The 142,489-nt window shown below is 50.9% G+C and overlaps 1 protein-coding gene and 1 pseudogene across 3 annotated transcripts; one reads left to right on the top strand and one right to left on the bottom strand.

Annotated features, from left to right (window-relative positions):
* Nucleotides 1-34,168: 34,168 nt before the first annotated feature.
* ERGIC1 (endoplasmic reticulum-golgi intermediate compartment 1) lies at nt 34,169-141,177 on the top strand. 3 transcript variants are annotated; one of them, XM_032625184.1, is made up of 10 exons: nt 34,169-34,335; nt 85,090-85,151; nt 92,769-92,841; nt 102,922-103,016; nt 106,906-107,030; nt 116,507-116,611; nt 121,185-121,245; nt 125,664-125,764; nt 128,274-128,396; nt 139,257-141,177. In XM_032625184.1, exons 1-10 carry the CDS (start codon nt 34,316-34,318, stop codon nt 139,362-139,364), a joined length of 873 nt encoding a protein of 290 aa, XP_032481075.1. In that variant the 5' UTR covers nt 34,169-34,315; the 3' UTR covers nt 139,365-141,177. The 3 variants fall into 3 exon arrangements, with proteins under 3 accessions (XP_032481075.1, XP_032481076.1, XP_032481077.1); XM_032625185.1 differs by lacking the exons at nt 34,169-34,335; nt 85,090-85,151; nt 92,769-92,841 and adding an exon at nt 97,615-97,751 and having other exon boundaries at nt 139,257-140,154; XM_032625186.1 differs by lacking the exons at nt 34,169-34,335; nt 85,090-85,151; nt 92,769-92,841; nt 102,922-103,016; nt 139,257-141,177 and adding an exon at nt 105,103-105,347 and having other exon boundaries at nt 128,274-139,245.
* Nucleotides 41,579-47,521, bottom strand: LOC116750503 (annotated as a pseudogene).
* Nucleotides 141,178-142,489: the final 1,312 nt, after the last annotated feature.

Here is a 142,489-nt window from a genome sequence, read left to right as displayed (position 1 = left end):
CGAAGAAAAGAAGGGAAGGGAAGGAGAAGGAGGGGAGGGGAGAGAGATGGAGGGGGCGGGGGGAGGAAGCAGGGTGGCCAGACCCTGCAGGGCTTCGCAGGCACTGAGTGGGGCAGGACCGAGGAGTCTGCAGGCAGAGCAGTGACCGGGAAGACGTGTGTCAACAGGGTAATAACAGGATTCACTTCACTTGGGCGTGTGAGGATGAGTTGAGCTCACAGAGCAAAGTTGCAGCACAGTGATGCATAGTAAGCACGAAACTTGCCAGTTAGTGACAGGATCACTGTTTCATCCCCCTAATACCCCCGGCCCAGAGAGGTGAAGCACATGCTCACTGAGGTCACAGTTTCCTGTCTCGTGACCCGCAGGGAGTCTGGCTAAGCAAGCGCCCTGCCCTTCAGGGGAAGCCCCAGGGCTGGTGGTCAGCTGCTGGAGGGCAAGGGAGCCAGGCAACGAGGGACAGGCGGAGTACAGAGTGACTGTGACCATGCCACCCACCAACTCAACTTCCTTGGCCTCTGAACCTCTGCTCTTCACCTGGGGACGGGAGAGTAGCAGTGATACCTCCTACAGGGGTCACTAAGGGGACAGAGTAAGGCAGAGCCAGTGAGGCTCTCAGCCCAGGGCCTGGAGTCAGTGTCTCACAAACAGTGCCACCTATTCAGGGGCCTTTATTTGGCAGGTGTTTACCGACAAGAACCAAAGGCCACACCAGCTGGGGGATGCTAGGGACACAAGGTGAACAAGACGTACTTCTCTGGACCACACACAGACACACGCACAGATATACACAGATACACACAGAGACACAAACACACGGAGACACAGAGACACAATTACACACAGACATGTACACACACAGATGCACACGTAGACGCACGACACACACACACACACACACCATTAGTAAGCTCCACGTGTCAAAACACCAAATTCCAGAATGGGGGTAAGTGTTTATAAAATTCTTTCTGTGAACACAGTAGGTGACCCGTGGGCTTACTTGCTCAAGGATAAGCTGGGGAGGCTCTTCACAGGACATGCCGTCACTGGGTCCCTGCAAGCGGCATCTTCCAGTTCCTAATTGACAGCTTTCTTTGACTAACAGGCAGCAAAACCTCCAAAGCGCCCAGGTGTTCACCCTGGCAGAGTAACCGTCCTAAAGAGAAAAAGAAACATTATGACATTATGAGAAAATAAAGGGATATTGCTCTGACTTAAAAAAAAAAGTTGTGTTTTGTTTTTTCATTTTCCCGGACAGAAAGCAGCACTGTCAGCTTTAAAAGCAGGGAGTCCTGCGGCCACTTCAGCTCCCAGCCCACATACCACACGGGTGCAGCGGGGAGCCCAGAGCAGGATTCTCAGCCCTGGCTCCACACTGGACCCCCGGCATTCGAAATCCTGAGCCTGGGTCCTATCCCCAGCATTTCCAGTGTAACTTGCCTGGGGTGAGGCCTCGGCACTTGGACTTTAAAAATCTTCCCAAGGGTTCCAGTGTCCAGCCAGAGCTGAAAACTACTGACCTAACGGATTATCTTTAATGTCCAGTATCTGTTGTTGAGGGAAAAAAACAAATTGGCACATAGTAGATGCTCAGTATATGTTCATTCAAATGACATGCATATAGAGTGGTTTCCCTGCTTTTTTTTTTTTTTTTTCAAATACAGAGTGTGTGTGTGTGTGTGTGTGTGTGTGTGTGTGTGTGTGTGTGTGTCTTGCGCCGGGGTGGAGGGCTGTAATCAATCACACTGGACAGGGCTGGTGGGGCTCCAGCCAAACACATACAGGGCCCTTCTGGGGCGGGGGGCAGTTTCACTTTTCAGAGTGTGTGCTTCTCAAGCAGTGGCATTTTCCACTCCAAGCACGTGTCATTTTTAAAATTAATAATAAAGAAAAATAAAGAAGCCATGCATTGAGCTTCTTTCGCTTCCCTTTTCTTTACCTATTCAGGGGACAGGAAACACCCATAAATAGCCAGTGGGAAGGAAAGTCAAGGTGAGGTCTGAGTCAGTGAGCCAAAGCCATCAGGGGCCGAGTTGCCTGGCTCAGCCCTCCAAAATCCCTTCAAAAATCCCTGGGCCCCTTCCAGGCCAGCAGCCTGGACCCCACAGAGGGTCAGGGTAGCCTGGGAGCAGGGAGTTGGTGGAGCAGGTCCTGGGGGCCGGGAAGGAGCCTGGGTCCTGGACTTCCGAGCCAGCTGGCCCTCAGGAATCCAGTCTTGGGGCTCCACTGGGTCACGGCCCTGGGGCCAAGTCACCCTGGTAACCACGCTCTGACACAGCCACCTGGCCCTGCCTCCGGGCGTTTTGGAGAAAACTCCAGACGGGGGTGGTGTGGAGAGCCCACTGAGGGCCCCGTTATCTAACGAAACCACCGCACGATGTTCTGTGAGGGCCCCAGCAGAAGACCCCCCACTGCTGCTGAGGGTATGGAGGCCAGGCTCAGGGTACCTGGGAGCTGGTCCTAAGCCACACAGGCCCTTGCATTTTAGGAGCCCCCAATACCCTGCGGCCCCCAAAGCCAGGCTGTAGTCAATCCCCCACCCACACTGTCCCAGGGACTCTGCCTGGTGGTCTCCCCCCTGCTAGACAGAGAGCAGAAGCCCTGGTAATGTCTGTGCCCTAAATGAGACACCCTCCACCCAGGAGACCTAAAGCACTGAGAAATCGCAGCCTCGACCCCAAGAATGCCAAGGTCACTTCACTTATGTCCCCACCTATAAGAGCAGGAACTGACATCACTGAGACACCTGCTTCATGCCCGCTGCTTAGAGAACTTAAGGCAGAACTTGCCTTCCGGGTGGTAGTGCTGTTATTCGCCCCATTTACAGACGAGGAAACTGAGGCTCCGAGTCATTTGGGCACATGACCTGTGTCCCCACAAAAGGGGCAAAGCCAGGCTGAAACTCAAGACCCCTTGAGTCTTGAACAGGCCCTACAGTGCTCTCGGAGGACCTGAGTGGTGACAGGGACAGAGGGCTTCCTTCCCAACCCTGGCTACCTCGCCCGTCCTCAGCCTCAGGCATCTACCAGGAAGGCCAGGAAAAGGATCTGGATGGGGGCAGATCACAGCTGGCCTCAGCCTTGAAGACCAAGTGCGTGGGCTGAGCCAGGCTGGAGGCTGGGACCCCAGAGAGCCAGCCTCTGGGCCAGGAGCCTGACTGACCTCTGGCCCTCAGGCCAGGACAAGTGTGTCCCTTCCCACCTCCCTCTTTCTTAGAAGTCCTCTCAGCCCTGCGCTTCCTGAAGTTTCCGCTGTGGTGCCAGCAACCTGCCTAACCCTTCATCTCCTGTGCCCCCCTTCCAGAACCCAGAGGGGAAGGGTCACAGGACGCAGGTGCCATAGGGTTCCAGGGGAAGAGAACACACATCTGGGACCCTCCAGGGTTCCATCTCAGCTTCATCTATTACTCGATGGCTTTAGAGACTTGGCCCCTCAGTGCCTCCGTTTCTTCAGCTGTCAGTGGGGTTGACAGAGACAGCAGCTTTGCAGAGCACGCCTGCAGACGGAATAAGGGCAGGCTTTGACAGGGTGCCCAGCACCTTCTCTGGGCCAGTCACTGTCATAACTGTTGGGGGTGCATGTGCATTTCCTAATGAATTCTTCCCAACCACCCAGAAAGGTAGAAATTTATATTTTCCCCATTTCCAGCCACGGGACAGAGACCCAGAGAGTGAAGGTAGTGGTCACAAGGTACGAGGTAGAATAATGCCAGTTGCAGCAACATGGATGGACTTGCAGATTATCACACTAAGGGAAGTAAGTCAGACAGAGACAAACATATGACATTGCTTATATGTGGAATCTAAAAAAAAAAGATACAAATGAACTTATTTACAACATAGAAACAGACTCACAGACTTCTAAAACAAACATATGGTTACCAAAAGGGAAAGGTTGGGGGGAGGGATAAATTAGGAGTTTATAGATAATCTACAAGGACCTACTGTATAGCACAGGGAACTCTGCTCAATGTTCTGTAATCACCTATATGGGAAAAGAATCTGAAAAAGAATGGAGATATACATATATATCTGAATCACTTTGCTGTACACCTGAAACCAACACAACCTTGTAAATCAACTATACTCCAATATAAAATTAAAAAATTAAAACAAAAAAACCCAACAAGGTCCATGGTAGAGCTGGGGGGAGTTGAGCCAAGGCAGAGAGAGATTTCATTTTGCCTCTGATGAGTAATAATACTTACCTGTCAGGCTTCTCATGAACTATGAGAAGGGAGCAGACCTGGCCCATTCACTGTGTGCCCCAGCACCTAGTAGGGTGCCTGACACAGAGTAAGCACTCTGAACGAAAGAAGGTTTTGGATGAACAGTGCAGATGTTTGGGGCTCTGAAATGAGACACCCTCCATTTGCCAGCTCTGTCACTTCCCAGCTCTGTGACCTTATAGAATCGTCCCTCCTCTCAGAACCCCAGTCCCTTCATCACAAAATGCAATGATAATTAAAACAATACCGTGAAAGGGTCACTGTGAGGATTAGTGGCACATCGAAGGGCCCCCTTCATCTGCAACTCTGTGAGTACTACCTTTATTATTGTTTTGAATTATTAACTTAAAACTTGGCATGTTATTAATTTGAAATGAGAAAATGCAAAGAGACTTTGAAAGGCACCACCCAGTGTGTCCAGCTGTGTTTTGATCCTGTTGATCTGCCTGAGGACACAGACAACAGGGCACCTTTCCCAGGTCAAGATGGAGGAGTGAGGCTGTCAGCTCTAGGGAGGGACTCATGGGGACATTTGGTGTTACCCTGTGAGCCAGCATGTGATGGGACTGACCAAGCATCTGAGACCCAGACGGGGCCAGACTGGGAACAGGCCACCTGCTGGACCCTCATTCTAGAGCCCAAGCCTGACACTAGCCAGATTGGGGGGCTCAGGCGGGTCATAGCCCCACTGTCTCGTCCAGCTGAATGGGCCTTTCAAGACCACCCCACTCACCCTGGCCTCATCGTTTCAATGAGAAAATGGAGGCCCCAGTGAGGGGCAGGGGGCTGGCCAAGGTGACCGTGAATCATTAAACGTGGAGTCGAGACCAGAATCCCTGCCTCTTGACCCCAGCTGTCCACATCCCTCGCCAGGCTGAGCGTTCCCACTGAAGCCACCCTGCCTACTTCCGGTGCCCAGGAGGGCACAGACCATGAACAGGTTGACTTCTACCCACCCAGTCAAGGCCACGTGCCTGGTGATGGCCAGCCCCAAGCCTGATCTTACTCTCACTCTCGCCTGCCCCAACTCATGTCCTGACATGTGGTGGCACTCGGAAATACCTGCCAAGCAAATGAGACCCTGCTCAGTGCTGGGCCCAGGCTAGGACCCCTAGAGCCTTATAGGGCTACACATGAGTTGACCATGAGATCTCAGAGGTGAAAACCATGTGAAGCAGTGAGAAGTGTGACATAGGTGTGAGTCATGGCACATGAGGGCTGTGTGGTGAGTCACAGGCTCTGGGCCACATGGCCTGGGTTGGAGTCCCCTCCACCATGCACTAGCTGGAGGCCCTTGAACCAGTTTCTTAGCCCCTCTGTGCCTCGGTTTGCTGGGGTAAGAGAATACTCAGCCCACAGAAGATCTGTGAGAGGCACACACTTGGCCAAGGGCCTGGCCCACGAGCACCACTCACCAAACCATCGCTATTGTTATTGTCTAGAATAGCTGTCTCTGAGCCACACACCTGCACACGCATACTGCTTCTGGATCGCTTCCCAAAGCAGGGCTGTCACCTTCCTTGACTCACTAGGACAGAGCTTTCTGAAAAGGTATCGGCATTTCCCTGCTGCTACTGTTGATTCCCTCCGGTTCTTTCTGGATGAAAACAACTACCCTGAAGCCCTTCATTCCTGCCCTGGGCGGTCACACGGCGATTCCTAGAAAGAAACCAAGGCCCATGAGTGTCTTCACTCTAACTGGCCCCAGACTTCTGGGTGAATTGGGGTCCACCAAGAGCCCTGATAGGGGAAAATGAGCTTGCAGTGACCTCAGGCTGGGTGTTTCTCCCCCGTGGGCCTCCTCATCCTCTGTGGTCAAATAAGGGGTGATCTAAAATAAGATCGTGATCTCCCTCCGATGTCCCTTTGATGGCTAACGCTTTGTGGTTCCATTTTTTGTCTTCTCTGCTAATGGCATCATCTGCCCCCCCAATAGCTCGCGTGGATTGAACACCTGCCATATGCCGGAAACTAAACTCAGGGATGGATATAACGGCAACTATCAGTTACTGAATGCTGTCACCTGCCAGCCGTGAACGCTCTTCCGATGATCTCATTTAATCCTCTCAGCAACCTGACCGTCCCCACCAGAAGCTGAGCGAGTAGGTTCTGCATGATGAGATGGTCTCATTCAGCTGGGATCTGAACCCGGGAGCCAGGCTTGGAATCACTAGGTCATGCCCAAGTCCCTATAGCCCTGTGAAGTGGGAATTATTATCTCTGTTTTACTGATTTAAAAAAAAAAACCACCTGTGGCCCAGAAAGGGGAAGTGAGTCAGTCCGTGTCATACTGTTTGAAATGATGGCCTCTGAGGATATCCTGCTTCTACCTCCTTTTATCCTGATCATCTCAGCCAAGGCTTTAAAGAAACGTACCTGATGGAAAAAAAAAAAAAAAAGATGTATCATACTTTTTTTTTTTTAAAGAACAATAAAATCAAGAGAAACTGAAAAGAAAAAAAGAAAAGGAAAAAAGTAAATAAAAGAAACGTGCTTGGACTTTGTGACTCTCAGTTCCAACTCAGAATTCCTGTCCTGTTACTCTGGGCCTGCAGCTGAGCTCCAGATAACCGAGGGCCCAGCCTTTGGCAGGAGGTCTGACCTCCAGATAAGCAGAGCCCCAATGTGGAACGAAGACACGAGTCACAGAAGAAGCTCACATACCATCCGCCGCCCGGTTCCTTGTTGCAACTCGGGGAGGGGCTTTATCCCACCGGGGCACGTGCTCCACGCTTCACGTTCATCATCTTTTTTGTGGCCCATGACAACGTTGTCAGCTCAATATGACAATCTTTGTTTTGTAGGAAAAGGAGGTCGTATGGTTTATCTAAACAGGGAACCAGTGACTAGTGAACCAGGCAAATTATATCGCCCAGGATACTTTTTAAAATTCCAGCAGATTGTGGAGGGTGGGTTATTTTTCCACTTTGGGGGAGAGGGTTCGGAGCTGGAGGCTGCAGGACCCCGCTCCAGCCAGGCAGAGAAAGAGGTTATGAGGAGCCGTGTGGCTGCAGCTTCAAATGCTCCTTCCCTGAGATTTATTCCCTTCAGGGTCCACCACGGAACCCACAGCAGCTTAGTTCCTCCTGTCAGTCCTCCCTTCGTAGACTCACCTTTCTGTCCCCAAGAGCCCAAAAAAGAAGAATTGATTGTTTGATTTCTGAAGGCCCAGGCACAGTGAAAACAGGGGCAGCTCCGAGGAGGGGTGGGTGACTCATTCCCTGACCAAGAGACGAGGCCAGCCAGAGCAGAGGGGACCTTGGGAAGACCTGGGCTTTTGTTCCCTTTGGAACCAAAATGAATCACCGATCCCACCAAGTCACACTGGCCAGTCCCGAACTTTCCCAGGTAAAACCAGCACAATCATCAAAAGTGAGTCAGGTGAGGCCCTAACAATGGGCACAAAGGAGAAGGCTGTGTTCTTCCTTGCTCTTCACCTTCAACCTAGCCCTTGAAAGAGGCCAGACAAGACTTGGTGCTCCTTGGGGCAAAGCGGAAACTGGAACCAGAAAAGGAAGGTTGGCCACAATGCCTCTAAGGAGACCAGTCAGCAAGGTGGTGACCACTTGCTATGTGCTGGCTGTTTGGACACCATGCAAGTTTGCTCACTTGTTCACTGACTTGGGCAGGTGGTCAGGAGCATTGATTGGACGTCCAGCAGCTGCCAGGCGTTCTGCAGGTTATCCTTCTTCCAGACTGCAGACTGTGATGCTCGTGCACGGAGGAGGAAACCAAGGTACTGGCCAGTGTCGCCCAGCCAGGAATCCACTCCAGAGCCGTCAGACTCTGGAGCCTTGCTTCTTTTGATCCTGTGTGTCTATGGAGACCCGGTCTTCATCAGTGGGCAAAGAATGCCCATTTCACACGTCACCGCCTGAGTTGGGCCAGGAGAGCCTAGAAAGCCCAAGACTTTTCTCAATGAAGCAGTCTCGGTGATTTCAGAGGAAGAGCCTGCCCCAAGGAGCAGCGGAACCCCAGGCCTGTCCTCTGGGTCCTCAGCATTCCGGAGGCCAGATGTGTGAGCCTGAGGTTATCCGCCAAGTCGTGGCCTGGCTTCAGGCTGTGCTCCGCTGGCTTGTGACCCCCGCTCCTCTGCGCTCTCCTCCTCCTTTTCCTCAGCATGAAAAACTGAGTGGTGCTGGCAGCTGCTCGTCAGCATCTGGCGGAACATTCTGCCCCATAGCTGAGCGCCTCTCACTCCCCAGCCATCCCTGGGGATGGCCGGTGACTCATATTTCCATTCTCAATGCAGGGCCAGGGACCAGCTCTTCCCATGACCACCAGGGCTGGCCATTTGGCGTTGGGATTAAGGACATGAGCTGTGACGTCAGGCAGGCCTGAGTTCAAATCCTCCTTCTGCTGCTTGTGTGTGATTTCAGGCAACGAACTTACCCTCTCTGAGCCTGTTATTCCATTTGTAAATGGAGATCATGGCTAACAGCTCTGGTATCTTCTTAATTGAAAAAGTTTCTTCCCTTTTGCTCACAACTCTAAAAAATGAACCATTCCCTCTACCAGTTTTCTTTTTTATACACTCACCATTCATAAGCCAAGGAGAGAGGAAGCTGATATTTGGTTTCTTTAAAATGCAACAGTAATATTTATGTACTATTTACCGTGTGCTAGGGATCTGTTATAAGGTGCTATCACCAACCCCATTTTATAGATAAGGAAACTAAGGCCCAGAGAGGTAAAGTAACTTGCCTAAGGTCACACAGCCAGTATGTGGCAGAGCTGAGATTCACACCCAGGCTGTCTGGCTTCAGAATCCTGCCTCTTAATCATTATGCTGAGAAAAGTAAAGAAGATGAAACACATAGAGCATGTGGCATAGTGCCAGGCAGATGGTGAATTCTGAATAAGTGTTTGCTGGTAGTATTATTACTACTATTGTTATTATTTTGCCATCAACATGTCTGAGTCTCATTCTTGACCATGAGAAGAAGCGAGTGAGGGCTCCCTGCCCTTCCAGCCAAATCCAAGAAGCTCTTGAGTTAAAGATGGTCATTGGCCAACCCAGATGCGTGGGTCTCTTGACATGCCAATTCAGTGATCCTGCTGTGCGGCCTTATGCATCTGACTTCATGGCTCTGGGCCTCAGTTTCCTTACCTGTCAAGTGGGGATGCTCTGCTCTATCTTATCTTTGGGCTGGGAACAGGAGATAAAGCACTAGGTGTGTGCATTGAGTGCTCTGTTAAATATTGGCAGGCTGTCAGCATACCCTCCAGCCCCGGCAGCCTGGCAACAGAGGCCTGTTATAACCACTGGGCTGTACTGCTTCCCCGGTGGAATGTTCGTATCAAAAGGCAAAGCTTGCAATTTGCTTCCCAACTCCCCAAACCAAACAGCCAGTGAAATGCTAGTAACAGAAAACCCACCTGAGACAAAGGGTCCCTGTGAGGTTATAAGTGAAAGGCAGGGTACCTGATTATCAGGAAACGACAAAAGAAAGCAAGGCTGACAACATTGATGACAGAACACAATCTGAAGTCAAAAGCATCCAGCTGAATGGTAAGGGGATCCTTAATTCTCTTTTCCTCCATGTGCTACCCTCCATCGGCTTCTTATTTTTAATGTCCTTCCCAGACCTTTTCCGCCTCATCTAGTTCTTCCATGGTCACTTCATGGTCCAAAAGCCTGTCTTCTTCATATTCCTTGAGAGACGAGGCAGCGTCCTCCAGGCCTCCCCTCTGCTGCTTGCATTCACTTCTTGGAGGCTGCTGCCTTGTTGAAATCTTTCCTGCCTTGTCCTCTTTGACCAGACAGAGCCACTGCGCCTCCCTCCTGCTATTCCCAAGGCCCCACCCTTGCCTGCTCTCAGGGCAGTAGGGAGCTCGTCTCCCAGAAGGAGTAGAGGGAGGGTGGGCACCCAAAGGACCTCCACCTGGTGTGTTGCTCACAGAGCCATCTCCAGCACCAGCCTATGAGTGAGTACGGGGCCTGGCCAATAGTAGATCCCCATTAAAGGTGGGTTGCGTGAGCTTAAACTGACCACTTAGTCTGTAAGATGTTGTTAGTTCAACCTGAAAAAAAGTGGTGAGGAGGTCTTGTCTGGCAGCATTGGTCCTGAGCTACAGAGAGAATTGTTTTTAATTTCCTATTGAAGATTTTCAGCTAGAAAATATGTCCACCGGAATCTTCCAAGCCCATGCCTTTCTCTTACTTCCGTCAGCCAATGTGTATTGATTGTTTTTGCTACCAGGCTCTTGATGTTGTAAGAATGCAAAAATCGTGTAAAGCTTGGAGCAGCTAATTCTATAGAAGGGACAGGAAGCCTCCCCGCCACTGGTCAACATCTACGGAAAATCAGGTATTTATTACGTACAATGCAATGGGGAACAAACGCTTCATGGAGCTTACAGTCTAGGAGGTGCGGCAACAGACATCACAGTAAGAGCCAGGCACCCCACACACAAATAGCTACATTTCAAGACACTCCCTCTGCAGTTGGGCTGGGCTGGCCTAGCATCTTGGCTACTTACTTCATGTGACCTTGAGCAGGAGGCTTAATAAGCTCCCCGAGGCTCAGTTTCACTACCTTTAAATGGAAACGATAATTACTTTCTTCCTAGGGTCATCATGAGCATAAGAAACAACTCAAACAACCGGCATATCATTTTTATTGTTATGATAAGGATGATGACAATATAATAAATGCCGGATGAACGGTACAGAAGAAGGGGGGAGGGGAATACCTCTTCCTGGAGAGGGATGGTATGCATGAGGATTTTCAGGAGCATGGGGTAGTTGGTGCTGGGTCTTAAAGGAGGGGTTGGATTTCTGTACAAGGAAGTGGCCAAGAGTGAATCAGTTCAAAAGTAGAAAAATGAATGATTCAGAAGGTCATTAAAATAAAACAACTAAAGAATCTAAACCAAATGACTGGCTTCCTTAAATATAAGACATTGCATTGCCAAGCTAAGAAAGCGTTAGTCAGGCGGGGGAGGAGGTTGCTGGGAAATTTCACCCAGTTCAGCATTATTGAGAAGTTGTGGGTTCCTGGAGCCCTCGGTGGGTGTTGCACAATCCTGTGGGGTCAGGGTTACCCAAACTCTGGTCCGGGGACCGAGAGGAAAGTGTTTAGGACAGGATCGATGTTAGAAAAAAGAAAAGAAGAAAGAAAAAAGAAAGAAGCTATTTGTGAAGAGGAGCTGTCTCAACTCACAGACTCGGAGAACAGACTTGTGGTTGCCAAGACAAGGGGTGGGCGGGGGTGGGAGGTGGACTGGGAATCTGGGGTAGGCAGATGCAAACTATTACATATAGAATGGATGGACAGCAAGGTCCTGCTGTATAGCACAGGGAAGGCAGAGTGGTCAATGTCCTGGGATAAACCATAATGAAAAAGAATATAAAAAATAATGTATATATATAGGTACAACTGGGTCACTTTGCTGTACAGCAGAAATCAACACAACGTTGTAAATCAACTATTCTTCAATTAAAAAACAAAAGAAAAAGAAGAGCTGTCTCAAGAGAATGTGGTCCAATGTATTGGAGGAGTCTGGGGTGGGTCCACAGGCCAGCAAACACTTGTTCCAAGAAACCAAGGCAGGGACGATACATATCCAGGGGTCTGGGTCTGATCCACAAGACAGACATATCCCATTCCTTCTCTCCAGTGTCCTGCAGCTCCTGCTCACTTTCCTCCGCCCTCTTATACTACAGGGACACCCCAGCCGTCTCCATCCAGCTGGCGGAACTAGACAGATGGGGCTCAAACCCCAGCTCTGCCACTTGCTGGCTGTGTGATCTTAGGTAGGTCACTTTACCTCTCTGTGCCCTCATTTTTTGTCTATGAAAAGGCGATTATAATATTCACTTCACTGGATTATGGTGGGGAGTTAATGGAACACATGCCTGGCACATTTAGGTGTTCAGAAAATGTTAGTTCCAGCACCTTCTCCTGTTCTCTCCCTTCTTCTGACTTCCTCTTTCCCTACCTATTCTGATGATTTCTTGCTGGAGGTAACCATAGAGTCTACAGGAAAATAATTGAACGCTTCCTATCTGGTACCCGGCAAGAAAGATCACTGATTTATTTATGTCATTCAGCTTACATTTATAAATATCTATCATGTAATGAGCATTGTGCTTGGAATAAAGACAAAGGGATGAGGGACATACAAAAGATGGAGATGGAATGCCAAGGAATTGAGAAGGGAGAAACCAACATTTCCAGTGCCCTTTGTGCCAGGCGTGGAGGTGGACATACAGGATAAGGAGGTAAAAGTGGCAACCTGGAGCATTGGAGGGGCCACAGCTCAGGGGGAGACAGACACACACACACCCAAATGACAACTGTGGGGACCCATGGGAGGTTGTGATTTTATCGTCTCAGGCAAGCTGGGAAAGCTTCCTGGAGGAGGTGACAGAAGAGTGGTGGGTGCTGAAGAGTGAGTATTCCCCAGGTAGATAAAGTCAGGAAGAGCATTTTAAACTGAGGAACAGCCTATGCAAAGGCCCAGCTGCATCAAAGGACAGAATGTTTGGAGAACAGTTGGGTGCCACTTTAGAGGAAATGAAATAAAATCTTTTCATTTAGTGCAAGACCTGGCACGCAGTAAGTGCTCCATAAAAGCTGGCCATGAGTATTGACAGGTGGTCCGTGAACTTGACCTTCAGAGGTTAGCTAAGACTCCTACAGAGAGCCCAATCGCCTCCCAGGATAAAGGCAGGTTCAGGGTCAGAGGAGGGAAGGAAGTGAGCTTCAGAGAGGGGCTGTGGTATGAGACACTTCCTGCTTTACAGGGAGAGCCTCTGGATCCAGCCTGTGATGGGTGCTCAGCTAACGGGAAGGTGGACCACGCTGGGCCCCAGTCATCGGCTTGTCCTTATGAGCCAGACCCTGGGGATTCCTCGGGCCCCGGGAGAGCATTTGGAGAACTACCCTGCGAGTCATCTGCCCTGTGCAGTCACTGCCTGTCAGAGCCGCACTGGGCCGGCGGGGAAATGGGCCGATTGCAGCACGGAGCGGTGGGAACCAAGCCCTGGGCCCCAGAGCTGGGTTTGTTACTGGAAGACGGTTAGGTAATCCGTTCACTCATGCCCTAGACAAATGTGTATTGAGTGCCAACTGCGTGCCAGGTGCTGTTTCAGGCTCCGGGGACACTGCAGAGACAGACATCGTATCCCTGCTTCAGGGAGTTGACATCCTGGAGGAAAAATATGCACGAACAATTCCCTTCTGCGTTTATTGAGGGTTTACTATAAGCCAAGCCCTGGACCATGCACTGCGCCAGCAGGATCTCATTTAATCTCCTTAACTGGTTCATGAGACAAATCTTGTCTCATAATTGTTATCCCATTTTACAGATGACATTCTCCCACTTTAAAAACCTACCCATGGGACTTCCCTGGAGGTCCAGTGGTTAAGACTCCGTGCTTTCGATGCAGGGGGTACCAGTTCAATCCCTGGTCGGAGAACTAAGATCCCACATACCTGCTCAGTGTGCCCAAAAAAACAAAACAAAACAAAACAAAACAAAAACCTACCTACAGGGACCCCGTTCCCCAGATCTGCCCGTCATTACCTTTCAAAAGTGGGTGAGCTAAGGTGAGATGCAAACAATGACACACAGCCCCGCTCTCGGTTCACAGTGACCTAACGGGGCAGAAATGAGGGGCCTGGCATCTTCTGATAACAGCCAGGCGCCGCCTGCCCAAACCACTCTCCTGAACTCTAAGAGCTTTCAGATGCTTTCAGAGCTGCGTAATAATGCCCTTTCCCAGAATTCCTTAATCATCATTACTCTGGACTCAGGCATTTAATTGCTCATCTGTTTCTCAATTCTTTCATGAATGGAGAATTTCTTTCATGACTGGATCAGGGCTAGAGAAGCCTTCGACCAGATGGTGCTATAGGTGAGTCTCCCCTGACCCCCCATCCCCTGTAATTACCACTCTGCCTTACACTCTGTTGCCCTGTACCCACGTGTGAGCCCTGCTGTGTGCCAGGTGCTTGGGTCAGGAGCCCACAGGGAGGCAGAGGAAGAAGCAGGCCTCCAGGAGAGGGATGACAGATAGGAACCAGAGAGAGGGTAGCCCAGGGGACTGGGGGAGCCCAAGGGTCATGTCACCTGGCCAAGGTGAGAAAATGCCACCTGCAGGAGCGAGCACTTACAACTGAGTCCGGACGTCCAATAGAAGTCATCCAGGTTTAGGGTTCTCTGGGCAGAGACTCATGACGGGACATGGCCTTTGGGGGACCTGGATGTCACCAGGGGTGCACCATAGCATCTGGGGGACAAAGGGTGCTAGGCAGCAAAAGGGCCAGCAAAGAGACTAGAGCAGTGGAAGGCAAACTCATGAAGGGTCTTCAGAGTTGGGTTGAAGGAAGTCCTTCTCCCTCTTCAACAAGCAAGGATGCAGCACACCCACAGAAAATCAACTTCCATATTCGATTCAATTCAACCAATAATTAGTGAGCATCCCTGATCGGCCAGGCCTTGTTCTGGGAATAATAGGGATTAAGAAGCAGCACATAATAGAGATTGAAAATGCACTCATGGAGCTGACATTCTAGTGGGAGGAAGAGAGGGAGACAGTAAACAAATAAGCAAAAGACACGACACGTCAGCTGGTGTAAGCGTGGGGGGAAATAAAGCAGGGGAGGAGAGTGGAGGGTGTTGGCATGGAGAGGGAGGACCTCGGTGCGAACGTGACATGGGGAAAAGACCCCAAGAAGATGAGTGGGGTGCCGCTGATATTGGGGGAGAGATGCCCCAAGCCCAGCGAAGAACAAGTGCTCAGGCGATGAGGTGGGGGCTTAACTGAAGAACAGGAAGCTGAGTGAGACAGGAGAGAGGGTGAGGATGTGAATGGGCCTTTGCCTGTGAGCCCAGAGAGATGGGGGCGCTGGCGGGTTGACTACTGCAAGAATCCAATAAACGCATCTGAAAAAATGGAATGGGTGGACAGCAGGTCCTTCCAGCAGCAGAAGCCACATGTGGACATGAGATGTCTCTAACCTTCAAGAATCTTTCTCCTAACACTGACAGCCCTTGGATAAGATGCGATAGATGATCAATGGCCAACATAGCTGTCCAAGAGATAGTACTGAATTAAAAAATTAGGTTGTAGAATAATATAATCCATTTCATGCAGGAAAAGTGAGTAGATGATAGATACATACATACATACATACATAGGGAGAAAGGAAGGAAGGAAATGGCCAGAGAGAAAGAGGAAGGAAGGGAGAAAACTGCACAGATCTGTTGCCCAATGGGAACTGACCCTACAGCCACCCTGCTCTTGAACTGAGGCCAGGCTCAGCATAGCCTGAGCATCTCCCCCCAACAAACCCAATCCTGAAGTATTACCAAGGGTGTGGATTTTGCTTCTGATTTTCTTTATCATGAAATATACAAATAAAGAATATGTGTAATCTGGTCCACTGTATTGCCAGAAATGGAAGTCTCAATAGCAGATTTTACTGGTGGTTTTCTATAGAGATGGAGAAAAGGCGTTACAGGGTACAGGGCTCGTGGAGGTTTCTGGAAACTCCATTTAAATACCCCGCTCCTTTCCCAAAGCCCCTCTCTCCACCTCATCCCCAGCTTTCCACTCTCAGCTCCCCCTCTCCAAGCACGTTGGCTTCCTTTCCCTTCCCTTTGCTCTTCCTGGCATTTCCCACTTGGCAAGACCAAAGCTAAGGGGCCTGAGCACTTGATGACACAGACAGTGGGCTGACGGTCAAGCTGGGACAGTGTGGTCCTTCAGCGTCCCCGGCGCCTCACTTATACCCACAAGAAGCTGTTGATAGTGGTTACTTCTGGAGAGGAACCCAAAGGCTGGGCTTGCCATTTTCCACTCTTTAGAACAATTCATTTCTTCTCTAGATGTACATTAATTTTATGTTTTAAAAAAATAATTATACTGCCATCCAGGCCTGCCCTTAACGTTGCAGGGCCCAGACAGAGAGAGCAAAAGGAGGCCCCTGACCATTGCTTGCCCTCTGCCCCTTCCCTTCCTGTCCCAGATCCAGCCTCTGGGCAGCTGTGTGGGGACAGCCCAGCTCACATGTGCTCCACCCACTCCCCACACTCAAAAGCAGACCACTGGTCATCCCTCAGCACTAGGTCTACCCCTGTCAGGTAGGACCTGGACCCAGGCCTATGCAGGCTCCGGAAGTGGACTTGGGAACATTTAGGCTGGGAATGCACAGATCCTGGCTGTCCAGTCCCGGCAGGAACTATTAATACCACATCCACCCAACGGCAGGATTACCAGCATCTTCCTCTGACATTCTTCTATATTGCTGGAACATTTTACATCCAGCAGAACATTTATGATCTCTGTGTGGCCCCCCCCCATTCCTCAGCTACATTTGGAGGAACGGATTCAACTGCAGGATGGCGTGCAGGGGGAGGGCTGGGACGCCAGGCAGACCTGTAGTGTATTTTGTGGTCTGTCGCTTCTTCACTGAGGGTCCTTGAGCAGGTCCCCTTCTGTCTCTGAGCTTCGGTTTCCTTCTCTATAAAAAGGGAATAGGGATGAGCACTTTTTAGGGTCATTGGAAGGCTTGAGTAGCCAGGCAACGAGTGGCATATTTGAAGAATGTAATTATTACTACTTTTTAAATGTCAGTCGATGCCAGGAATATTATGATGACCCTCCTGGGGTGGTTTCAGCAGGCTTATTTCCTAGTCATAATCACTTCCTCCATCACCCCTTACGTCATCCTCAGTCCTGCCTCACTCACCCTCCCGCCCTGCCCGTCCCTGAGCCACATCACCCTCCCTGCCCCCAGGCTTAGCCTTCCCCACCCCAGGGCTCAGCCAGAGAAGAAAAGCACCAAGAGGACACACTTTCTCTTTTACTTCAGCCTGTTCTTTTGACCTTTCCTCTCTCCCTGACCCATTTCAGACCCTTTTACTCACTTCTGCAGAAACCCTGTGAATGAGCTTCCCAGGGTCATTCTCAGGTTACACTGGATAAGCTGCGGCCTTGTCGGCTCCCTCAGGGGAAAAAGCTGGCCTGGGAGCCAGACACTTGAATTCAAACTCTGTGTCTGTGCTTCCTAACTGTGGGGTCTCTGATGAGTCGTTTCTACCTCTCTGAGCCTCAGTGTTCTCAGGTATAAAATGGAAGAATGATTCCTACCCAGCAGTTTTGTAGCGCAGATCACTGACATGTGTCAAATATGGAGGAATATGAGTTTGGTTAGTGATAGCAATTAGGTGGAGGTCAGATCATGCAGGACCTTGAAAAGTAACCAGTGAACTTGGGCTTCAATGCTGAGGGCAGTGCGGGAGCCGGGGATGACTTTAAGCAGGTGGTGGAGCTGAGGTGGGGGAAGTCTCCCTCAGGTGACAAGATGGGGAGAGGCAAGAGGTGGGGGAGCAGCCATGAGACCTGAACTCAGGCAGTGGCTGGAGAATGAGGAGGAAGAGATTCAACACAGAGCCTGGAACTGGCATCCGCCTGGGAGCAGGTGTCCTCATTCTCCATTCATCTCAACCAGAGGGTCTGAGAGCCCTCTGTCCCGCACTGGCCACCGGGATTTAACCCTGGACACAGGGGGATCAGAGGAACAGGAAGAGGAAGAGCGTGAGAGGGAGATAAGGTGACACAGAAAATGGAAATCCTGATTTTTCTCTTTCCCAATTTTTCAAACACTGATTTCAGCTAGAACAGTCAATACCTAGCAAAAAAGGAAGGAAAATAAATTTGTTTTGAGAAATAATCATAGCTGATGCTCATTGAGCTCTTACTGTATGCCAGGCTCCACGCTAAGCATTTTTACTCTGTAATCTCATTAAATCATCACAGTTAGCCCATGGAGGAGGTATCATCATGATCTCCCTTTTAGAAATGAGGGACACAGGGGCAGAGAGGTTAAGGGTGTGGTCTAAGGTGAGGGAGGGCATGGATTGTGATTCAAGGTTGTCAGACCCCAAGCCCCAAGCTCTTAGAGGACAATGAAACATCTAATGAGACTAGAGCAAAAATGAAAACCAGAAATCTGAGATGTCTAATAATAGTGGGATAGTCACTCTACCCTACAAATAGTCAGTAACCCGTAGAAAACAGTTGTGTCATATGATATAAGTGGAAAAAGCACATTATATATGGTGTGACTACAAGTACACTTTAGAAGTACATGGACACAAGATACTATTCACAAAAGCAACCAAAAATATAAGGTACCTAGGATAAGCTGTCAAAGGCTTTTAAAGAAAGTTATAAAATTTTACCAAATGATGTTAAAGAAAGCTTAAATACATGGAGACACATGCCATGTTCATGGATAGGAAGGCAGTTCTCCTCAAAGTGTCCTAACACTATTCCAATCAAAAGCCCAACTCAGTTTTTCATATAACTTGGCAAGCTGATTCTTCAATTTATATAGAAGAGCAAAGGACCTGGAAAGGCTAAGACACTCCCAAAGCAGAATTCTGGGCAGGGACTTAACCTACCAGATATCAAGTTTTAAGTAAAGCAACCACAATTTCAACAGTATGATATTGGTACAGGGATTGGCAAATAGATTAATGGGACAGAATGAGGGTCCCCAATAAAGGGATCCACATATATTAGAAAACGTGATTTTATTATTGTTTTTTATTCTTGCTTGCTTTTTCTTTTTCAGAAAATTTGGATGGAAGATGCCCTGAAGACCAAAGAGGAAATAAACAATGATTACACAAATAAAGCTGGGGAAGTTGGCTATCCAGATGGGGAAAACCATACCCCTTAGCACATAAAAAATCAATTCCAGGTGGGTCAAGGCCTTTGATGTGAAAGAAAAATCTTAAAAGAATTATTCAGTCATGAAAAATAAGGAAATCCTGCCATTTGTGACATGGATGGACTTTGAGGGCATTATGCTAAGTGACATAAGTCAGAAAGAGAAAGACAAACACTGAATGATCTCACATGTGGAATCTGTTGACGGGTCATTGGGGTTGGGGAGAATGGGGGGATGTTGGTCAAAGGATGCAAACTGTCAGTTATAGATGAATAAATTCTGAGGGCCTAAAGTACACCATGGTGACTATACTTACGATATTGTATTTTATACTTGAAATTGCTGAGAGAGTAGATCTTAAATGTGCTCGCATCGCACACACGCATACACACACACACAAACGGTAACTACGTGAGGTGAAGAATGTGTTAACTAACTTTTTTGTGGTGACCATTTCACAATATGTACATATATTAAATCAGCGTGTTCTGCACCTTAAACTTACACACTGTTATCTGTCAATTGTCTCAATAAAGCTGGGGGAAGAAATCTTAGAAGAAAATACAGAATATCTTTATGATCTCAGGTAGAGACAGATTTCTTAAGCAAAAGAGAGAAAGTATTGTACAAGCACAAAGAAAAAGATTTGAAAGAAAAACATTTGACTAAATTAAAAGAATTTTCTGTTCATCAAAAGACATCCAAAGAGGGCTTCCCTGGTGGCGCAGTGGTTAAGAATCCGTCCGCCAATGCGGGGGACACGGGTTCGATCCCTGGTCCGGGAAGATCCCACATGCCGCGGAGCAGCTAAGCCCGTGTGCCACAACTACTGAGCCCGCACTCTAGAGCTCGCGAGCCACAACTACTGAGCCTGCGTGCCACAGCTACTGAAGCCCACGTGCCCTAGAGCTGGCACTCCGCAACAAGACAAGCCATTACAATGAGAAGCCCGCGCACTGCAACCAAGAGTAGCCCCTGCTTGCCACAGCTAGAGAAAGCCCACATGCAGCAACAAAGAACCCAGGCAGCCAAAAATAAATTTAAAATTATTTATTTATTATTTTTTTAAAAAGACATCAAAACAGATGAGATGACAAGCCACAAATTTGGAGAAGACATTTGTAATGTACACTTAATAAATGATTAGTATCCAGAATAGGTAAGAAGTCCTACCAATTCACAAAACTAAGGCAAACGATTTAATAGGAAAATGGGCAGAAGACTGAAACAGATAGTTTACGTAAGAGGAAATAAAATGACCGAGAAACCTTTGACAAGATGCTTAATATTGTTATTACTCATGAAAATGCAAAATAAAACCACATTGAAATATCATTTCACACCCATCAAACTGGTGGAAATTGTAAGTCTGACAATAGTAAGTGTTAGGATGTGCAACTAGAACAATCATCTATTCTTTTTTTTTTTTTGCGGTACGCGGGCCTCTCACTGTTGTGGCCTCTCCCGTTGCGGAGCACAGGCTCCGGACGCGCAGGCTCAGCGGCCATGGCTCACGGGCCCAGCCCCTTCGCGGCATGTGGGATCTTCCCGGACCGGGGCACGAACCCGCGTCCCCTGCATCGGCAGGCGGACTCTCAACCACTGCGCCACCAGGGAAGCCCCAATCATCTATTCTTGATGGCAATGTACATTGATACTGCCACATTGGAAAATAGCACACACACATATCTTATGACCCAGCAATTCAATTATTAATTGTAAAACTAGAAAAACTCTTGCACATGTGCACCAGGGTATATGTACTAGAGTGGTCATGGCTGTTTTGTTTATTAAAAATCCTGGAACCACTCCATATACACATTAGGGTGGCTGTTAATAAAGAAGAAGAGGGAGGGCTTAAAGGTGAAAAAATCCGGGGACTTCCTTGGCGGTCCAGTGGTCAAGACTTTGCCTTCCAATGCAGGGGGTGAGGGTTCTATCCTTGGTCAGGGAGCTAAGAACCCACATGCCTCGGGGACAAACAATCAAAACATAAAACAGAAGCAACATTGTAACAAATTCAATAAAGACATTAAAAATGGTCCACATCAAAAAATCTTAAAAAAAGATCCTAGAAACTATCCACGTGTCCATCAGCAGGAGAATGGGTAAATAAATTAGAGTACAATATACGCATACAATGTATACCACTATGGAGCAGTGAAAATGAATGATCTACATTTGCACGCATCAACATGGATGAATTTCTCAAAGATAATAAATGAAAGAGGCAAGCTGCAAAATAATACACTCAATTATATAAAGGTCAAAAATATTACATTGTACGTATATATACAGTAACACTATAAAGAAGAGCAAAGGAATGACTCACACAAAATTCAAGATGGTGGCTACCTCTGTGTGGATTGGGAGGGAGGGACACATGAGGGCTTCTAAGGTATTGGTGATGTTCTAGTTCTTAAGCTGGGTGATGGATACATGGGTATTCACGCTATAATTATTTAAATTATACATCTGTATTATATACACTTTTGGGTGTATATATATTACATAATTTTTTTAAAAATTTATTTTTGGCTGAGTTGGGTCTTCGTTGCTGCACGCAGGATTTCTCTAGTTGCGGTGAGCAGGGGCTACTCTTTGTTGTGGTGCGCGGGCTTCTCACTGCGGTGGCTTCTCTTGTTGTGGAGCATGGGCTCTAGGCGTGCAGGCTTCAGTAGTTGTGGCACACGAGCTTAGTTGCTCCGCGGCAGGTGGGATCTTCCCAGACCAGGGCTCGAACCCGTGTCCCCTGCATTGGCAGGCAGATTCTTAACAACTGCGCCACCAGGGAAGCCCAATATATAACATAATTTTTTTAAAAAACCTATACATAGAAAAATGCCTGGAAGAACTCTAAATGTGATGGTATCTCAGTAGTGGGACTCTTTTACTTTCTATTTTTCTGTATTTTTAAAATATTCTTTCTCCCTTTTATAGTGAAAAGAGCACTAAACCATGTTAAGAAAAAAAGAAATGAAGAGAGCTTTTCCCTCAAATTTGTTCAGAGAAAAGGGAAGTGAGAGGAAATGGGTGAAAGCTTTGAGCTTTACCTAACTCTAGAAGTAACAGATGACTTTGGAATTTTGAGGCAAAATGCTAATTAAGAGATAATGAGTTTTAACTGTTATCTTGAGGAGGGGAAAAGTTCCTCCCCAGAGTGAGCTCCCCAGTCCCTCTTCTCAGGAAACCCTTGCCAGTTTCAAGAGTGGGCAGAGGGTTTTGATGCCCTTTTGAAACAAGGAACGTCACCAAGGAGATGAAGCCACAGGACTCAACCAGCCCTTGGAGGGGTTGATTTCAGATCCTCTGAAATCAGGGCATGCATCCCCTTTCAAGAGCCTTAAAGACCAGATGAAAGAGAAGAATAAGAGAAACACCACAGAGCTAAGAGAAATACTTGAGCTAGGAGATGGGTTGAGAAAATATGGTCCAACACAGTCGCCATACAACTGGATAGTATGATTGCCATTTGGGTAAATTTAATTCAAGGGTCTTGGGTTTCTCTTCCCAGTACTATCATCTTGTGTACCTCCTCTCTCTCACATCACTGAAAGCCCAACACAAGACAACACAATCGTTCACTCTCTTGAGGCATTCATGTACTCCACAAACACGTAGGTAGGCTTGTTTGGGGCCTGGAGATGCAGGTGAATGAGACAGAGACCCTCACTTCAAGGAGCTTACCCCTGTCAATGGAAAAAGTTATCAACAGTCAATCTAAGAAAGAAATGGAAACTTTTATTGAAGCCAATTATAACCCGGGAGACAGTCTTTCAGAAAGTTCTGAGGACTGTTCTGCCCATCAGAGGTCAAAGCACGGTAATATAAGTTTTTGAGACAAAGTTTATATGTCAATGACATCATTGACAGTTTACACAATCCAGATCTACACATACAAAGAGTGGTGCATCATGGCTCATCTTGGCCCCATGCTGAGACTGGAAAGGAATGTCATCTCCTAAGGAGCTCTGGTTAACCCAGAAGCACAATACACCCTAACGGGGCGGGAAGAGGCCCAAACAGGCAAAGAAAACTTTTATGTTGACATTTTTCTCACCTTGCCATAAAATATGAATTTTATGTCATCACCCTCAAGAGCGGAAGGCAGATATAATGGCAGTTAGAATGGGATGGGAAGTGCTTTGGTAACTAAGTATGAGACGCGGGTGCAGAGGAAAGACATCTAACTCAGCCAGTGAGCAGCAAGGCGAACACCCGAGATGGAATGGCCCCCGCATCAAGGTGCAAAGGATGAGTCACAGTAAACCAGGCACAGAGTGGCTCGGATGACGAGCTGGTCTTCCTCTCGGCCTGGACTGCATGGGCAAAGATGTGGAGGAGAAGAACAGCTGGCCATGAAGGGAACCATAAGTAGTTTGTTTTTCTGGAGTGTGATATTGTGATTAATAATAAGAAATATATATTTGGTCGTCGTCCAGTTTCTGGCGCAGAGCTTCTAAAACCCTAGGAACTTCCTCAGTGATTGATTAAAGCTGTCTTTAGGGCTTCCCTCGTGGCGCAGTGGCTGGGAATCCGCCTGCCCATGCGGGGGACACGGGTTTGAGCCCTGATCCAGGAGGATCCCACGTGCTGTGGAGCAGCCGGGCCCGTGTGCCACAACAGCTGGGCCTGCACTCTAGAGCCTGCGAGCCACAACTGCTGAGCCTGTGTGCCATGACTACTGAGGCCCGTGTGCCTGGAGCCCGTGCTCCGCAACGGGAGAGGCCACCGCAATGAGAAGCCTGCGTGCCACAGCTAGAGAAAGCCTGTGCGTAGCAGCGAGGACCCAACGCAGCCAAAAACAAATAATAATAATAAATAAATGTTTTTTAAATAAATAAAATAAAATTGTCTTTAGATATGCCTAACAAGCCCCTTTCAACCACACCTGGGTTTATGTTAATGAGGTGAAATTTGGAAAGCCTCTAAGGATGGGGGCTGGTTGCCAGGGGAACCAACCATGTGATTGGAGGGTTGTAACTTAGTTGCCTCCCTGACCTCCCGGGAGGGGAGAGGGGCTGGACATTGAGTTCAATCACCTATGGCCAGTGATTTAATCCATCATGCCTATGTAATAAAGCCTCCATAAAAACCCAAAAGGATGACGTTCAGAGAGCTTCCAGGCTGGTGAACACGTGGAGGTGCTGGCAGAATGGCCCCTTGGAGAAGGCATGGAAGCTCCGAGCCCCTTCCCACATACCTCGCCCTATGTACTTCATCTGGCTGTTCATCTGTATCCTTTATAATAAATGGTAAATGCTAAGGAAATGTCACTCTGAGTTCTGAGAGCCACTCTAGCAAGTTAATTGAACCCAAAGAGGTGGTTGCGGGACCCTCCCCTTGCAGGCCATTCAGAAGCACAGGTGACAACCTGGACTTGAGAATGGCATCTGAAGTGGGGCAGTGGGCCCTTAACCTGTGGGATCTAACTCTATCTCCAGGTAGCCAGTGTCAGAATGGAGTTAATTGCTTGGAGGTGTCAGAAAACACATGCTGGATGGAGCATGGATGACAAGGCAGGACCTGGCCAGGGGAGGCTGGAGAAGTGATGAGGAACCCTCTGTCTAAAAGATCTATTCTTACCCGGTCGAGGGACTTAGACCTGGTCCCTTGGGTACCGGGGAGCCATGGAGGTATTTTAACAGAGAAGAGAGGTGGCTGATTTGTCTCTTGTGTTATGATCAATCTGGCATTTAAATGGCCCACTTGATGGTATCATAAACCAGGAAACTTAGGGTACAAACCACAAGCAGATTGGGTAAAGGGAAGGTACAATGCAAACTTAGACAAATCCACATCTGAATCTTGCTCCAATACTCACCAGCTGGCGTGAGTCACTTAGTTCTCTGAGCCACCGTTTGCTCATCTGTAGTGGGGCTGATGTAAGCAACCAGTGAAACACTACCTGTGGAAGCCCTGAGCATAGATCCGTATTATTCTGAAAATAAATCTCCCAGATATTTTGTTAATCCAAAAATGAAGTGGCAGAAGAATATGTATTTCACTACTAATCTTGAAAGACAAATAAAAACAAAACATGTATGTTTGAAAAATGCAGAGAAAAAAATTGGAAAGATTCACACCAAATTGAAAATAGAGGTTCCTTCTGGAGAGGTAGAAGAAAACCTCTTCTAAGATTGGAGCTAGAGATCAAAGGGGCCTTCAGTCTTATCTGTAAAGTTTTCATTTTTTTACATGGAAAGTGTATTCCTATACTACTTGTGTATTTAAAAATTAATTTTAAAATAACCCAACAAAAGCCCTTGACAGAGAGCAGATGTTCAGTGTTCTCTCCCGTCTGCTTGCTTACACAGTGAGATTCGGGGCCCTTCCAGTTCCACTTCCTAATTCACTCTAATTTCAACCCCAGTAGAAGGCCAGAAGGCCTGTCAGAGTCACTCAACAAATATCTGAAGAAGACCTTCTCTGACAAGGTTAGTGGGTCTCTCACAAGTGGGTTAAAGTCTCCCTTAGTGGACCCGAGATCCCACAGTCTCCCCTGGAGGCCACCTGAGGGCCTCCACTCAGTCCTCAGCACCCCCTGCCCCCATCCTGAGGACACTGCCCTCCCTCTGGCCTTCTGGTGGACCGTCAACTCCTTGGGAAGCTCCACTCTGCTTCCTCCCTCCTGGCCTCAGAGCTCCTGGCTGGGAAAGCAGAGAGATGCCTGCCTCCATTGCCTTCCCAAAGAAAGGCTGGGGTCACCCCTGGCCACCAAAAAGCCCAGCGCAGTGAAGAAAATCTTCATCAGTGGTTGCCTTTGCTGGGGCCTGGTGGGGTGAGAGAGATTTCATTCTCCACTGTGGACCCTTTTTCCTGTTTGAATTAACTTTTTATATAGGTTACTTTTTAAATTAAAGAATTACTATTCCTTTAAATAGTTCGGGGAAACAAAAACATTTCACAAAAGCTAATTCTATTTTTAAAACTCTGATTGAGGCCAGATTAGAGTTCTTGATGAATATATGACTTGGCGAGGGGCAGGGCAGAAAGAGAGACAGTCTTTTTTTTTTTTTTTTTTTTTTGGCGGTATGCGGGCCTCTCACTGTTGTGGCCTCTCCTGTTGCGGAGCACAGGCTCCGGACACACAGGCTCAGCGGCCATGGCTCACGGGCCCAGCCGCTCCACGGCATGTGGGATCTTCCCGGACTGGGGCACGAACCCGTGTCCCCCGCATCAGCAGGCGGACTCTCAACCACTGCGCCACCAGGGAAGCCCGAGAGACAGTCTTTTGATGACTCTAAGTATGAACGATGAGTGGGGTGACTCTTCCGGAGAGGAGGGTGCAGCTGATGTCTCCTCTATCCAAAACACCTCAACACTGACTGGGACTCAGTGAGGATTTCCTGAATTTAACTCATGTAGGAAGCCAGGTCTCGGGTCTGCTAAAAATGTACTTGTTTTGGAAAGGAGGAGAAAAAATGAAAAAGTGGATGGAGTGAATTCACAGAGTGTGGAGAGGGCTTGGCTGTTCTTTAGACCTCCTCACTTCACCATGAGACCAGAGAGGGGGTGGGACTTGAGATCCAGCTAAAACCAGATCCAAAGTAGGGGAGCATTCCGCGGGATACACACTTCACCCTCCCAACTACCCCATGAAGTGGGCACTCTCTCCATTTTGCAGAGGAGGAAACTGAGGCTATGGTGGGGAATGAGGCAGCCCCAAGGTTACCCAGACAGGTATTGACTGAACCCTGACCCCAAAGCTTTCTCTTCCACCTTTGACCTCACCTCTCGTCATGCAGCTCTTGGGGTTACAGTGAGCCAGATTTTCATCTGGGCTTTCTCCGTTTGCAGGCACCTTGGAATGTACGGATCTGGCCAGAGACACCTGGAACATATTATTACTGGGCATACGTATATGCATCGCTATTTATGAGGTGCTACACACTTGTATGTAGAGAGAGTTTCTGTCCTGTGTGCTAGTATATCATCAGCTTGCTACAGAGCGAGTGAACGACTCTAATCCTGGAGCTCCCCCACTTCACAGATGAAGAGGTTGAGGCTCAGGGAGCTGAACGGATTTACTTCAGTTATATAGTAATCGGAGCCTTCCAGGTCTTCCTTTTCGGTTTCCTCCGCAGAGTCAAGGTTGGCTTGACACACAACCCATCACCAGCCCACCCTGAGGAAACACAGCACTGACATCAGCTGGAAGAAGAGACCCACCTACCCCTGGGCAGCAGTGCTGCTAATACATGGGACACCCACGCACCATTACATACACTCATGCCTGGGCCACACAAAGGTCTCCCCAAGCTCTCCAAGTTCAGCCAAGGAGCGGGAATGGAGCAGCAGCGAGACGCCCCAGATGCAGTCCCCATCCAACCCCAAGCCACACCGCAGACTGCAGACTGAGGAGGAAAGGGTCCAGGTGAGCTGCATGGCAGAAAGAGAGAAGGAAGGGGAACAGGTGATGCTGAGTCACACAGCTTGTGGAGCTGACTGCTGCCAGTAGAAGGGAGCACTGTCTGAGTTGGACCTCAAACAGGTGAGCCCCCCAGTTCCTGAAAAGTGAGGATGAAATGCCACACCCTGGGCAGGCTCAGAGGTCCCCTGTCTAAAAATTGCAGATGGTTGGTGGGAGATGTGCTTCCTCACTCCTCTGATTTCCATGAGAAGGGGAGATGGGTGAATTCCGACTGGCAAGTTGTCGACTGGGGTCTGAGACTACGTCGGCCAGGTCTTTTGGGAGAAGGCTGTGCACAGGGAACCATGTTCTGCTCTGCCCAGACCTTCCCAGGGAGGCCTTGAACTTTTCCTGCCTTTCCTGTGCCGGCCTGTGTCTGTCTGCCAAATTCAGAGACTGACAGTTAGGAAGCCCAGAAGTCTCATTTGTTCAGAGCACAGACAGGAAAGACAGTGCCATATATTGGGCTCCCTCACATCAAAATATTGTGAGGCATCCCAGCTTAATATACTTTAGGGCCCCTAACTGTAGAAGAAATTTCACGTTTTTAACACAGTTCTTAAAGCCCTCCACAATCCAGCTCCCACTTACTGACCTCTCCAGCTTGACGTAATCCCCGGCCAAAGCCAGGCTGTCTGCTCGCCCACCTCCGTGCTTTTGTGTCCTTCCCCGGGTTGTAGCCAGCCTCCAAGATGACCCCAGTGATCCCCACCTCCTGGCCCCTCCCCACACCCTTGTGAGATCCCTCCCTTCGAATGGAGGCTGGACTTATGAATAGAAGAAGGTAGAAATGACAGTGTGAGCCTTGGAGATGACTTCATAGAATGCCGACTCTCCTCACTCAGCTGGGAGAAGCCATGCCATGACTGGCGTTATGGACAGGTCCATGCGGGGAGGGCTAAAGTCTCCTGCCAACAGCCCTGTGAGTGAGCCTGGATCCTCCAGCTTCAGTCGTCTTGAGATTGCAGCCTTGACCAACAGCTTGACTGCAAGCTCATCACAGATCCTGAGTCAGAACCCCACAGGTAGCTTCTTGTGGATTCCTGACCATGAGAAACTGCAAGGTAACAAATTGCTGTTTGTTTTAAGTTTTGGGTAATCTGTTACACAGCAATAGATAACTAATGAACCCAACCTGCCTTTCTCCTTAAAGCCTGCTTGTTCTTCAAGGTCTCAACTCAGACACTTCTTCCTCCCAGAAGCTTTTCCTGACTCCCCGTAGAAGATACCTGACGATTTAGCCTCCCAACATCCCCTCCATCTTTGGCAATACTGTCCTGACTTTTCTCCCTCTCTTCCTCCCTCCCTTCCTTCCTTTCTTGTGGCCACGCCGCGTAGCTTGCAGGATCTCAGTTCCCCCACCAGGGAATGAACCCATGCCCTCGGCAGTGAAAGTGCTGAGTCCTAACCACTGGACCAACTGGGCGTTCCCACCCCTGACTTTTCTTTAGGAAACCACCCTTCTCCCATCTGAATCTGTGTGTGTGTTGAATGAGGCTGATTCCACTCCAGACTCTAGGGGGTTGGCGTTCAGCCTAGGCCTGGCCTATCCATTCTTCTAGAGCCCACTGTTCAGGGATGCAACCTAAGTCAGCCCCTGAGGGTCAGCCCAGGAGCCTTTGCTGGAGGTAGCAGGAAACAGGTCACCTTTATCTGCTGGAGTTGCAGAGCAGGAAAAACAGCCTACAGCTACAGCTTCCTTCCTTCTTTTTCCTTTTGTTTCACAAGCACAAAAGGAAAGCCTTTCTAGAGGTGAAGCCAGAAGAAAAAAGACGAGCCTAGGGATGGGGAGAGAGATTCCTGATGCAATTATTGAAGTGCCTGGATTCAACTGTGCCTGAAACTAAATCTACCTCTGGACTTTTCTTTCTTCCTTTCTTTCTTTTCCCTTCCCCTTCCCCTCCCTCCCTCCCTCCCTCCCTCCCTCCCTTCCTTCCTTCCTCTTTCTCTCTTTCTCTTTCTTTTTTTCTCTCTTTCTCTCTCTCTCTTTTTTTTGGGCCTTAGGTAGTGTGTGTTGATTTGAAATGATCTCAGTCATCTTGAACCGAAAGAGTTCAGACCAGTTTCATCCCCATGGGTGGAATTAGGGACCCCCTCCTGGCCTCCCAGAACCTCTAGTGCTGCCACTACCACTGCACTTACCACAGAACTGCACCTGCACAAGGAACTGGTGCCCCTCACCCTGATTTTTCGTAATGGTACCACACTTTTGCTTACACCACCCCACCCCCCCGCCGCCCTGCCCCTTAAAAACAGGAATGTGTCATGTTCCTTTGTACATCCAGAGGACCTGTCATAAAGAGGTGCCCAGTGAATAACTTATAATGAATGAATGAGAGTCTTCTAAGTTGGCCAGGAGACTTAGCGGAGCAAGAAAGCAGAGTTGTTTGTTCTGAGGCGCTGCTACGAGGCCCAAGTTACCCTCAAGACCTCTCTGAGCCGACAAAGGACTATTATTTCTTAATCTCTTCATCCAGACCACAGCTGAACCAGCCCCACCCCTGGAACACAAACCAGGCTCCTATTACAGAAAAACAAATCTGACCTGGCCGTTTCCCTGCTTCAAACAACTTTCGGTGACGTGTTTGGCAGGAGGGGGTGGAGACCAGTAAGCATTTGGATCCAGAGAACATTCTACACTATAGAACGTTCATGTGTTTATCAATTGATTCATCCAGCAAGCGTTTAATTCGCACCTGCTCTATGCCAGGCCCTGTACACGTTGCTTCATCTTTACAGCAAGCTTTTAGGGCCATGTATTTGTTATCTGTTGCTGCCTAACAAATCACCCCAAACTTACTGGCTTAAAACAACAAACATTTCTCATCTTGCAGGATCCAGATGCAGCTCAGCTAGATGCCTCTGGGTCAAGGTCTCCCGGGAGGTTGCAGTCAAGTTGTTGGCCAGGGCTGCAGTTATCTCAAGGCCCAACTGAGGCTGAGGGATCCACTTCCAAGTTCATTCACGTGGCCGTTGTGAGGCCCCAAAAGATTCGCTGTGAGCTCTCTCACGTGGGCCTCTCCACATGGCAGCTGGCTTGCCCAGATCTGAGAAACAGCAAGAGTGTCCGAGACAGAAGCTACTATCTTTCTATATCTTAGTCTTAGGTGCGGCATGCCATCGCATCTGCCGTATTCTGTTTATTAGAAGTGAGTAAGTTCAGCCTACACTCTAAGGAAGGAGATTACACAAGGGTTTGAATATGAGGAGGTAGATTAATTGGGATGACCATTTTAGAGGCTACCTGCCACAGGTAAGGTATTATTATCCTTCATTTCATACTCAGACAGCCAGCTAGTTAAGCAATGTGTCCATGTCTCCCAGCTAGAGAGTCATCTGACTGCAGTGCTTTAGCATTTCACTAAGCCATATGGGAGTGAGGTGGAGGAAGACAGGGAGAAGGTGCTGGTAGAACAGCAAATGGGGATGGAGTCTTTATTAACTATCTACACTGTGTAACTGAATACCCACAACTTAGTAGCATAAAATAAACATGTATTACCTCACATAGTTTCTAAGAGTCAGGAATTCAGGAGCAGCTTAATTGAGTGGTTCTGGATCAGGGTTTCTCGTGAGGCTGTAGTTAAGCTGTGGTCTGGAGCTGCAGCTTTGAAGATTTATCGGGGCTGAGGATCCATTTCCAGGATGGCTCACTCACATGGCTGTTGGCAGGAGGCCTCAGTTCTTTGCCACTTGGACCTCTCTGTAACCATGCTTGAGTATCTTGAGGACACAGAAGCTGGTTTCCTCCAGAACAAGTGACTCAGGAGAGCCTAAGCAGAAGCCTCAATGCCCTTACTACCTAGCCTGAAGAGTCATATGCTGTCATTTCTGCAGTGTCCTGTTGGTTACCCAGCCTGGCGCTTTGCAATGTGGGAGGTGATTATACAGGGCATGGAGGCTGGAGGCTGGCTGCTATAGGGTCCTGGAAGATTAGTAATCCTAAAACTCAACTTTTAGTAAGTCAGTCCCTTGGTCAAAGAGATCCAGAGCTTTCCCATTTACTGTAACACAACATCTGATTTCCTTAGTTCTATCTCACACTGTCTTTTGGGCTGATGGGCCATCTGGGACTGGCAGCTTGGTCTGCTTACAGACCTCAAGTGTCCCCACAGAGATCCTTGTTGATGTGCCCCCTCCCCATCCTGTCTGTTCTATGGGAACCTCTGGAAAACCTCCATTCAGCCTTTGATACACAGTTATTGTCCCCCCACCCCACATGTGCAGGCTGTGGTTGGATGCTGGGATAAGATGGTGCGCAAACAGACATCCATCCTCCATGGAGAACTTCCAGTCGACATGGGGAGGTAGACACTAGCCAATTAATAATCTCTTCACAAACTGTGACAAATTCTCCCCCAAAAAAACCTACGGGTGGCATGTGAGCATATAATGGGGGACCTGGCCTACTCTGTACATGGTAGTTGAACCAAGCCAAGAAATTAACCAGGCTGGGCAGGTGTATTAGTATTAGGTTCAGGTGTAAGTGTCTGAAAATCCAGAATAACAGTAGCTTAAACAAGACATGTTTATTTCTCTCTTGCTTAGAAGTCTGGGGAGGTGTTTGAGAACAGGCACTGTGCCATTCAGTGGCAGGGACCCAGGCTCCTTCTATCTTGTCGCTCTGCTCTGCATGGCCTTCAACACATGGGTCAGGATGGTGGCATCCACATCCTGGGCAGCCAGATGGACAAAGGGACACAGTGGATAATATCCACCAATAATCCCTGAAGCAGCCGCAAGATGCTTCCCCTTACATCTCAATGGCCAGAACTTAGTCACATGGCCACACCTAGCTGCAAGAGAAGCTGGGAAATACAACTCTCATTCTGAACACACTCATATGCCCAGCCAAAAACTGGGAGCTCCATCATCATGCAAAAATAGCAACCAATAGTCAACCCTCTCTTGCATTTACTCTGTGCCAGGCACTGTCCTAAGTCCTTGACGCTCATCAATACATTTCATCCTCACAACACATCTATGAGGATGGTACTATTATTGCCCCAATTTTACAGATGAGGAAGCTGAGGTACAGAAGTAAAATAAGTTAGTAAGCGGACAGGCTAGAAGGTGATCCCATGTGGTATGACTCCAGAGTATGGGCTCTGTTACCATAGTTAACAGTTATGAAGAAAGTGAGAATCTATTGGGAGACATGCACATTCTCTGTCCATATAGCAAGGTGCAAGGCAGAGATAGGAACATGCTCAAGAAAGAGTAAATGCAAAAGCCGCCCCGCCCCCCACATCCCACCAAAGCAAGGTCCTTTATCGCAGCACCTCTCAAACTTAAATGTGCTGGTGAATCACTTGGAGATCAGGCGAAACGCACGCTTGGTTCAGTAGGTCTGGACTGGGGCTGAGAATTTGCCCCATGGTACCTAAGCAGTTGGTCTGTGGACCACCAGCAGACTGTGGACCACATTTTGAGAGGGAGGGCTCGTGGTCAAATGCCCACCACTCCATGACTCCCCTCCTGCACAGGCCTGGGCCAACAAACAGTCCTTTGGGCTCAGTGGCTACCCCAGGCCCCTTCAACCTTCTTGCTGCCCCCAGGTTTTGAGTTCTGGCTGAGATTTCCCTCTCTCTCCCAAGAGTGCCAGGCCCCTTGTTGAGTGAATGAATGAAAAGGGAATGCTGGAGGGCAAAGGGAAGGAGAGCCAACTGGGTGTGTGGTCCAGGGGAAGAGTTTGGTTCACTGCCCACGCTCTACACCGGACCGGAACTGGCACCGTGCATTCTGAATTCTCCCAGAGGAATCGGTACCACCATTTCTCCCTATTTATAGATGAGGAAACTTCCTGCTGGCCCCGCTTTTTGAACACGAGCCCCCACCTTCCTCTCCTGGGGTTTTTCAAGCTCTTTGTTACCGCAACCTTGGAGGTGGGGCCAACCATAGAGGGAACGTTCAGAATGAGTATCCTCTACCTGGGTGTTGCGTTACAACTACCAACTCCTCTAACCCAGCAATCCCGGAAGGAGATGCTGATGACCTGTGAATTTCGCAGAAGGAAACTAAGGCTCAGGAGAGGTCCCCAGTGGGCCAAGTCACGAGGCAGGTCTTAGTCTGCTGTCCTGAATAGACCGGGCTCGGCGCCGGCCCGGTGAATACCATCAGAATGAACCACACATGGAAGATGCACGCAGAGAGGTAGAGCTACCAGGCCAACCACAATAGCTTCAGGTGACGAGCCCTTACTAGGTGCCAGGCACCACACTAAGCAGTCTCCCAACTTTCTCATTTGATCCCCAGGAAAAAGCTCCTCCAGTAAGTGTCATCATCCTCTTTGTGCAGCCGTGGAAACGGGTGTGGGCTCAGAGGAGCCAAGCATCTTCCCCAGAGAGGCACAGCAGGGACGTGGTGGGTCCCCTTTACAAATCTAGGCCTGCCTGCTTTCCTCCTTTCTTTCAGAGTATCAGGCCCTTTACTCAGAGTTAGACGCTGTGTGTAGCCCACATCTGGACCATTCCATTTAATTTTCACAACCCAAGGAAACTGTTTTACAAACGCAAAACAACGGAGGAGGCTCGTAGAGGCAGAGGGATTTGCTCAAGGTCACACAGAGAGAAAGTGATGGAAAACACAGTGCGGGGGCTGGGAAAGAATGAACGCGGGAGTCTTTGGGTGCTCCCTTCCTCTCCAAGCCTCGACCCTCATCGCGCGCCCACCAAGGACAGCCCCTCCCCCTCCCAGCCCCCAGCCCCCAGCCCCTTAGGCCCCCAGGCCCTCAGGCCCCCGGGCCCCTTTAACAGGGCGGCGGAAGGGGCGGCCGGGGGCGGTGGCGGCGCCCAATGGGCTGCGCGGAGCGTCACTTCCCGGCGGCCGGAGGCAGCGGCGAGTGTAGAGGGCTGGGGGCGGCCGGCGGGGGCGGGGCGGCCGGCGGAGGCGTTGGCAGCGGGCTGGGACCCACGCGGCGCCGCGGCCCACCTGGCCTGCAGGGCTCCCACCCCCGGCGGCAGCGGCGGCGGCGGCGGCACGATGCCCTTTGACTTCAGGAGGTGAGTATGGCTACCCCGGCCACCGGGGAGCCCCCTCCGCGGGCGCGGAGGATGCTTGGGCACGCCGCGGACCCCTCCCGCCTGGAGCGCAAAAGCGGCCCTTCGCCCTGTGCACGCCTCGGCAGGCCCTCGGGGACGCCGGGATGGCCCCCCTGCCGCACACAAAGCCAGCTGGAGCCTCGGAGAGCCTCCTCGTGCAGCGGGAAGCGAGGCCGCCCACCTCTCGGGCCGCTCCGCCCCTTCCCTCCGCGGAGCCCCCTCCCCAGGCTGCCTCGACACCTCGCAAACTCGCATCCCCTTACCCCCATGCTGGGAAACAGGTTTCCTCCCTCCCCTAGATAGGAGCAAACAAGCCATCCCCTTCGTCTTCTCTACGGAGCCTCCTTTCGTGAACCCCACCCCAGCTGACAGGTGCGTTCAGGGCACCTCGGATGAGCCCCCAGTGATCCGCAGGGGTGTGCAGACCCATCCCGCCAGACAGCTGCTGGAGGGTTTCAGGTTTCCATAGGCTCAGACTCTCCCTTACTGGGCGGAACCGGAGGCCTGTACCTCAGCCAGTCCTGGTCCTGTGTTCTGGGTATGGGGGCTCCATGGGGGAGGGGAGGAGGTAAGGGAGCTGTGGGCAGGACTTTGCAGAGAGCCTAGCCTGATCTGCCCTTGGCTTTCTACAGTCACCACAATGGGCCCTTTGTGGGGTCCAGCCGCCTCATGGTCCACGTTGCGCTGGGCTAGGCCTTCTGGAATTGGGGGAGGGGGTCTACATCCACACTTTCCCTTGAGGTATGGAGCCCCAGGGGATGCCCTGGCCTGAGGCAGCCACACTGTGGTGTATAGACAGAAAAATAGCTGGGCTTTAGTGGGGAGGAGCTGGATCAGAATCCTGGCTCTGCCCCCTCCACTGAACAGCTTGGTATATTCTAGAAGTTAGGGGTGAAGGCTTTGGGTTCAGACCTCCCCTTTGCTGCACAGCTTGATGACTCGGGCAAGTGTCTGAGCCTTCTCAGTATCTCTGTGTCACCACCTGCAAATTGGGGCTAAAAATAAAGTCCCACCTGCAAGGGCTGAATGCATGAGAAGAGCTTAATTCAGAGCCTGGAGAGGTACAGAGCTGAGAAGTGCGAGGTTAGTGGACAAGCAGCCTCTCCATGAGGCCACTTCCTCATCCACAAAATAGGGATTCCGGTCCCTGCCAGCTCCTTCCCTCCCTACAGGTGTGAATGAAGTCAGGGTAAAGCGACAGCCTTCCTGGGAAGAAAAGCCTGGCAGTGACCCCCATGGCATGTGGACATGTTGGAGTTTAAGCATGGAGAGAACATTGGCCGTGGAACTCTTGCACTGGCTGACGTGGTACTCAGCCTGCCCTGGGCACCATTGCCATCCCACAAACAGCCTGCCGCTTCCATGCAGCCCTGGGGCTGGCACCAGGGTCTCAGACAAATGTTTGCAGACCCAGGGCGTTTTCATACAAGGAAAACCCCTGTGATGGAATTCAGGGGCAGTCCTCGTACCGACGGTTAACATTCAGGACATGAGAGAGCTGTAGCTGGCACATTGATTCCTGGTTCCATAAAGCCTCCCCTTACCCAGGCTGATAATTCCTGCCCTCGCCCCGCATCCCTTTGTGAGTCAGTAGGTTCCAGTGATTTTGACCTTATCGGGGAAGTCACTGCTTTCGGGCATAGAATTCATTCACTCTGCTCCTAATCTCCCATTGTAGGAGGAGGAAGTTGAGGGCTGAGGGTCTTGCCCTGGACCTCATGGGACCTAGATTGAAGGGTGGGCCAGGGTCCCAGGTCACGCACAGCTCCTGACCTGGTGCCCCTTGAGTCGGAGGTTTGGAGTGTCCAGGTACCACTGGGGCCCCAGCTTAATGAGGTGTTTTAATCAATTTCCTTGAAGGCTTGTGCCACCACAGAACAGTGAGAATGGATTCAACACTTCCCGTTCACACCTTGGAGGACGAGCCTTCTTAAGATGTGTTCATTCCAGGTCTCAGGTTCTAAGGAAGGGTCCTCTGTACGCGCACTTCAGTGTTCATTGATCAAACATTCACTGAGTGTCTGCTCCGTGCTCAGCCCTCCGCCACGTGCCCCACTGCAGAGCTGGGTGACATGGGACTCGTTTGCTCAGGGCCAGGCAGTGGTGAGCTGGTGGAGCTGGGATTCGATCTGGGGACTGTTAGCTGCAAAGCCTTAGCTGTGGGAGAAGAGGGAGGTCTTGGCGGGTCCCACAGCCTTGTCAGATCTCTTAAAAAACCATGCGGACGTGGAGAGGGGCATGCTCTGGTTGAACCCCCCCTCTCCCAGTTCGAAGCCAGGGAGAAGACCAGGCTTCCTGATCGTTTTGCTCTCCTTAATACAGAGCACAATCAGGAAGGGGGAAAAGGAACCTCTTGCTCTTTCTTACCAGAACTCCTTGTTTTCCTAGTGCCTGTGGGGACCTCGTGCACCTTACCTCCTGTGTGCTTTCCTGTCTGTGAAATGGGGATGAGAACAGTACCCGTTGTCGAGAAGATTAACTGAGCCAGTGTGTGTAAAGCATTTAGATACAGAGTATGCACCCAATAAATATTGGCCACTCTTTTCATTGTGTTATTTCATCGAAGCACCTATATTTCCTAACACTGTATAATTCACTTAATTATTTTATGCTTATTCTCTTTTTTCCTCCCATGAAAACATGAGCTCCCTAGGGCAAAGATCTTTATCTGTTTCATTCACTGTTGTAACTCCAGGGCCTAGAATCCTGCCAGGACCACACTCGCCCCCAGGATATGTCTCTCAGAGTCTGTCAAGGAAGGCAAGGGCATGCTGTGATTTGACGTGGCAGTTCTTTTGCTGGGAACCTTTTCAGCTATGGGTGGTTAATTTCTCCCCTTCCTTCCTTGAATGGGCTCTTCTCTCAATTGTAGTTGGGGGTGGGGAATAGGCTGAATACAGAGGAGGGACCCCGAGGCCTTCAAAGATGACTTGTGTTTGTTTTGCTCCTGGTGCATTGTTTCATTAATCGCTGGACCTTGCAGTGGTGGAACCGGCCTTGGTTCCGTGGGCGTTGGCCCTACCCGGACCCAGTTCCGGCTGGCAAGGGCCAGAGCACCTGCTGTCTCTGGCTCAGGCCGGGGGTGGGGGTGGGGAGAAGGTAGGGGCATTTCCTGCAGCCCAGGCCCAGGAGAGCCTGAGCGCGCGGCTTTCAGGCACGCAGAGATGGCCGGCTCCCCGCGACGCAGCCTCTGAGTTGAAACCCCAAGACCGGGGGTGTGCTGCTGTCCTGTCACTGACCATCTGGACCCTGGGACAGTTGACTTACCTTCTCCGAGCCTCAGTTTCTTCATTTTAAGGAGAAGATGGCAATCTTCATTGCCTCACCTTGTAGGGTAGATGTAGGGGCAAGTGAGGTGTCCCTGCAGGGTACAGCCGGCTGCATAATTTGCGGGGCCCAGTGCAAAATGAAAACGCAGAACCCCTTGTTGGAAAAGTATTACGGATGTCAGGACGGTGACAGCAGAGCGTTAGACTAAGCCTAGACGCAGCGCTCTGAGCACAGGACCCGTGCGACCGCGCAGTTCGCACGCCTGTGATGCCGGCCCTGCTGCGGCGCCTTGGTTCAGCCTCCGTCGCCTCTCAGTCTGGCCTTCCAAGTGGTCTCTCATCTCCAAGAGACCCCAGATCTTAGAACCCCAGGGGAGCTTTCCAAAGTTGACCTGATTTTTTTCACATTCTGGTTTCAACCGTCAAGTGGGGCCCATTGCTCTGATCAAGTATGATTTCCTTAGCTCCCCATGCGGCCTTGCCCAGTGCGGGGGTCCCTGCAGAGCTCCCCTCACTCCCTGTGCCAGGGTCATCCCCGACCACCAGTGCGGGCTCTGAGCACATAATCAGAACTCAGCAGATAGTACAGTGGCTTATGTGAGTGCCTGTATTTCTACCTTACCTCATTCCAGAAAGATCTTGGGGAAGTTGACGGAAACACGTACTTTACAACAAGTTTTAAAAAAATATAAATAGGGCTTCCCTGGTGGCGCAGTGATTAGGAGTCCGCCTGCCGATGCAGGGGACGCAGGTTCGTGCCCCGGTCCGGGAAGATCCCACATGCCGCGGAGCGGCTGGGCCCGTGAGCCATGGCCGCTGAGCCTGCGCGTCCGGAGCCTGTGCTCCGCAACGGGAGAGGCCACAACAGTGAGAGGCCCTCGTACCGGAAAAAAAAAAAAAAAAAAAAAAAAAAAAAAAAAAAAAAAAAAAAAAAATATAAATAGACTTAAAAATCAGGGCCAAAGGGAAATAAAGAACAGACTGGAGGAAAGATCTGAAAATCAAGCCAGCATTTCACATTTATTGAGCACTTACTAGTGCCTGACACTGTGGTAAGGGTCTTACCTGTGCTCATTTAATCCCACACCAACCCTGCAAGGCAGACACTGTTGTTATCCCACTCTACAGATGAGCCAGTGGAAGTGCAGCAGAGTTAAGGGACGTGATGGGTCAGCAGAAGGCACTGGGGTTGGAATGCTGTTCTTGTGCTCCAGAGCCCCACTTGTATCCTATAGGCTCATCTCTAAAGCTTTGCCCTTCCGTTCACCGAGTTCAGAGAGAACTGAAACCCCCTCTAATTGGATTCCTTGGCTTTCTCATCTCTAATCCTTTCCCAGTAGTGCTCATTAAGAAGCTTAAAGTCATCAGCCTTTATATTTTTTTTTATTTATTTTTTAACTAGACTCATGTGGTCTGACACCTGATTCTGAAATTGTCTTTAAAGAACCCTCACTATGGTCTCACAGCAATTTAGAGCATCTCATTCTGGAGGGTCCAGGTTTTCCCACTCCGGCCACGGGGGCTTTAGAGTGTAGAGCATATGTTTAGCTTCTCATCTGGATGTGGAAGGGGATGGAAAAATCTCTCCTCCTGAGGCGGTTTGGACTCATTCCTGATACCATACTATCTAAAGCTGGACTTTAGCCAGCTGTGGCCTCGTTAAGTTCTGTTTCCCATCTGGTAATCCTTTCATTTTTTATTTTGGAGTTGCTCCTGGGCAGTTTTCATCGGGCACTGGAGAGGCAGGCAGGGTGTGAGGAGGGCATTTGGGGTGAGGCTTACCCACCACCTCTGTATCAGTGAACATCAGCTCTGCTGTATGTTAGAATCACTGGAGGAGTTTTAAAAATCCCCAAACTCAGGTGGTGCTCCAGACCCAGTAATCAGGATCTGAGGGTGGGGGACTCGGGCATCAGTATTTTATAAAGGTCCTCACGTGATTCCAAGTGTACAGCTAAGATTGAGAAGACTACTCTAGATGCAGAGAACCCATATTAATCAGGCCAAGAGCACAGGGGCAGCCAGATGCCAGAGTGGGTCTTTGGAGGGGAGGTTGGGGAGTAGAGTCTGGTCCCATCTGTCCCCCCCCGCAAGCACATTCCCTCTGGGACTGTTCTTCACTAGTAAAGCTGTCACTAAGGCAGGGCAGTGGTGGTGGCGTTACCTTTCCGTGGATATCCTTGCTTTTCAAAGTGTGGTTCCCACACCAGCAGCTTCAGCATCACCTAGGAACTTGTTGGAAATGCAAGATCCCCTGGTGATTTGAATGTACAGTAAGATTGACTAACTCAGCATCTCCCAGACTGTGCCGCTCCATAATGGGTCCCCCATTTGGAGATCCACAGCAAGTGCCTAACTTTCTAAAGGCTCTGAGAAGTCCTGCACAAAAGGAACCTGAGTCACTTAGCCCGGCTTTTGCCAAACTTACTATCTAAGCCACCCTTGTTCTTCATGGGGCGGCCAGTACCATTTCTCAGAATATTATTTGGGAAACAGCTGTAATTGTTCCTTTAAGAAAGTGGTAATTAGCCTAATTGTCTGTTGTCAACTTTAACATTTAGGTTTGTTAACTTAATTACATTGGTGTCTATGCAGGAAAAGTACCGAATGGGAAAAAAACCTGCCAACACTAGCATGTATTGGTTTTTAAAAGTCTTGACCCTTGGGAGAGGCAGGAGGAACTCAGGGTTCCCTGTACTACCAAGAACTCGGGGATACGTAAGTTGCTTTACAAATCTTCTCATCCTCTGAGTGGGCATTATTCCTATTTTACATCCAGGGAAATTGACCCCCAGAGATGCTGGGTCACATAGCTGGTGCATCTAGGGGTCCCTGGGGGACCAGCACACACACCTGACAGTAAAATCCTCCCCTTGAATGCTTCCTTCTGGAATCTGCTGGGCAGCACAGCTGGACAGGAAGCAAGATCCGTTTGAAAGGGACTGAATGTTCTGTTTATCCAAAAGGTGGAAACCCTATTTGAGATGAGAGACCCGGCTGTTACCAAAGTTTAGTCACAGGTCCCTGAATATTGAGTGCTGGTGATGCTTTTCTCTCTTGAGTTGCCATCTGGGGCTCGAATTGCTCTGGAGGAGGAAAGGAGGCAAGGCGAATCTTACTAGTAATGCCTGATGGTTTCTCAGCTGGTGATGTGTTGCACTCTGTGCTGGGCATGTCATTGGACTTGAAAGTCACGCTGGCTCCACGAGATAGATACAATTATTAGTCATTTATTTTTCTATATTTTATCTTCTTTTTTTTTTAGATTACTATTTATTTATTTATTTTATCTTTTTAATTAACATACAATAAAAGTTGCCTTTTTTGGTGTATTCTTCTGTGGAAGTCAAGACTTTACATCATGTAACCACCCCCGCAGTCTGGATACAGAAGTTTCATCCCTCCAAGAAACTGTAATGCTATCACTTTATAGTCATACTATTAATTCAATTTTTAAAAATTGTGCTAAGAACACTTAAAATGAGATCTACCCTCTTGACAGATTTTTTTGTTTGTTTTTGTTTTTTTTTTTGCGGTACGTGGGCCTCTCACTGTTGGGGCCCCTCCCGTTGCAGAGCACAGGCTCCGGATGCGCAGGCTCAGCGGCCATGGCTCACGGGCCCAGCTGCTCCGCGGCATGTGGGATCCTCCTGGACCGGGGCACGAACCCATGTCCCCTGCATCAGCCGGCGGACTCTCAACCACTGCGCCACCAGGGAAGCCCTTGTTGTGGTTTTGATATGCGTTTCCCTGATGATTAGTGATGTTGAGCATCTTTGCATATACCTGTTGGCCATTCGATTGTCTTATTTTGGGGAACTGTCTATTCAAGTTCTCTGCCCAGTTTTAATCAGGTTATTTGGTTGTGGGGTTGTTGTTGTGTGTTTTGTGTGTGTGTGTGTGTGTGTGTGTGTGTTTTGCTATGAAGTTGGAGGAGTTTCTTATGTATTTTGGATATTAACCACTTTTCAGATACATGGTTCGCAAATACTTTCTCCCAGTGAAGAGGCTGCCTTTTCCCTCTGCTGATTGTTTCCTTTATTAATTCAGTTTTAAAACAGGAAGCCAAGGTTCAGAGCTGGGAAATGAACTGGCCCAGGGTACGCAGCTGAGGAAGTACGGGACCAGGACTTGACCTTGGGTCTGTGATTCGAGAGCCAGGGTACTTCACCATGGTGCTCTTCTGCCTCGCTGGTACCTTGACATTGTCGATTTTTATGACCATCCACCAGGTCTCCACTATCATTTTCTCTCTTGCTGTCACATCAGGAGCCACTGACATGTAGAATTTAACTAAAATGTCCCTTGACTACTTTGGAAGAAATCTGATGATATTTGACTTGTTTCGATGTTTTGCTGAGTCCAAGGGTACCTTCATGGTGTGGAGCAAGTGTCTCCAAATCTTCAGGGGAAAGTGCTAGGTCGTGGGCCACCCTTTCAGAACGTCCTTCTACACTGCAAATTCCTCCGAGGGCTGCCTTGACCTGTAAGCTTCCATTTTCCTCATCTGCAAAGTGGGGTGCTCATACTTTCCTTGCAGGATTTTTTTGAGGATGGGATGAGCTCGTGTGGAATGTGGGGCCGTTTCACTCGTCGTGGCCTTCCTTGGCAGCATTGTCCCAGTGCTCCTCGCCGAGCTCTGGTAGACCTGAGCACAGGGGCATCTGGGGGGTGGACATGGTAAAGCTGGGGCCCCTTGGGTTTGCAGGACCAGTGATGCACTCCCGTGAGAACACCTGGGGCGATTCAGCCCAGAGCTGGGCTCCCCTCTCTAAGTGGCACCCACACGGTGACCCCAGACCCCAAGGCATTAATCTCTGGTGGGAGAGAAAACGGTCAAATGGTCACATACCCAGATGTCCCCAGGCCCTGGGCAGGTATCACGGGGTTGGGGACAGTTGGGTGTGCCAACTGGGCCCATCAGAGAGTGACGCTCCATTGGGAAGGGGCAGCTGTCTGTGGCTTGTTGCCCTACAGATTACCCAATTTTTTAGGAAATGATGAAAGTCTGATAAATTGTGTGAAAATGATTAGTAACTGCTTCCAGTTTTATTGCTGTTGAACGTTATGCTGGGCCAAACCAAAGCCTTCTGACGGCTGATGATGGCCTGTGGCTGGCGGCATGCAGCCTGTGTGTCACACGTATCAGTGAACGAGCACACACTCGCCGGGTGGACAGGACTTGGGGCGGTGCCCCTGGACTCTCGGGAGGTGGTCTGTTGGGTCTGGGCTCGGAGCCGGGGGCAGAGGAGTCGAGGGACCCCCAGGTTTGGGCAGAGGCATCCTCGGGGCACGATTCTTCCAGGCCTGGCAGCCATGGCTTCCCTTCTCTGGTTGGTGCTAGGGTGGCACTGCCAGCTCTGCCTCTGGACCTGTCTTTCCTCCTCAGCAGTCCCGGGGCTGGCCAAAGCTCAGTTTGAATGGCACTCCCTTCTCCAGATCCCTTAAAACCTTCAGCCCTCAGGTTGTCTCAGGTGACCTCCCAGGGCTGTGCTGTGACCACAGTGCCCCCAACAGTGCCCATTTATCAAGGGCCAGTCTGAAGGCCTTTCTTGGATTCAGTTCATCCTCACATCACGTAGGAACCAGGTGTCATTCCCTTTACCTGATGAGGATGCTGGACACAGAGGGGAAAGGACTTGGCCAAGGTCACACAGACCACAGGCAAGTGGAACACTCTGTGATGTCAGAGCTGGTTTTCTTAACCACACTTGCGTGTCCCGGAGGGGAGCATAATCACCTCGATTTTGGAGGGGCACTCCATGGAAACCCCCGATGTCAGCTGCTGTCTACTTAGTTGTGTTTACAATTTATTGCCATGGAAACCTTGGCAGGGAAGGGGGCTCTGGGTTGCCTGAGAAGGGGGCTGGGCCTAGGTGACAATTTCCAGTATCTAGGTGACACTGTGCATCTGTGGGCAGGAGATTACCGCTGAGCCCCTGCTGGGGAGGTGGGGTGAGGGGTGCAGCCCTTCCTGTGGGGAGCAGGTGGGGCTGGCCATCCTGTCCTTTCTCTGGCTGGTCTCTGGAGCCCCAGTCAACAGGCCAGGAACAGGCTGGGGTGGTGGAGTCATTTGTTCGTTGAGCATATTTCTTTTTTTTTTTTTTTGCGGCACGCGGGCCTCTCACCGTTGTGGCCTCTCCCGTTGCAGAGCACAGGCTCCGGACGCGCAGGCTCAGCAGCCATGGCTCACGGGCCCAGCCGCTCCGCGGCACGTGGGATCATTCCCGGACCGGGGCACGAGCTCGCGTCCCCTGCATCGGCAGGCGGACTCCCAACCACTGTGCCACCAGGGAAGCCCCCGTTGAGCATATTTCTTGAAGGCCTACTGTGTGCCAGGCACTGTTCTCGAAGCTGGGTAGATATAGCACTGAGCCAGACAGACAGTTCCTGTCCCCCCAACCTCACGGAACTTGTGTTTTAGTTCTGGTATTTGGCGTCTCTCTTTTTTTAAATTAAAGACACTTTTTAATTTTGGAATAGAGTTACGGAAAAGTTGTAAAGATGGTACAGATACCTCCAATCCGGTGTTCCCCAGACTTTATTTTGGATTTCACCTGTTTTCCGCTAATGTCCTTTTTTTTTTTTTTTTTTTTTGAGGGACTGGTTCTTTATTTCAAAAGGACACATCAATTTCCAGTATCAGAACAGTTACACTGTTGGTTTTTCTTTCTCCCAGTCGGCCCCCAGAGAGATCACACCAAAGGAGAGTACATTTTAAGCCAGTTAAGCTGCAGGATGCACACCTAACAGAACTCACTGAAACCTCAACAAAAAACGGGGGAAAGAAACTTGAAAAGATCAGCACACTGCCAGCCCACCGACTGTAGAGAGCTCTCACAGCCAGATGGGGTGACCAGTGTGCCCCAAAGAAGCAAAATCTCAAAATAATATAAAATTTAAAAAGTTTTGTTCCACTAATGTCCATTTATTGCTCCAGGATCCAATCCAAGATCCAACATTGCATTCAGTGGTCACGTCTCCCCAGGCTCTCGTTGGGGACAGTTCCTCGGTCTTTTTTTTTTTTTTAATTTTTTAATTCTTGTCTGCGTTGGGTCTTCGTTGCTGCGTGCGGGCTTTCTCTAGTTGCAGCGAGCGGGGACTACTCTTCTTTGCGGTGCGCGGGCTTCTCATTGCGGTGGCTTCTCTTGTTGTGGAGCGCAGGCTCCAGTAGTTGTGGCTCGCAGGCTCAGTAGTTGTGGCGCACGGGCTTAGTTGCTCCGCGGCATGTGGGATCTTCCCGGACCAGCGATCGAACCTGTGTCCCCTGCATTGGCAGGCAGATTCTTAACCACTGCGCCACCAGGGAAGTCCCCAGTCTTTTTTTTTTTCTTTTTAAAATTTTATTTTTTAAGTTAATTTTTATTGGAGTATAGCTGCTTTACAGCGTTGTGTTAGCTCCTACTGTATAGCAAAATGAATCAGGCATACATATATGTATATCCTCTCCCTTTTGGATTTCCTTCCCATTTAGGTCACCACAGTTCATTAAGTAGAGTTCCCTGTGCTATACAGTATGTTCCCATCGGTTGTCTATTTTATACATAGTATCAATAGTGGATATGTGTGAATCCCCGTCTCCCAATTCCTCCCACCCTCAGTCTTTCTTGTTCTTCATGACCTTGGCAGTCTTGAAGAGCACTGTCCAAATGTCCTGTAGAACGTCCCGCACTCTGGGTTTGTCTGATGTTTTCTCGCGATTAGACTGGGTCGTGGGTGGCGTGCCCTTCTGAGCACATCCTGTCAGGGGTACCTGGCATCCACATGACGTCACTGGTGGCACTGCCCTTCAGCTGGATCAGGCAGCATTTGCCAGGCTGCCCCCACCGTATCACTCCTTATTGATCAACGGTCCTTCTCCTGCCCATCTTCACTGTCAGCTGGCCCTCCTGTAGGGAAGCGGACCACCAGTGTCTAGAATCCCTCGTGCAGGTTCACGTGTTCACCGTTAGCAGTGACTCTTTCTGCTCCGCTGGTGCAGGCCGCCCCGCACTGGGCACCCGTATCACTTCTGAGGGGGTAGGAGGTATCGGGGTGTGGAGTGGTCTGGCCCCCCACGCCGCAATCTTTCCATTACGCCCCATGCCCTCTGAAAGAAGAGCCAATAGAGAGGGCTGTAGGAGCCATAAGTGTAGCCTGGAAAGAACTAGGAGTACTTCATCCAGCCCAGGGAAGCTTTATTTTTAGGCATTTTATTTAGACAACTAAAAACAATTAGATGTTCGGAAGCAGTGTACAATGAGAGATCAAACCAGTTACTTTATCATGTGTTCCCCCTCTTCTTTATAACTAAAGCAAAAAAAAAAAAAAAAAGGCTTTCTCCTTTAAGGGAAAAGTCGGAAAAATAGGTCAGTATATTTTCCCTCTCATAATAACATAATATTTTCCCTCTCATAATAACAGTATATTTTCCCTCTCATAATAACATAATAATAATAACTACAAGAAATTCAACTGTAATAAGAGAAATTGGGTGTTGGTTTGCACATATTCATTAAAAAGACAACAGACCATCGTACTACAAGTTGGTTAGTTCCAGCACTGGAGCTAATTCATATTCCTCATTGTTTACTGCTCATGTTTACCTTAAGCAGAGAGTAACTCTGGAGGCTGATGCCTTTCTCTGTTTGTTTTAGTCCATAAGTTGTGTACATCTGCCTGATGCTCAGGCCTTAACTTCAGGAGTTGCACTATAGATGGCATCAGAATTCTCTGGAGCAATTTCTTCTAGCTCCTCTTCCGCCGTCTCTGGAAAACTGATCCTCGGCTTTGCCAGCTCACCACTGTCTTCTTCAGGAAGCACGCATTTCCAAAGGCCGTATGATTTTCCTACCACAGTCTGCCATAGTCTCAGTGTTCCATCTTCAGAACCACTAGCATAGCGTTGTCCATCAGGACTAAACCTCACACAGTGAATGGGACCAAAGTGTCCTTTGTAGGATTCTAATTCTTCTCCACTCTTATAATCACACTTACAAAGTTTAAAATCTTCACCCCCTGCAACAAGAAATTCTTTCTCAGGATGAAGAGACGCAGAATTGATGGTTGCAGGAGCTTCAAAAGATTTAATTGGGTCCAAACTTAACTGCACTGTGAAAAGCAGTAGATCGTCCATAAGTTATTACCGAGATCTCTCCCTCCGGAATGTATTCCGTACTGCAAACAGACATTAAAATGGAGAGATTTCACTTCTGTCATAGCAGCATGATCCCAAAGGCGAACGGTTTTGTCATCAGCTGAAAGGATCTGTTTATCCTCGCTGCACCATAGAGCCTTTTTAATACCAGAGGTGTGACCACTGATTTCCTTAGGTTCTGCCTCAGGTTTGTTCAAGTCATATATGCATAACAGTTTATCCTGTCCCCCGGTTAACAAGTAATTACTGTCCTGTGTAAAATCCAGCCTTGACAATGTGTTTATGAGCCAGCGTCATCCATTCATCTCCTGAGACAGCATTCCACACTTTGGCTGTGAAATCTGCAGCTGCTATAGCTGCTGTGGTGGCGTCCTTATTTAATGTTACATCCCAAACAGCACCCTCATGACCCAAAAATGTTCCAGTCCAGTCTCCTGTATCTCCCTGGCGTAGCATAGGTTTATCATCTTTGCAAGCACCGATTAGGCAAAAGCCGTAAGGCGTGATGCCACGGAAGGCCAAATCCACCACAGGCTGCGTGTGACGTGTGGCCCGCGCAGGTGAGCGGCCTCATTGCCACGGCGGCTGCGAGCCTTGCGATCCGGCGGGGGTAGAGGAGGGGAGCCAAAGGTGGTCTGGTCTTTTCTCTCCTCTTGGCACCGACTCCTCGAGGTGCCCGCCCCCCGCCCTGACTCTGGGGTTGGGCCGGAAACGCGAAAAGGCCAGTCCGGTGGCCCCGAGGTCAGAAAGGGGTTAGGGATGGGTCAGGGAGTCTGCAACAGACAACCGATCCACTGCTGTCAAGGGAGGGAAAGTGGGGGAGGGGGAGAACCGGAGAACTGGCAGCCCTGACCCGCACCATCCAGGGAAGCGTGTTAAAGACTCATCCCACGGTCTTTTAGTCCCCTTACTAGACAGGGTGGTAGGCCTGGCCCCAGCTAATTCCTGTGGATTCAGGAGGTGGCGGTTGGCTCGGATGAGACGCATCTCTCCACTCGTCTCTGCAGGCTGAGATCGCACCCACCCTCCTGGGCCAGCCTTAAGCCTTATCCACCTCTGTGAGCCCTCCCTGTTCTTGGGGAGTGGTGATGCGCTGAGATTTTCCCGAAGCCCTCCCTGACTGCGCTCTCCTGTCTCCATCTGGCTCGGTGCCATGCGGCTCCCTTCCCGCCTGGCTTGCCGGGCTCCAGGCCATGGCAGTGTCACTTGTGCCGTCTCCTGCAGGACCCAGCCCAGGGACTGGCACATAGTCAGGGCACAGCAGTTCCTGGGTGATGTGCTCAGCAGAGGCTGCGTCGCACTGTGGCAAAGTAACGGCTTTGTGCATCTCCAACAGTCCTGGGTTCGAGTCTCGGCTTCACCACTTCCCAAATGTGTGACTTTGGGCATGATGCCCTCTGGGTCTCAGTCGCCTCACTGAAAGATAATAAGCCCACTACTCAATAGTGCCTGGTTCCCAGCGCTGTCATGAGGACTAATTGAGCTCATCTCTGTAAAGCCCTTCAGATTATGCCTGGCATCTGTTAGGTGCTCAGTTATCATTCTTTACAGAGGAAAGCACCAGGATGTCAGGCTGGTATATAGAAACTAGACTAGAGATGGCCCCTTTGTATTAGCCTAAGTCAGCTAATTCCTATAAACAACCTGAAAATCTCAGTGATTTAATGCAACGGAAGTTCATTCCCAAGGTGGTGGGGATGCTATGCCCCTAGCAAGGAACCCTGCCCTCCGTCTTGTGGTTCTTCCCCAAGAGGATGTTGGATTCTTTCTGAGGCCCCGGCAGTGCGGGGAGAGAAAGGGAGGCCGTGGAGGGTCTGGATGTGGTGCTATCACTTCTGCCTTGACCCGGGGAACTGGCCTCACCCAACTCCAGGGAGGGTCAGGAGATCTGATTGGGCCGTGGACCCAGGGGGAAGAAGAAAGGACGGGCCTTGATACATGTGTCACTGGCAGAGGTGGTAACTGCAGTCAGTATATTCAATCTCCCACCATTCTGGTACCATCTCCCTAATTTGGGGGTGTGTTCTTAAACAACATGTGTTATTTACTCAATAACCTTTATGGAAACTACTCAGTTTTTGAATTTAACATGTTTGTTTATAAAAGGTAACTTTATAACATCTTTGAAAATGGAAAAGCAGTATCACCTGCCACAAATAGATACAGATAATTGCAAGCCTGTTCCGTCCTAGCTAGCTGGTGCGTGCTACAGTAGCTGGGTCTGTTAAAAAAGGGATGTTAGCAAGTGCTAGAGAAACGAGAGGATGACAGCCGGATAGCACCACCTCGAGACGTTCTCTTTGAGGTTCTCGGAACACTCAAATGAGAGCTGAACAGGCAATGGCCTTCTCACTGTGAAGTCTGAAGCCATTTAACCACCAGGTCCCCACATGGCCTGAAATCACCCAGGTCACACCGGTGGCATAGGTGCCACATTTTGGGAAATGCTGGCTTAGGGGACAGTCAGCACACAATTTGTGCACAGGCAAATCCAAAACTTGGTGCAGAGAGAGGTAGATGAAATCACCTGTCACCTCGTAGCACTCAGAACTTTATAGTTTCCACCTTGACCTATGAGGGGAATTAATGGTGTCACTTAACCGATGGGAAACTGAGGCCCATAGCAGGGCATGACCCCCGGCTCCCCTGCAGGACTCATGGCCTTTCCACTGTCCCTGGCTGCCATCTTTGGTCGGGGAAAGCTTACCGCCGTAGGTTAGACCACGTGGGCAGGGGTCATGTGTATTCATGCTGCTCTGTCATCTCTCTGCCCCTCTCACCCATCACCTGCCTGGTACACGTGACTGTGCTGGCACAGGAACGCCTGTCTCCCAGGCCTGCTTCAAGGAGCCAGGAAATCAGAAGCTGACCCTGGGCATGCTTGGGTACTTGTCACCCACTCACTGGCCCAGTGGGTGACACAAGATTTGTGTGGGGACTGCATCAGTGGATGCTCTCCCTGGGGAACTACTTACCTGCCTGCTGTTAAGGGGAGGGCTCCCCGTATGTCCTGGCCCATCTTTCTGAAGTTGTTTTGCAGTCCTGACTCAGGTGGACTCCACGAGTGGTTTGCTCACAGGGTAGAGGAGTCCGGCTTCCTCTGCTGCTCCTAAATCCCTTCCCACAATGTCCCACTCATTCCAAGTTATGCCAGCGCCAAGCCCCACTCATTGAATACAGGCAGTGTGCCCCGGATCTCCCAGCAACATGGCCAAAGGTATTGTTACTCCCATTTGTGGGGATGAAGAGATCAAGGCCCAGGGAAGCAGGGTTCATTCATTCATCCATTCATGCGCTCACTCAAAGGTTAACTGGGGAGGATTCCAGGGACAACAAGACTGACATTGTCTTTACTGTCGTAGCATTTCCAGGGTAGTGGGGAAGGTGGGCAGGATGACAGTGAACAAATAATTGCCCAGATGGTTAGTGTCCAGATTGGTGAGTGCTGAGGAGGAAGGAAAAGGAGACAGGTGATAACGAGTTTGCGGAGAAGTAGCTCGCTGGATTAGCTTGGCCAACTGGTGCCCTTCCTCCAAAAAGATCTTCCCAGACAGCGTACTTTATCTAATTTGGGTCACCCCCCCACATCCCTTCCCTGTGTGTATCTTTTTATCGCACCTGGACATGTCCTTCAGATCACTTAGCACAGTTGCAGTGATCTGTGTGTGCCATTTGTCACCTGATATCTGTCTGTCTCGATGGAGTCTAAGCTCTTGAGAGCAGGGACCAAATCTCTGCTCATCACTGGACCCTGGTACTGAGCCCAGGGTCTGCACACAGCAGGTGCTCAGAAAATATTTATTAAATGAAGGAAGGAGAGAATCAGATCTAAATCAGATCTAAATCTGTGGACTGTGGGGCCCATGCTCCACCAACCTCACACCTCCCACAGCTCAGAACTCAGACAAGATGAGACCCCGGAGACCTGGCAGAGTGGTCCAGATCTGCTGGGATTGGATGCTTTGTTGCCATATCTCTTTGTGTTTGGAGAAATGTTTCTAGTTTTCTTCTAAGAGTATAAGTGCATCAGAAAAGATTTATTTCTCTAACAGTAGGAATGGGAAATGTTCCCTACCGAATGTGTCCTGAGGAATTGGGAAATCTGGCATTACTCAGGCCCTGCCCAAAGTGGGAATGGGTGGCCAGCTGCCTGTCCTGATGGGAGGCTACCAGGCTCCCCTCACCCCTGCTAGCTCCGCTTGCTTGAAATGGCACTTTAGCCCCCAGAATCTGAGGAGGGGAAGCTGGGAGGGAGCAGACACCTGATATTCCGCACTCACCCCAGCCGGGGGCCTAGGCCTAATTGTTCCCATTTTGAGAAAACAGGCTCAGAGAGGTTGAGGGCTTGGCCCAGAGTCACACAGCCATCAAAGTAACAGCCAGCCCCTGACGTCAAGACTGTCCAACCCCCAGAAAATGATACTTTTCTGACTGTGGAGATTCTCCATAGTCAGATACTCCACCTGACTGTGGAGATTCAAGGTGCCCAGTTTTCAGTTTCAGTTGAGTAATCCTGTTCTCTCTAGAACTGGCAGGTTTCCCTAATCACCTGGGTCCTGTCCTGCCCCCCACCCTCAAGTCCGGTCCAGATGGGCCTGGGAGTCTGCATCTTTCAAAGTGTCCTCGGTGATTCTTAGGATCAGGTAAGCTGGGAAACCCTGAAGAGGGGTTCCCCACTATGACTTAAGTGTAGCTCTGGGATTGGGTACCACAAATCTTAATTAACTTAATAATGATTATCATAAAAGCGTCACATGGGGCTTAAGAGTTTAGAAAGCTCTTGGAAGATGAGTGTGGTCTGGGGATGATTGTTTGCAGATGAGAGCGCTGAAGTTCAGAGGGGCCACAGGAGTGCAGCTTTTCTGCACTTGGATCTCATACTTTTTCTAGTTTCCCGCGGAAGTGTTTGCATCCTGGTGAATGTTAGGTCCTCAGATTGTTCCTGATGACGTGGCTGTGGGTTTTGAGCCCTCTGTTCTGGGTACAGAGAACTAGCCCTGACCCATTCTCTGCAGTCAGATGTTTCTGGAAGCAGGGAAGTGAGAAGCCACAGATGCTGGACAGTTGGAGAGGGTGGGGATAGAAGTAAACACTTACTGAGCCTCTCCTGCGCACTGCGAATCTATCATTTTATTCAGTTGTCACAACAAACCCAGGAAGTGAGGGCTTTTACTTACCCCATTTTACAGATGAGAAGGCTGGTCTGTGTTCAGGTTCCGGGCTGATTAGACTCTGTAAACACTGGAGCTGGGAGGGCATGGAGATGGGTGGAGCCAGCCCCTGCCCTTTGGAGCTGGGAGCCCCGCCCAGATTCACCCTGCAGGCCAGGTGGCAGGGCCGGTTCCACTCTCTGTCCTGCCCAGTTTTCCCCGACCTGGCTTTGGTTGACCGAGCTTCGAAACTGGGGCACTCTCCAAGCCAGGTGGTTTGTCAGAGCTGAGTTAACCCTGAGTCAAAGGAGGAATGAGAGGGTTCACTCACCCGCCTCCTCCCTGCCCCGTCCCCACCCGTCCCTCCCTGGGTCAGGCCCCTCACAGTGGGGCCACACAGACGTGTCACCCAACTTGGACCTCTGCCTGCCTCACACTCACTGGAACATGAAGAGTCAGCTGCCCGGGACTTAGCTTGTTCTAGAGCCATTGTTGTGAGGTCCCGGGCAGACCTGGGATAGCTGGGCTTTGAAGCCTGGCACATCTGGGTCCCGATCCTGGTGCTTCTGCCCCCTTCACTGTGTGTCCTTGGGCAGCTCACTTCACCTCTCTGAGCCTCCCTTCTGGGGACATAAACCCTGACCTCACAGGATAACTGCTCGGAGTTGAGAGCACCTCCCACAGCTACTGGCTCATCGTAGGTCCTAATTCAGTGACGGTGACGCCTCGACTTCCTTCCCCCATTTATGAAACTTCCTGTCATACTTGATCTAAAACAGAGATTTTAAACTGGCAGCATTGGGGGTCAAATTCTGCCCAATCACAGATGTGATTATTTGGTCCTCACATTTTAAAAAAAGTTGAAAGTTAAACGCCAGCATTTCAAATTAGGAGATTTCACATAAAAATCTGGATTTCCAGTGCCTCTAGAAGAATGGGGCTCCCAGGCTTCACTGGCCAAAAGGAGACTGGCAGAGAATCAGAATCAGGTGTATTATCGTCGAGGGGAGGGGGCAGCATTGCATTGCATCGCTCATGCCTCCACTTTGAGCCTAATGATTAAAGATTCTCTTAAGACCACCCCACAAGGAAGGAACAGTGACTCAGAAATGGCTTTGAGGGCTTCCCTGGTGGCGCAGTGGTTGAGAGTCCGCCTGCCAATGCAGGGGACACGGGTTTGTGCCCCGGTCCAGGAAGATCCCATATGCCATGGAGTGGCTGGGCCCGTGAGCCATGGCCACTGAGCCTGCGTGTCCGGAGCCTGTGCTCCACAACGGGAGAAGCCACAGCAGTGAGAGGCCCACGTACCGCAAACAAAAAAAAGAAAAAAAAAAAAAGAAATGGCTTTGAATCTTTCAGAACACTGGCGCAGCCTGCCCAGGTGCCATGTGTCAGTGGGTTAGCTGGCAGGACCTGCTTCCTGCAGACCAGTGTCATCTAACCCAGTCCACCTCCTACAGGCCTCATGCCAACAGTGGACACCAGGGAGCCGGTCAGGGAGGTCTCCCTTTGGAAAGAGCCAGTGGCCTTTGGGAGACAGTGGAGACCAGGGTTGAGAGCTTGACCTCTGAGCCTCCCACCAGGCTATCAGTGCCTTGCTCTGCCTTCGTCACCGTTGGGTCCCCGGGGCCCAGGACAGTGACGGGCACACTGAAAAACGTGTTGAACAGTGAGTGAGCAGTCTCCCTGGAGTTGAACCGCAGCCCTACTACTTGCAGAGTTGATTTGCTAGCACTTTACCCACATCATCAGCGGGGATGGTGGCGGTACCCTCCTCCTGGGGGACAGTAGAACTTCAAAGAGATAACGGCTAAATGGCTCAGCACGACACCCACCGTGGTAAGTGACCAGTACGTGTGGCTGTGATGATTATCCAGTTGGCACAGGTATTTCTGTGCTTGAACCTTGATACAGGCCACCACTTGGGCCTCTGACCCTGCCGCAGGGTGGTGGTGTGACAGCTCCCTGAGCGCGCTGCTGGTAACAGCCCGGAGGAGAGCGGGCACGTGGACTTGACCAAGGGTGCGGACCCCTGGGGAGAACCACCTGTTTGTCAGCTGGTGTCACTCCCTAGTGTGGAGACGTGGGATGCGGACGTGATGTCCACCCTCCCACAGGCTGAACTGGTTGGCCGTGTGCTATTGTTGCCTGAAAGGTATTGCACAGAAGACACAATGGGTAGGAATGTGCCCTGGGCCCAGCAGCCTCCATGACGTGTGAGCCACTCCTGAGTCTGCTACAACCCAGGTGGAAGCAGCTAGAAGAGTCACAGCTACAGCCGCCACGGCAGTGCATGCTGGCCTTTAGAGTCCCTTTCTAGCCCCAAGGGCTCCGGAAGTGGAAGGGCTGGTCAGGCTACCCAAAGTAGAGCGTCTTCCTCAGTGGGACCTTCCGCTTGATACCTCTTGGCGGTTTTTAGCGCACGTACCCAGCATTTCCCTCCCTTGGTCACCCACAGCGGCTCTTTGGGGGAGGAGTCACCCCTTTCACAGATGGGAAAATTGAGGCCCAGGGAGTCACAGTCTGCCCAGCTGGCTGGGGGCAATTTGCTCGTTCAGATGATTCCCACGGCCCCACCGAGAGATCGTGATATGGGGAATCAGGGCCCCGGCCTCTGTATTTTTTTTAAAAATAAGTTTATTTATTTAATTTATATATTTTTGGCTGCTTTGGTTCTTTGTTGCTGTGCGCAGCTTTCTCTAGCTGCGACGAGCGGGGGTACTCTTTGGTGCGGTGCGCGGGCTTCTCTTTGCGTGGCTTCTGTTGTTGCGGAGCACGGGCTCTAGGCACGTAGGCTTTGGTAGTTGTGGCATGCGGGCTCAGTAGTTGTGGCTCGCGGGCTCAGTAGTTGCGGCTTGCGGGCTCTTCAGTAGTTGTGGTGCATGGGCTTAGTTGCTCCGCGGCATGTGGGATCTTCCCGGGCCAGGACTCGAACCCCTGTCCCCTGCACTGGCAGGCAGATTCTTAACCACTGTGCCACCAGGGAAACCCCGGCCTCTGTATTTTTAAGCAACCTCTCTGGGGAGTTGTAATGATCAGGAGAGGGGGGAACCCAAGTAGGGACTCCAGTTTCGTGCTCTGGCCCTGCTGTTTGCTCAGTCAGCCAAATCATCTACTTCCGTGGGCTTCCCTTCCTCAGCTGTGAGATGGGGAGAGTAAGTAGTACCCACCTCAGAGGATGGTTGTGAAAATGCCGTGGTCGGTCAGTGTAACATTCTCAGGATTTGGGGAGTATTGATTTGTTGCTATTGTGCCACATGGGATTTGTTACAAAAGCAATTTAAGAAACAAAAAAGATACCTGTGAGTAATTTACAGCAGTGTCTTCTCACCTCCTTTGAGGTAGGAGTCTTAGGATGCTGGGATCAGGGTTGCTCTGCCCCCATTTTAGAGGTGAAATGACTGAGGGGGCAGGCTGGACTTTGGAACTCCCACAGGGGTGTGGCAGGTGTGGAGGTGGCTGCCTCGGGTGGGGGCAGCAGTGGGGTGGGGTGTTAGAGGTCACCGCACCCCACCACCACCTCCCCAGCGTGGCCTTTCTCAGAACACCAGGGAACACCTCTGGGTAGGGATGGTCACGCTGCCTTCCAGGAGGGCCGCGGGGGTGAGAGAGGAAGCACACCCACCTGCCTCCCACTCCTGGGCTTGATCCAGGCAACACGGCCTCTTCTGTTCCCCCTCACTTCTCCACTGGTGTCTTGGCTGCGCCAGAAGTTCTCCCTAAAGCGTGTCTGCTGAGATGGTCTCAGTCCATCCAGCGCCCTCCTTGCTCATTTGCTCATTCATTCATGTAACTTATCCGTTGAGCACCTACTGTGTGCCACGCGCTGTGCTGATGCTGGTGTGTGGAGCTGAACCCCACGGACATGGTACCCACTCTCAAGGAGCCTCCATTCCAACAGGGAAGAGAGTTAAACCATCAAGAGTTATCTGAGCAAGAATGTCCAGGGATCTTTGGGGATATTCTGATCTACCTTGGTGCGGAGTTCTGAGAGGACCTCCCCTAGTGCCACCTCGAGGCCTTGTGATGAGCAGAGCTGGGCAGGTGCCAGGGCAAGGGGTCCAGGCCCATCCAAAGGCAGAGGCAGGAGTGAACTGTCAGCACTTGGCGAACTGGCTGGAGAATGCATCGGGGGCACCGTGAAGAGTGTGCCCTTGACCCTCAGCACAGTGGGGACGAGTTTGAGTGGGGAGCTGGGTTCTGTTTGTGCCGTGGGCAGCCTGCAAATCTGCGCTGCAGAGACGGGCCTGGGTGCAGCCCAGCGGGGACCAGGCCAGCAGCCGCTGGCTCTTTTGGTGTCCAGTCTTTCTGCCAAGAGGCCTCTTTGATTCACATTTTCCACATGGACTTGATGTTTTAGAAATGTTGACCTTCAACTAATCAAATGTCACTTATTAAATTGCAAGTCATATCCTTTTCAATTTACAAAAAGGACAGTGGGCCGGTGACTTAGTTCATGGCCTGTTGGCAGGAGGGAACTTGACAGCACTTGAGGCCAGAGAAAAGACACGTGCCTTATCAGTGACCCCCCTCCCCCATCCCCTGTCCCCATGTCCCCAGGGGGTGGGCAGCATGTCTTCTCAGTGAGAAGCTGAGCTGAGAGTGAGGCTGGGTTAGCAGCCAGGCTGGAGAAGCTGTGGCAAGGCTGGAATGCCAAGTCCAGGCGGGTGGACTTGAGCCTCCCTCTCAAGAAGCAAAGAATCCTCTTAGAAAGGTGAGGTCAGTTCCTGCAGGCCGGAGAAGAGTCAATGCCACGTAGGCAACGGCACCTGAGTAGAAAAGAAGGCAAAAGGCCGGATGTGTACAAACAGGGAGTGTGGGGGCGGGGGCGGCTTCCTGGAGGAGGGACACTCGAGAGGAGTCGGGTTGGGATCAGGGGAAGGGATGGCATTCTACCCGAGGGGTTCTGCAGCCTGATGAGACTGGGAGGAAGGGATAGCCGTGTGGGGAAGGGCAGAGGATACAACGGGCAGGTGAGGTAGGCCTGGTTTGTAGACCACCCAGAGGAGCCTGGCCTGGGGTCTGCATGTGTTGCATCAGGCAGTGGGGAGCCATAGCAGGTTCATGAGCAGGGATGGTGCTTAGGAAGGAGAAGGGGATCAAGTGAATGTAAAACTCCCTGGGGCATGGACAAAGGGGAACTAAAAGCCCGTTGGCTTGGGTCAGTATGTTTCCCAAGACAGTGGGGGAGTGTTCTCCCTGATGAGGTGACTGGTCCTTATTCACACCCTCAAGGAGACTGAAGACAGGACTGTCAGACCGTGGATGCCAACCTGAGGCTGAATCCACGCATATGAAATGCCTAAAGTACATTGTAGACAGATGGGCTGCCGTGGGAATTGTAGTCAAGGGTTGGGGCCCCTGAAAACCCCACAGCAGGAATTTCACAGGTGGGGAATTTAAAAGCATTTTGGAACATAACATTGGGCTCCCAAGGCCACTAGTGGACCTGAGGAACATGTTGATGTATGTTGAAGTTCACTAGAATAATATACTAAAGAGAATATCTGCTGTGTCAAGCATCTTAGATTAGGAATAACAGGAACTTCTTTCAGCTTCAGTTTCCTCATCTGTAAAATGGTCCTAATGATAGTGCCTGCTTGCTAAGGCTGTTCTGAGGATTAAATGGACTGATGCAGATGAGACGCTTGGCATTGGACTTGGCTGGGCTAAGTTCTCAGCTGATGGCCTGGACAGTCCCTTTCCTTCCTTCTTACCATCCTTACCTGCTAAAAGCATAAGCATCTCTGCTCCAGCAGTTTCAGGGAGATGCTTATAAATTTGTTTCACTTTCTTGCAGGGATGCCTGCCATAAGAGACTTTCCCCCTTGAGTCTAGGACTAGACTAGAGTCTAGACAATGGTGTGTGGCAATGAGCAGTCACAGCCCTGACCCCACCCCCTCCCAGCTGTGGGATCCCAGGCAGGTCCTTCATCCCCTTGGGTCTCAGTTTTGTCATCTGCAACAATGGGCTAGTACCCCCACCCCCACCCAGGCACTGTGTGAGGCAAGATGAAATAGTGTCTGTGAATTGTCAGCAAGTGCTCCATCATGGCCACCTGGTCACCAGCCCCCAGGACCCCAGGCAGCCCTCATGTATGACTCAGTTCCCTCCCCACGTTCTTGTCTTCCACCTTCCTCTGTAGCTCCTAGAGTGTGGGTAGTAGAATCTGCGTCTCTCCACCTGCTCTTTGCTTTACTTCCCTTTTCACTTTTCATTCCCTGGGCTGTTTGTTCAGTCATTCATTCGTTCGTCCATTCACTCACTCATTACGTACAAATATTTATGCTGTTTTTTATGCTAGGCACCTGGGGGGGCCAGTGGTGAACGAGAGGCATATAGCTCCTCCTGTCGCGGCGTCTTCATTTTCAGCGATTAAATCAAACATCCAATTAAATTTGTACTTATCAGTTGATATGAGGTCTGTGAGGGGAAAAACACAGGGGATTCTTCTAGAGGTCAAGGGAAACCTCACGGCAGTGATGTTTCAGTGGCTGTCTGAAAGGTACTTGGGGTTCATTAGGGAGGGAGGCCCAGGTGGAGGGAACAGCATGGGCAAAGGCCCTGAGGTAGGGAGGTAGCATTGTCCATGTGGAAGAGGCTGCAGGACAGAGCTGGGGAGAGCCCAGGCTGGAGGACTCAGCTGGGCCAGGCCGTGAGGGACTCATAGGGCACGATTAGGAAGATGACCTTTATCCTAAGAAGCCTTTGGCCCCTGAAGCGTTTTAAGCGGATCTTCGTGAAGAGTTCACTCTGGACTGAAGGGGAAGAGCAGAGCAGTTAAGAACCTCCTTCAGTGTGCAGGTGAGGCTGATGACGTGCTACTGCACACCCCGGGTCCTTTACTCACACACTAGAGGAGCGACTCATGACTTGCACTTAGCAAGACAAGAATCCTTGTGTTGGTACAGAAGAAAGTCACAGATGGCGGGATCGTATGTCCTGGAAGCGTGGGGTGGGGCCCAGGAGCCTTTGCCGAATCACTGCCTGTCACGTGACCATGATGATGGTAATGCAGGCTGCTCAGAGGAACCCAGAAAAAACCTACTGTGTACCCAGCAGATCCAAGTTCGTACTCTCAGCTGACCTTCCCAGCGCCCTACGGACAAGGGTGGGAGTGTCCTGTTGTCCAAAGAAAGGAAACAGGGTTGAGTGTTGGTGAGGGATCTGCCCAAGATCCTGAGGCTCCTGCCTGCCAGGTGTTTGGGGCCAGAGTCCCCACTTCCCTGTCCTGTAGGTAACAGCAGGGAGAGCACATCCGTCTTTCTGAAGCACTTTGGACGGGTAATACCAGGTCAGGAGGTTCTGTGGCCAGAGAGAGCCTGAGGCCAGAAGCCTCTCTGAGGCTGTGACTTTTGAGGCTCACATTGCCTTCTGACACCTACCTAGCCCAGGCTCCCCTTCACAGCTTCCCGGGATCCCCCAGACCTGGGTGGGCAGTGGGTGGCCTTACCTGGGATGGCTCTGCTGCCCTGCATGCCCCTTTCTGTGTCCCTCCACCCCCAGTTTATCCTTTGAGGCTTTGGGTCGAGGCAGGGCTGTTCCCTGTAAATACCAGTCCCCTTACATGAGCATTTTTCCTCTATGATTTTTCCTGTTTTGATGAAACACTGCTCTTGGCTGTACAGGTTCCCAAGAGGGAACCAAGGCCCCGGCTTGGCTAGCCAGTCATTCAGGAACTTTGCTTCCAGGCCGAGCCCCACACCCAGCCCGCATTCCGCCAGGGCCATAACCTTAACCTCCATGCACTGTGTGAATGGGGCCCGTCCCTCCCCCCCTCCCAATTCCCATGGTTCCCATGGCCACCTCCTTATCGCTATTCCCAGCTGACTGAAAAGGGCTGCATTCCAGCCCGAAGTTAGCCTCGCCCTCTCTCCCCCTTTCTGTTTTCTTCCAGACTGAGTTGAGGGGTGTAAGAGTTTACTAGGGTTAATGGTCCTGCTACCAGTGTCTGAGCCCACTGCATCCCTCAGGCCGCCTGTAGGGAAAGGATGGGGTGGTACCTTAGCCCGTTCATTCATTCGTGCATTCAGCAGATGCACTGAGCTCCTCCTGTGTGCCAGGCATTGCTTTAGGCACTGGGCATAAAAAGCGTGGAAGTTAACAAGTGTCACGGAGGTGAGGTGCAGCTGGTCTCTTTGGCTGAGCTTTGCAGGTTCCAGGGGCTGCCGGTCACCTCTCTGCCCACCTCTGTGGGGAGTCACGTTAATAGCCCCTCGGGTGGGGCCCCTGTGAGCCCAGTGTAGCCCTCATACCTCCTCCAGCTGAGTGCGGGCGAGATTCCAGCCCTTGCCCTCCGCCTCTGTCAGGTGTCCTTGAGCAGGACAGGCAGCCCACCCAGCTGGACACAGTGGCCTTGCAAAGACCACGGCACGGCCAGTAGGTGGTAGTTCTGGGATTTGGGAGCCAGGTTCCCCTCACTCCAAAGTCATTTCTTTGGGGTTCTTGACTGTTTGTCGGCCGGGTTATCTCTGTTGCTTTTTTTCCTGCGGTGTTTCTTGCCTTTCAGTGGTGCTGTGCCTACAGGCCTTGTCTTAATCCCCCAGCTCTGCCAGAGGTGCTTGTTGAAAGTATTTGTCCCGGGTAATTACAAGCTTTTAAACTTACTTTTGACGCACGTTTACCCATCCCATTCTCCTACGTGTTTGTCCATTACTTATTCATTCTTTCAACAAACAGCATTTATTCAGGACCAGGCCCCTGCGTGCCAGGGAGGGGAGGGACAGGTGAAGCAGACTTGTCCCCGTCCTCAGGGAGCTCATGGCTACGTGAGGCAGTGGGCTTGGTACTCCCAGTGCAGGAGGTGGGCCGACCTGCCTGGGCCTTGATGCTGATGATGGGAATAGCTAACCCTGAGGCAGCGTTCTCAGGGCACCTGCGCCACCTTCTTGCATCTATTAACTGATTTAATCCTCGTGACCACCTCTGTGAGGTGGGTATAGGCTCTGTTATTATGAATAACATAATACATATCGGGAGCTAACTTGCCCAGGGTCACCTGGCTAGTGGCAGAGGCGGGATTTGAACCCAGGCTCCCTGGCTCCTCAGTCTGGGCCCTTAACTGCACCAAGCTGCGTGACCGTGAACTTGCTAGATAAAGCAATGGGAACAGAGCGTGCAAATCACAGAACTGCGAGAGAAACAGACTGCTCCGAGGCTCGCGTGGCAGAATCGAGGACAGCCTGAGTGGGAGCTGGTGCCGAGTGTGGGTCCCCCAGTCAGGGCAGGGGGATGGGCCGGGGCTCAGGTCCTCCCCAAGCAGGAGACCCAGAGTGATCTCCTGTGAGGAAGGAGCCAGGGCGTTGGCCGCACCCGTGTGTCTCAGTGAGCACAAAAACATATTCCAGAGCCAGACCCTGAGTTCCACAGTGTTTGGAGCCCTGCCTGAGGGCCGGGGCCAGTGCTGTGTGGAGGAGGAAGGGCCTGGCTGGGGCAGACGGAGGCCAGGCCAGCCGCGGCCGGAGCCTGGCTCTGTCGCTGACCGCCGGGGTCACTCTGGGTGAAATGCAGTCCGCCCTCCTGGGCACTCAGCACACTGCCGCAAATCCACTGCGGAGAATAATCTGGAGTTCTTTCCCTGGCCTGTAGGGCCCTGCGTGATCCATCCTCCCCCCGTGTCGCTGACCTCATCCTGGGCCTTCTCCGCTCCCTGTGCTCCAGCCATGTGGGCATTGCTGCTCCTTGACCAAGTTGACCATGCTCCCATGTTGCCCCCACTGCTTGGATGCCCTCCCCGGGCTCTTGGCATGGTCAGCTCCTTCCCTCCCCTCAGGTCTCTGCTCAGAGGTCCTGCCCTGACCACTCAGCCTGAAGCGCCCCCATCACACGCTCTCAAATCACCCTGTGTGCTCCGTTGTAGCTCTTAGCACACTTCAGGACAGTCCCAACTCCCTTTTTAGCTCTGTTCCCTCCACGAGAACACAAGTTCTTCAGTTCATAGGCCTTGCCTGTCTTGTTCACTCTCGTTTCCCCAACACTATCAATGGTGCCTGGTGCTTGTGGACACTAAACGTTTGCTAGCTAAACGAATGAGCCTCAGTTTCCTCATCTGTAAAATGGGAAGCAGCTCGCTGATCTACTAAAGTTGGTGTAAAGATTAGAGCGTGTTTAGGTTAAGGTGCCTCGTACAGGCCTGGCACATAGTAGGCACTTAGGATTGGTAAATGAAGCACGTGCTGAGGCCCAGGTGTGAATTTCCAGCCTAGTATAGACTCTGTGGACGTCGCATAGCTGGGTTTTTTGACATTGCCAGAGCAGCCTGGTGCTCAGCAGCTCTGAAAATCAGGGTGGTGAGTGGGGCAGGATGAGGAGAAGGAAAGAAAGAAAAACAGAGAAAAAAATGAGAAGGAAAAAGGCCTGGGATGCAGTGGATTGTTTTTTCATTGGAAACGTAGAAAGAGATGGTTTTTTGCAAGATCAGGTTTGCCCACTGGAAAATTTGTAAATTCCTGCCAAGATCCTTTTTTTTTAAGACCATTAAAAAGGAGATAGGGCACAGGTAATTCCAGTTAATAAATGTGGAAAGAATGATAGAATTTGAAAGTCACCATTAAAACTCCACAGTAATAATTATTTCAGTTAAAATCCACTAATTTTGGATGCCAAAATTAGTGGGCAAAAGTTTAAGCAGAAACAAGATACTTGTATAGTCTCAGAGTATCTCCCCCGAAATATTTAGTAATTACAAAGTGGGAAAATAGTAAGTGCCAGGAGAGTCCTGGCAGATCGAATCTTAGCCAAGTGATCAAGGCTAACAGCACAGGTGATAAGACATATGGCATCATGTCCCCGACGTGGGGCTCTGAGGAGGGCACAGCACTGTGGGATTCTTCCCAGAGATGCACAACCTGACTTAAATCACCGGAAAACATCAGACAAGCCTGGTTTGAGAGGTATTCTACGAAGTAACTGACAAACACTCTTCAAAAATGTCACAGTCATGACAGACAAGGAAAGATGCGGGACTGTCACAGATTAGAGACTAAGGAGGACCCCGGATTGTATCCTAGACCAGAAAAAGGACATTACTGGAAAAACTGGTGAGATCCTAATCAGGTTTGTCTTTTCCTTAATGATACTGTACCCAGGTTAATTTCCTAGTTTCGAGAATTTTTCTGTGGTTTTCTCTGGTTCTGTAAGATGTGAACATGAGGGGGCACTGGCTGAAGGGTGTGCTATCTGTGCAACTGTTCTGTAAGACTCAGATTATCATGAAATAAAAGGTTTAGAAGGATGGCACTAGATAAAGGGGGAAGATAAAGAAGTATGGCAGGAAAAAATCTAACGGAGACTTCATTATGGCATTCAAACCGCGCAAATGAGTATGTGTTTGCAGAAAGGCCCGGTGATGGTGACGGGAGTTCTAAGGCACGGAGGTAGGCACCTTTCAATTGAAAAATCCCGTTTCCTTGAAGGATTTTCCGCAGCTGGTTGGCTGTCTGGCCTTGACTTTGCCCTTCCTTAAGGGGCTCTGGTTCTTCTCTCCTGAGTTCTGTCACCGCTTAATCAGCAGAGGGTATGTCCTTTAGTGACGCCCATTGATGTCAGGCTGTACGAAGGCATGGTAGGATTCACCAGCCACAGATTCGGGAAGTCCTTAGCAGCGTCTGCCAAATTTATACCATTCCCGGGCCACTTTCACACTTTTGCCGTATCTACCTCTACCCATACTATTATCAGCTTTCTGTTTTATTTATATGGACCCACTTTAAAGATTCGAATAGGTGAGTTAAAAAGAAAAGGTAAAACCAATGTCATTTGCCGTGAACCCAAAGTATCCATAAAATTCAAAGCAATGACTTTCAAAGAAAATTCGAGCTTAGGGCTGTTGCTGGTAGACGGTTCTGAGCCTGAAACCTGCTCTTCCGTTTATTAAAAGGTGAGATTATTAGGTGTTAAAAGACCCTCTGGAACCAAAATGAGACTTTCTTCTAGACTCATTCAAGAGAATTGATGGAGAAGTAGAGTGGGAGGAACTCCCTCACTGGGTGATTCATGTGAATTGCTGCCCTACCCTGGTTCCACCTAAAACCATCTCATGCGGGACCACGGAAGCTCCTCCAGAGCCATCTAGCCCTCCCTGAGGGGCAGGAGACCAAGGACCCTGGGGCCCAGCTGGCCACACCTGTCAGCCTGGGCAGCCGTGAGCCCTCCGTCTGCCTGGCCCACCCCTTTCTTCTAGCCCCAGGGATTCAGATCTGACTTTGTGAGCCCAGATCTGAAGCCACTTCCTCTGGCCAGCTGTCCCTGGTCTGCCCTCAACTTCAGAACATGTTGGCTTTAAAAAAAAAAAAAAAGAAAGAAAGCCAACATCTGACTTTCTAGGAGATACAAGAATTATTCTCATACTATATTATTGTTCCTACTTAATTCCAAGAACCAGGCTTTATCATGCTGAGGTGGTATCTGCTGTGTCACAGAGCTGCGTGGGGTTCGATAGAACAGGGCTCTTAATCATTTTGACATCTACCCTTTGTAAGAAATACATTTTATATTGCAATCCAGCGGACAACATGTAAACACTCAACATAGCAATCCTTCCTTTATACAGGCAATGCAAACAGCTATTTTTTATTCTATTGTAGCATTTTTTAAAATGCTGGTTACAGCTCACTAAGTTGATTTCTCAACTCGCTAGTCATAACTTGCAGTTGGTAAAACACTGCTCTAGAGGATGACAGCATGAACCATAGTAAGAGGTCCCACTTTTTTGAGTACCTAGTATGTGCCTGGCACAGTGCCGAACACCATCTCGTTTAATCCTGACTATGTTTGCTCATCAGACTACTGAGTCTCAGAGAGGGACGTCATTTAGCCCAGGTCACAGAGCGTGTAAGGGCAGAACCAGGATTGCCACCTGGTTGCTCATGTCCTTTGGGCTTGGGAACACTTTCCCTGTGTATCTGCCTTTGTACCTTGATCAAGATTGTCCCCAGAGGAGGTAGGGATAAATGCATAAATGACAGAATCAAACATCCAGTTAGTATAGAAAGACACTCAAAAACCATCTCTTTAATTTTACTCTAAGCCAGTGCAAGGGGTTCCCAAACCTGGCCAATGATTTGATGTTCTTTCTTCTTAAATTTTAAATTAATTTTAAAATTGAGGTATAGCTCACCATAAAGTGGACAGCTCAATGGCTTTTTACATACATATACCCATGCCACCACCCCCAGGTTAAGACAGAGGAACATTCCCAGCCCCTGGGAAGACTCCCTTGTGCCCCATCCTGGTCAGTACCCCAACCAAGAGAGAACCCTTCTCCTGGCTTTCCTCACCATTGATTAGTTTTGTCCATCCTTCAAGGTCACATAAACAGCATCCTACTGTATGTGTGTGTCGGCCTTCTTTCATTCAGTGTAACATCTATGGGGTTCACCCGTGTCGCGTGTGTCAGTAATTCATTCTTTCTTGTTTTGTAGCATCTGACTTCTTTTTGGTACTTCTAAGCTTTTTAAAAAATGTTCCTACACTATTTTAGGCATGTCAAATAGCATAGAGACTAATCCATACCTTCCCCCCATTTTAAGAAACACACCTTAAGCCCCCATATTCCTCTTCCCCTGCTTCCATCTTCGATGCATCCCCACCTCCATCCCAGAATAACTACTCTCCCCAAAATGGGGTTGATCCTTCATGCACATATCAGTAAGTCTTTACTACCTGTGTCTGAAAATTCTTAGTGGGTCTTTCTGGATGCTGGGTGTGTGTGCGCACATGCTTTTTTTTTTTTGCATTGCTGAGCCCAGATTAAAAAAAAATTTCTAAAATGTTCCAGGTCTTTCTGGAAATCGGAATCTCAGCTCCGTGCTCTTGAGGTCAAGAGAGTTGGAGCAGAGTCCAGAAGGAAAGGCCAGTCGGGGAGAGGCAGGAAGAGAGCAGAGTGGGGACAGAGATCCCAGGGGCAGGCGGAGGAGTGGGCTGGGTACTCCTCACCACGGGAAGCACCTGTAACCCTGGTCTCCAGATCCCCTACCTTCCATCTCATCCTGGACCCATGGGGACCTCAGCGTGCCCCTCTTTCTGACTTGATTTCCTGGATCCATTGGTGCCACCTCTGCCGCAGCAGCCCTTGGAGGGATTTGAGGGGGGAGAATGAGGTTCTCCTTTGGGAAGAAGAAGATGCTTGTGGTCCTTTTCTACCTCACACCCTGCAGCCTCGTAGTAGCGGGGAAAGCGGTGGGCACTCACTCGTGGGGCCGGGCACTGCGCTAAATAACTACTTTCCCCGTACTAACACATGGACCCCCTCAGAGCTACCCAAGGAGGGAGCACTGTTTGACGGACTGGGAAACTGAGGCACAGGGAGATGGAGTAAATTCCCAAGGCCACAGCCAGTGAGTGATGAATGTGGCCTCACACCCAGAAAGGCCGGCTCCAGACCCTCTGTGACCATACACCCTCCAGCCTCAAATCTAACAGAGCAGGGAGGCCCATGGCCTTCCCTTTCTGGCACTCATCCCCTTCTGTAACTACACATTTGTAACAGAGCTTTGTTAGACTCTGGCTCCAGGCAGGCAGGGGCTGCCTTTGTTTGATTCGCATTGTATCTCAAGGGCCTAGCTCAGCATCTGGAACAGAGCAGATGCTAGTGATATTTGCGGAATCGATGCTGAGTGAAGGAATGAATGGGCAGAAGCAGAGCTGGGAAACCATTCATGAGGCGTTTTCTGCAAACGCCAGGCTTGCCTCCGGGCTGTGGGGAATCTGAAAGCCAAGGGTCTGAGTCCCAGCTCCAGTGCTCCCTGGGAGTGCCACCCTTATCTTCCCCATCTGGAATGTGGGGGTTGTGATCATTCCTCCCTCCCAGGGTTGCTGACACTGCGTGGTCAGGTGTGCCGCATCACAGACCATTCTGGGTATGGGGGTGGGGCGATGGGCTTCCAGGTGGGTGGGCCCTCTGTAGACAAGAGGCCAAGGTCATTTCATGGGAGAGCACAGGAGTCCTGGTTCAGGCCCAGCAGTTGCATGGAACTCGCTGGTGGGCACATGTGAGCTATTTGATGGATGCTGCCCCATAACTTTCCGCTGTGTCCTTAGTTCTGCCCCTCGGAAGCCGCAGGAACAATGCTGACTGGCCTTGGCCACTGCCTCTGAATTTCAGCTCTCTGCTGTCATTTGACACCAAGAAGATTGCCAGCCAGCTAGGCTGCAGAGGTGTTACTGCCCCCATTCCTTGCTGACTTCCGCTGGGTCCTGGCTGGGCAGGACAGCACTTGCCTCTCTCCATACTCACTCTGCTTTGAAGATGTTCCTCCTGGCCCTGGTACTAACCAGCAGGCTTTCATCTCCGTTCTCTAATACACCCACTCCACTGTTTACCTTCTCTGCCTCATGCACTCAATGGGGCTGTTCACAGGAAATGCCAAGGACCTCTCCCAAATAGCTTTGAACTAACCTTTTGTGATCGCTTTTTGGGTGCTAAGGGCTCTTTCTGCATTCCAGTTAGTGATCGCATTTGTTTCTCAAAATCCCAGTAGAAGGGGGATGTAATCCATAGAGGTTCAGAGAGGTCTAGCTGGTTGCCTAAGCAGGGTCAGCATTAGAACGCCAGCCTGTGTGAGCCCAAAGCCCGGGTTGTCTCCACTTTCCCCCTCGTACTGCTCTGCAGAGAGAAGGCAAGAGTAAGCCCACGAATGGCAGTGACAGCCACACCATCGCGGTGATAATTGGCAGTGATGGTAATTGCAGCTGACATCTGTCGTGTGCTTGCTCCCTGCTGTGACCCGTCTTCCGTGCCTACCGTGCTCTTCCACATATAACCGGCACTCCAGTGAAGTCGTCAGTACTTTTATTCCCGTTTTACAGGTGAAAAACACTGGAGGTTCAGAGAAAATTTTTTCCAAAGGCACACAGCTAATCCATGAGGCAGTAGAGCCCCTGGCTTTGCAGATCCACGCCTCAGGGCTTGAAAAACCGGGTACACTGTTGTTCATCCAGACACTGGAATATTATTCAGTACTAGAAAGAAATGAGCTACCAAGCCATGAAAGGACATAGATGGGGGATACTTAAATGCGTAGTACTGAGAGAAAGAAGCCAAGCTGAAAAGGCTGCATACTATATAATTCCAACTATATGACATTCTGGAAAAGGCATAACTATAGGGACAATAAAAAGAACAGTGGTTGCCTGGGGTGGTAGGAGGTGGGGGAGGGATGAATAGGCAGAGCAAGAGGATTTTTAGGGCAGTGAAACTACTCTGTATGATACTATGATGGTGAATGCGTGTCATTTTCCATTTGTTAAAACCCATAGAGTGTACAACACCAAGAGTGAACCCTGTTGTAAACTATGGACTTTGGGTGATACTGACATTTCAGTGCAGGTTCATTCGTTGTAACAGATGCCCCACTCTGGTGCTGGGTGTTGATAGTGGGGGAGGCTACGTGTGTGTCGGCGGTGGGGGGGCAGGGGATGTAAGGGAAAATCTCCGTACCTTCTGCTCCATTTCGCTGCGAACCTAAAACCGCTATAAACGACGGTCTAGTTTTTAAAAAAACAAAGAGGTACACGATGTACTTGCTGATGTTTGAGCCACTGCCAGCCTGACCCCCTGGCCTGTGTTCTTCACCAGCCCTGGCAATGATGCGAGTGGGGGGGAGGCACGGCTCTGCAGAGTGGGAGGGCTTCCCTGGCTGGGTTACCTGTGGGACGGCAGGCATGCCAGGGGGCTCTGCCAGGGGAGGGACTGATCCTCCCACTTGGGGAGAAGGAAGGAGTGGGTGAGGGAGGTGATGACCATATTCTTTGGTCTTCATTGCCTGGGACAGCGTGTGCTCAGGGAGGCTGGCCTTGCCACTGCCAGGGCATTGCAAAACTCAAGCTCAGTTGAATCGATGTCCTTTGGAAAAGTACGTTTTGCTCAGGAGCCAAGTAAAACTGAAAATTTTGCAGCCAGCACACTGAAGTCGAGAGCCCTGACTCACACTGAGTGCGAGGGAGGAGGCCCAGCTCCAGGCAGGCCTCGGCTCTCAGGTGCACCCAGGCTCCCTCTGATGCCAGGCCCCTCAGCCAGCTCAAGGCCCTCAGTTGGGACAGTGTGCGTGCTGTGGGCAGTATCCTCAGATGGCTTTGTCAGGACTCAGAGCCCCTTGCTGTTTAGCAAAGGTTCTGTCCCTACAGAGCTGTGGATAAAATGAATCACTGTTAAAGTCAAATTTCCTTATTGACTTGCATTATTGGTTCAGAGATGACTTCTCTCTAAGATAAGTCTTTGGTTGATCTAGGGGCACCTGGGTGTCATGGGAAGAGCCCCAGGTGCGACTCACAGGTAGTTCTCACTTATGACATTAGGCAATTCAGTGTTGCTTCCTGAGCCTCAGTTCTTCTGCCTTTAAAATGGGTCTGGACTAAATCAGCCTTGCTGACTACCCAGGAAGAGCATCACTGGTGCCCCCAGTCCCATGTCCTTGGCAGACGTTGCTAATCCATCCCAGCACGCACACACTGAGTCCAGTCCCAGCCTTAGCAGCTGGGCAGCCACTAGAATTGATCCCTGAGACAAACCTTCTTGACCACACAGGAACTCCATGATCTCAAAGTTCCCTTCTGGTTTTACAGTACTTAGGTCTTCTTGCCCTCCCCTATTTTTTCAGTCCTGCCATCTATTCTGATGCAAAAATACTTCAAGATTTGAGGCCAAGTTCACAAACCGATAGTCTTCAGGCCAAATATGAGCCACAGAAGTGTTTTCTTTGATTCGCATGTTGTTTTATTTAAAAAAACCATCACAAACAAAAAACCCTGGTTGCCATCATTTTTAAATTGGTAATTTCCCATAAGCCCCAGATTTCGGGTTTTCCCTGATCTGGCCGCCCCGGGGCTCCTTGTTCCAGCCATGGGCCAAGCTGGGGGGCTTTCTACCCTCTTTAGATGAGCTGTGGACCCTCCGATTGCTGCAGGCCCCACCGGCCCACTTTTCTCATCTCAGTACCTGCCTAGCCTCGGCAGGTATTTTCTACTGGGGAGCGTGTACTTCCTTCAGAGACACACAGTGCCTGGTTGCCTCTCATTTGGTGATGTGAGCAGCTAGGGGATCAGTGTCTGGGCCGTTGATGCATTTGGATGCTTGCTGTTTCCTGGAATCATTTTCAAAGGGAGGGATGTTTTCTGTCTGTGAATCATCACCCCCTGGTGAAGTGGTTTTAAGTTTTTATCTTCCCATGTGGGCTCTCCTGAAAACGAGGGCTCCGATAAGCTATGTGCTCGTGAGGAAAGCACAGGTTGAGGCAGATGGAGGAAATGGGGAGGTAGGGAGGAGGCCCCCTTCCCTCCCGCTCTCAGTCACCCACTTCCTGCCTCACATAGGTCTCATCTGTGATGTCTCATTGCTGGAGCTCCCTGAGGGGACTCACCTGCACGTCTCAGGTGAGCTCTTGGCCCGCAAAGACCACCAGTCTTCTGTGACTCAGCGGATCTCTTGTTGCTTAAAAATGATGCTCCCCACTTAAGTGCTGGGTAATGGGGACCCCACACTGTATAAGACCAGTGCCTGCCCTTGGAGAGTTCACAACTTTGAGGGGAAGACACCAGTAGTAGTTTTCTTTTTTTAATGACTATAATGCTATGATATAAAGGACAGATAGAAGGAAAACAAATGGTAAAGTAACACAGGTTTTGTTTTGTTTTGTTTTTGTATTCACTAGTTTGTTGTATTTTTCAGACTCCACATTTAAGTGATAACATACAGTATTTGTCTTTCTCTGTCTGACTTATATCACTTAGCGTAACACCTTCCAAGTCCGTCCATGTTGTTGTGAATGGCAGAATTTCATTCTTTATGGCTGAGTAGTAGTCCATTGTGTATATGTATGTGTGCATATATATATATGTATATATATATATATATGTATATATATATATGTGTGTATACACCACATCTTCTTTATCCATTCATCTGTTGATGGCAGACACCAATAGTATTAGTGAGACACAGTGGGATGTGCTGTTCATTCATGATCGTACATATATAATGTGCAACACATATATAATGACAGTACACCATGTGTCAAATGATGACAGAGGGAAGCTCGGGGGCCGTGGCAGCCCAGAATAGGGTGCCTCAGCCAGCCTCATGCTGATTGGAGGTGGCGTCGCAGAGGAAGGGGTGTGTGAGCTAAGTTTTAAAGAACTACCTGGGGCCTCTGACCTCACCTCCCAGTGCAGCTGTATCAGCCTCCTTGCTGTTGGAGGAACCTGCCAGATATGCTCCTTGCCTCAGGGCCTTTGCACTTACCATCCCTTCAACCTGGAACTCTCTTCCCTGGACATCCAGGTGGCTGCTGTCTCACTTAAATGAGATATGTGTTGTGCATGTGTCATCTGGTCAGATGAACCTTCTCTGACACCCCTCACACCCCATCTAAAGCAGTACCCACATTACATTCTATTCTCTTAGCCTGGTTTATTTTTCTTCATAGCACTGACATATATTAGTTCATTTATTGTTTGTCTCCCCCACTGTGGTGTAAGCTAGGTGAAGGCAGAGAGCTTTGTGTCTGACCACTGTTGTGTGCCTAGCACCTAGAACAGTGCATGGTCCATAGTGAGCACTCAGTAATGACAGAGAGAATGAATGAGCTGGCAGAGAAGGAGAGAGAGGGGTGCTGCAGACAGAGGGCACAGTGCATGCCAAGGCACAGAGCTGGCACAGAACGGGCCTTTCTGCAACAAAATGTTGGGGTCATGGGGTGAAGAGGCAGATAATAGAGAGGGGCTGGAGAGCCCACGACAGGTCTCCTAAGACCCTAGCTGTCTTTATTTTTCCATTTATAACCTGTTTATTATAGAACAACTGAAAAGTACCAAGACGTGCCCAAAGGAAAACGGTCACCAACTAAACTCTCCCCCAGGCCAACGAGGAGAACCCTTTGATTCCTTTCCTTGTGCCTTTTTACATGGGACTGTCTGAACATCTCACCTTTTAACTTGTGAACCACCTTGTTTCCTAAGGCTGCTCCCTAGGGTGGCACAGTAATTTCATGTCCAGACAGACGAGGACGCAGACCTCAGCTTTGCCACTTGCTGATTGAGTGACCTTGGGCTTCCGGAGCCATGAAACTTGGCCGGAGTTGTCGCTCCACATGGGACGCCCTTCCACCCCTTTTCCCCAGCCTCATTTCTGCTTGTCTTCCTGCACTCAGGGTCTCAGCCTGAGACTCACCCCCTCTACACAGTCTTTTGTGAGCCCCAGTTCCTTTTCCTTTAAAAATAGGGGTGAACCTCATTTTGGTATCTCGAACGGGTTTGAGAATTTGATGAGATGACGTGAGTCAAGAGGCTGGCTCCTGGGAGGTGCTCAGTAAATTCTGTCCTTGCCCTCCAGCAACCAGGGCCACCTCCAGCTTTTTCTCTATTATACTTTCCTTACCTGCAAATCTCTTAAAATCTTAATCCTGTCCTAGGCTTCTAACCCCAGGCCTAGCCAAAACTCAGCCTTCACTTTTCCAGGTAGCTGAGATGTAGTCCAAAAGGTGGTCTCATGGCACAGAGTAAAACTGAATCCTGTGGGCAGCTGGAGGTCAAAGGACATTTGGGGTCCCTCGAAGGGAGCCCCTTCCACAGGTATCTCGGCACAGCTGTCTTTTCCCCCAGTTCTCTCCTCCTAAACTTAAAACACCGGCACCAATCATTTCTTCCTTTTAAATGTCTGCTGAAGGCCGTGCCCTGGCGGGGAGCCAGGGGCGTGAGAATCTAATCCCCGGAATAGCTCCGCCGCTCAACATTTAAATGCCGTCTGTATTTTTATCCAATGATGGGTCACTTCTGAAAAACCCTGCTCAGGTCCTGCCCCTCTAAGAATACATTTCCATTTATAGCATCTGAGCTCGGGATGTTGTGTCCTGGTGTGGGGCCAGCGGCTGCGTCCTGTTTCCAGTGATTTGGAAACACGTTGGGGGCCCTGGCTGTGCCCCCCCACCACCAGCCCTCCCTCCCTGTGGCCTTGACGAGTGGGAAGCCTGACTCCCAGCCAAGCCCTGGCAGCCTGACGGCCTCGGGCTGCGACACCAGGCCTTTCCTGTTTCTGGGGGAGCATGAGCTCATTGGGCTGTTGCGGGGGGTGGGGGCAGTAGGGGTGAGGCGACCCCCGTTCAACTGTGCTCTGCTGGGGCCTCAGTGGCACTGCACCACAGTTCCATAGCTCCATGGGACCCTTCCTCCTTCCCTCGCTCACCAAGCACCCCCAGCCTGCTGTTGGTGCCAGGCTGTGCATGGGCAAGGGAGGTCAGCACGGACAGTCAGGGGCCCCAGGGGCTGGTATGGAGCTTTGCAGAGGCCGCAGAGAGTCAGTGCGCAGCCTCTGGGTGAGGCTGACCCGGGTTCCAATCCTGACCCTGCCTCTTGCTGGCTGTGTGAGCTTAGGCAAGTGGCTAAGCCTCTCTGAGTCTTGGTTTCTACACTTGTTGATGGTACCTCGTGGGTGAGGGGGAAGAGATTCAGTGGGATAACGTAGGTCAAGGGACTTGAGTAGTGCTTGGCCCATAGGGTAGGAGCCCGGGAAATACCAGTCCCCTTGCCTGTCCCTCTGTTGACCTGTAGTAACTCAGGTGGGTGCAAGCAGAAAGTCGTTGGAAATAAATTTGAAGTTGGAAATAAACACTTGACTTATACCGTAGCAGTCTTTGCATGCCTTGACATCTCCTGAACTGCACTTTTTTGGCAATGCGAAGCCCCATGCTGGTTTAGTTCATTCTGCAGTGGAGCCCTGGAATCTGCAACACTTAACCAGTGTCCTGGTGGATTCTGAGGCAGTGGTCCATGGGCCAGACTTCGAGAAACACTGTCTCCTTCGTCCATTCCAAAGTATTTCTGTAGACCTACTGCATGGCAGCCACTTCTCTAGGCTCTGGGCATACAGTGGAACTCAAAGGCAGGCAGGCCCCTGCTCTCCTGTAACTTATATTCTAGTGATGGAGTGGAACAGTGAACAAACACACATAACACAAGGTAGTGATCGCAAGTGCTGTGAAGGAAAAGGCAGCAGAATAAGGATGATGGTAGCCAAGACAGGTCTTTGAGGAGGTGACATTTGAATATAGACCTAAAAGAAGTGAAAGAGCAAGACAGGAAGAGATCTGAGGGGAAATCATTCCAGATACAGAGAACGCAAGGGCAAAGGGCCTGAGGTGACAGCATGCTTGCTTGACTGTTCAAGGAACAGATTGCATAAGAATTTAGAGCTAATGCAACTAAATGTAAATAGTAAGACCAAAAAAAAAAAAAAAAAAATAGTAAGACTAGTGCCCCCTCCTTGCTGTGTGTGAGCTTCGTTCTCCCCCATGAGCCTGGGTCCAGGTAACAGGTAAGGGCGTTGTCCAGTCCAGTGAGACCTCCATCTTTTTACCGATAGCCCATCTAAAACACTTTCTGAGAATTGCCTGGATGGATAGTTATCTTCCTGATCAGCTCTTTTACTTTCTTGCTCATCATGGTGGCCAAGAAGAGCACATCGAGCACATCTCATCACTTCTCAGACATTTGGGAACCCCAGGAGGACACAGGCTGTGACTTGGAAAGAATCAGAGATCCTTATCTCTAACACAAGATGTTGCTGCCCTTGCCGTGTTTCACTTTATCTACAGATGTGCACATTTGGGTTCCATGATCCCTGTGGTTCCTCCTACCTCATTGTTCTGGGAACAGGTCTTGTGTGAGGTGCTGTTGAGTTTTGTTCTGCACCCGTCAAGTGTGAAGGGCAGGCACGATGCCTTTAGGAACGAGGATGCTCCTTGGGCATTACTGTGTGAGCACCATGAGGACAGGGACTAATTCTGTCTTGTTGACTGTTCTGTCTTGTCTGTTCTCCTGTCTCTCTGGAACTCGGCACAGTAAATTAAGGCATAGATAAGTTGGGGGTGGGAGTTAAAAGAGAAGGGGCCTCAACACAGACCCTGGGGGGTATACCAAGATATCAGGGGCAGGAGGAGGAAAAGGAACAGACACAGAAGATGCTGAAGAGTGAGGATGCCATGGTACTTTAGGCAGCCAAGAGAAGAGAGAGATCTAAGAAGGAAGGGACAGTCAGCAGGATCGGTGCAGAGGCAGTACTGAGGAGAGCCAATGGCATCAGACCCTTAGGGACTCTTGGGTGATCTTAGCTATAGCACGAAGAAAGAGTGGGTGAGGGGGGCCTGGCATCAAGCTGCTGTGGGTTAAGGATCAAATGGAAGGTGAAAGTGAGGTTATTCTAGGCCAGTCATTAAGAAGTGTGCTGTGTACTTCCTACTGCATCACGCTGAGAGGGGTACAGAATAACTTGCTGTCTTCCCTTGGAGATGCTAAGACCAGTCACTGGGTTCAGGTGGCAGCAGCCTGATGCATCTGTCATGAAACTTCCCATCCTTGCTGGCAAGTGCCTAAATCCAGTATTTCATCAGAGAATGCACAATGATGATTTTCCTAATTCTATGAGTCCTTCCACATTATTCTTTGAAATTATTCTGTAAAAGAGGACTTTGTCCTCATCAGCTATTTGGTTACCTAGATATACATTGTGTATACCAAAAAAAAATCAGAATAAATGCTTTCTCTTTATTTACCAATTTTCAGAATAATGGCTTAGCATCTTCAAAGGTATCCAGTGAGGCTTTTTTGGGGTTTTGTTTTAGGAAGTATCGTTACGAACTCATAGATTGCTCAATGTATCTGATGTGTTTCATTCGTGGCTATCATGAAAAAGTTTTTTTCCAACGGTTTTATTGAGGTATACTTGACATACAATAAACTTCACACACTTAAAGTGTACAATTTGAGAACTTTGACGTGTGTATACACCCATGAAACCACCATCACAAGATAATGAACATATTCATCACCCCCCTGAGTTTCCTCAAGTCTCTCCCTTCTTCCCTCCCTGGGCAACCAATGATCTGCTGTCACTCTAGATTAGTTTATACTTTCTAGAATTTTATATAGTTGGAATCATACTGTATTGGCTTGCGTTCAGCATAATTATTTTTAGAATCATCCATGTTGCTGCTGTCAATACCTCATTCCTTTTCAGTGCTGAGTAATATTCTGTTTTGTGGATATGCCATCTGTCCCTTTGCCTGTTGATGGATATTTGGGTTGTTTCTAGTTTGTGACTATTACAAATTAAGCTTCCGTGAATATTCATATACATGTCTCTGTATGGGAAAATGCTTTCATTTCTCTTGGGTAAATGCCTAGGCATGGAATGGCTGGATCATATGGTAAGCGTATGCTTAACATTTTCAGAAACCGCTAAACTCTATTCCATAGTGGTTATACTACTTTATGTTCCACCAGCAACGCCTGAGAGTTCCAGTTGCTCCATATCCTCACCAACACTTGGTGTGACCAGTCTTTATAATTTCAGCCATTCTAACAGTATCTCTGTGGTCTTAATTTGCATTTACCCAATGACTCTGATATTAGCATCATTTCATGTGGTTATTCACCATCAGTGAATCTTTGGTGAAATGCCTGTTCAAATCTTTTGCCCATTTTTTCATGGGTCGTTTGTTTTCTTATTCCTGAGTTGTGAGTTCTTTATACTGAATATAAATCCTTTAACAGACATGTGATTCACATATATTTTTCCTAGTATGTGGCTTGTCTTTTCATTCTTTTAACAATGCCTTTTGAAGAATGGAAGCTTTTCATCTTGATGAGGCCTTATTTATGATTTTTTCTTTTATGGATCATGCTTTTGGTGTCTTATCTAAAGTCTTTGCCTAACCTAAGAGCACTAAGATTTTCTCCTGTGTTTTCTTCTATGAGGTTTATAGGCAGTCTTGAAGTCAGATCCAACTTTGTTCTTTTTCAAAGTTGTTTTGGTTCGTCTAAGTCCTGTGCATTTCCATATGAATCTGAGAATCAGCTTGCCAAATCCTACAAAAAACGCCTGCTGGAGTTTTGGTTGGAATTGAGTGGAATCTACAGATCAATGCCATCTTAACAATACTGAGTCTTCTGACCCATTAACACGGTGTATTTCTCTATTTACTTAGGTCTTTAATTTCCCTCAGCAATGTTTTATTGTATTCAGTATATGGGTCTTGCACTTCTTTTGTCAAATTTATCCCTAAATATTTAATATTTTTATGCATCTCCTAAGAATAATAGAAGTAACCATTTGTGTTAGCTTTTGGTTACACCTTCTGTTGTTTCTTTTTAAAGATATAAACAAGGATGGAGATTTATTTTTATCGCTCCCTCCAGCTGCTCCGCACCCCAAACACACACACACACACAATTTAACAGAACACAGTGTTCCACAGTTTGCTTTTTTCTCTTACTCTATAGAGACCTTCCTCATTCCTCTTTATAGCTGCATCATCCTCCACTTTATGGATGGTCTGTAGTTTATTAACTGGTCCCCCTGGATGGACATTTGGATGGCCTCCAGTTGTTTGCTGTTACAGCTGGTGCAGCGGTGAGTAATAGCCCTGTGCCTACGTCATTTTATATTTTCACCTGGAATTTACTGAATACCGTTAACGGGCCGAGCCCCGCACGACCCACAGTGGATTCAAGAACAAACCTGACTGTCCCAGCCCAGCAAGAGCGGAAGACCCTGCAGCCGTCTCGGAGCTGTGCCGGGAATGTACACGTCCACAGCGCCCAGGAAGGTGGGGAAGGCTGCCTTGAGAGGGGCCTTCTGGAAGCTCAGCAGTCAAGTGTACTCCTCTTTCCCTTTGGCCAGGGCATTGTGGTCAGAGAGGGTATTCTGAGACAGGAGAGGTCACAGGTGGAGGCGATTGAAGCTGGGAGGTCACCCTGTAGACGAGTGACCTTCACAAGGGCACCGAGATTCAGGGAGAGAGCCACAGGGGATGGGCTGGAGAGAGAACCGTGTGCGTGTTAGTACTGTGTACACAGAGCATCATCACCCAGCCCTCCTGCAGATACAGGCCTCTATGCCTCCCGCTCCCAGCCTGTCTCCCTGTCCCAGACAGGCATGGGTACAGTGGACAGAGCAGAGGTCCTGAGGCCAGACTGCAGTAGTTCGAATCCTGGCCCGGAATCTTGGGCAAGTGAGAGGGGGAGGATGCTGGTATCCACTGAACAGGGCTGTACAGAGGATGTGAGCTAATGAATGGACAGTCCAAGTCCAAGGCCGGGTGCACCATGATCCCTCACAATGGGTACAGTAGCAGTGTAGCTATGGTTGCTATTGTTATTATTATTCCCCCCTCTAAGCTTCTCCATCTGGGCTGGAAACAGACAGATGTTTTCCCCATCCTTCTGACAGAGGGAGGAGTGGTGTGTGAGCTCACAGTCCTAGTTTGAATGTCAAGGACAGGATTCGGGGGCGGTGAGAGTGATTCTGGGGCTGATTAGAACTGGTGCTTGCGCGGTTCTCTCCCAGCCGCGTTAGGCTCTGGTGCGTCCATTTGTTAACCTCTGTGTGCCCTTCAACACACGTGCATGTGCACACACACCAGTGGTTCTCAGTAAGGTGGAAGAGATGAGTAAGTGAACCAACAAGCACATTTTTCACCCAACTCCCTGGGCTTGACACCGAGGGCTCTGACAGGCTGGTGGGCAGGGGTGACCAAAGAACCATCTAAAGCCTCACTGACTATTTTTGGGATGAGTGACCCACCACTTCCAATGACTTGCTCCTAAATGGCGTCTAATTTCATTAGGCTGTGGAAACAGTGACATCACGAGCGCCTGCCTGGTGGCCGCCCACACATGGCGAACCACAGGGCGATCTGAGATTTGTCTTCAAGAGCAGGGGAGAAGTGAGGTCCCAAGCAGCAAAAGTTAAAATAGCAAGAGTTGAGGCATTCTGCTATGAAAAGAAATTACAGAAGAAATCCATTAGTCAGAGATTTCCAGGGGCAGTTTCCTTGCTTGGGAGCAAGAGAGGACTTATGCGTGTTTATTTTGGGTGAGGTTATGCAGCCGTCCCTCGCTCCGTAGGCTTAGATGTGGCCTGTACAGTGAATTTCTGTTAAGTAAATCCTATATTCTCATCGACTTCTAGTTCTGATGTTGACATATATTTTATCTTAAGGAATTTGTCTGATCCTAAGTTACAATGAAGTTAGAGGCACGGATTGAGCACCTTTTTGATTCAGATGGTGACACTCGTACTTACTGCACCTTTATAAGAAGTCACAAATTCAGGGGGACTTTATTTCTTCCCTGGGGGTTCCTTTGCCCAGGTCTCTCCAAGTGTGCCTTCTCAGGCACAGAGCGGAAAAGGACAGGGAAAGACCGCAGGGGCGATCAAGGCCACGGCCATGACTTCACCCAGACGGAGCAGAGGCAACTGGAGGCGTCTCTGTGGAGAGACCATAGGCTCAGTGGGAAAATGAGCTTCCCGCATGGGAAGGTTTTCTCTGCCTACAACAGGGTTTCTCAACTTTAGTGCCATGGACATTTGGGGCTGGTATCCTTTGTTGTAGGGGGCTGTGCCTTGTAGGATTGTAGGATGCATTAGCTTCCCTGGCTTTCTACCTGCTGGGTACCACCCACTCCCCCGGGTGACAACCAAAAATATCTCCAGACACCGCCAAACGTCCCCTGGGGGTCCAGATTGCACCTGGTTGAAAGTCAGTAGCATATGACATTTCAAGAGCGTGAGATAACAAGGATTTCACAAGCTTTTTATTGGCTTGTTTTTGTTTTAAATACTCTGTGTTTAATTATACCTTGAATTGGGTGAGTCACTCCTTCTTGGAGCTTCTGTTTTCTCTTCTGTAAAATGAATGGGTTGGACACAGTGATCTCAGAACGCCTTCTAGACCCAACAGCAGAGCGTGGTGAAGGCAGGAGGTCCCCTGGGGTCTCCGCATTTGGGTCCTGTTCCAACAGGTGACAAACCTATGGTCCACCTGGCTCTGGGCACTGCTCCCATTCTTCTGGCATCTAGCTCAGTCTTTCTTAAGTCCAGTTGATTGTTTCCTTGCTTTCATTTAAGTGCATTTTGCCTTTTTTGTAAGTGAACATGTCTAAATACAGTACAGGGAACCCCTGAGGACCCATCACTCAGCTTCCCCACCATCCATTTCATCTTAATCTTGTTTATGGGGCCAGCCAGTGGACCTTATCTTTGTATAGGTTCATCCATTGACCCATTCGTTCAGATCAGTTCCCCAAGGGCCTGGACTGGGCAGGGCTGGGCAGCAAGGAGGCCCAGGTTCTTCCCGTGAGAAACTCACAGTCTAGGGGGAGGACAGGGAAAGAGCATTTTTTGACAAACATAAAGAATCTATCCTTTAGCTTTCTCTGTTTAAGGCCAAGCAATTCCAATTCTTTAATCTTTCTTCCTAAGAAGTATTTTCCACCCAAATGGTCCTGGTTTATCCCCACATCGTTGGGAAAAGCAACAAGAATGTAAATTAGGCCTGGATTCAGATCCCTGCTGTGACACTTCATAGGTGTGAGAGCTTAGCCAAGTCAGCAGCCTCTGAGCTTCATCTGTAAAATGGGATAACAATCCCCAACTCACAAGTTGGCTGAGAGAATTAGATGAGAACATGTCGGTCCAGGGCCTAGCATGAGTCCAGCACACACTAGATGTACACTAACCATCCTTTCCCCTCTCCCCCTTTCTCCTTACCCTTTCCTCTACATTCTCTTAACAGTGGGTGGCCACATCTAATCGCATCACCACATCACCGCAGTGAGGGACTGACTAATGTGAGCCAGAGACGATGGCTGACTTCCTGATCTGTCACATGCCTGGGTTCTCACCAGCCTCCCGATGGCCCATTTTCTTAGTGACATTCACTGCTGACTCACTTGGCTTGTGGTCAGCTCTGAACCCAGGGTCCTTTTCAGCTATCCCTTCACCCTACCACCACTCCCCAGCCTGGATTTGCGGCATGGGAATGGAATCATTATCAGAGAACCTTCTGTTTAGGTGGCCCTTCTCGAGGAGCCAACAGCATTGCTGGACCGACAGTTTCATGAGGGCGGGGGCCATGTCTACCTTGACCACTTTCATTTTCCCACCGTCTAGAGCACTGCTGGTAGGTACTTAGTAAATACCTGTTGAATGAATTAATGTGTTTTGCGCTGGTCCCTGTTTTCCAAGAGAGCCCCATCTGCTCTGGGGCAGCACCTTCAGAAAAGCAAATAAGCAAAACCTTGAGACTTCAGTTTACCAATAAATGAGCTCTAAACTGATTCCCATAAGTACAGGGCAGTGGAAGGACAATGGCCTATGGACCCAGACTTGGGTATGAATCCCAGCTCTGCTAAATTGACTTGCTGACTTTGAGCAAGTTGCTTATGGCTGAGTCTTAGTCTTCTTCCTGGAAAAATGGGATATCAGTATCTGGCAGAGTTACTGTGAGATGAGACTTAAATACAAATATACGTGGGAACACACCCCACGTGGGATGGCAGTGATTTTGGTTTGCGTCATTCACTCTTTCCAGAGCACCTACCTTCTTTGATTGCCATTGCCTCCTATAGTTTTGTCCAAGTCTCGCCTCCTCTCTTAGACCTTTGTTCGCTCAGCCTTCATCTCCCCTCCCTCTGTTGACAAAGACACGCTCTTCCTGACACCCAGCACACCTGGGCCACATTTGTTAAGCCAGCATCTCAAATTCTGATGCCTATAGGGACCAAACATACACAAAGAAAGCAAGCTGGGTGGGATTTTTACATGAAATCTCCCGCTTAAGCTTTAAAACATTTTTTCATTAAATTAAAAAAAGATCTTAACTTTTCATTTGGAAAGAATTGAAGACTTGCCAAAAAATCGCGAAAATAATACAAAGGCTTCCCATATGCCCTTTACCCAGGCTTCCTTAAACGTTATATAACATTATATAACATCTTATATAACCAAACCATTTTCAAAACCAGGAAAAGAACATTCTACAGTACTATTAACTAATCTACAGATCTTATTCAAGTCCCATCAGTGGTCCCACTGATGTCCTTTCTCTGATCCAGGACAGCCTGCAGGGTTTAGTGGTCACATTTCTTTAGTCTCCTCCAATCTCTGACAGTTCCTTAGTCTTTACTTGGCCTTCGTGTCCTTGATACTTTTGACAAATGCTGGCCAGTCATTTTGTAGCATGACACTCGGTTGGGATTTGTTTGATGTTTTCTCATAATTCATCCGAGGTTGTACACTTGAGCAAGTTCCCCACAGGAGTGATACCCTCCCCAGTACTTCATGTCAGGAAGCACAGATGTTTCTCCTCTGTAAAGTTACCTTTTTCCCTTTATGATTCATAAAGGTTGGCGGGGGGGACTGCTTAGAAGGTATGGAAGTATCCCGTTCCTCATCAGACTTGATTTACTTATTTCTTTATTTACATCTATGTAGATTTTTGGCTTCCTATTTTATCTAACGGCTCATAATCTATTACTGTGATTGTTGATTTTAATGCTTATATTGCCCCTTCTTTGGCCAGTGGGAGCCCCTTTAAGCTGACTTCTTGTCCTTTTGATACGTCCCATCATTCTTTCTTGCTTTCTGACATAAGAAGATACTCCAAGCTCATCTTGCATTTTCCCTACCCAGCCCTGGAATCAGCCATTTCTCCAAGGAGCTGATCCCTTTGAGTAAAGAATGATATTTAGAAGCCAAGGTTTGAGGTCCAAATGTGCTCACTGCTGTCTGGCTGTCACTGTTCCTGCACCCTCTCTATAGAACGAGCTAGGAAATAAATATACGTGATGTGTCCACACACAGGGATGTTTCTCTATTTGTGTATGCTGAAAACCATGAATTCACAGCAATACCTTCATTTCCACTCTAACACCATGGGGTTTATTCTACTTCTCTCTCTATGTATACCTCCCTTCCCTAACAGTGAGGCACCCGGCCCCCATTATCTTCACTGTATTTATATATTTGATCAGCCCCCCTGTATGCAACCACCTCCCATCTCTCCCTCTCTCACCCTTGTCAGGTTCGGACACTCTGCTCTAGGCCACTCCCCGCTCCTTACCCTGGACAGCCTTTGACTTCCCATAAAACTCCCAGTTTTGAAATGGTGGCTCATATATTTATTAAACCATGAGGCCCAGTTTCTGGCTGTGGGCCCAGGGTAGTAACCAGGTATTAACTGGACCAGGAAGCTGGCTTGTAAGCCCCTCTTGCCTCTCCAGCATCCACTCCCTCCATTCCCGTCCTAGCACCACAGGCAGGTAAACTTAGCCTTCCAGCACGTCAGGCTCCATCCTCTTCTTCGTCTCTGCTTTTGCTGTTCTTACTACCTGGACCAGTCTCTGCCTGCACCTACCCTTTCTCCCATCCTCCTGCTCAGACATCGGCTCTTTCTGGAAGCTTCAAGATGACCCCAGGTGCCCTTTCCAGGTCCATCCAGCAAACCCCATGGTGGGGCACCACCGCGTTCTCCTTTTTGGTCCCCTCTTTGTCTTTGCTGCTAAACTACAGGTACACAGAGCTGAGGGCTGATTTTATCTCCATGTCTCTAGTACCTAAAAGAGGGCTAGCACATAGTAGGTGCTCGTAAATGTCAGCCAAATGAGCATTACTCACAGTAACAGCAGATACTGATATAGTACTTTTGGGTGCCAGGCATGGTTCTAAGTGCTTTATATGCACTAAGTCATTTGGTTCTAATCCCTATGCAGTGAGATGGTTACTGTTGTTGCCCCCATTTTGCAGACAGAGGAACTGAGGCACAGAGAGGTTCACTGACACTTCCAAGGTCTCACAGTGGTGGGGTCACATTTAAGCCCAGGCAGGCTAACTCCCCAGTACATACTGTCTCCTCTAATATGCCTCCCACAGGTAAAGTGGGCAGCATTTTCAGAATAAGGGAGGTGAGTAGGTATGGATAGTTGAGTCACATGAGGCCCCCACCCCTCCTGACCACACACCCAGCCCCAGTTCTTAGTGCCCTTCGGGCCCTAAGCACAGGAGACTGGTGGCTGAGCAGGTGGGAGAGAAAGTGAGACCTTTTAGCTCTGCAGCCTATAGGAATGTTTTCTCCTCTGAGGTCTTGAGGAACCAAGCACCTTTCACGTGTTATTAGAGTGAACGCAACAGGAGTCAAATATCAGATCTTATGCAAGATTTCCATGTCATTGCATTGGGGTTAGCACGGCACTAACCTTGTTTCCCAATCACCCAAGAGGAGCCATCCGCCAGCCCATCACCCCTGGAGGGCGGAGCTGCCAGCCTCTTCACCAGAGAGCTGGGAAAGGGCTGTGGACTTAGAGCTGCTTGCTCATCAAGTGAAGGGGAAGAAGCCAAGTGCCTGGGAACGCTCTGTGTCAGCTCCTCCGCTGACGTTCCTTTCCCCTACACAGGGGCCTGGCGGGGTCTCGTAGTAGTACAGAAAAGGAAACTGAGGCTCAGAGAGGTGACGTCGTTTGCCTGACATCACACAGCAAGGAGGAAGACCAGCCAAGATTTGAACCCAGGGCAGTCTGATTCTAGGGGCCTTACCCCTTAAAACAACGGCCAGAATTACACCCGCGTCTGCCTGACTCCAAAGCCCTCAGTTCTTCCACCACCAGCCCACCAGTCTGCTCTGGTGGGATCCATATGAAAAAAAGGCGTCTGCTCTGTGTCTGGGCAGAAACCCACGTGAGCTGGAGCCAGGGCTGTCACGAGCCGATGTCAGCCCCAGGCAGGATTTTCTGTTAACCTGCTGCCTTGGAGTTCAGGAGAATCTCCAAGAAGAAGGCTGCAGAAGCTGGGGAAGGGGGGAGTGGAAACAAGAGGAGGTAGAGACAGGAAATGGAAGAGGGGGCAGAGAGGTGACGCCAGGCAAGAATGCAGCGCCGTCAGAGAACTCAGGAAAGACTGCACTTGCCCATTCCCTTCAGCGTCAGACAAAGCCAACGCCCAGGTTCAGTTCATTCCCCCAGTGCTTACTAGGGGCCTCTTGTGCCCCAGGCCCAAGCAAGGGTCTGGGGACATGGCAGGGCACAACACTTAACAAGGTCCCTGCCCTTGTGGAGCTTACATTCTCTTAGGGGCAAGACCAGCCAAGACCCAGAATCAGATGAGGGGTCCAGGCCATCTGTCTCAGGGGGTGACAAGTAGCGAGGCAGTGCGACAAAGGAGGTATGGGAGCCAGGATCCCATGGGGGGCAGGGGACGTCCTTCAGGCCTCTTGGAGGAAATGGTTCGGGGAAGAATGGCGGCTGCTGGGCACACCAGCCAGCACCATTTTCCCCGCTGCCTGGCACCTGCCCTTTGCGCCCACCTCACCCCGTCGTCCCCTTTGCTCTCCACAGGTTTGACATCTACAGGAAGGTGCCCAAGGACCTCACACAGCCGACGTACACCGGGGCCATCAGTGAGTAGCCTCCTTCTCTCCGTTGCTCCCGACCCTCTCCCCACTCTCCGTACCTGTGCCTGCCCGCCCTCTGCAGAAATGCTGGGCCAGGGAGGGAAGACAGAGAGACAGGAGGAGGGAAGAAATGATGGGCATCTTGCTGGGCCCTGCCTCTAGTCCCTCAGCTCTTCTCTGTCCTCACTGTAACGCTGTAAGGTATAGCATCACCTGTTTCTGAAAGGAGACACCAGAAATCAATCATCAAGAGTAGCTGCCCCAGGGACTTCCCTGGTGGCGCAGTGGTTAAGAATCCGCCTGCCAGTGCAGGGGACACGGGTTTGATCTCTGGTCTGGGAAGATCCCACATGCTGCGGAGCAACTAAGCCCGTGCGCCACAGCTACTGAAGCCCGTGTGCCAAGAGCCCGTGCTCTGCAACAAAAGAAGCCACCGCCATGAGAAGCCCACGCACCGCAACGAAGAATAGCCCCCGCTCGCCGCAACTAGAGAAAGCCCACGTCAGCAACGAAGCCAAAAAAAAAAAAAAAAAAAGAGTAGCTGTCCTTGGGAGGGGAAACGGGGGCTCATGGGTTGGAGGGAGACTGACTTTTCTCTTCACACCTTTTAGACTATTTGAGTTTTTAACATAAGGATGTTTCTATCCATTTAAAAAAATAATCCTCTCACTCAGATTTTGGTTTCTGAATGCCAGTCTTCTACTTAAAAGGACCCAGGGCTCCTGGGAGAAATGACTGATTGCAGGGCTGGGACAGGAAGTGTACAAAAGAAGCCTGGGACACCTTGTGCCAGAAAGCAAAAAAATGCCCGGAGGAAAAGCAAGGGGTGGAGGTGTGTCAGCAGGCCACAGGAGCCAGCCTGAAAGAGGGCAAAGACCAACACAGGGCAATCTGAGTAGCACAATAAATAATGGCATTATTGGCTTGTTACCCAAAGAATTAAGAAAAAGGTCCAGGAGTCCATATACTGATCTAAATAAATGGGAAGGAAGGGTTGAACCTTCCTTATAGAGGAATTCCAAACAATATTTATGAATATATCCCCCTCTGAGAGGTACAGCTCAACTCTCCTCTCCTGGAGTGTGAGCTAGTGACTCACTATTAAAGAGGAGAGAATGGAAAGGAAGTAGTAACTATGGTGGAGACATCCAGAGCCTGCCCCGTCACCGAGTGACAAAGGTTAGCATCAACCAGTGAGGAAGAGGTTGACGTAGCTGTCACGTGCCCGCTGCCTGCCATGGGATTTGATGGGAAGGGCACCTCACCTCCGTGGGATCTTCCCCCAAAACCACAACCCAGTCTAATCATGGGAAAGCAGCAGACAGCCCCAGCCTGGGAGACCCTCTACAGGACACCTGGCCAAGACTCTTTGAAAGTGGCAAGGTCTTGAAAACCAAGAAAAGACTGAGGAACCGTCACAGTTTCGAGACTAAGGACACGGTGACTAAATGTAAAATGGGATACCAGGTCTGGTCCCGGAACAGAAAACAGGCACTGGCGGAGAAATGAGTGATCTAATAAGTCTGTAGCATAGTTAACAGTATTGGACAATGTTAATTTCTTCATCTTGACAAACATACCAGGGTTATGTAAGATGTTAACATAAGGGGAAGCTGGGCGAAGGGCGGATGGGAACTCTCTGTACTATCTTTGCGTCTATTATTATTCCACAATAAAGTTTATTTTAAAAGATATAAAAACAAACCGCAAGCACTTTGCAAGCAGAAAGGCTCTACCCACATTTTCCAGATGAGAAAATGGACTCAGAGAGGTGAAGTGACTTGTCTGAAGTTTCACAGCTTGCAAGAGGTGGGCCTCTCCAGTGCTTGGTGTGGGAGAGGGACCCTCCCCGTGGACTGTCCCCTGAGCAGGGCCCTGGGGCCGGGCAGTCATTTTGGAGTCCACCGCTGCTTCCCAGGGCAGGCCATTATCAGGTCAGGGGATGACCCTGGGGATCCCTGCACCCCAGCTGGCTCTGCCTCTAGCTTAGGTCGTCCAAGCTGCAGATGCCTTCTTGAGTCTGGCTGTCCACATCCCCGGAGAAGAGAACAGAGCAGCCGGGCAGCAGGATTCATGTCCTGCTCGCTTCAGATCTGGCCGAGCTGGGTTCATTCTCCCATTTAGCAGCTGGGTGACCCTGAGCAAGTCACTTCACCTTTCTGAGACTCAGTTTTCTGATCTGGGGGTTAAGTGTGATCACGCCTGTCAAGTATGGGGTATGTGCCATACTCTCAGTGCTGGACCATGCACCTCTTCTTATCACTGTCCTCTTGGAGCCCACAGCCCATGAGGGTCTGTGACCGCAGGAGCTGTGACACTTTGTGCATTGATCCCCACGGAAAAGGTACTCGGGGTACATAAGAGGAAGAGGGCTTGTTCATCTACCCGTTCAATTAGTTTATGAACCTGGTCACAAAAATTCCAATGAGGCTTCCTGTCCCCTTCCTACCACCAACAGCTCAGGCCACTTCTTTGCAGGCTCTGCAGTTCTCTCCCTTATCGAGTATGTTTAACAATCAGGTCTGTATCCCTCTAGAATTTTTAAAAAAACATATTCAGTCTTTGAAATACCTGTGTCGTCTTTTTAAGCACAGACAGGAGCGTACTGGGCACACCGTCCTTCCCTGCCCTTTTTTAACGGACACATCCTGCACACCTTTCATACCAGCACGTAAACGGCCACCATGTGCTTCTTTCCATTGTCTGGCCGACCCATGGTTTATGTAACCAGCCTCTTGAGGATGGGCGTTCTGATTCCAGCTTATTGCTATTATAGACATCCTTGTCCATATGTTTTTGTATCCTTGTATGGTTATTTCTGTAAGGTAACTTTCCTAGAAGAGGAATTACCGGGTCAAAGGGCATGTGCATTGTGAAATGTGGAAGGTACTGCCAAGTGGCCCTCCGGGGACGTGGTTTGATTTGCAGTCTCAAGCACAGTGTGTGAGAGGGCAAGTTCCCTTGCACAAGAGGAAAGGCGTGAGCACGGGAAGCCAGCACTTAGCTACCATTTAGTGAACAAATATTTATCAGCCAGGTCTGGGGCCAGGCCGTGTGCCATGTCCTGGGACCAAATTGATGAATGGGCTTCGGTCTTTGTCCTTGAAGAGTACATGGCTGAGCAGGCAGGCAGATACAGAAACACACCATTTCGTGACGTCACGGTAAGTGCTATTAATAACTGAAGGAAACAGCAAGGGCACTGGAGACTCACAAGTCGAGGTTTGAATTTTGCCTTCTCCACTGAAGTGCTTATGTGGCCTTACACAGATTGCTTCCCTTGCTGGTGTCTGGGTCTTGGGTCCGGTACCCCCTTTGCTGGCTGCACCGGATCTCCCACTAGCGAGCATCCTCCTGGTGTCACATTCCTACTGTCCAGTGCCTGAGTCAGTTTCAGAAGAAGTCTGGAGTCACAGAGCCTGAGCATCTTGCCCAAACATGGATTGAAAAACTCTACAGTATCAGAAGGCTTTTCTGGTGGAAATACTTCCTACCTGCCTTCACGTTTTTTATTCACTCATTCACTCAGTCAACAAATATTTATTTCATACCTTCTCTGAGCCAGGCACTACGCTAGACCCTGAGGCCCCAGGGGTGCTGAGACATTGTCTCTGTCTTTCCAGTCTGGGGACGAGGTAGGGGAAGCAGACACACAGCATGGGCTGCTGGACGCTCGGATTCAGCTGAGCAGACTCCGCACTTATCCAGCTGCTAGGTCCAAGCCTGGGACAACACACGCAGGTTTCAGAAAGAGGCCTTCCCATCCCTATACCCCCACCTCTGATCTGCATAGAGTCAGAAGTTTGGGGCCCGTTTGCAGGCTTGGAGAAAGGAAGGCAGCTAGAAAACCTGGACTGGCCTAAGTCATCATTGACCTTCGAAAACACCTCCCGAGTTTGGGCCTGTTCATCATTACAGCAACCTGTGGGTTGCTGGGGCTTGAAGGGTGGGAAGGGTGAAAATGGCTCTGAAACGTGGGTCATAAAAGGTGTGAGATTTCAAGTGACAAGGGTGCTTTGCCCACCTGGAAGGATTCTTTATCAGGAGGCATCACAGCTGCAGTTTGCAGGTGAGAAGGGGAAGGATGTGAGCCTGGGAAATTGGGATTGCCAGCTGGTCTTCTGCAGTGGATTTGTTCAGCAGCTGGAGAAGACGTTTGAAATTAACTTCTATGCCATGAAAACAAACAAGCCACATGGCCACTCTGTATAAACTGATGTGGGACCTGCTTAGACATAGGTTGCTGAGTGAGCAAAGCACGGTTGAAAGCATGTGTACAGGGACTTCCCTAGTGGCGCAGTGGTTAAGAATCCGCCTACCAATGCAGGGGACATGGGTTCGATCCCTGGTCCCGGAAGATCCCACATTGCCGCGGAGCAACTAAGCCTGTGCGCCACAAGTACTGAGCCTGCGCTCTAGAGCCCACGAGCCACAACTGCGGAGCCCGTGAGCCACAACTACCGAAGCTCGTGTGCCCTAGAGCCCACGTGCCGCAACTACTGAGCCCACGTGCCGCAACTGCTGAAGCCCATGCGCCTAGAGCCCATGCTCCACAACAAGAAAAGCCACTGCAATGAGAAGCCCCTGTGCAGCCACGAAGACCCAACATAGGCAAAAAAAAATAAATTGAATTTAATTTAAAAAAAAGAGAGAAAGCATGTGTACATTATGCTGTTTGATTAGAGGAAAAACTCGTATGCCCGTGTCAGGACACAGACTGTAGGGGTGGTACCTCTGGGCAGGGGGCTGTGGGTCGGGAGTGAGAAAGAGACTCACACAGTTTGCCTTTTTATACGGCTTGATGATTTTTCTTATCGCTTGCATGTATTACTTCTTCCAAGAAAAAGTAAAACCCTTAAACTCTGTCCTGTACAGCTTTTTCAAAGTTTGGAAGAACTGGGGAGTCATTCTAGTATGCCCCATGTCTGGGTGTGGTTTTGGAGGCTTGGTGGGGACTCTGGGGATGTCCCTGCCTCGCCCTTCACTTGGAGTCTCGGGGTTCCTTAGGGCATTGGCTCTAGACCGCTCAGGTTCCAGCCCTCCTCACCCCCACCCCCACCCCCCACCTGCCACCCAGTGTGTCCCTGGGCCACTCTCTTCCTCACTCTGAGCCTCCATTTTTACACCCTCCACACGGGCTCATACCCTCTTTCACATGGGAGTGTGCAGTGACAGGTATCTGTTAACACTCCCACAGCAGGGCATGTGGTAGGTGTCCCACGAACACTTGTTCTCTGCCTTCTTGCCTCTGAATGTATCTTTTTTTAAAAAATAAATTTATTTATTTTATTTCTTTATTTTCGGCTGAGTTGGGTCTTTGTTGCTGCACACGGGCTTTCTCTAGTTGCAGCGAGCGGGGGCCACTCTTCGTTGTGGTGCGCGGGCTTCTCACTGCGGTGGCTTCTCTTGTTGCGGAGCACGGGCTCTAGGCGCACAGGCTTCAGTAGTTGTGGCGCACGGGCTTAGTTGCTCCACGGCCTGTGGGATCTTCCCGGACCAGGGCTCGAACCCGTGTCCCCTGTGTTGGCAGGCGGATTCTTAACCACTCTGCCACCAGGGGAGCCCAGAATGTATCTTTGACTGTACATTCCGCCATAGATAGATGATGATAATAATAATGATGGTGATAATGACAAATAACCTGGTTTCAGCCTCAGTCAGGATGGCTCAGCCAACCGGGTACAGACTGTCAAGAATGTGGCCGAATCAGCAGGTGGTACTGGGAACGTTTCTTTGCGGGAAACTGAGGGTCAACCCACTTGCCAAATCACCTTCCCCAAATCACCACACCCTCCAAAGTCTCCCTGATGAAAATCCTGATAATGAGCTGATGCTTGAGCCATTATTACCTGCCAGGCACTATTTCAAGTCCAGTTTCTGTGCTGTGGAAATTCTCAAGCAGCCCCATAAGGCAAGTGCTACTACTGGTGCCATTTTACAGATGCGGAAACTGAGGCAGAGAGAGGTGAATTTAATTTACCCAGGGGCACAGCACGTGAGTAGTGGGACCACACTGTGTGAGCCATTGCCCACGACATGCTTCTATGATAAACCCAGGTCAGGCACACTCAGCCCTTATCCTGTATTCTGGGGGCTGGCTCCCTGCCTTACACGAAACCTATTATTGCCTCCTGTGTGCCCAGCCCCAGGCCAGGCACTGGAGCTGTGGAGTTTTTGCCTTCCAGGGTATCTATCAGTCTAGCGAAAGGGAGAGCCACAGATCGCATTTGGAAGGTGTTCAGATAGAGGCTGGGAACACAGAGGAAAGAGTGACCAGCTCAACCTCTGAGGGTTGGGGGAGCTTCTCACCAGAAGGGACATTTGAGTTGGACCTCAACCTGCGAGGGTGAGTAGGAGTTCACCAGGCAGAGAGGATGACCAAGGAAGAGGAGGGAAGATGGGGAAAGACATTCCAGACAGAGGAACCATAGCATATTTAGGGGAGAGCACATGGCTCGAGGTCGCTGGCTGGATAGACGTAGGGGGAGTATCTGGAGATGAGTTGAGGGCCAGCCCCTGGGGCACTTGTTATGTCCTGCCCCAAGGAGCGAGTCCAGGGTCACAAAATCCAATCTCATCAAGGGCCAGGCAGGCGAGAGAAATCCAGGTGATGTGGGCCGACCCTGGAGCTCCATTCTGCTCTCTCTGCACTTCAGACTTGTAGGACCCCAACTCTTCACTGTCACAGAGAGTTGTCCCTTCTTTTGAAGCAGAGCACTGGGTATCCTCACGTTCTCGCCTCTGCTAGGGACACGAGCACAATGTTGATGGGACCACAGCGGGTGGTGATGGAGGGCAATCGACACTCTGCCTCAGCCTTGGAATCTGGGTGGCAGGAGGGGATGGTGGGGCCTGTAACAAACTGGTGAGCTCAGAGCCCCTGTGGGAACAAGGGCTTGAGTGTTCTGGAGCAGCCAGAAATCTGGACTTTTTTTTTTTTTTTTTTTTATTTTTTTTTTTGGTTTTTGCGGTACGTGGGCCTCTCACTGTTGTGGCCCCTCCCGCTGCAAAGCACAGGCTCCGGATGCACAGGCTCAGCGGCCACGGCTCACGGGCACAGCCGCTCTGCAGCATGTGGGATCCTCCCGGACCGGGGCACGAACCCGCGTCCACTGCATCGGCAGGCGGACTCTCAACCACTGCGCCACCAGGGAAGCCCCCAGAAATCTGGACTTTTATGTGAAATCTCTGGATTGTTCAATGTCAGCTCCAAATTTTAAAATATGCATCAGTCGAGCCAAACAGAACACATCTGTGGGCCACCGATTTGCAGCCCTTACTTTCTGACTGACTTCTGCATGAGAGTGCTGTTACGGAGGGAAGGCAGGCTGGCCCCTTGGAGGATCTGCCTATTTGCGGGCATGGGGGGCTGGCTGGGGAGCCACGGAGGTGGAGCTGGAGGTCCACACGGGAGGGTCAGATCAGTTCCAAAGGCGGTCTACCTTTCTGACAGTGGGGCTGCTTCACATTGAGGCCAAGAGTAAGAAGGGGCTTTGGGGAGGGTCTGTGGTCCTCTGTCCCCCACCCTGTAAGCAACTTTTCTCTGAGGGCAGGGTCCGGGGGCTGGCTTCCCTCCATCATTGCCCACCACCCTTAACTGGGTGTCTGTGTTGTTTCTTCCAGTCTCTATCTGCTGCTGCCTCTTCATCCTCTTCCTTTTCCTCTCGGAGCTCACCGGATTCATAACGACAGAAATGTAAGTTAACATCGCCCACTGGTGAGGCATTCCAGAGCTTCTGGGGACCCCAGATGGGAAGAGAGAGGGGCTTTACAAAGGAGAGAACCTTCTACCTCCTGTTTCCAAGCCTGTGGCATCCGTCACTCCTCTGTTTCTTAAAAGGGTTTTAAAGCCAGAGCGGAAACCAACATTGCTTTGTTAAAGCTGAAGAGAAAACTCTGGTTCCCTTCTGGGGTCAGGGAGGCACCTCCCGGGTCCGCAGATGAACAGAGATCATTTGCTGATGTTTGCCGTCCCTGTGTGTGGCCAGTGAGCGTTTTTCCCTCTGAGTCATCACGGGGTCGTTTGATGTTAAAGCTGGAAGAAGTTAGAGAAGAATGGGGGCAGCTTTCTACCCGAGGCGGTGGAGGGGGCGGAGTTCTGACATCGGAGCCTGGCCCCCCTCAACCGAGCCCCCTTCCCCGTTCTAGGCCCACACTGGGTGAGGAGTCAGCACGGGCTTCCTGGCAGCGGGTTGACGCACTGTGAATCCATCCGTGGTTCCTAGAATCATCGGTTGTTCAGATAACCTAGTAAATGCTCTGGGGCCTGTGTAACACCGAATGCCATTGGAATTATTCATTCACGACACAGCCTCATCAGATGCCCCTCTGAGCTGACTTAGACCCAGAAGCTTCCCGCCTTCACCTCTGGCTTCCAAGCCTCTGCATTTCCACGTTTATAACCCAGAAAGTCATCACGGGGCTGGGCTCTGGCCACCCACTCCCCTGTCCAACACCGGAATTTTCTTTTGCACTCATGGAATTTCTTGGTTTCCTGTGCCCCCCCCCCCCCCCCCGTCAGCCACAAGACAATAGGAAACTGAAAACATAGCTGCTCAGCCCAAGGTGGTCCTTGTTGCTCTGTAACCATTACCGCCATAATCCTCAAACAGCCCTGGGAGGTAGTTGTCCCCTCTTTATAGATGAGGAAACTGAGGCTCTGAGAGGTGAGGGGACTTGTCCACTGACTTGCCCACCACCCACCCACCCCCCCATGCCCCAACTCGTTTCTGAATATAGCTTCCGCCCTCCTCTGACGTGGGAGAATTTGTCTTCCCTGTCTGTCTGATCCTGTTTTTAACCCTGATGGCACCAAAGCCCCAGGAGCCTCGTGGAGTGTTGGAAAGAGCACTGGACAAGGCCTTGGGAGATCCAGGGCCAGGTCCTTGCTCAGTTACCACCTGCTCTGTGACAGGTGGCAAGTTGCCAAACCTCTCTGGGTCCCAGTATTTCTGGCCAAACAAGAGAGGGTACATCAGAGGCAAGGCTTCCTTCCAGGTCTGGGGAAGCTTGTTTGCCTCCCAAGACATAACTCCTTGACCAGGCAGGGGTCAGACAAGGAGCTTTGTTCCCCCTGGACTCTGTCCCAGTCAAGTGTGCACATTTGGGCCACCGGATATTTCACGGGTCATCCCATCATGATTTGGAGGTGGAAGCAGGGAGAGCAGCCAGAAATTGAGACCTGCTGGTATTATGAAGGACCTACTGTGTGCCGGGCACCTGCTGGTCTCTCCAGGTCACGCCCCATTCCCTGGGAGGGGGGCTTCTGTGCAGGCCTCTCATGTTCTGAGCCAGGTGAGAAGCGGTACCCAGGTGACAGCAACAAGGAGGGAGCCCTGACCGTATCCCAGGTGCCAGGTGCAAGGCCTTACCTATTCCAGGCAGGGACACGGGCAAGTGCAAAGGCCCTGAGGCAGGAATTACCTGGTGTATGTGAAGACAGAGAGCTGGTGTGTCTAGAGCAAAGTGAGCAGGCAGGGAGAGGAGAATATGGAGCAGGTGGACCCAAGTCAGGCCAGGCTCTGTACACTGCCATGGATTAATGGCGATCATCCTTGGTCCTGAGCCCTCAGAGTTCAGGCATCAGGTCTGTCCGATTCACTACCATGTGACTCCATGCTCAGAGAAGCCAAAAGTGCAGGCGGTGGACACAGATGGTCCACAAGCAAACACAACGGGATGTATCAATTAGTGATAAGGGCTCGGAAGAAAAAACAAAGCAGGATAGGAGATAGAGAAGGTATGGGCTGTTTTGTGAGGCTTTAACAAGATTATTTACCTTCAAAGGTGCTTAACGTACTTTAAGATCCATATCCCCTTCAGGCATTTATTCATTTCATATTTCTTCCCTGTCTAACGGGAAAAAGGTTGTAAGGCCACTCAGCACCTGTCATGTAATGAGTACTCTGTGAGTGTTCGTTTTTTTGTCTCCCCGCTTGAGTTAAGAAGGGGCCCTCCCTCACCTCCAGCTGACATTCTGAGAGGCAGTTCGTTCAGCCAATCATCAGCTTAGCCGATAGTGAGGCAGGGTGCCGAGGCAGCACCCCGACAGGTGAATTTGGACGTCAGAGCTGGTGACTGCAGCAGGAGGTGACTACAACAGGAGGTGACTGCAGCAGTCACTCTGGTGACTGCAACACACCCCACTGCCGTGTGCAAGGCACTTGAGCAAGCCGGGACAGCTCACTCCGTTTACCAGGGCAGGACTCACTTCTTTCTCAAGAGCACAGTGTGTTCCCACTGCTCTGTCCCCTTTCCCTCTCCAGGACTTCCTGGCTCCTGGAGGCATTCTGAACATGCTGGTCCCACCACACCCCCGGAGAGGAAGAGGGGCCATTCATTCAGTGTTTGCCTTGTGTCTGGCCCTGGGCTAATAAGCACTTCCCCACTGGCAGTGAGAGGGCTGGGGGAGAGGCAGAGCAGTGGGGGTGAGAAGAGAGACCTGTCCGGGCCAGAGGCTCCATCCACGATGATGCGGTGACCCTAATGCCTCCTTTCTCTCTGCGGCCTTGTGCCCAAGGCGCAAGAGTTGCCCAAAGGGCGTCCTCGCGGGCGAGGGCTCCACAGGAAAATCCAGAGGACAGAGGATTGCACCTTGGGGTCCTTCCTCTGTCAGAAGCTTCCCCGACCCCCGGGAAGCCCTGCTGATCCGGGAAGGACCGCAGGTCACAATCCTTTTCCTTTTCTGGGTGGCTGGCCGTCCCTGGCAGTTTTGTGACCACCGTGGGTTGGCCTCCCCACCCCCGCCGTGAGATTGTAACCCAAGGAAATGAGGTCACCTCTGGTTGGATCAGCACTGCTCTAACGCTGGCCTGTGGTTATCAGTGACATAAGAGGCCGTTCTGGCCCGGCCCGATGGGGAGGGAAACCTGTTTGGGTGATGGGACTTCAACCTGGACATTAATTATACTTGGGAAAGTGGCCCCCCAGGGTGCTCTGAGGCTCTGTGTTTGTAAGGGAGCGGCATCCTGGCCACAGAACATTCCAGTCTGTGACTCCCCAGGCTCTGGCTGCTCTTAATTATTAACATGATGAGGATTTACAATAAGAAAATGTAGTAACTGGAGCTCTCCATTGATCATTTCTAGCTTAATACAACTCAGACTTTTCAGTTGTGATTTGTAATAGGCAACCCCATGCCAGCCACCTAAGCTAGCCCTTTACAATGCTCATCTTACTTAAAGGTCACAAAACCCCTTGAGCCAAGTACTGCTGCTGACATTAGTCTCACTTTATAGCTGGGGAAACTGAGGCACCAGGAAGCTAAAACCACAGTGCGGTTAGTAAGTGGTTAGAGCGAGAGTCAAACCCAGGCCTGGGGCTTCCCTGGCGGTCCAGTGGTTAGGACACTGCACTTCCACTGCATGGGGCACAGGTTCGATCCCTGGTCAGGGAACTAAGATCCCACATGCTGTGGGGAGTGGCCAGGAGGGAAAAAAAACAAAAGAAAACACCCAGGCCTGTGTGATGCCAAAGCCTAGAATTGGTACCCAGACCCCCATAGCCCGTCCTTTTCTGCCCAGAGCATTCTGGAGCCCCGCGGACATGGCAGCTGCTGCTTTTTGGTCACAGAATAGTTCACTGGGAGACTTGGATGCGCCCTTCTGGGGGGAGGTGGCCTCACAGGTGGGAAGCCATTGCCCACCGAGTTGGAACTTGGACATTACCTTGAACTGTATCCTCACACGCTCTAGTAGGAGGCCCAGAGTGGGTAGGCCCGTAACTTAGCCAGGAGGAGGAGCTCGACAGCTCCCTAGGAGCCCAGTTTACCCACTCTGAGGCCTGGATTGTGAGCCAGGGCCAGGTAGGGAGCCACAGTCATCACATGGAAGAGCGATGGGAGGCCTGAAGGCTTCTGAGCATCGAGTGATGGGATGGGGTTCGTGCCTCGGGAAGATCACCTCTTGCAAAGATGGGTTTGGGGCGGGGTGACCCTGGAGTCCAAGGCCTGGTGAGGGGGCTGGGCAATGACCCAAGGCAGAGAGGCTGAGGGTCCCAGGGTGATGGCTTTGGAGAAGGGTGTGGGGGCAGGACTAGGCGGCTGCAAAGAGATGCTTTGGGGACATCTGCCTGGTAGGTAATAGGTACACTAACTTACACCTGGGACGGTCCGGATTTAAAACTCAAGGTCCCGGAGAGCTTGCTTGCATAACCTCATCCCTCCCCTCCCACTCCCACCCCAAGCCCTTTACTGCGAGCCACACTGCCGGGTAAGTTTCCATTAGATCAAATTATTAAGCATGGAGGTCAGCGACTTTGGGCAGGAATCTGAAGTATTCAAGTGCTCTTCTAAAAGCAAATAAAATTGTTTTCTGTAGATGTCATTGGACTCACGCCTCAGCCTAGAATTTCAAGGCCCTCCGTTACATTCCACCTACTCTCCCCCCACCCAAACCTCCCTGGTCCCTTTCTTCCTCTCTCCCTACATGGCCACTGCTCACTGACCCCCACGCAGTCCGACGCAGTCTGGCGTCCCCCACCTGGAATGTGCCCCCGCCCCCCGCCCCGAGCAGAGGTTGTGAGCACGAGCTCTCTGCTGCCGCTCAGGGAGCCCTCGTCCGGGGCAGAGCTGCGGATGGGAAGGAGGCGGATGCTGCAGCTCCTGAGGTGTGGTGGGTAGAGATGACAGAGGGAGGCTTGAGGGGGACACAAAGGGAGTGGAGCCCTTAGCACCTCCTGTCCTGTAGGTACTTGGGCCATGGGTGGTGTGGGGTGGGCATCTGCAGATTATCAGAAAGATGGTGGCCCCTGCATCGCAGGTCTGCTTGGGGGCCACCAGCCTCTCGGTCTTTCATTGATCCTGCCCCACCCAGTGGAATGTGGTGGAAAAAGCGTGGTTCTGGGCATCAGTGGCTCCAGCGTCCAGTCCTGCCTCTGCCTCTTCCTCTTCCTGGCTGTGTGATCTTGGTCAATCTTTTATCTTCCTTCCTCTGAGCCCAGTTTCATCCTTGTGAAAAGAGAACAGTAACTCCTATTAAACGCTGGCTTGCTGTTTAAATGAGATAGTACTGATATATGTGCAAGGCCCCAGCACAGTGCCTGGCACCGGCTGGGTGCTCAGAACCAGGACATCTTGGATTAGTTAATAAGCAAGGCAAGCTTTTGTGTGGGCCTTAGAATATACCAGGGGCCTTGCACACATGTTTCATCCTCACCACAGTGCTGTGAAGTGGATCCTGTCGCTGTGCCTGTGATTATCAACTCGGTAAACATTGTGATATTAATAATAACAATAAAAGTAGTGAACATTCATTGGGCACATACTGTTTTCTAAGATTATGTCTATGGTTGTCCCTATTTCACATCTAGGGAAATTGAGGCTGGTGAAGAAGGCAAAGCCCCTTGTGGAAGGTCAGCCAGCCAGTGGGTAGCAGAGCTAGGATTTGAACCCTGAGAGCATGGAAATCCAACACGCTGCCTTATTCTCTTTACCCAGAGGGGCCTGTGCTCTGTGCTAGGCCCTCAGACACAGATGATAACATGCACACCCCTGGCCCCGGGACAGCCTGCAGCTTTACTGCGACTCCTCACACAGGCCTGTGAAGTAGCTGGAACCATTATCCCTCTTTTTCTCCTTTTCTTCCTCCCCTCTTTCCTTTTGTCCTTTCCTTCTTTCTCGTGAGGTATGTGTATAATGTACAAACGTCAAAGTGCACGAATGTTAAAGGTGAGGCTTGATGAACGCTTGCCTGTGTTCCCACCCGTGTCACCATCGCCCCATCAAGACAACATGTCTCCACCTCCCGAGAGGTTCCCTGGAGCCCCCTCCCAGTCAGGAACCACCACCACCACCACCACTGTTCTGACTTTTATTACCATAGATTGATCTTGCCTATCTTCAGACTTCATAGAAAGCTTTCCCAGTTTTACAGTTGAGGAAACCGAGGCTCAGAGAGGGGAAGCAACTAGTCCCAGGTCCCCCAGCTTCCAAGTGGCAGAGCCAGGAGGTGAGCCCACGTCTGTCTGCCACTGCCCCACGGGTTCTCATCACCCATGCTGGTGACGGGAGGAGTCAGGCCCACAAGAGCCCCCAAACAGCAGTGGTGAATCCACAAAAAGCATTGATTTTCCCTCCAGGTGGGCTGATTTCTAGCCTCTGTTTGCCTTTTAAAATCAGTTCAGCCAATAAGGTTAACTAGCCTTGGCAGGCACCTGCGAGTGGTGCTGAGGGCAGGCCTGCAGCGCTGGCATGGGGTGGCAGGAGCCCAGGAGCCCTGGAACATTTTCCTTGGACGTGGAAGGCGGCTGTATCGGCCTCACTGGGCAGGTGGCACAGGTGATTGAACCGTGTTGATCCTGCGGCCCGGAGCCCTTCCGGAAGGTGCCTGGGAGCAGCCAGTCCTGGCCTTACGTAACCAGACTGGCCCCAAGCTCTGCAGGCCGGTGAGTTTTCCATCTCCTCCCCAGCACTTCGGCCCCTGTGTCTGGGGCGGCACTTCAGCCCCGGGGAGCCTGGGCTCCGTGGGCTGGGAGAGGCCTCCTGGGGCCTCGAGGGTGAGCTCACCTTGGTGCCACACCTGGGATTCACCTCGCTCTGTGTTGAGGTCACCTCCAGAGGATTGCCAGGGGATGACATCATCCCACAATCCCTCAGTGATGTGCAAGGGCCCAGCCTCCCAGGTAGGAAAGGTGAGTAGCTTCAAGGAAGAGTCTCACTCAGCTGGGAAGGGAAGCTGGGGGCGCTCCCTCCGTGATGTTCTGTTAATCACTCATTGATCTCATTACTCAGCAACCCTACAGAGCTGCGAATTAAGGCAGGGGTAGAAATTGGGCGCTGAAGGCTTAAGAAAGACCATTTGGCCGTGGAGAAGTTGATTTTCCTCCAGCATAACCTCCTGTGGTCCCCAGAGCTCCTCTGCCACTGGCTCATTTGTTCTTCCTGATCTCTGACGTGGGCCAACGCTATGAGCCTGCCAAGCCCAGGCCCCTGTCTCCTCTCTCACACCCTGTGGCCTCAGAGGACAAGGGCCCTGCTCAATTTCTCCTTTGACCCCGGATGCTGAGGACGAGAGGGAGGGGAGGCGGCATGAGCCCTGGAGAGCCTGGTGGAAGGCAGACCTGAGCTGGGGTTCCATCTTGGCCAGCTCTTGCTGTGTGACCTTGGGGATGGAACTCACCTTCTCTGAGCCTCAGTTTCCTGGTTCTAAAATGGGGATCAGCGGAATTCCCTGGTGGTCCAGTGGTCAGGACTCCACGCTTCCACTGCAGGGGGCACGGGTTTGATCCCTGGTCAGGGAACTAAGATCCCGCGTGTCGCGTGGCACAGCCAAGATAAATAACTAAATAAAATAGGGATCAGGACATTTCACAAGAGCAGAAGGGATACGATGAATGCATATAGGCCTGATTGGGGCCTCTCCTGGCTTAATGGCCTGGAGGCCCAGCGATCTGAAGGCTAAACCGAGTCTGTTGCTCTCTTGTCTCTGGGAATATCCTTGTGACCCCCACAAGGAAACAAGCTCTAGGTATCTTTCTGAGCCTACCTTTTCTTGTTAATTGAGCATCAGCTGTATCACACTAGGAGCCAGGGGCACAAAGACAGGGTCTTAGTAAAAATGAAGTGCCCTTGCCCTGGCCGGACTCATTCTTTCACAAAGAAGTGGCCATTTACAAGGCTGTCTTAGAGACCAGTTGCTTAGAGCTGACAATCCTTTATTTTACAGCCTGTGGACAGGACCCACGGGGCCTGATTCATGTTTAAAATAACCACAGCCCGGCCACCTCAGGCACTGCCCCCTAGCTGCCCGTTAGGCTGGCCTTTAGAATCGGTGCCCTCTCCCCGCGGGGAGTTTACCTGGGAATCAGAAGTGAGCTTCAGCCACAGCCATCTGGTGTCCACTCAGCAGCTCCTCGGCGGTGTCTCCAAGTCACCTTGAGCTCGGCACGGCCGTACGGGACTCGGTACCTTTCCCTCCGCGATAGTCCTGCTTCTCCTCCAGGGGCTCCCAGCCCAGTGAATGGTTCCAGAAAGAAACGTGGCCGTCTGCTTGCATGCCTCCCTCGACCCGCCCCTGTGCCCTGTCCATCAGCGAGTCCTGGCTGCTCCGTACACCATACCTGCATCCCTCCCTCCTCTCCATCCCCACCACTCTGGGTCCAGGCCACCATCTCTGACCTGCACCACTGCAGCAGCCTCCCAGATCTCCCTAGTGCACAGGGCCCTCTGGTTGGTCCTAAGCCTCCAGAGGGATCCTGTCGAAGTGCCAGCCTGACCGTGCTGCTGTGCTTAGGATCCAGTCTGATGGCCTCTGGCCCACCTAACCTGCCCCCCGCCCTTCTCCGACTGCGTCGCACCCACTTCCCTTTGCTCTGTTGCTGCAGCCGTGGTGACCTTTGTCCAATTACCCCAACGACCCATGCCCTTCCCGCTTCCAGACCTCTGCAGTGCTATCCCGACGACTCTCCCTCCCTCTTTGCCAGGACAGCCTACTCATCCTTCAGACCTCAACTCCCAGAGACAGCGTCCCAGCCCACTCTCCCCAGGGGTCCATCACCCCATGAGTCCCTCGCACGGCACCCCGCAGCTTTCCACCAAAGTTGGGATGAGGTGTTTGTTTAGGAGCTGAGTGATCTCTCTAAGCTCAATGAAGGAAGAGACCGTGTCTGTCTGGTTCCTCACTGTCTCTAGTGCCTGCCAGGTAGTAAATGCTCAAAAAGTATTTGTTGAATACTTAGCATATTGCTGACAGATCCCAGTGTGGTGCCATTGTCCCCAACAGCAAGGTGGCCTAGCTGTCCACGGAGCCACCTGCCCGCACTGTACCTCCCCCGCCCCACCTAGATGCCCACGTCCCTGTCCCCGAGGGCTGCAGGTATGTTACCTTACATGGTAAAGGGAACTTTACACATGTGATTATGTCAAGGGTCTCGAGATGGGGGATGATCCTGGGTTATCCAGCTGGGCAGGATGGAATCACAAGAGTCCTTACAAGAGGGAGTTAGGAGGTCAGAGGAGAGAAGATGCCCTGCGGCTGGCTTGGAAGATGGAGGAAGGGGCTATGAGCCGAGGCCTCTAGAAGCTGAAAAGGGCAAGAAAACCGATTCTCCCCAGGAGTTCAGCCCTGCAGACCCATCTCAGACTTTGGACCTCCAGAAGTATAAGAGAATAAGTGTGTATTGTTTGAAGCCATTAACTTGGTGATAATTCATTCCAGCAGCCACAGGAAAGTAATACGTGTATTAGTCTAGCTGTGTCTAGGGCTTTGTGAGAGCCTGGGTGAGGATGAGTACCCAGAGAATCCTCGACTTCCCAGCCGGCTGGGGGGTTGGGAGGGTGGGGGGCTGAGTGGGGGGAGCTCAAGAGAGGAGGGAGTCAGGAACCGTGTGCCTGTTGGTACCAGGCCCTGATCCCTAGAATGGTCTCAATTCTCATGTGAGTGTTCAAAACACCCCATTAACAGTGGGTGGTGGTATCCCCGTTTAACAGAAGGGTTCACAGAGGTGAAGTTATCTCAGAGGTGAAGTCATCTGCCTGAGTTCCATAGAAAAGTGGCAGAGTCAGGATTGGACAGTGAATCCGTCTGACTCCGTGCTCTTGCTGCCATCCCGTCCAGTCCTCCTCCCCTCCTTCTAAGGGGTAAGGCCCGCATTTGGAGAGCGCCACGGAGATGGGAGCCCTGCCCGCCCCCACCCCCGTGCCTGAGCAGGTCCAGGCTTCCCCCAGATGGGAGTCTGGGTTGTCTAAGCAGTGGTCACCAAGTGAAGTGTCCCTAGCTGTCCCCTGCAGCTGGGATGGGTGTCCCCATCTCAACAAGGCTTCTGTACTTGTCTCCTTCAGTGTGAACGAGTTGTACGTCGATGACCCGGACAAGGACAGCGGGGGCAAAATTGACGTCAGCCTGAACATCAGTCTACCCAATTTGCACTGTGAATGTGAGTATTCCCAGCAGCCCTCTGCTCCGGCAAGACACTTCCTCTAGACAGTGCTGTGTGTGCAGAAATGGCGAGATGACCGGGACAAGTTAAGTGGATGGCAAGCTGCAAACAACGGGCAGCAGGAAACTCTCCCCACTTTTGTGGGGCAGGACGTAATCAGATGTGCACGCACTTGGATGTTTTTTGGAATAAGAAAACACAAGACACTGCCAACGGTTTATCTCTGGAGAGTAGCCATGTTGCAGGGAGCGGGCGGGGGTGGGGTGGGGCGGGGGGCGTGGTGTCTCTGAGGTCACGCTCCCAAGAAGTAAAACGTAGATTTTCTGCAAGTGGTTTATTGAGAGAGGGCTCCCAGGAGGAACCTGTAAGGGCATGAGGGAGGTGAGAAGACAGGCAGCGGTGTGTCTTCAGCTGACGTCTAATTGCGGCCTGATCCCACAGGGAGCCATGGGGTTGAATGACATCGTAGTCTGTCTCGCCTGGTAGCAAGGGGGCTGGGCTGTTAGTATCCATATCCTCGGCTGATGGCTACAGGGCGGTGTGGGGGGATGGGTGGGGGCCGTGTAACCTCCCAAGCATCCCAAGGCAAGGGGACCTCCAACCAGCCAAGAGCAGTCGCCGGGAGAAGGATGCAGCTCTGAGCTGTCAGCAGCCGTGGGAAACATCCTTTTTGACTTCACACTCCATTGTGTGTCTGTGTGTTTTGTTTTGTTTTGTTTTACTTGATGTGTTTCAACCAGGAGGATGAATTACCTGTGGAAAACAAAACCTATTGGGAGTCTGGTTTAGAGTCAGATTCTGGCTCCTTTGTTTACGAAAACTGTGTGACCCTGGCTAAGGTGACCCCTCCGAGCCTCAGTTTCCTCAACTGTGAAATGGGCGTAGTGCCATCTCTTGCTTGAGGTTGTTGGGAGAATCTAATGAACTGGTTCCTAGATTTGTTAACAAGCAGGCTGGGTTTCCAGCTGTCCCTCTGCCCCAGCCTGGCACGGACCCCATGCAGGCCCTTCTCCTCCTCCCTCCCTTCCTCCTGAAAGGCAGAACATTGGGCGGGTCTGTGGCAGAGATAGGGAAAGATTCAGCTCTGTTATTGCTTTTGGTGAGAATTACATCACAGTTTTGAATGCACAGTGGGCCCCGAGCCAGGAAACCTGTTGAAATGGGTTGGTTTTATTTTTATTTTTTCTCTTTCTCTCAGAAAAATAACTTGTCTGGCAGCTTCTCATTCAGGAGTTGGTTGTGTCTCTGGAGCAAAGAAATTCTTAGGCCAGAGGACTGGGACCAGGGGGGCAGGGGCAGGAAAGGATGTGGTTCCAGGCTCGGTCCCCGCTCCAGGTGGTGGCCCAGGAGGGGTGGGCGACCTGAAGCTGCTGGCTGTGCTGATCCACCGGGCCCTGCCCACCCCAGCGGCTCCCACTAGAGCCCCACACTTAGGCTTTTCTTTAAAAGAACTTCGAATTTTTATTATAGGAAAAAGAAAATGCGTGCTCACTATTATACCTTTGGAAAATCCAGAGCAGCAGAGAGAGAAGTCACCCATAATTCCACCCCCGCTGACAACATCAGTTGACGTTTGATGCTGTTCCATCCGGTTGGCCTTCCGTTCCCTGCATTTCTAAACATGGCTGAGATCATGCTGCCTGTGCATTCTCATATCCTGCTTTTAAAAATAATCTTTTTCTGGTAAACAACTAATACAGGGATACATTTTTTTATTTTTAAAAAAGATACATGTTCAAAATGCAGAAATATATAAAGAAAAAAGTAAAAGAAGTACGTGCTTCCCACATGTCAACCACCTCAGAGGAAGCCCCTGTTAGCAGTTGGGACCCCTTCACTCACCCCTATGTATCTCTGTCTGTCTGTCTGCAAACATATGTCATGTTTGGTGTTTTTTTTTTTTTCTTTTTACATAACCGGGACCCAACTACAGGAAACCTTTCTGGGATTTCTTGTTTTTTCCATTTATATCTTGGAGCTGTTCTTATATTACTCATAATATTAGTAAAATAATAACCACAGCTGCCATTTATTCAGCTCTTACTCGGGGGCAGGCCCTGTCCAGAATCCTTTGGCCGTGTTTGTGCCTTAAGATGAGAGGTGCTCTAGCAGAGTAGCCAAAGGGTGTGGGCTCTGGATCCAGACTCTGTGGATTTCAACCCAAGCACCACTGTTTCTTAGCTGTGAGGTCTCAGGCAAGTTACTTAACCTCTCTGTGCGTCAGTGTCCCCCAGTATAGGATGGGTCTGATAATATTATCTTCCCCACAGGGATGTTCAGATGGTGCCTTCTTATGGAAAAGGCACTTGGAAGAGTGTCTAGCCCATAGTAAGTTCTGTTTTATTTTTTTAATCCTTGCAAACCTAGGATAGAACAAGCAACTGAGGCACAAAAAGGTTAGGTAACTTGCTCGAGGTGCCACGGTGTAGGGGGCAGAGCCAGGAACCACAGGATAGGACAGACAAGGACAGCCCAGACAGCCCCAGAGCTCAGACTGCCCCTCCCCGCATATGGGTTTAGCTCATTCCTTGTACCCACTGCACAGCATTCCGGAGGGGGCTGTGCCATTGACCAGTGCCCCGTTGACAAGCAGTTGGGTTGCTTCCAGTCGTCCCAATTTCAAATAAGGTTGCCCAGAGCCTTGTGCGCACGTCTGGATGTGTGTGCGTCTGGAGGACGGGCTCCCCGGGGGTGGAACTGCTGAGTCAAACGGGGACCTGCTTGCATTTCTTTAAATCCGAACATTACGACATCAGCATTTCCCACGTACGACAGACCTGGAAGCATCATTTTTAGTGGCGCATCACACTCCCTTCTATGGATGGGCCCTCGCATACTTCCATGCCCATTGAGGAAAACTGGGTTCTTCCCATTTTTCCCTTTTACAGTCAGCTCGCTAAAAATTGCTTCCAGCTGCTCTTTCTCTGTATCGCAGCCTGCTTTCTAGCGCTCCTATCAGGGAAATCTCTGCATTTCCATAGTTTACAGGGGTCCTCGCTTGCCTCTTGGACCATCTCAGGGAATACAGTTGGCCTGGGCCTGCCCATTTTGCAGGTTAGGAAGCTGAGTCACAGTAGGTGACGGAGAGTCACATTGGAGTCAGGACCAGGACTCCGGGCCCCAGGCTTCCCGTTTAGTGCACTGAGGAACCCAGAAAAGTGCCCACACTCCTGGAGGGCAGGGCCTGGAGGAGCGGGCATTGGGTAAAGGAAGGTGTGAATGAATGACTGCCTGAGCCTGAATGATGCCCCGGGAACCCAGAGACTGTCTGAGATGTAGTAAGTGCTGACATTTATTATGTACTTGCCGCCTACTGAGCATCAGGCCCCGTTCTAAGCATTTTCGACACATATTAATTATCTGACCCTCCTGATTCTCCAAGGAAGCTTTACTTGTTATCCCCGCCCACTCCTCACTCCCTCCCCCCACCCCCGCCATTTACAGAGACGGAAACCAAGGCATCGAGAGGTTAAGTGCCTCAGCCAAGGTTGCAAGCTGATAAAAGGCAGGGCCAGGATTCAGACCACCTCCCAAGCCTGAGCCTCTGCTGCCTCCCTGCAGCCTCACAGTTAGCAGGCTCTGCACCCCTGCAGCCTGCAGTCCTCCATCCCTGGCCCACTTAGCTACTGCCTTCCCCGACGCTTTCCAGCCGGCAGTGGCAGTGGCAGGGGACAGGAGCGCTCACTCGCTCTCGGTCCAGCCATCACTTTCTCCTCCTCCTCTGCTGGCTGACCCTTTCTCTGTGGCTCTGGGCCCTAGACTGTGAGCTCCTGGATGGCCGGGGGCCCTGCCTGTCCATGAAGTGGATGAATGAGGGGTCCCGAGGGGAGGGGACTGGTCCCGTTTTTCTGGATGTTTGTGACTCTTCTCTCCTTGCCTCCTGCAGTGGTCGGGCTCGACATCCAGGATGAGATGGGCAGGCACGAAGTGGGGCACGTTGACAACTCGATGAAGATCCCGCTGAACAATGGGGTGGGCTGCCGCTTCGAGGGGCAGTTCAGCATCAACAAGGTACAGAGACCCTGCCTGGTCCCCTCTCACCTTGTTCCCCATCCCCGTGGTCCCCTTCCTCCCTGGAAACTGGATGGTGGAGCTGTGTGCCCACTTGCCCTACCTTGTGTCCAGAGCCCTGACAAGCTGAGGGCCAGCATCCAGGCACCTGACGGTTCCTGCTGAGAATCCGGGGGGGTTGGGTTTCAGGCTCCCTGAGGTTTGGAGCCCCAGCTGGCTGGTTCAGGAAGGAGCTACTTCTCTCCCCAACGCAGAAGGAGTGGGTGGTGAGAAGACGATAGAATTGGCAGCCCTGAGCCCAAGTGTGCGTTCTAGCCCTACCCCATCTTGGCCAAGCAATGCCCTCCAGGTCACTAGACCTGTCTTAACCTCAGTTTTCACACCTTTAGGCTGAGGATGTGATGATATAATAATATGATACCTTCTACTTTACAAAGTGTATGTGATGACTAAATGAGCTATTACACATTCATTCATTCAAAACACTTTTATGGAGCACCTGCTGTGTTCCAGGGTGGGTTCCTGGCTCTGGGCAATGCCTGGACTAGGTGGGCAGCGTTCTTGCACTGGCGGGGCTTCTGTTCTAGTGGAGCGAGGCAACAGTGTGCAAGGTGAAAAGCATTTCAGTGGGTGGTAAGTGCTGTGATGAGGAATGAAGCAGGGGAGGAGTGAGAGTGGATGGGTTTGAAAGTACCTGGTCAGCTCCAAAGGACCATTCAGGTATTGCTGTTGTTTTGTCGCTAGGACCAGGAACTTCAGATCCTAAGTTAAAGGTGTGAGCGCGGTGCATTTGGGAGAGCTGGGGAATCCCGGCAGCAGCCAGCACTCCTCTCGGCTCTTTTTTCTGTAAGATTGATTTATTTATTTTTGTGTGCCGGGTCTTCATTGCGGCGCACGGCACCTTCATTGCCGCACGCAGGATCTTTGCTGTGGCATGTGGGATCTTTAGTTGCTGCATGCAGGCTCTTAGTTGTGGCATGCAAGATCCAGTTCCCTGACCAGGGATCGAACCCAGGCCCCCTGCATTGGAAGCACAGAGTCTTAACCACTGGACCAACAGGGAAGTCCCTTCTTGACTCTTCTTATGTGTTATCACAGTGGAGCCTCTCAACAACCCTGTGAGGTGGCACCATTTTACAGATGAGGAACCTGAGACCCAGAGAGGTTAAGTATCTCAGCCAAGGTTGCACAGCTATCCCCATGTCCCACAACTCCCCTTCCCAATCCCAGCCAGGCTGAGCCACTGGCTTCTGCCTGGCCTCCCGTAGCCTCTGCTCAGATGCCCTTCCTCTAATCCCTGCCATCTCAGTCAGAGGTTGCAAACTCACTGGCCACACACAACCCCAAAACCAGTTACATTTGCCCCATACAGTATTCAGATCCATCAGAGCCAATATCAAAAGACCGGGAGTCCAGATTTCTGGCTTTTAAAAGTCAGAGGCTCTAGCCGCACTGGGCCCGGGTTTCACTGGAAACAACGATCTGGAGCTAATGACCCCTTTAGGCAGTGAGCCGTCCTTCCTGCAGTCCCCGCTGGATGGCTGCGAGGCTTGGCCCAGTTGCTTGAGACACCTGGACCTGTCTCTCTGTCTCCACGTGGTCTCCCCATGTGGTTTTCTTCCATGACAGCTCAGGGCTCCTTAAGTGCTAAAGCAGAGACTATCGCTTCTGCCAAACTTTATGGCTTAACAGGAATTAGGTGCTGGCCCGGGTTCCATGGGGGATGGGGGGACCACCCAAGGGTTCGGGTGCTGGGAGGTGTGGTTCATGGGGACTCTCTTTGCTGATAAGCTACCACACGGGGTCTTTGCTGTGCCCCGTGATTAGGATTTATGGTGCTTGTGATGGGAGCCATTTGAAGGTTTTAAGCAGGGAAGCAGTACAGTCGGATTTATGTTTTGTAACTGAACTATCGAATACAGTAGCCACCAGCTCCGTTTAAGTTGATTAGGATTAAGTAAAATTCAGGCCCCCAGTCTCACTAGCCACACTGCAGGCGCTCCATAGCCCCACGTGGCTAGTGGCTACCGTGTTAGCACAGATAAGAAACATTTCCATCATCAGGGAGAGTTCTCCTGGACAGCAAACCTTTAGAAAGATCACTCTGTCGTCTGTTTGGGGAGAGACTGGACAGGACCAAGAGCAGAGGTCACAGACAGTGCTTGTGGCAGTGGCATTGGAGAGAAGGGTCCGGATTAGGGAGTGGAGTCAACAAGACTTACTGATCAGTTGGTTGTGGGTGGTGAGGGCAAGAGTGGAATCAGAGAAACCTCTTCGGTTTTTGTCTTGACGAGGCAGACCCATTTTCTAAGTATGGAAACTTGGGAAAGCATGGATTCTGTGCAAGGTGGGGCTGGGACTCGGTCCTTCAGTTTTGGACACATTTCATTCAGGATTCCCATTAGAGATGTTAAATTGGAAGTTGAGGGGGTGCTTGTGGAGTGCAGGAGAGAGCTCTGGGCTGGAGATGTAAACGTAGGAGTCATCGGTAAACAGATGATGGTCTTCATAGGTCTACATCAGAGCTGTTCAAAGTGGGGCCCTCAGATTGCAGCAACATGGATGGACCTAGATGATTATTATACTAAGTGAAGTAAGTCAGACAGAGAAAGACCAATACCATACAATATCACTTATATGTGGAATCTAAAATATGGCACAAACTTATCTACAAAACAGAAACAGGCTCACAGACATAGAGAGCAGACTTGTGGTAATCAAGGGGGAGGGAGAGTGGGGAAGGGATGGTTTGGGAGTTTGGGGTTAGCAGACGCAAACTATTATATATAGAATGGATAAACAACAAGGTCCTACTGTATAGCACGGGGAACTAATTGTATTCAATATCTGTGATAAACCATAATGGAAAAGAATATTTTAAAAAGAATGTATATATGTGTATAACTGAATCACTTCGCTGTACAGCAGAGATTAACACAACATTGTAAATCCATTATACTTCAATTAAAAACAAACAAAGTGAGGCCCCCAAACCAGCACTATCAGCATCACCTGGAACTTGTTAAGAATGCAGATTCTAGGGCTTCCCTGGTGGCGCAGTGGTTGAGAGTCCGCCTGCCGACACAGGGGACACGGGTTCGTGCCCCGGTCCGGGAAGATCCCACATGCCGCGGAGCGGCTGGGCCCGTGAGCCATGGCCGGCTGAGCCTGCGCGTCCGGAGCCTATGCTCCACAACGGGAGAGGCCACAGCAGTGAGAGGCCCGTGTACCGCAAAAAAAAAAAAAAAAGAAAAGAAAAGAATGCAGATTCTCAGGCCCCACTTTGGATCTACTGAATCTGTGTTATAACGAGCCCCGCAGGGGATCCTGATGCCACTCATGTTTGAGGATCATTGGTCTAAGCTAGGTGACCTAGGGAGAGGTGTAGAACGTTCTAAACCTGGGGTCCACAGACGCCCCAGGGAATGCAGATGAAATTCAAAGAGTCTGTGGACCTGTATGGGGGAAAAAATGACGTTTATTTTTACGAAGCTCTAAGTCCAATTTAGCGTTCTCTTCTGTGATGAACGTAGGCAATGAACCATAGTAGCATCAGCAGCACCCTTGACCGTGTCACCAATAGAAATTGCCGATGTGAACATCACATTAAAATTGTCACAGATCATTCTGAGATGCTGTTTACGTTCATTGCTGTTTTGAAAGTACAGTAATTTGTTGATCCGCGACCAGGTCTCATTATTTGCTGCATTAATAAAGACGCATGTGCAAATGTTTGATCTATTGTAATTACTGTTTAAAACATCGTTTCTTTCCTCTGTGATCCTGTGTGTTTTACGCATTCGAAACTTTTAAGGCATTCACAACGTAGGTGTCGGCAGACTGGCAACGGGTCCACGGCACCAAAAATGTAAGAACCTAAGGTCTTGATAAGGATGCAGTTTGAGGACCGATTTCCGGTGCATGCCAGTGTTTAGAAGTGGGGAGGAAAGATAAAAGGAGCAGCCAGATAGGTAGGGGGAAACCAGGGCTGAGTGGGCCCCAGAATCTGGAAGAGAACATGAATCAAAGAGGAGGGCTGGTGCTGCAAGGATGGGGTGGACCACTGACCCATGTGCTGCAGGGAAAGCCCATGTGGGAGAGAAAGGAGCCACTGCACAGCCAAGCCCTTGGGATGCTGGCTGCAGTGGAGGGCACGCCTTGGAGATGAGGGAAGGCCAGTGTGGGCACAATGCAGGGAGGTGGGCGAATTGTTGGTGGGCCAGGCTCTCCTCACTCTGCCTCTGATGCCCTCTCTCTGCCCCCATCTGTGTGCCTGGAGAGCTGCTGCTCACCCACAGGTCTCGTTGACATGCGTGCCTGAGTGGGAGCCCTCCCCTGCCCCTGCCCCTGCCCCTCCCATCATGATCCTTATGTTGCTCTTGTCCATATCACATTCTGACTTCCTCTGACCATTGCCCCCCGCCCCCCGCCCCCGGCTCATTCACTCATACATCCTGCTCTTGAGAGTCTGCTGTGTGCCTGGCTCCACACTTGGTACTGGGGTGCAGTGCCCAGAGAAGCAACTGATGTCCCTGCCCTTAGTGGCACTTACAGTCTATTATGGGGTGACAGGTAAACATTCAAACAAGCCAATATATAATTTGATGAAGCAGCCAGGAAGAGAATGAAGGGGGTATTATGGTGGGGAATTGAGGAGGAGACCCACTGAGATAGGGTCATAAGGGAAGGCCTGTCTTCAGGGTTGAAGGATGGTTGAAGATGAACAGACACATTCATGCCTCCCTATTGGGGGGGCCTCCCCTAGGAGGGTATGATCACCTGGGTTAAACAGATATAAACACCTCAGACGGTGAACAGGAGGGACCACGTTTACTCAGCACCGAGTATGGGGTGGGCACAGGAGAGACAGGACAACCACCCAGGAGATGGCCCAGCACCACGCTCTCCTCAGCTTGGCAAACATGCCTCAGGCTGTGGGTGGCTTCCCTTAGACAGGCTCCAGTGAGGCCCCCCTGCTGGCTCTGGCTGAACCGGAGCTTGCTGTTTGGGGTCAGACAGACCTATGGTTGAGAATCCTGGCTGCAGTGCTCACTGGTTGAATGACTGGGCAGTTTAGCCTCTCTCAGCCTTGGTTTCCTCATCTGTAAAATGGGATAATGATACTGCGGTCACAGGTTGTAAGCTGTGAACAGATTAAAATTTGTAAAGCACATATGGCAGTAGGGATGGGACAAGTCTCGGTGCCCTTCCCCGGCTGGCCTTATCTCCTGTCAGCGGGGTGTCTGTGATCTCATCATCTGGCACCCGCCGTCACTTGGCTGCAAGTATGCTCATGAAATGTGCATGGATAACATCCAAGAAGTGGGTCTTCTCTGGTCAGGGGGCAGCTGAGATTCTAGAAAAGGGTCACACCAGCCCTCACCTTTTGGCTGCCGTCGCCCATTGGGCTCTCACCCGACCCTTTACCAGTATTAACTCATTTAGTCCTTGTAACAGTCCTAAGGAAACAGGCACAGGGGATTAAGTGACCTGCTAAAGGGCCGGGAGCTAGGATTTGAACCCAGGCTGCCTGGCACCAGGGCCCCTGCTCTGTCTCCTGCACCCCTGCTTGTTGCTGCTTCTGGCCAGCATCTCGGTCACAGCTCAGGCCAGCCTCTGCCCCCCACCCTTGGAAGGTTAAGAGTTCGTGCCTTCCTGGAGCTCCTAGTCAAGGGGTGCTCAGATAAGAAAGCCAGCCGTGATGACAGGTGAGGTCAGCAGCTGGCCCCTGCCCCTATATCTCCCAGCATCAGGCTCACACTTGCCCTGTGGCCCCCTTATCCATCCATCAGGAAGTCAGCCAGCAGCCGGATGTCAGAGTTCACATGTTTCAAGCTGCACCAGCAGCCCCCAGCAGGCCCCCAGCAGCCCGGAGTCCTTGCTCAATCACCCAGCCACCCTGGAGGAGGACAGGATGGGCCAGGGTTTGGGGCCTGGCTCCATCTATATGTTTTTAAAACCCGTCAGAGACAATGACGTAGGTTCCTAAGTCACAGCTCTAAAAGCGTCGTCTTTGCTTTCTTCAGCCCAGCGTGTGCTGGCGTGAGTCAGCCACCTGTGATGGAGTCCGTGCCGAGGGGGTGTGGGTCACTGAGTCACAGCCTCAAGGGGCAGCAGCGGGTGGCAGATGTGCGGGCGCCAGCCTCCTTGACTCACCTAACTCTGGGAGCGTGAGGCCCAGACTCCAAACCCAGTTCTGAACTCTGCCCACGGCCCTGTCCATGGGAGGCCCCATGTCACTGCGTAGAAAAACTCTGAAGGATGCACACCGGATGCTGTTTTCTTCTTATTTCTGGGGGCGGTAGGCAATGGGGACTTTAGTTCTGACTTTATCACATGGATTTTTTTTTTTTTTTTTTTTTTTTTTTTGGTACACGGGCTCTCACTGTTGTGGCCTCTCCCGTTGCGGAGCACAGGCTCCGGACGCGCAGGCTCAGCGGCCGTGGCTCACAGGCCCAGCCGCTCCGCGGCATGTGGGATCCTCCCGGACCGGGGCACGAACCTGTGTCCCCTGCATCGGTAGGCGGACTCTCAACCACTGCGCCACCAGAGAAGCCCTATCACATGGATTTTTAATAGTGAAAATATATCCAGGTATTATTTATATAAGTAAAAATGAAGTTTAAAGTATTTTTAGAATACAGTAGGGTTTTCCCCACACCCTGCCCATGTACGTGCTTGTTCCCTCTTCTGGGAGGGTTCTTGTCTCTTGGCTCAGACATGTTCATCCTGTAAACCCAACCCAATAACACCTGCCATCGGCTTTGTATTCACCTCATTTAATCCTCCCATAACCTTTTTTGGTTATTATCCCCATTTTCTTGATGGAGAAACTGAGGCACAGAGTGGTTAATGACCTTGCCCAAGGTCCCACAGCTAGGAAGAGAGGATGGACTGGAGCCCGCATGTGGCCCTCACCTGCTACTCTACCAGGGGTAATTGGGCCCCTGAAGCGGGCAGTGCTATCCCTCCAGGGAGATCTTGCCGAGCTGTTGTTTCTGTTCACCCCATCCAGACCCAGCAGGTTGCCCCCTCTTCCAAGCAGCCGATGACACACTTGACTGTGAGCTCACTGAGCCTGGGCCATGCCCTGTTAGCCTGGTACCTCTCACGTCAGTCCAAAGCTTAGGCCCTAGTGAAGACATTAATATTCCTGCAGGAAACCCACAACTTTGTGTTTGAGACAGGCGTGCTTACAAAATAAGCGGATGCTAAGCCGTAAACCTTATTCCTTCCTCTAGTGCAGCTCGTTAAACTTTTGTTGAGCCGGAATAAAATAAACCCTGAGTTTTTCAGTGTGGTGTTTGGGGCCTTTGCTAAACAGCCCCACCTCCCTCTTAATGCCTCTTTGTTTCCTGCTGTGGCCACTCCCCCAGGCCTCTCTTTTATTCGGGGTTCAGTAATCCCAAACTCTTCTAGTTTCTTACACATGCCCACCAACTGGGCAGTTTCTGATCTCCATACTTGTTCATGCCGTTCCCTCTGCCCAAATGCCTTTCCCCTTATTCCTGAGTGATGCAGACTCATCTTCAGAGCCTTAGCACCGGTTGTTCTTTCCCCTGAGAACACCCACAGCTGCGTTGGGGGCCCTTCCCCATGGCTCCCACAGTCTTTGCATCCCTCTGGTCCAGTGTAGGTCATGCAGTCTCATTTTCTGTTCCAAGTCTGTGTCACAGCAGGCCAGGGGCTCATCCAAGGCCAGGCTTTCATCTGGATCATTTCCCAAGCTTTGCACCTCCTCAAAGGCTGGCTCCACGTGGCCATCAGCCCAGGGCTGCTGAGGTCAATGGCCGTGGGTTGTTGTTTTTTTAACTTGTTTATTTTATTTTTATTTATTTTTGGCTGCGTTGGGTCTTCGTTGTGGTGCACGGGCTTGTCATTTCGGTGACTTCTCTTGCTGTGGAGCACGGGCTCTAGGCGCACAGGCTTCAGTAGTTGTGGCGCACAGGCTCAGTAGTTGTGGCTCACAGGCTGTAGAGCACAGGCTCAGTAGTTGTGGCACAGAGGCTTAGTTGCTCCACGGCATGTGGGATCTTCCCAGAGCAGGGCTCAAACCCGTGTCCCCTGCGTTGGCAGGAGGATTCTTAACCACTGCGCCACCAGGGAAGTCTGATGGCCGCGATTTTGACAGGTGACCATAGCAAGTTTCTTCACTGCTCTGAGCCTCAGTTTCCTTTTCTGTAAAATGGGAATTACCAGGTGTCAAAGCCAAAAGTGCTGTTTTAAGGATTAATGTCATTTACTCATTCTTTAATTCATCCCATACATATTTATTAAGCACCTGCTCTGTGCCAGAGCCTGGGGAATACAGCATCAAATCAGACAAAAACCCTGCCAGCATGGAGCTTATATTCTCGTGGGAGGACACAGATGAGAACAAGATGAGGATAAGATGGTGGGTGATGCTGAGTGCTTTAGCGACGTAAGGGGCTTGGGGGATGTGGGGGCCAGTCAGGCTCCAGAGCAGAGGCCTGAGGGAGAACCATGTGGAAAAGCGTTCCAGGAAGGGGGCGCAGGCACAAAGGCCCGAGGACCACACTGGCACTGTTGGTCGGCGCAGCAGGAGGCCGACGTGGCCAGAGGGAGTAAGCAGAAGAGGACGTGAAGATGTGGCTTCAACTCAAGAGAAGGGAAGCCTTGGAGGGTCCTGGGCAGAGGGGTGACGGGATCAAACATTGGGTTCAAAAGGCCCCCTCTGGCTACTGTTGGGGAAAGGCCCGGGGACCCCAAGGGCAGAAGCCCGGAGCCCAGTGGGGAGGCTGCCGCCTTGTCTGGTCTAGGGAGGCAGTGGAGGCTTGAGGGCTCAGATGCTGGGCATCTCGAGGGTGGAGGTGACAGCATTTCCTGATGGGTGGGACGTCAGTGTGAGAGAAAGACAGGGCCAGGGTGACACCAAGGGTTGGTCTGAGCAGCTGGGAGGAGAGAGGCCCCCGGAGACTCCGTGGAGGCCTCCTCAGCGCCGTTCACTGAGTAGACATTCATTCAGTAACTCTCACTGGCTGTGCCCTGCACAGCCTTGAGACCCAGGGAGGAAAGTGGGCTGCTGTGGTCTTGCCTTAAGGAACCCCCAGTCTAGAGTGATGGGGCAGATTTGGGTGGGTGACGGTGTTGATCTGGAGTTCAAGGAAGCTTCGTTAGTCTGCAGGCCTAAAGGTCATTCCCCGACCCCCCGGGTGGGAATCAGCCAGGAAGCTGATGGTGGGCAGCTGCCTTTTTGAGCCGTGGTCTTGAGCCACGCACCCAGCTGGGTCCTTCACATGCACCCTCCCACCCACAGCCCCAGCAGTCCTCTCGGGTAGCCACTGTTGACACCCCCTTTCCACAGACGAGGAACCAGAGGCTCCTGCCAAGTTCCACTGCCGGGAAGTGGCCAAGCTGGGATCCAAATCCAGATCTGCCTGACCCCAGGGTGAAGCCCTGCACCCCACCCTCTGGGGCAGCCGACCCAACTCCTAAACTTTCCATCTCTCCCCCAGGTCCCGGGCAACTTCCACGTGTCCACACACAGTGCCACAGCCCAGCCACAGAACCCGGACATGACCCATGTCATCCACAAGCTCTCCTTTGGGGACACGCTGCAGGTGAGAGGGGCACAGATGGGGTGGCTGGAGGTGGGTGTCCAGGGGCTGCATCACCAGAGCCTTCTGTCCTCCCTGGACATAGAGAGATGCCCTCCAGAGGGGTCATGCCCTTCGAGCCTCTGCTCCATCACACAACCCCTCTGCCTTACTTCTGAGCATACGACTGCCGTGTCATCAACGTTGCACTCAACTTGGAACCTCGGCTTGAGACCGGGGCCTGGGGGAGGGGACTGGCTTTCATGAGCAAGTACTAAGTGCTCGTGCTTTCTCTGTGCCAGGGCAGCCTCATGAGGCAGGAGGCGGCACCGCGTCTTACAGACCTGGAGCTGGGCCCAGAGAGGCCATTTGTCCAGGGTCCCCCAGCAGGCGTCTGCCTCGAGTCCAGTGCCCTGTCCGCTGTAACGTCAGCGCCCATGTCCATTGAATAGGCGTGAAGGAAGTGTCCTGAGACTCCTTGTTGTGATTTTGATGGAGAGGGCCACGTCCAGTAGGCCCGGCCCGACAGTTTCCTCCCCGTGGCAGCAGACGCTGACCGCCTGATCTCTGCCAGCTGCGGGCAGGGCAGCTGTGATGTTCCATCTCTCCTCCACCCCCGGCAGCACAGTGCTGAAGGGGCATTGTACCACACCCTGCGTGACAGAGGGAATCGAGGCTCAGAAGGGGAAGTAACCGCTCCAGCTGTGGTGCTGGCATCGTGACCCGGCTCCTGACCCCAAGCCTGGCTTGATGAGAATCCTGTTTCCTAGTTGAGGTTGCTGAGTGGGTGCCCTCCAGGCACGGTGAGCTGTGCACGGGGCCCTCGCAGGTCCACGGGCACACGCATACACACTGTTCCAACACCGTGTGCACACACAATCATGACACACACACCGAAAAGTGTGCCCTGACATACGTGTGCTCATACATGCTCCCTAAGACCACCCACTGGACGGACACACACACACACACACACACACACACACCACCTAGAGATACACACAGACCCACCCGGCTGGGACATCTCACATACAGACCCAGAGGCACACACATGCCTGCACTGCCCCGCCCCCCATACATGCTGCATACGTCCGTGTGCAGCTGATGCTGGTTGAATGCTTTGTGCGTGCTGAGCACCTTACTTCACAAGCCCGATCCTCTTTTACCCTCTCAGCAGCCCCAGAGGTAGATACAATATATTGTCTCCATTTTTCAGATGAGGAAACTGAGGCACCGAGAGGGTAAAGCCTGGTGCGGAGCCTAGGTCTGAATCAAGAGCCTGGCTTCGGGCCGCACCGCGGGGACTGCCTCCCGTGCCCTCTCTCACTCCTTTCTCCCTTTGTGTTGCTTATGCTTCCTTCCCGGGGCACCTTTGCCCAGCCCAAGTGACCCGGTCATCGCCTTCCCAGCCTTCCTGGAGGCCCCAGAGAATTTCCTCTGGGAGACGGTGCTTGGGAACAGAGAAGGCCCAGTCTCCCTGGGCCAGACTTGCTGTCTACACACTCAGTGAAGCACGGCCTGCCCTGGGACTGTGGACTCACTTCCTGCAGGTGAATTCACACAGGCTTCACACGCACACCTCCCATCTCTCCATCCAAGGGACTGCTGTGTTGACGTTCCCCAGCCTGCCTTGCTGGGTTCAAATCCTGGCTCCACCACTTAACTAGTTGTCTGATATTGGAGAAATTATTTAGTCTTGCTAAGCCTCAGTTATCTCATCTGTAAAATGGGGACAACAATTGTACCTGCCTCATAGAATTGTAGTGAAGATAAAATGAGTTAATGCACGTGAAGCTCTTAGAACAGTTGCCTGGCACAGAGTAACCGGTCAGCGAAATGAGCTGTGGCCATTGTAGTCGTCCTCTGTGCTCTCATTCTGCGCCAGGCCCTGCAGGGTAGGTTGCTGCCGGCCCACAGGGGCTCACACGGCCATGGGGGAGACAGACGTGGGATGCTCACCACCCCAGTGGGACGGGAGCTGACAAGCCACAGGGCCCTCCATATATGAGCGCTGGGCAGCACCCCAGTTGCCTTTGCAACCCACCAGCTCAGCAGATCCTCGACACAGCCGGGGAGGCAGGCACTGTGAACCCCAGTGTGCACATGGGGAGACTGAGACCGGAGTCACGACCCAGGGCCATGCAACTCACTGGCAGCACCACCAGAATCCACACTCCTTCCTCATGGGAACTTTCGACCTCTTCAGCCTGCACTGAAGCCTGCACTTTCTCACCTAGAGAGCAGTGTTTAGATGACCCTTTGTTTAACCCTCACAAGAACTCCCTGAAGGCTGCTGGGTGGCATTTATTTTTCCTGAGGAAGAAACAGGGTCAGAGAAGTTCAGTAACTTGCCCAGAGTCATATAGCTTGAAAACCAGGTGTGTCTGGCCCCGGGTCTTCTTTGACTGTGCCTCATAGGTTCATGGATTCATCAGACCCCCTCAAAATTTCTGCTCTGCACCAGGCTCTGTGCAAGGCTCTGGGGTGACAGCAGTGGATAAACCATACAGGATTCTTGCCCTCAAGTGAAGAAGAGATTAAATGTAAATAAATGTAGTTACAAGGGACAAGAGAAGCATAGGATTCGGGACAGTGATGTGGAAGCGGGGACGGGGTACCCTCAAGCCTGGGAGGTCAGGGAGGGCTTCCCTGAGGAGGTGACATCTGAGCCACGCGCTAAAGGGTGAGAAGGATTTAGCCAAGCACAGGACAGGGAAGTCTTGCATATCACCCCTGTCCTAGAGAACCCACTCTGTGGCACATCCAACCAGTCATTTTCATAGAAAAGACCCTCAAGGTCACTTTCAGAAAAAATGGATCAGCAAGTGTTCTTGACATCAGAATGATGTTCTGTACATGAGATTCCAGAGGCTCATCAGAGTCAGCAGAGAGGGCTCAGCAGTGTCCATCTGGAGGGGGGGAGCAGAGTTTTAGGTGGAGCGAGAGACCCACGATAGGTTTAGGAAGGTGGGGGCTGACCCAGGCCGGTGGGTGTCATAGAAAGAACACGCACCTGCCATGTGGAAGACCAGCCGTGAGGCAAGGCTGCAGGTAGGGAGGTGAGGAAAGGACTACAGCCAAGGCCAGGGGACAGGAGGAGAAGAGAGGAAGAAGAGGGGCAGCCTTGCATTGCTGTCTGCTGCTATAGAACAGGACAGTAATAGCCTTCCACTTGGCCCTTATGGCGGAAATAGGATTTTTTAAAGATGTAGAACACTTAGCTGAGGATTTATCTATCCATCCATCATCCATTCAACAAGTAATTATTGAGCACCTACTATGTGCCAGGTCTTGCACATATCGGTGAGGATGAGTGTGGTCCCTGCCCACGTGAAGTATTGTATAGTCTGGAGGGGAGGACAGAAATGAATCAGATAATCGTACAAATGAATGTCAGATAAAACCCTGACATGCAACGATGTGAGGGACTGACTATTCTAGCACTCTTGCCTCTACAGCCACTGTCCTCTTGGGTTAGAAACCAAGTCTTTAGACAGTCAATCCCGAGGCAGCAATGGACAAGCTTTCCTCTGAGCTTCTTAAGTGTGCAGTTGTGTTAAGTGCTCGATAAACATCAGCGACCTGAGACCAGGATCAGGGTCAGGTCACCCACTGTTCCTGGAGTGGCCCTCCCTGCAGGAGCCTGTCCCCTCCTACCTCTCTGACCTCTTTCCTTTCCACTCCTCACCCCCTACCTCTCTAGGGCTTCACGGGCTCTGTTTCTCAGTCTCCAGACTCATGTGTTTGCATGAGCTACTGGCATGATTAACTTCCTACTTTCCTACAAATCTTGGTGTCAGTGTTACTTCCCCCAGGAAGCCCTCCAGGATGCCTACCCCAGCAGCCCCTGTTAACCATGCCCATGATGACATGCTCCACGTATCGGGCATACTTTGTCCTGCTTTAGATTCTCCTTGAGGCTGACCTGGTTTCCCGTTTGTCCTCAGAGGAGAGGTGGGACGTGGCCTTCAGCCCCTGCCAAGGGGACACAGCTGGGCCGGCTGCCGTGAGGAGGAGTGTCTTCACAACTGCTATATGTTCCCCACAGCAGACAGGGTCGGAGGCCAGCAGCCCTGGGTCCTCTTTCAGAGGGCTGTGGGGGGTCTCAGGAGGAGCATTGCTGAGACCCAGCTCTACCTTTGCTTGAGTTTTCTGTGTGCCTTAATGGAAAGAGCCATTCCATGTAGGCTTGAGGTCAGACAGACCTGAATTCAGAGTTCAGTTCGGCCACTTACCAGTTGTGAGATGCTGGACAAATTTTGGTGCTTCTCCAAGCTTTGGTTTGCTCTTCTGTAAAATGGGCCCATGGTCCACCATTAGGGGCATTACATGAGATGACGCTAAGTACCCAGGACTGATTGTCTCATAGTAAGTGCTCAAGATGGGAAGCAAACTAGTGCCTACCACGTGTCAGGCCTCTGCCGCGTCTGTATCTTGCTCTCCACGACGTCTCTACGAGACAGACCATGCGGGATCCCCGTTTTACACACGGGTAGGGTCCCTAGACCAGGTCGTACCTGGCCATTCTCCCACAGCCAGGACCAAGCCTAGAGGTGGTAGCATCCTGGGGTCAGTCCCTCACTGTGCTTCTCCACAGGTCCAGAACGTCCACGGAGCTTTCAACGCTCTCGGGGGAGCAGACAGACTCACCTCCAACCGTATGTACCCCATACCCACGCTGGGAACAGCTTTCTGCCCCAAGATTCCCAGTGCAGCAGGGAGGGAACGGGGTGGAGAGGGAGGGAACGTTTACCAAGCCCTCGCTGTAAGCCAAGCTGTTAATGCTTCATTCCCACAGCTAGCCCGTGAGGAAGTGGAATTATCCCCATCTCACAGAGAAGGGAAGAAAAGTGACTTGTCGTGGCAGTCCTAGGCACCTCATCACTGCTCCATGAATACCGGATGTTATCATTATTATTATCGTTACTGCCACATAATTGTTGTCAGTTGAGATAATCACCCTGGATCCCACAGGGAGTGGTGACAGAGCCAGAATTCATCCTGGCTCCAAGTGGCACCGTGAGAATAGGGCTGTGGGTGGCTCAGCCAGATCTGGCCACCTGGGCTGCCCCCCACCCCACCCCCTCCTCCTGCTTCAGCCCCTCCCACCCACAAACGGCCCCTCCCTGAGCCTCCTCCCCGCTGGGCTCCCTGGCACCTTGGCCCAGATTAAAGAGCGTGCCACATCTTTACAGACCTGCAGAAGAGCACACATACCTACACACCTGTGCAGACGCACGTGGGGCCTTGCACAGAACGGGCCTGGGAGGTCTGTCTGCTCAAGCGGATCCACCCACTGGGTTCTGTAGGACAGGTTACCAAGGCTTTTCTTATTTCCTCACCTGAGCTCACCTTTTCACCCATATGTCCTTAATCATTTCTTAAAATACATTCACAGGCAGACCTCGGAGACATTATGGGATCAGTTCCAGGCCACCTCAGTGAAGTGAATAATGCAGTAAAACAAATCACAGGAATTTTTTGGTTTCCCAGTACATAGGAAATTTATGTTACGCTACACTGAAGCCTGTTTAGTACGCAGTAGCATTATGTCTTTAAAAACAATGTAAATACCTTAATTTAAAAATACTTTATTGCTAAAAAATGCTAACCGGCATCTGACAACACAGGGTTACCACAAACCTTCAATTTGTAAAAAAAAAAAACAAAAAACAAAAAAAACACAGTGTCTTTGACGGGCAATAAAGTGAAGCAATGAAACGAGGTGTGCCTGTACTCTCTACCAGCCTAAGCATGGAATGGAATTGGGATAATCCAAGCAAAAGAGGACTGCCCTCCACGACCTGCCCCAACAAATCAAGCTTCTCATTTCTCCGTGTCCCTGGGAATCCTTGCCCGTGAGCAGAAGTCATTTTTTCCAAGCAGCTTACCTTCTGATTTTTGTGCCTGGTGTTATATCGTAACCACAGTTCGTGTAGAGTTTTTCCACTGGTAATGGAGGCACAGTTGCCCGTCTAGCAGCTCTGCTGTGCTTTAAGGCACTGTCTTTTCACGGAAAACGTCTGGTTTCTACCTTTTCACCATTGCAGTAACGCCTCTGATATTTACAAGACTTGCTTTACATTTATCGTATTGTTTCCCAGCTGGGTCCGTACCCACTCGTGCTGCTTCCCGCAGCGTGTCAGTGTGTAACTGCGCCCCCTGGTCTTCACGCAGATGTCTGATTATACTGGAGGGAGGCGATTCTTCGTATGGTGGGGTGTTCATCGCGGTTCTGCGTGAGGGCAGCGTGCTGTCCCAAGGGGCCTGTCCCCACCTGCTTGCAATTAGCCTGGACCTCTCAGCTGCCTGATATTGGAAGAAGATCAAGCTAGGAAGGCCCCAGGGTGTGCAGGCTGATGGAGGGTGTGGGCAGAAAACCTTTCCTGCTCCCGGGCTACTGACGAAAGCCATCTCAGGCTGGCTTCAGTGGAAAGAGAGATGCATGAGATGCACCAGACAGCCGGGGTAGAGCGGGCTCTCAGTTCCTCAGCTCTCAAGCCTGGTACCCCCCGCAACCCTGTCCCCTCCGCTTGTCCCTCTGCTCCCAGGTCCTCCATGGGGAGCTGCTTCTTGTCATTCAGGTCTCAGCTCAAATGCCACCACCTCAGAGAGACCCTCCCTGACCACCTTTTGTACAATAACCCCCAGGCCTAGCAACACACCTGTTTTTCTTCCTAGCACAGACCACTCTGTTTGAAGATACTGGCAGTGACTCTATTGTACCAAAGGCCTTAAAATTGGTCACTGCCTTTGAGTCATCAATTCTACTTAGAGGAGAGTAAGCTAAGGAAACAAATACGAGAGTGTGCAAGGATTTAGGAAAATAATGGTCGTTTAGGGCATTGTTTATAAGAGTGAAAATGAGCTGCAGCGTCAGTGTCTGGCCCCAGGGGCCTGGTTGAGCACACTGTGCATGGCCTCGCTGGGGGATGAGCGCAGTGACCGTGATGTGTCAGAACCTCACTGGCGTTCAGGCAGCAGGCAGCTATTGAGCACCTGCTATGTGCCATGCGCTGTGCGAGGGGATACGGCGATGGATAAAACCAATGCCCTAGACCTTACGCTGTATCTTAGACCTGAAACAGCGTCCATGGTGTTCAGTTCTCAGAAGAAGGTTCAGTACGATCCAATTTTATATTTATGTTCAGGGGAATAGAAATATAAGTATAAATAGAAATCTAGCAGTGTCTACATGAGAATGCGAATCTCCGATTTTCTGTGGAGGGTGGCTTTGTGGGTGATATCTTCTTACGATCATCTGTGTGTTTTACAAATTTGAACAGAACTATTACAGGTGTGATTTTCATAAGGCGTTCACTCTCTCGTTCCTTCAGGTTTTTAACACGGGGCCGTGAGCATTTGGAACTCCGTATTTCAAGTGTGGTCTCTGTGCTCCTGGCTTAAAATACAGATTCTGAGCCCCACCCCAGACCCACTGAACAGAACCCTTGGGGTGAGGCCCGGGTGTCTGCCTTTTAAATCCTGGGTGGCCCTAGTGCTCCTGAAATCTGAGCACCGGTGGGGTTGAGCAGAGGGATGTTGGGGTCTTCATGGGCTTAGCCCTGAGGCTGCAGGGCGTTTCCCAGGTTTTTAGAGGAGTCAGGTCTCAAGAGGGTTCAAGAAACACCACCCTTTCCTTACCAAGACGCAGTGTTGGCAGGAAGAGACTGTGAACACCGTCTACGTCCCCTACCCTTTCACAGAAGATGAGTCCAAAGACTCAGGACTGACTCAGCCAGGAGACCAGGATTAGAGCCCACAAGCCTGAATTTCTGTGTTGTTTTAGCTGCGTGGTCCCTGACCCGAGATTCTAGAAGGCAACAATAGAGGGGTCTGTGAGCTTCTCCCAGCATCCCAGAAGGCCCAAGGGAATATCACCTTTCCCGGGATGCTATGTAGCAGCTTTGGGCCAGCATTCTATCAGCCTAGTGTTTGATTCCGGTTACCTCATGCTTATGAGAAGCTGATTCATCTGTTCTTCTATTCATGCCTCTGTCCAGTCAGCCCTCCATCCATTCATTCATTCAATAAGCATTTGCCACCGTCCACTTCGTACCAGGCCTTGCGCAGGGTTCTAGGGACACAGAGATGAGTAAGGCTCAGTCCCTGCCCTCCGCAGTCTCCGCCATCCAGTGGGGAAGGGGTAAGAGTTACAGTGGAATATGACAGGACCAGGTGGAGGAAGAACTAATCTCCCATTAATTGAAAATGGGGAAAGAAATTAATCAGTCATTATAGATAGGTGCAGTTTTTCTGGTTGGTGGATTCTTTTTTAAAACTTGAACCCAGGGCTTCCCTGGTGGCGCGATGGTTGAGAGTCCGTCTGCCGATGCAGGGGACACGGGTTCGTGCCCCGGTCCGGGAAGATCCCACATGCTGCGGAGTGGCTGGGCCCGTGAGCCATGGCCGCTGAGCCTGCGCGTCCGGAGCCTGTGCCCCGCAACGGGAGAGGCCGCAGCAGTGAGAGGCCCGCGTACCGCAAAAACAAACAAACAAACAAAAAAAAAAAAACTTGAACCCAGTTTTTTCCCAAAGTAACAGTATTCAAACAGGACGAGAGGGTGCACAACAAAATGTGACCTTTTTCAAATCCTGCCTCCTGTCCCGCCCCCCCACCAGAGGCTAGAACCGCTGATAGTTTCTTGGGCATCTTTTCAGAAAATTCTTCTGTACATTCTTCACGCAGGTAGAGGAGTGAGTCTTCCCTGCCCCCAATACATGGAAACATGTTATTCACCCTGGTCCCTAACTTAGTTCTTTTCACTCAGTGATACCCCCTTGGAGAGTGGCCTCTTCCACACACCCCTTCTCAGCAGCTGCCTTGTGGATGGACATGAGGGTTGTTATTAAAATTGAACATTATATACAGTGCAGGAGAAAAGATCCTGACCGATGGAGTCTTTCGATTCCTGGTGCCCAAAGGGAGAAATGAAGAGGGGTCGTTTGGTGGTGAAATTGTGCAGACTGAGTACCTCCCCACACCCCGCAATGGCAAGCAGGTTTAGGGTTGAAACGAGCTGCCGGCCGGGCAGTACCCATCCCCCTGCCTCATGCTACTGTGTCCTTCCCGCAGCCCTCGCCTCCCACGACTACATCTTGAAGATCGTGCCCACGGTTTACGAGGACAAGAGTGGCAAGCAGCGGTACTCTTACCAGTACACGGTGGCCAACAAGGTACACGGGTGGCAGCTGCGTGCAATAGCGCCCTCTGCTGGCTGAGAGCCGAGATGACAAGTGTCTGGGCGCGATCTCCTCTGATTCCCTTCAACGGGCCTTTCCTGGAGGGGTGATCTACCCTGCGTAAAGATGGGAGGCCAGTCTCAGAGTCAAGGGGAGGAAATCGAACCGGGACATAGGGTGTGATCTGTTGGAGAAAGAGCAGGCAGGTGACCTGTCCCGAAGGTCTAGGGCTTGGAGACATCTCCACTGCCCTGTATCTGGCCCTGATTATTCAGGTACGGGACCCTGATTGGTTAGCACACAACAGATGCTCTGGCTCGTGGGGCACAAGCTCGTTATCCAGAATCATGAAGCTCTGGAATTACACCAGATGGCTGTTGGTTAACAGGTATGTCCCAGGACCCCGATACTCAAATTCACGGACATGCAGGCAGGCCTTGGTGGGAAGCAAAGCACAGTCAGAGCCAGCAGAATGGGGTGACAGACAGTGGTTTTAAGCCAAGACAGCCTCAGTCTCCCTGGAGATGACCCTGCCATGGGACATGAATGGTTGAAGCCCATGGGTTGAGGCATCCCCAAGAGACCCCTTTACACCAGGACTCTCCTTCTTTTTCTGTTCCAGGACCGCCCAGACCCCTTAAGGTGGTCTATTGTTTGGCTCTAATAATAATAATAGTAAGAGCAGTAGCTATCATTTATGGATTACTTACCATGGGCTGCACATTATGCTAAGCTCTCTACCTCCACCATCTTTTTCAGTCATCAAGGCAGCTCTGACATTGGGACTGTTACTGTCCCCATTTTACAGATTTGGCCACTGAGGCACTGAGAGGTGGTCCTGGAGCTATAGCATGGCTGAATGGGGATTAGAACCAGCTTCTCCTCCAGCTCCAAAACGTGGTCTCTTGATCACATCACCTGTTCAGCCTGAACCAGGGGCCTCTGAGTCTGCCAGGCTGGGAGCTACTCTCTCTTGGGTGACTTGGGGTCCCTCTACTCTGCTCCACCTACACTGATGCTCTGGTGTATCTCTCCGAGGCAGAGGGGTGCTGTTTCTTGGAGGGCGTCTCACTGGAACCCTCAAGAGCTGACGGCATCTGACAAATGGGAGCAAGTGGAGGCAGTGTGAACAGAAAGAGTGTGGGCTGTGGAGCAAACTTCCGTTTCAAACCTGGCTCGGTCACTCACTAGCTCTGTCACCTGGGACAAGTCACATAACCGTTCTGTGCCTCAGTTTACTCATTTGTAAAACGGGGACGGTGCCCACCTCACAAGGTCGCTGTCAGATGAGGCAGTGTTTTTAAAACCACCGAACCCACAAAGAAGGCTTCGGCAAATGGTACCTACTGCCGCTGTTTTTTATTATTTTCCTCTGTCCCTCAGCTCTGGGCTGTGACCCAGACAGTCACCCTGCCCCATGAGCTCTCCCTGGGGAAAGCTGATCTTGTTTTGCCCAAGGCTCCTTCCCTTGAGGCTTTGGCAAAGGCCCAGCAGCCAGGACAGCTTGCTCAGCTCCCTCTGCGGCCTCAGCCCTGGCCCGCACTGTGAGCGCGTGAGGCTGCACCCATCGGCGCCAGTGGCAGTCCAGCAGAGGAGGCAAGTTTCAGGGTTGTCCTTAAAGAAGCTGCAGGGCTTGGGCCTTAGCATTTGGGGTTGGGGCTAAAGTCTGGTCTCCAGTTGCTGAGGACAAATGAGACTAACCGAGAGGTTTTCAGCGTCCTGAAGTGCGTGCACGGTTAATTCAGCCCCTTGGCATCCTTGGAGCCCCGGCCGATGCCTTCTGAGGAAGGCTTGTGGTGGGGCTGTGCCCTCTGACTTTCCAGTTCTGTGTGTTCCTTCTTTGAAGAAGCTTACTCCCCACATCTCACTCACACACACGCACACCCCCCTCAGGGTGTCATGAGGACTGTCCCCTCCTTGCCAAGCTGTCCGGACACCCCTGGGGAGATTGGGCCATTCGTTCATGGTGCTGCAGTATTGCACATGTTTTTACATGCCTCCTTCTCCAGACTGTGGGTCCCTCTGGGGATGGGGCAGAGCGTACTCCCCTCAGGGTCCCCAGCAACCAGCAAGGGGCCAGCACGCAGGAGAGGTGCTCAGTGAACTGTCACTGAATAAACAAATGGATTCTGCATAGCCCAGGAGTTGAAGGGAGAAATAGGCCTTTAGTCAAACTGAGCCCACTCACACTTGTCCTTTGACAGCTCTGCTCTCCTATTTTGATTCTGGTGCTGCTTCCAAGGTCATGTGGTCCATTTCCAAGCAGTCCAAAGGGTCCAAAATGCTTCCAGTGAATGGTGGCCATCCAGATGCTGATGGCAGAGCTACTGGGGGGAAGGGTGTGAGAGGAGGGGTCCATGGAGCCTGACTCTGCAGGGGGAGGGAGGGAGAAGAGCCCGTTCTTGTGGGTTTCTGGGGACCCTCTGCCACCCATCCCCCACGCGACAGGGTTTGAGCCTGAGTCTCACATCCCCAACCCCTGTCCGCTCTTCTTGCACCTCAGGAGTACGTCGCCTACAGCCACACTGGCCGCATCATCCCCGCCATCTGGTTCCGCTATGACCTAAGCCCCATCACGGTCAAGTACACGGAGAGACGGCAGCCTCTGTACAGGTTCATCACCACGGTGAGTGGGCGGGGTGCCTGCTGTGAGCACCCCAACCGGTCCTCCAAGAAGTGGGATGCAGCCCACAGGGCTAGGGGCTCAGCCTGTCCACACAAGGCTGGGACCTCTAGGATGTTTAGAAATGTCATCAGAAGCACATCAATATCGATGGCATTTCATCAAGAAACTCTTTTCCAGATGGGAATGCCACTCAATCACTTCGTTCCTTAAGCAATTCCATCTTTATATGGCTCAGTGAGATGTTCCTGATTTTCTCCAGTTTTTTATTTTTAAGGAAATTATTCTTAGCAGGGCGTATCCTTTTCTGTGTAAGTTTTACAGTGAAGATTTCACTCATTTTTTTCCATGTCTATTTTCTAACTCTACGGGCTGATATTATCAGGTTTTTTTCTTTCTTTCCTTCCTGCCTGTTCTCTTTTTTTCTTTTTTGCCATTGTCTCCCCCAAGTCCAATCTTCTGTGAGGCAGCTTCAAGCTGATGACAGTTTTCTTTGATGCTGACTATTTCTATCAAGTACTATCCTGGCTTCCCATTGAAAATGTCCTTGGGGTCAGAACAGCCAGGTCACAGTGCCCTGCTCCAACCAAGAGGCCTGGAGAAATTCGGTAAGCCAGAGTCAGTGAAGGTGGAGGAGATGAGGTGATTTTCCCTCCCTCTTAGATTTAGAAACTGCTTTTCTACCTCTTCATACTTTTAATAATGATTCAGAATTCGGTGTCCAGTCTTGGCTCTTGCATTTCCTACTCTGACTACGTCTGTATTAGGACTCTTGTTACAGAAGAGACAGGACCCCGCATCAAGCTGGCTTGAAGGATAAGTGGGCTTCAGGTATGGCTAGATCCAGGTACAAATATCTGGAATAGGTCTGTCTTCATCCTGCTCTCCTCTGTACTGGCTTCATTTTCACATAAAATTTACCAGTAGAAAGTACCTCTTTCTCAGTAATCCTACCCCAAGTTTTGGGTAGAATGGCACTGTCATTGGCCTGGCTCAGGTCCCATGCTATCCTTGTGGCCTGGAGAATGAATGGTGTGCTCCAGTTGGCCAGCCCCACCCAGACCGCAAGGACCAAGATTACGAGGGGGTGGGGTTCTGCAAAAGAAAAATCAGAGGCCAGTTACCAGAAGAGGAAAGACTGGATGCTAGGCGGCCAAAAGGCCAGATGTCCACTATAAGGTCTCCATCTTATAATTGATGAAATAGGAATAACAGTCCCTACTTTTCCTACCTCCCAGTGCCTTGTGGGACTCAAAGCAGATTACGAAAGGGAAGCTCTGAAATTATAGAAAACCATGTGGATACAAAGGGTGTCAAAATCTGGTGCTTATATGAGCCTCTAAACGGCCTTTTACTGTTCTCTGACTCCATAAAGATTTGAAACTTCTGATCTACCAAGGGCACCTAACATAAAGCTAAAACACCAGACACAGATTGGGAGAAGATATTTGCCACACATATAAGGAAGAAGTATGCTTCAGAATTTATACGTTTAAAAAAAAAATTTCTACAAATCAGTAAGAAAAAGTGACCAAAAAAAAAATAGGTAAGGACTTGACCATTGACAGAAGAGACCAAACTGGCAGTGGAAAGACGCCCAAGTTTACTAGAAATTGGAGGAATGAGATTCAAAACAACCCAATTCGATCCTATCAGATTGGCAGAAATTAAAGACCTGCCACTGTAAAGATTGGGAGGATGCAAAGCAAGGGGACCTGTGTATACTATCTGGTGTAAATAGGGTTAGCCACTTTGGAGGGATACATATCAACCCTTTGGCTCCAAATCAGGGAATCTGTGAGCAAGTGATTCTACCCAAGACCCCACAGGGTAGCACACTAAGTGGGTCTTGGTGCCGATTCTCAGCCAGTACTCTTACTGCATACCCAAAATTGGACAGAAGCGAAGACACAGGGAGGTACCTCTGTGTGGACGTGGTCTGCATCTCAGAGGCCCTGGGGTCTGCGGCCTTGATGGTGGCAGAGAAACCCCTGTGCCCACACCTCACTATAGGGTCGGGAAGGATCTTCATGGCCCCCTTCCTGTTTCCGCTGCATTCCAGACAGCTGAGGCTCTGAGTGTTGAGATCCCTTGGTAAGTGGCTGAGAAATGAAGCGACTTCATTTATTTGTTAAATGTTTGCTAAACTTTACCATGCGCCAGGCCCTGTGCTTTGCAGCAGGGATAACAAGTTAGATGCAATCCCTGCTCTTAAGCTGCTCCCCAGCTGGCGGGGGAGATGGGCGAGCACACAGAACTGCAGTCCCATCCAGCAGGGGCTCCGATGGAGCTGTGCACCAGGTACCCCAGTGGCAGACTCCCTTCTGTTTGGAAGGTTCAGAGAAGGAAACCCCAAGATGGGTCTTGAAGGGTGAGGAGACGTTTTTTAGACTGGTGAGTGAGGGAGAGAGGTTCTTAGCAAAGGGAATAGTACATGCCAGGGTGCCCAACATAGCGTGTCTTGTGAAGGCCATGTGGCTTCTTTCAATGGGGAAGGAATTCTGAGAGCTGGAGGTCCCAAAAACCCCAGGGGAGGAGCTCGTCCTGCATCACCCAGAGGCCTTCTCCTCCTCCTTTTGGCCACCAGCCCCTCCTGCACCCCAGCCCTGCCCGCCTCCACCTGAGTGGGGGCCGTGCTGCTGGGAACCTCCTGACATCATTAGCCTGGTGGTTTTTCTGAAGGCCCCATGCTGCCATTTTGGTTGCCACGACAACCATGGGGTCAGCCCAGAGTGAGCCAGCCGGCTGTCCCTGGCAGATGGCATCACTGTGGAGCTTCAGAGGCCTCTGTCACAGGGCGGCAGATGTGGGGATGACGCTTGCACACAGACACACAAGCACAAAGACCCCCGGGAGCCCTCGCCAGGCAGGGTGGAGGTGGGATGGAAGTGGAGGCACCTGCTGTGACTTCTCTTTCTCTTTATGAAATCAAACACGTGTGCATTGGGGGCCTCTGCAAATAGCTCCTCAGAGGGGCTGCTGAAGAGGGGGCTTAGGCCAGGATGTTGTCATGTGGCGGCTGCAGGGCTGCGGCGGCAGCTGTGGGTGGGCTGGAATGAGGGGTGGGTGCAGCCAGGGGCGGGGGAGCGGGTGTGGAGGGGAGAGGCATTCTAAGTAACAAGTACCTGGCTTAGTCGGGGTTGCCCCTTCCAGGCTCTTATGGTCTGGAAAGGACCTTTTTTTCATGCCCTGCCTGAACAGAGGGGACGCCCTCCTCCTGGAAGCCTCCAGCAGGCTGCCCGGGCTCCTCTCTGGACACCCAGGGCACCTTGCTCAGACCTCCACTTTGTGCTGTTCCAGAAAATTCCACCACTGAGAGAATAAAACAGATGGTGTTTAACAACATGAAAGGGATCCCTTTCAAAGTGCCCCCTCCCACACATGCACATTTGTCCCCTACCCCTGCCACTTGCTGAAGCCCCTTTTTGGAGATGGCCTTCAAGTGGGTGGTGGTGACAGATCGGGTGGCTCTGGAGGTGTCACATCACTTTCCTTGTGTGTGTTTTATTCTATTTGGGGGGAGCAACCAGAAGTCACCCAAGTACCAAATTGGGTCAGTATGGCCATGGCATTTTTTGTCCACGAAAAAGTAGCAGCTGGTGATGATGACATGCCCCCCCCCTTTGGATAACAGGGATAGCTGAGTTAAACATCATCCCTGCCCTCGAGGTGCTCCTTGCCAGTGAAATAATCCCCCAAAGTTTAGATTGCATTTCATAGTTGCCAGGCCTGATTATGATGAGCTCCAGGCCTGACTCACCTCTGTGTCCCTAGCATCCGGCACAGGACTTGGCCTGGATGTAGGTGCTTAGAAATATACAAGGGATAACTGCTCAAAGAAGTGATCATATAGCCGCACTTATTAAGCATCTACTAGGTGCCAGGTAATTTTACAGTCCTCTCCTTTAACCCTCCCAGGAACCCTCCAAGGTAGATGATATCATTCCTGTTTTAGATATGAATTAATGGAGGCCCAGAGAGGTAAAGAAACTCTTCCAAGATCTCACAGCCAAGAAAGTCAGGGCTGAGACTTGAGCCCCAGACTTGCCTCTGCCACATCCTCCCATCACCAGCTTGGGAGGCTTCATTTTCCAAAACAAAGGCTCTCAAGGATGTTCCAACAACAGAGCCCCCAGAAGCCATGGAGCCCTTGATAGATACACCAGGATCATTTGATACAGTGACTTCTGTCCTGGGAATCAAGAAGAAATATTATAGCAGGAAACAAGGCAATATTATGAGCATGTGTGATAAAATCACAGTCACACCCATGCAAACCATAAAAAAAGCAGACTGTCCATCTAAGACTGGTTGGTGGTGCACAGGTTTTCCTGCCCTTATCTGGTTACCTTTCACTCATCTGTTGGGGCACCTGCAAAGATTTTCCATTGACAAAAGGCAGCAGGTGTGTGGAGTGGGGGGCACATAGGATGGTTAAAAACAAAAACAAAAAAACTGAAAGAAGACAGACTTAAAACTGAGAAGGTTTTACGTCTGAGGCTGTGTGAGTTGGGAAAAGACCGTCTTGGTAGCTGGACTGATACAACAGCCGCTTAAGACCCTCCATTCTCTCCTACTTGGGCTTTCCTCGGCGTGTCTCTCTTCCCAGGACTGTGAGCTCCAGGAAGGAGGGCTGGCTCTCAGTCACCTCTGTTCCCCAGACCTGGCATAGCCCGGGCAGGTGATAAGTGGGTGTGAAACAGTGAGTAGACACATGGAGGGTGTACACCTTGGTCCACTCTCCACAAGACAGTTTCTATTATCTGAGGAGCAGAACAGAACCCAAATTAGCTGCCCTGTTACTCAGGCCTAGAAATGTGTATGTAAAAAAAACACTTCCATTCTTGTCCTTCCGGACGTTTGAGCAAAGCTAGTTCTTCCAGAAGGTTGTGTACCAGGGGCTGATTGCTCCAACTGAGTCTGAACACCGATATCACAGTTGGAACAGGAACTGCTGGTACTTTTTTCTAGGGCAGGTTCTGAGACGAATAAGGAACATTAGAAAGGCATGGGCTCCATTTTATAAACTACACTTATTTTTACAGCCACACAGCGTCTTACTTCATAAACGTCCCTGACGGAGACCCCTTACCTTTAGGACATCTGATACGTAAGACTTAAGAGAGCCGAGAAAACAAAATATAAAGAAGCCATCCAGGCATGCAGATGGGAACTGAGGGGAGCCTTCAGGTGGGAGAGAAGCAGGGTGGAGGAACAGGAAAAAGCAGGCCCTTTGCAGCCTCCCAGACCTGGATGCTCGTCACCCTTGCCTACTTGGTAGCTGTGTGACCTTTGACGAGTGGGTCCCTCTCTGAGCCTGTTTCCTCACCTGTGAAATGGAGCGCACCCCATTTGCCCTACTACTCGCAAAGAATGAATGAGGAGGCAGAAGGAAGTGCCATCTCAGGCCTGGCACATAGTAGGTGCTGCACCGAGGTGGTTTTTTCCGAGGGGGCGGTGGGTATTTTGCGGCTGCAGCCACTGTAAAAATGGCAGGGAAGGGCCTCCACTCTCCCCCGCCCCCGCCCCCAGGCTCCTGGACTAAAGGGTGCAAGTGGGCAGTCTGGCAGGCGTGACACCACTGCCTGGAGACCCCCACACCCTCTCCTCCCCACCTCTCCCAGGCCCAGTCATCAGCTTCCCTTCCACGACAGCCTCCACCTCTGCCCAGCCGCAGCCCTGGTGTTCTCATCCGAGGCTCCAGCCTGTCTGCCGCCACTGGCATCTGATGGGACTCCGATTCATTATTTATTTCCTCACGCTGTGCCTTTTGCGCAGGCTTTTCAAGCAAGGCGGACTGGACGAGTAGAGTGAGCGAGCAGTGCCCGGGCACTTAACGGTGGTACATCAGGCAGCTAGACAGGGCCTCATAGTGGACCCCATTTCACAGATGAGAGAAACTGAGGCTCTGAGAGGTCAACTGGTTTTCCCGGCCAGGGTCGCAGAGCTGGTATCCGCCCCCAGGAATGTTTACTCCAGAGCCTGGTGGAACACAGAGGGATTCAGTCCTCCAGCTGGTGTGGTGGGAACTTGTCCTCTCCATATTATAAGGAATCAAGAGCCGTGATTAAAATGTCAGGGGAGCACACACACACCTTCCTTTCAAGGTAGACGAGCTGACTTCATTCTCCCCACAGTGGAAGGTCGGGAAGCTGGGGGAGCCGCAGGGAGGAAGCCTCGCCGTAAGAACAGAGGGGCGTTATTGATGACTTCTGATGAGAGCAAAGGAATGTGCTTCGCCCCGACGCACTGGGGCCCGCATAGCAAATGGTCCTTGTCTTCATTACTGGAGCTGGGGCTGCTGACCAGAGTAGGGTTGCAGGTCCCGGCTGTGATGGCCCCTCCTGGCTCAGCGGCCCCGCTCTCCCGTCCTCCACCCTCTCCCCCCGGAAGTTGTCCCCCTGCCTCAAAGCTGGGAGATGCAAGAGCGTGGCAGCAGCAAGGGACCAAGGGAACAGGCATTTAAGGGTGGACGTGTAACACGGGCAATCCCAGGGAAGTCCTGAGGGGTGAGGATTAGCCTTCCCGTTGGTAAAAGTTAGGAAACAGAGGCTCAGGGAGCCATGGAAGTGGGCCCAGCATCCTGAATCACCTCCACACCCCCAGCTCCTGGGCTGACACCCCTTGTGTGAGTCACCTTTGCCCCTTGCCCGGGGCGTGGAATTCTTCTACTTTTCTAGGACGTTCGTTCGTTCACTCCCTCACTGCCTCACCGACTCTTTTATCGGTTCTCACTCATGCACACACACACTCCTTTACTCAGTGAACATGTCCTGAGCCTGCTGTGTGTGGGTCGGTCTCTTCTGCTTTCTTCTCTCTCCCTGGGGCAGTCAGGAAAACGAGCTTTAAGCAGTAGGGTTGGGGTAGGGGACTGGGGGTGAGGGGTCGCTCCCTGCCTGGCCGAAGACTGGAAACAACCTCTGGCCTGAGGTGCTTTGCCCCCAGGGATGTTCTTATGACAAACCCACGTGTCTGGGCCTCAGCTACTCCCTCTGTAGAATGGGCCCTCGGAGGGCTTGGGGCCTGAGCAGCTGAAAAGAATCTGCCTGGGACACCCTTGCCATCCTGTCCTTCCATGAATGGCTTGTCCTCTGCTTAAGGAGCCAGGTAGAGAATGGAAATTGAGACCCAAAGTCCTGCTCTGAGGAATAAGTGATATTTTTACCCATTGTTCTTCTTAGGGTGGGTCTCGGAGAGGTTTAGAAAATCTCGGGTCTTAGCAAGAAGGTTGGAGCCTTCCAGTCACCTGGAAGATGAGATTAGGTACCGTTTACTAAACACGTACTAAGTGCTAGGCACTCCAGAGGCATTGCCTGCAGTATGACAGTTGGCAAAGTAGGGACAGTTTTCCCATTTTGCAGATCAAATAACTGAGGCCCGGGAAGGCTCTCCCAAGTCCAGAGTTAGAAAGCGACAGCCACGACTCGGCTTCTGAATTCCAAGCTCTTTCTGCCGCCACAGCCCGGAAGGCCACTGCGGGCTCCCCAGTCTTCACACCCCACCCACCTTGGCCGTGCACCCTGAGGAGGTTCACGCCTCCTGGCCTCTGCACACCATGGAGGCCCGGTTCTCCTAGCTCTTCTGCGTGCACAGCAACATGCAAGGGAACTGAGTGTCATGGGCATGATTTGCTTCGTTTTCCTTTTTATTCATTTCTATTCATCTTGGGCCCTATCCTCCCAGGCCAGGGAGATGCCAAGTCACCATCCTCCCTTCCACCAGGCCTTTCTTTATCTCTTCTCAAGATCCCTGTCAGCCTCCTAACATCTGTGGTTGGTCATCCCCCCCCCACCCCCGCCCCAACCATCAGCCAAATGTGGTGAAGCCTGTGATCTTGCCACCACCAAGGTAGAGCCTGAGTCCAAAGACAGACATACCCTCTGGTGCAACCTTGTGGCTACATTTATTTCCTTGCGTTTCAGAACGTAGAAACCGTGATCTTCTCGGGATAAGGGATGGCCACAACTCACCACCTTCTGGGATCAGTCCAGATGTGGCAGCCTCCTGGTGCTGGGGGTTTCTGTGGCTACCATCTGTCAAAATCCAGAGCACGCCACAGCCTGGGAGCACCCCAGGACCCTCTCCTCACGACTCCTGCTTCACCTCACACCAGTCACCACCTGCAGATGTGAGCAGGTCAGGCAGGCCAAAGGCAAAATAATGAAAATGGGGCCATGGCAGCATCAGGCGGGCGGCTAGATTTCTCTCAGCTTTTGAGGAGTCCTCCACTGCCCCACTGAATACGCCAGAATTCCCCCTCCTCCACTGACCGGTGACCAGCACCTTGAATAGACGTAGAATAATGGGGGACATACAGCTGCATTGGGTGATGTCAGTAGACACACACAGTAGCTTCCTGAAGAGCCCCTTAGCCTTAGGCACCCTGTAAGTAACTCAGACAGGGTCGGCTGCCTGGCGGCCTGAATGCTCCCAGGGCCTCAGTTTCCCCACAGCTCTGTGTTTTCTCATGTACCTCAATGAGTGTGTTGTGTCTCCTTCTGTTCCAGGCCTGCCCGGTGAACGGAGGCTTCAGTTTGGGTGCCAGGTGTATGTGAATCGTAGGCACAGGCAGGTTCCAAAGCGTGTAGATGAATATGGATATGTGTGTGTGGTTATTTTTTATTTTTTTATTATTTGCTCCATTGCACTTAAGTCACATTTTCCTATCCTCTGATCCAGGCTCTAAAAGCGTTTTGCGGTATAAAATCGCCCATCATCTGATCCACTCTACCAAAATAACCCGGCTCCCCTGCCGTCATTCTCCTTGAAAAGTAGCCCTGCGTCATGCTCTGAGGCCGGCGGGGAGAGGCCTTGCCCACTGAAAACACTTCATCATAATCCCCCCAGCGCCCCCCATCCTCCTCTCTCCCTGGGGGGTTGCTCTGGTTTCTTGGGCTGTTATTACTGGAATGCCAGCTGCTCTACTTACAGCCTATCCGTACAGACCTGCTCTGTCTGTCTGGGGCCTCACAGGCCTCCGCTTAGCTCATCTCTTGGAAATATAATTTTAAAAATAAATGCCGGTTCGATTCACACTTCCCTCTTGCCTCTGCTGTGTCTCCTGGCCTGTTCGCTTGGCACCAGAGGACCCAGTATGGCACTGCTGTCTCCCAGAGTCCTCCCATGGGACCTCCAGGGCGGCCTCAGGGGCCCTCCAGGGCTGCCCAGATTGGCTTCTTCTGAGACCTGTGGTCATCTAAGTGCCCCTTAAATGTGGCAAGGGAGAAAGAGTGAGAGCTCTGGGGGCAGACAGACTTGGCTCTGCCCCACACTTGCTGTGTGACCTTGGACAGACTGCTTCCCTCTCTGGGCCCATGGGTACGTGAGAGAAGAGGTGCCTTCCTCTGGTGGGTGGTATTGGTTTTTATAAAAGACATAAAGTGTGTCTTTAGGGGAAAAGTACATTTAAAGTTTCCTTGCAAACCTTTTATGCACTTTGGTTCTTTGATGTTGCCAGAAAGCAACTCATAGGTAGGCCAGAAAATTTTGAGGAAAACATAGCGTTATGTTGACACATCACAAGTGGAGTCCTGACAACTTCAAAGCAAAGTGAATAATTCGTTAGGTAGGCTGTTTCATGCCTGGGAAGCAGCAAAGGGCCCTGTTGAGAGTTTTGAACTCCAATTCAGCCACTAATTACCATGGCGTTGGACGAGTGACTGAGTGTCCCTGTGCCTCAGTTTCCCTGGCTGTAATATAGTTATAAGAATAGTACCTCCCTCCTAGGGTTGGCCTGGGGATTCGGTGAGGTGAGAGGCGTGAGCATTTCGAAGCGTGCCTGGCACAGAAAGGTGCTGTGTAAGTGCTGTCTCTTTTGTTGTAGTTCTTATATTATTATGTGGCAGGAAGTGAGGAAGTACTGGCATACAGGTGACATTCACGACCATCCCCGTACCACAGCAGTTCTTAATCGGGCAGTTTTGACCTCCAGGGGACATCTGACAATGTTTGGAGACAATGTGTCATTTCAGTCGTCACAGCAGGGAAGAGAAGGTAGTACTGGCGTCTCATGGGTGGAGGCCCAGGATGCCGCTCACCGTTCTTCAGAGTACAGGACAGTTCCGACAACAGAGAATTATCTGGTCCCCAAAGTAAATAGTGCCGTAAGAAACTGTGCCCCGCTACAAGATTTCTGGTAGCAACATAGGCCCCTCTCTCCTCTGTAGCACTTGCCTTTGTTGTAATTTTGCATTTATCGGTAAGATTGATTACTACCCGTCCCACTGATACAGTACAAGCTTCTGAGGGTGAGAGGAGATTTGTTTCTCAGTCCAGCCCATCCAGGCCAGCGCTGCCTATTCAGCCCACCCCAGATGTTACTCAGTCACTGGCAGCACTGGTCCTGGACCTGTCAGACCCAGGTTCAAGTCCCAGTTTTGCCACTTCTTGGCTGTATGACCTTGGGCCAGTGGCACTGCCTTTCTAAACTTCCGTTCCTTCATCTGCAAATGGGATTGTAAATATCTGATAAATTTAGAGTAGAAGTTAAGACCACAGGCTCCAGAATCAAAGACATGCCCAAGTTCAAGTCACAGTTCTGCTACTTGTTATGTGAACGTAGTTACCTGTTTAAGCCTCAGTTTCCTCACCTCTGAAATGGGTCTAATAATCCCCCTCCTTTCAGAAGGTTAATATGGGAACGAAAGGAGCTGATAATGGTTACTTTTATTATTATTTCATTCATCATCCAACAAGTGGAGTTTTTGAGCCCAGAGTATGTTCCAGCCCCTGTTGGTTACCACGTGGTGGGCCTAATGGGGCAGAGCGTCTGCACTTGCTGAGCTCATCATCTCGTGGTTTGGGAGGGGTCTGGCCTGGTGGTCCCTCCAGTGCTGACCTCTGACCTCCCCTCACCCCTTTCAGATCTGTGCCATCATCGGCGGGACCTTCACTGTTGCCGGCATTCTGGACTCGTGTATCTTCACAGCCTCGGAGGCCTGGAAGAAGATCCAGCTGGGCAAGATGCATTGACGACCCGCCTGGCCCGATGGCCGAGGACCCAAGGAGACCGCCAGCCCTGTCTCCAGCGCCCCGTCTCCTCCTGCCCTCTATCTGGCCCAGGATCTGTCTGCGTCCCAAAGTGGGGGTGAGGTGAGGGAGGGGGTGGCTCACGGGTTCGCAGCTACCTCTTTTCCCCATGTTTAACTGTAGATGAATTACACTGCCTGAAGTCTGGGTGCCCCTTTCTTTCTCTGAGGAGCCCCAACACCAGAGTCAGGCAGGGAAGGTTCGGGAATGCTGGAGACCACTCCTGGGAAAACTGCAGTCCTTTCCCTGTTGGGCGAGCAGCTCAGAATCTATGTTGACCAGCTCTCAGCCAGGCTTTGACAATCTCCCCACTGTTTGGTCCCACTAATCACTTGGTTTCTCCCCTGGGCAGCCAACCTGCAGACCTGGGCTCTGGGCTTTGGACCAGGCTGCCCAAAGGTACCTCCCACCTGGTGCCTTCAACAAAGAATGGTACTTCCCAGGCAAGCCCCTGATACGTGGCCCTGTAGATGGAGCCCTTGCTTCTGCTCCATCCCTTCCCGCCCGACCTAGAGCCCAGGCCTCAAGGCCCTCACCCCCACCCCTTTCTTTTCTTCCCCAGAAGCAGATGCCCAGTTGTTGGGCAGCAGCTGTGTAGACTCAAGTCTGCCCACTGGTCCCTGGGTGCCTGGCGAGTTCCCCTTCCTCTCTCTCTTCATCTTGTTCCTCTGAACCCCCTGCCAATGTGCCTCAGCCCCCGTGCTGTGTGGCCACAGCATGGCTTGGTGGAGGGGCTGGCTGTGACTGGGAAGTCATCCTTGGAGAGCCAGACATGGTTTGTGCACTTATGTCCAGATGGGAAGCATCCTTTTCCGCGACCCTAAGATAATCACGTCTCAGCCTCTCCCAGGCGGCTTGCCGTTGGTCCCAAGGCCTTAGGTGGGGGAAGCAAAGCAGACCAGCCCTTCTCCCTTCTTAGCATGTCCACCCTCGGGGCTCTCAAGGCTGTATAGCTCTTGGACCTCTCTGCAGCCCAGATGTGGCCCACTTGCCCCACCAAGCTCCCCACTGGCTGGCCACACACTAACTCAGTCCTGGTTCCTGGGGCAGCTCCACTGTTTCCTCACTTGCTCTTGGGCGGGTCCCTACCCTACTGCTCCCCCGCTATCCTTCCCCTTTAGTCCTGAAAGGGAGAGGCAATGGTCCAGGCATGAATTACACCCAGGGAATTTTAGGTATGCCCCCCACTTCCCAGGGAGAGAGTCGTCCACCTGTTTTCCATTTATATCAAGATTGTTTGCATACTTTTGTAATTAAGGGGCATGTAATTAAGGGGAGTGGAAGGCGTTTTTAAATTATCTCTGGATGGTTCAAGTCTCTGCCGTTTGTAATTTTTGACTCTAGATTCCAATTAGAAAAGCTTCCCCTTTTGCATATGAGTTGATGAATGTGAGTGTAAACTGCATTTGGGTATTTCTGGTATCTGTGGCCACTCAGATGGATTTTTTTTTTTTTTTTTTTTTTTTTGCATTCTCTTCCCCAGTTACAGAAAGGAGGCCCTTGGGTGTGTGAATACGTGTGGCTGTAGAGGGTGGGCGGGGCAGGGTGGGGAAATGGCATGCAAGTGAATTGAAATCCCATGTTTATGCGTTTTAAAAAAAAAAACAACTCTTGAGGACATAGGGGATGTCAGTTTCCTATGGAAGAGACACCTCTGACCCATTATTCTTATAAACAAAATCTCAAGGGAAAAAAATGTTAGTTCTTTCTCCACTCATTGGGTTCAAATAGATTAAAAGGCTGATTTTCAGAAATATTGCTGTGTGTTGCTTTTGACTTGATTGTGGCTGGGTAGCCCAGAGGCTGGGATCACAGTCAGAACATTCTAGAGGAGAATTTCATTCTAGAGGAGAGAAACTGGGAAATGTGGAGAAGATCTGTTAGCATGATCAGAAAGTCAGGACCCCTTGGATTCAGTCCTTCCTTTATTGAATCCCTACAGAATGTCCCCTGATCTGCTACTTGCTTTTTTCTTTTTAATTTATTTTATTGAAGTATAGTTGATTTACAACCTTGTGTTAACTTGATCTGCTCGCTTTCCAGTTGTGTAGCCTCAGGCCAGGTCCTTAACCTCATGGTGCTGTTGCAGAAATTAAATCTATAATGGGTGCAAATAAGTTATACTGGATCAGAACAAGCTCGTGTATGCAGGAAAGTGGTACATAGTAAATTTTCAAAAATGGTAGTTGTTCCGTATAGGTTTTCCCAAATAGAATAAGGGAGATCCACCATCAGCTGTGAGAAAGGGACTTCCATGGACATTTGCCCAGTCCTTCAAGGCCTTCACTGGAACACCACAGACGTGGATAATAAACACGTCAGAGATGAATGTGAGAGCGAACCAGTCTGCGAGAAACTCTTCACTGACCCTCCCCATTCTCTCTTTAACGTTCTGTGCGATACTTGAATTACTGTGACACTCAAAGCTAGTGATGGAGAGCATATGCCCACCGGTAGTCAAAGAGTCTAGTAAAACTAAGTTGAATACTTTGGAGAGACCTGATAACGGTGAGTTGCCACGCCCTCCTCAAAATGCTACCGAATTCAGGGAATTCCCTGGCAGTCCAGTGGTTAGGACTCTGCGCTTCCACTGCAGGGGATACTCAGCCCCTACCCCCCCCAAAAAAAAACCCCCCATGAATTCAATGTGAGTAATGCAACTGAAAAGAGTTGGGGTGGGGGAGTCCTCGAGGATTCTGCATTCACGTTGAAAGTAAGTTCTCACTCCATGTTAAAGAAAACGAGAAACCTGGAGCCCTGCGGTTGGTTTATGTAAGGACATAGTTTATGTAAGGAAGATGAAGAACTCCAGCAGAGGTTTCTCAATGAAAAGCCTTGCTCAGGGTCAAAAGATGGGCTAATGTGGGATTTTGGGGTTTTTATTTTTAAATATTGATTTATTTATTTGGCTGCACCGGTCTTCGTTGTAGCACGAGGGATCTTTGTTGCTGCATGCGGGATCTAGTTCCCTGACCAGGGATAGAACCTGGGCCGCCTGCATTGGTGTTACTGAGTCCAAGCTCGCTCTGCTCGCCGCACGACAGGCCAATAAATAGGGAGAGACGTGT

Source organism: Phocoena sinus, chromosome 3 (assembly GCF_008692025.1).
Source record: "Phocoena sinus isolate mPhoSin1 chromosome 3, mPhoSin1.pri, whole genome shotgun sequence".
NCBI lineage: Eukaryota > Metazoa > Chordata > Mammalia > Artiodactyla > Phocoenidae > Phocoena > Phocoena sinus.
The sequence above is the reverse complement of the archived record's forward strand: the minus strand, read 5'-3'. Positions and strand labels throughout refer to the sequence as shown.

Bases quoted from the DNA above. Each gene is read 5' to 3' on its own strand.
- ERGIC1 (XM_032625184.1), top strand. From the start codon at position 34,316: ATGCCCTTTGACTTCAGGAG. The intron at 85,152-92,768 runs GTGAGTAGCCTC...TGTTTCTTCCAG, and splicing joins GACGTACACCGGGGCCATCA to TCTCTATCTGCTGCTGCCTC. The intron at 125,765-128,273 runs GTACACGGGTGG...CTTGCACCTCAG, and splicing joins AGTACACGGTGGCCAACAAG to GAGTACGTCGCCTACAGCCA.